At 38.8% G+C, this 144,179-nt stretch overlaps 2 protein-coding genes across 5 annotated transcripts in view; both read right to left on the bottom strand.

The window, feature by feature from the left end:
- LOC145990018 (uncharacterized) overlaps positions 1-3,006 on the bottom strand; it is a 12,686-nt gene extending 9,680 nt beyond the window's left edge. Inside the window, exon 1 of the mRNA XM_083125619.1 lies at positions 2,907-3,006. Coding sequence (XP_082981745.1) covers positions 2,907-2,989 — 83 coding nt within the window. The 5' untranslated portion in view covers positions 2,990-3,006. The remainder of the gene's footprint in view (positions 1-2,906) is intronic.
- A 21,722-nt stretch (positions 3,007-24,728) lies between these two features.
- spoon (A-kinase anchor protein spoonbill) lies at positions 24,729-142,229 on the bottom strand. 4 transcript variants are annotated; one of them, XM_083125616.1, is made up of 9 exons: positions 142,053-142,229; positions 110,161-110,246; positions 40,649-42,111; positions 35,343-35,625; positions 34,465-34,604; positions 33,184-33,361; positions 30,975-31,190; positions 28,874-29,010; positions 24,729-26,217 (listed from the first exon to the last, which is right to left on the bottom strand). In XM_083125616.1, the coding sequence occupies exons 3-9, from the start codon at positions 42,068-42,070 to the stop codon at positions 26,137-26,139; spliced, it is 2,457 nt and encodes an 818-aa protein (XP_082981742.1). In that variant the 5' UTR covers positions 42,071-42,111; positions 110,161-110,246; positions 142,053-142,229; the 3' UTR covers positions 24,729-26,136. The 4 variants fall into 4 exon arrangements, with proteins under 4 accessions (XP_082981742.1, XP_082981741.1, XP_082981744.1 ...); XM_083125615.1 differs by lacking the exons at positions 110,161-110,246; positions 142,053-142,229 and adding an exon at positions 95,576-95,815; XM_083125618.1 differs by lacking the exons at positions 110,161-110,246; positions 142,053-142,229 and adding an exon at positions 80,618-80,637.
- Between the last annotated feature and the right edge of the window lie 1,950 nt (positions 142,230-144,179).

Below are 144,179 nucleotides of genomic sequence, written 5' to 3'. Positions count from 1 at the left end.
TCATATGTTACTACAATGTGTTAATTAGTATCAAGTCCTGCGAGGCTTCTTTATTTTATTGTAAATGTGAAAATAATTGAATATTGCATTGGTTAGCATACATTTATATTCAGAGTTAAGTTTTTATGTGCATAACAATATGTCAAGTGGACGTAGTTTCCCGGTTGGCCATCTGAGGTCGCGCTACTTTAACTATGCTCGTGCACCTTCCTGCATGCACTCCATCACGTAGTGCCATGCGACACCACCGATTTCGCCTACATAAGCGAGGACAGGAGCATTCTGGCTCAGTTCTCGTCCAGCCAGCAACGTTGGTATAGTGAACAGTGTATCTAAAAGACTGTGTTCAAAAGGGAATAAAATTTTATACCCAGCAAGCCTTCAGATTTTTGTGGAGTTCCAGTGCTACTGTCTGGAAGTCAGCATAAGGGTAAACTTTTGCGGTACCAGTCTGTTATAGGGAAAACACATTTCACTCGTCCATTTCGCCTTTTTTACATTCATACTTACCTATTATGCATTGCGAAACATTATTTAAGGTGGGATTTTGCTTTTTTCACTGAAATAATTGTAATCTTTAACACTACGAGTATTTATTGTTCGTTGCTTTTTCGCTTCTGTTACACACAATATGGCAGGAAAATCTTGACTATCGTTGTCTATCAGCTGTGGGTATGCAGTGTTTCAAACCATCAAAACCGAAAAATTCTTACTTTCGTGTTACACATTTTTTTCCCCGGGTTCCAGAACCTCACGAACCATGCACGGATAGCCCCACAAACCATTATTAGCCCCAAGCACCATGCACGGATAGCCCCAAGAACCATTCACGGCAAGGTTAGGTTAGGGAAACATAGTTAAGATTGTCATGTTCTGGGAAAACAATGGCGTCGTTGGAAATACTGACCGGGGGTTACATCATCGAACGCACGGAACATTTGGTTCACGTAGGCGAAGGTAATGCAGGCAAGAACTTTTGTGCATTGCAGACATTAATGTTGAAAAATACATGTTTTACCGGCCGAATAAATTGAACGAGGGGAGAAAACACTTCTATGACCTTTCAAAAGTTTACAGAAACTCAGTTCCGTAAGTACTTTCTCCTGTAAAATTGAAGAAATGTGTTTTCCCTATAACAGACTGTTACCACTTTTGCATTAAGACTAAGTACGGTTGTTGCCGCAGGATTGTGGTAGGCTACTCTACTTTACGTCCTTATCTGCATGGTGATTGCTACATTCCGTTCGCAGTGCACGTTCGTGGTGAGGCAGCCAGCATCTCTTCGGGTAAGTACCTTTTTCGGTAACATTATAGTATAAGGGAAACGGATTTCTTCAAATTTACAGGAGAAAGTACTTACGGAAATCATTTTCTGTACCGTTGTGGAAGTTCGTGAATTTAGTTTTGATCCATTTTAATGTGAAAACATGTTGTTTTCTGCGAAAATCTCTGTCCGACACACTGTTTCTGCTGCCGCTATTTGCTTTCTCCACAAGAGTACAATGTTCTGTGTGTTAAGATGACGCAACCCCATAGTCAGTGTTTCAGCCTCGCAGTGTTTTCACTAGAACATGACGTGTCGAGTATTTTTTTTTTTAACTATGCTTGCCTAACCTAACCTTACGGAAAATGGTTTTTGGGGCTAACGTCACTGGTTTGTGAGGCTAACGTCAATGGTTTGTGACGTATTAGCATAATTTCAAATCCAGGCATGAAAGTAGGTATTTTCCGGTGAACGAGGTTGCAACACTGCATAAATCGACAAAACACTCGCACAATGTGCCCTGAACCAGTACGCTATCACCCGCCATAATGTGTTACAGAATCGAAATAACAAGTAACAGTAAGTACTCGTAAATGTAAGAAATAGACATTATCTTAGTTAGAAATGAATTATTTCACCTTAGGAAATGTTCCGCATTCCAAAATAGTACGTTAGCAATGTAAAAAATATGATTTATAGGTGTTTCCCTTATATTATAATAGTACCCCTTTTTCTTTTTACACTTTCTGTTCACGATAGCCCCACTAACCATTCACGGGGACGAGGTATGCCTACGAGGTTAGGTTAGGTTCCATTACCACTCATTTCACCCCATAATATGTGCTTCATCATCGAAAAAATTCCTCAGTACGTTCAATTATGCATATCTGGACAACATCGGTTTTTCTCGATTTACTCCTCCAGGATATTTTTCCTCGCTTTGGGATTTACGTTGTTGAATTCCTTCTAAAATAAGCTTTCCAACGATATATGACACGTATTCCTTAGGAAAAGGACGTAAACTAGTCTTACCTTGTGGTAAGACCCGTGAACGTTGCAAGCATCAAATCCAAAACACTGAGGGCCAATCTATCATGTCTAGCATGTGCCACTATTCCCGGATTAAAGAAGGTGGCGGGTTTACAAGTTCCTCTCAACTAATGGTAAAAACCTACTCATTTGGCATACATGCATTTAAATATCTTTCTGCCCTCTCCAACCTAAATGTCAAGTTTCAACGATTAGCTCGATTATGGACATTTCTAATTTATATGTTTTAAGATACATGTTAGAAGTGGTGAATATATTATATTCATAATCATCTTCACACTATTTTCACCTTGGTTCACACTATCCAATACAAATATATTTTCTGTTCTTTTAATTTACACTCGTGTTAAATTAAACGTTCCATTTCATCTACATGTACAGTAATGTAGGATCGTCTTAAGAGTTCATCACATTGGTTAAAATTTAGAAGATGATAAAATGTGCTTAATATGATATAATTTGTTGCTAAAGCATAGATTTACAAAACGTGAAATCTAATTTTATGTCTAACAACTACATATCACTGGACAGTGTATAAAATATAATGTCCAAAATATACATGCCAAAAACATGTTACAATTTACAAACGTACGAGTTACTGATATTTTCTGTGTCAGATTCTCCTTCGCTGTTAGAACTCGATGTTGAACCATAATCTGCTACTAAGGACGCCATGTTTGTGTTTGGAGGAGTTTTGTAGTAAACAAATGAAAGACGTGAGCAAACTTTGGGGGAGGGGGTACAACACCAGTCCTCGTTTAGTTAATGAGCAGTTCTACCTAATCAGAAAGCAATGAGGCTATTCATTGCCAAACTTTTCCGCTAGGGGCGCCACCCCTGTTGTCCCCCTAAAGAATTTCGTTCGTCATCTGGTTACATACAGGTTAAGATCGTGAGTTACATCTGGGTTGATTCTTGGACCATCATCATCTGCAGAAGGCTGAACTACGAATCATTACCCCACATGGAGAAAGACACGGAACTTTTGGATTAGGATTTTATGTTAAATTCAGGATGATTCCAGCGCCATCATCGGGAACAGTGACGTACGCAAGGGGGGTTATGGGGTTTAACCCCCCCCTTGACCTTGTGAAATATTATGAAAATTGCTGTGGAAAACATTCAAAATGACCAATTTATCACAGTCAAAGATCTGCGACAATACTATTACTATTACTACTGCTACAACTACTACTACTAGTACTACTAGTACTACTACTACCAGTGGTCAGAAGTAGCGAGCTACTTGTAGCGTCGCTACTGTAGCTAGCTACAAAATTTGTAGCTGTAGCTGTAGCGACGCTACATTTTGAAAATTGTAGTTGTAGCGGTAGCGAAGCTACAAAATTCCTGTAGTTGTAGCGAAAATTTCGCTACAGCTACATTTTTCCTCAGCATGTTGAGGTGAATTTTCAATGTGGCAACAGCGTCAGAAAAAAATCGGTAATAACCCTTAATTTTGCAGGAGGTTCATAAAGACAGTCTATTACATGGAGGTACAGATTATATAGATTGTAGGTTATAGATATCTGCGTAATTTATTTAATTAGTAGTTGAATAATTCAGATATCCAGATAACTAACTGACATATATGAATATATTCCTGCTAACAGCTACGTCTTTTAGCTGCATCGCTATTTTGGGGAGAAACATGCCACATTTGTTGCACCACTGGAAAAAAGTGCCTCGTTTGTGTCACCTCCGGAACAAATCCTGTGGCTATTCATGGTGTAAGAGACACCAAAATGTCATTAATTGCTGTGTAAGACACAACTTGCAGTGCAAAAACGAGTGATGGATTTTCCACTGCACTGACAAGGGAATAGTGCCAGCAATAAATGGCTCAGTACGGTAACAGGATTGATCATCGTCAGTATATAGGATCTCACCAGCAGAAAATTATTGTTACAGGAATGATAGAGTTTCTGGAATTACAATTATTTTCGCGATAGTATTTGTTCACAAATTTTAAAATTACAATACGTTTAGAACAGTCAGGTTTACACGACAGTTTCTTCAATAATTTTATCATATTGCAAAATGTATGTACGAGTTATTGACTTTCATACAGAAACGACAATTTTCTTTAGTTAATACGTATACATATTTTTCAAATTTATATATTTCTCCTAGTTTTGCGTCACTTTTCTGTAACTTTTGCTAATCATGACATCATCATCATCCCTTGCCGTTTCCTGCCTTTGGCTGGGTCAGCATACAAGTCAAGCCTCTCCATTTTTTCCTGGTCTTCCACCACTACTTTCTTTCCACGGTGTTCCAATCTTGTCCTCTTCTCTTAACACTCACCGCTATCTGCTCTTTCGAAAGACATCTTGGTCTCCTCCTTGACCTTATTCCCACTTTTTGTGCATTGTAAGCTCTTACTGGTAGTCTTTCTGCATCCATCCTCTTCATGTGTCCAAACCATCTCATCTGTGCCTGATCTATTCTGTCCTGAAGCTTCACTACACCCACTGTCTGTCGGATCTCCTCATTCCTTATTCTAAAAATTTCATCTGCACTGCCTGCATCTTTCTTTTGTGTCTCTGTCATTGTCCAAGTCTCTGCTCCATACGTAATTATTGACACATAGTATGTGTTTCATAGGTGCATCCCTGTTCCATATTAATCTTCGAACGCTTTGATATAGTCCACCACCCATTTGTCCTCTTCTGTTTACCTCCTCATCTATTCTTCCACTTCTCTCAATCATGACAATGAGGATGAATGGTTTATTTAAATATTCTATTATCTATAGTCGCTTTCTACCACTTTCGGCTAATTGTGAGAACGAGGAAGAATGATGAATGATCAGCAGTGCGGGAAATGGAGGAGCAGGAGGATCTCATCCTCCCAACTTGGCGCCTTTCCTAGTTTTTGTTTTGAGTCCATTTTATGCATAGATAAGCCGATCGAGACTGGATCCTAACCACTATGTGCCTCCACTGGGTATCGAACCTGGGGCCCTTTTGTAGTCAAAGGGCTCCAGGTACTTTTCATTCAAAATGCTGTCTTCATATCAGTCTATAAAAAATGAAATATTTATTCTCAAGAAAAATATGTTGATGTGAACATAAATACGTAATCATACCAAATTTTATTTGTGTATAGTTGTAATCATTAATTTGGTTAACACCCTAATTGCAATATTCATATATCAAATTTGAATTGATATGCCACTTGCATAGGTATGGTATTCTCAAAAACTATTGTAAAAATAAGTAACTGAAGTAGCATTGCTATCAAAATTATCGAATGACTGGAATCATGATAATAAATAACACAATCTATTTACCAGTAGTAGGGAATTTTTTTAATACCCATATCGTTGTTTTCATTTTTTTATGCAGAAGTAGCGGGTAGCGAACAGGAGTAGCATAGCGAGCTACTATTTGGTAAATGTAGTTGTAGCTGTAGCGAAGCTACATTTTGGAAGAGTAGCTGTAGCTGTAGCGAAGCTACTTTTAAAATATAGCGTTCTGATCACTGACTACTACTACTACTACTACTACTACTAATAATAATAATAATAATAATAATAATAATTTGAATTATTATTTCCATGCAGCACGGAGAAGAGCACTGCATTCCAAACACACACGCCTTTCAGAGTGAATGCCTTGAAAATAAAATATAAGGGTAACCATGATTTAAAAGAGAAAAATAGTTGTTTGTATCTCAGTTGCAACAATGTTCAATACACTGGCGAACGCAGGATTTTTTTTCGGGAGGGGCTGGAATAGTAAATGTGGATAGTACATGACTTCGTTTTAAAGGGCAGGATGCAAAATAAAATATTTCGTATTTTTTGAGCTTTTCAGTCTATTAAAATTGTATTCAAAGACAAAAATGGTAATCGGGACTCACTTTAAAAGAGGTTCCGCATTTACACATTTTGTTTTTTTAAAGTTCTTAACGGATTTTTATTTAAAAATTCAGATTTTCTCAAAATTTCGGTAGGGGCTGTAACCCCATCAGCCACCCCTCTACGTATGCCAGTGTTCAATGAACATGTATTTTTTTGTGTGAACAATAAGAATTAACTAAAGAAAGTTCTTGGTTCGTTGTAAGTGGCTAATGTATAGACAAAGGCTAGGCGGACAAGAATACAGTCACCAGTCCGCCTTCCCATTGTTTACCGCAGCACGTTTGAATGTCTCTTTAAAATGTCTCACCTTGTTGACTAGACAATTATTCAAACGAAAATAAGCTTAACTATTGCAAACTGTTTTGTTGGTAAAAACAGCGAGACAATCCAGATGTGAATTATCGGGGACATTTATGGGGGAAGAAGCCAGAAAAATTCCAACCAATTCCGGGAATCGAACCCGTATCTCCCACGTGGTTGTCAGATGTTCTACCGACCAGACCACCGCAGGATGAGTTCCATACTTTTATTATTTCAATTTATTTTAATATATTTTCTTGTTGTTTGTGGATTGAAGAAAATGTCTTAAAATGAGGTGACACACTTAAAATGTTTCACCTCGTTGACCAGACAATTATTTCGTAACAAAGAAACAAAAACATGCTCCCAGAATTTGATAAAAATCGAGTGACTAGAAAGTAATTTCATTCTTTGCTTTCATAAATACTATATAATCTCTACTACTTAATAGTCGTAGTGGTATTAGTCGTAATTCAGGTAATTAATTAATTATAAATATTATTAATTAATTATGAGTATTATTATTTAATTAAGGTATAATAAAACAATGGTAGTGTGAATCTGGAGAAAGTTTTAGAACTTAACCCCCCCCCCTTGATAAAATCCTGCGTACGCTACTGATCGGGAGAGGACTGAACTACGAATCATTACCTCATATATGGTGAAAGATAAGAAGGTTACATTACAGTGCCTTGAATAACGTAGTGTGGAAAACGACCCAAGAAACTAGTTCCCCAGACGGATGACAAACATAGATGGCTGTGCGATCAGTACGAATGCTAATTTTCTTAAGAAAGTAATGCGGCTTAGTTTTTGGAAAATATTGTGTAGATTTGTTTGTCTTGAAATGCGGTACGTGAATTGATGGAAACAGTTATATTTGTGGAGTGATTTGCAGTCACGAAACGGCATTAATTTGGAAAGAAAAGTAAAATAAAATTAATAAATAAATAGCATGCGTAACACAAGAAGAAACATCGCAAAGTGATTCCGGACGTCAGATGTTGGATTGTGTACTACAGTTTTATTTTTCTATGTTATTAGAATATAAATAGTATCCTGAGAGATATTTCATACCGAGGCGACAAACCACAAGTGTCGCTTGGAAGCGAGCAGTCCGTAATCAATGCAGCCTTTCGAACCGTAGGGACACAAGCTCTGACTGCACCGTTTCCTCAAGGAGATTTTACACCAAAACGACACGCGACAAACGATACGAGGATTTCACACCAAAGCGACACGGGTCCTTCGGTTCAAGGCAACTTTTCATACCGAAGCTATACATGTCGCTTGGAAACGAGCCAATCAAGATCAACATTTCGTATCGTAGCGGCATGACGGGAAGCACAGGCCAGCGTTCGGTTGGTGAAATCCTCAAGCGATAAGTGTTGCGTGCCGCTTGTCGCTTTGGTGCGCAATCTCCCTAAAGCAATACACTCATTGCATCGCGCATGCGCGAACAACAAACCACGGCAACATGTTGCAAGCTATTGAGGAAATGGCCCAGTTTGAGCGACGCACAAGCGACAAAGCGACACGTGTGACTTATCGTGTCGCCTAGATCTGTTGTTGTAATGTGCGGTTTATCGTGTCGCCTATCTGTTGTTCGCACAAAGCAGCGAACGCTTGTCACTTATTTGAGAACTCCCACTGTAGCGCGTCGCTTCGGTCTGAGCACCCTTCCTTTAAGGAGCTTTCCGACCGAAGTAACAAGTAGCACGCGAATACGCTATATGAACGTATCGTTTGCTGTTTGGACCCTCATGTGCAATGAATGCTATTTTACAGTCTGGTGTGTCATTGGTGTGACAGTGTGAACATCCCGTGTCGCTTGTCCCATTGGTTTGAAAGTTTCCTTACACTCATGTCGATAGCACTAAGAAAGTTTTGTGGGGTTCCCCTTGTCGTTTCATGCAATCATCATTATCATCATCGCCGCGATTAGTTTAAAGCGGAAGTAAAGAGACAGTAAATATCAAAAATACAAATGCTTCAGTGTGTATATCTTTAAAAGAAATGATGATGATAATAATAATGAACCTAATTCATACACAAAAATTTAGTTGCCAAGAGCATTCCATGCGTATTTTTTTTCTCCCGTATTATTAACGAAAGTATGACGATAACAGGACGTGGCCGACTGTCTAGAATATTCTTTAATATCTTCGCGACCATTGTACCAAATATCATAGCAATTATCACATTCATAGAAATGCTTCATGTAAAAGAATCAGACGTTGCAGCAAAAACTCCATTTACTTCCATTATAAGCAGAGGAATACCAAGCACCGGGATCAACACCAGCGCCTCTAGCGGTATCCTTTCTGAGTGGAACCTGCCAGAGAGGCCCATACCGTCCGTTTTCCACACTACATTATTCAAGACACTGTAGTTACATATTAAGTTCGTGGGTTAAATTTCGGTTGCTTCTTGCGCCATCGTCGGGAAAGGACTGAACTACGAATCACTACACTCACCTGGGAAAGGGTAGGAAAGGAAACCTACAGGTTAAGCTAGGTTGATACTTGCGCTATCTTCGGGAAAGGACTAAGCTACGAATCATTACCTCATATATGGTGAAAGATAGATAAATTACCGTTTAAGGTTGTGAATAATTGTAGGTTGATTCTTCCGCCAGCATCGGGAGAGGATTGAACTACGAGTCGTTACAGCATATGGTGAATTATAAGAATCGGCCGTGTGCACGAACGAAGATCAAATTTTAAACACGGATCGGGAAAGGATCACTGGAAAATTTCATTGCACGAAGACGGTTCAACACTTGTTCGCGATCTAGGAACATCAAAACGAGTTTATCTTCTGATCGGCCATTCGCGACCGTTTTGGTGTCTGATCCTGGTTCACGATACTGATACTTCGACTGCAGGCAGTTGTTTTTTAATATAAAAAGAGCGGAAAGTGATATCGAGGGCGTGCAAACGCTAGAGATGTTGGATGTACAATGCTGATAATTCGAGAACTATGTAAACTAATAACTGCCAAAATAATCATAATAATAATTTGTGGTTCTGTGGTGCAAAGTCGTAATGTTTTTAAATACTGTACTTTCTATCCCAGAAAACAAAACATATATAAATGTCATATATTACGTGCAAGGTAAATTAGAACAGAGCAATGTTTACGATATTTCTACATGGTGTTGGAAATATGATTATATAAATTTACGAAACATAAATGTTACTGGCTATTTACACGACACGACAATATAAATATATAAGAATTAATATATGCATGTATATATGTATATATATATATATGTATGTGTGTGTGTGTGTGTGTGTGTGTGTGTGTGTGTGTGTGTGTGTGTGTGTGTGTGTGTGTATATATATATATATATATATATATATATATATAAACTTTATGTGTGTCGGTGTAATTCTGGATTTTATGTTGACAAAGTCACATATAAGGGTCTAGAGGGTGATTCGAAAGTCCCTTAACTTCCCGTATAAAAAGTAAAGGAGTTAGGCTGGGTACAATTGGTCATGATAGAAACAGGCTAGCAGTGGCGCAGGAACGTTTTTCATTTGGGGGATACAAAATTCACCCTCCCATATATATATACACATACACATGTACTACTTCAAACCAAGTGTCACAATAATAATATTGGTTATTATTATATTTAATTAAAGTAATATATTAATTAAATATGTAAATTAATTAATAATGTATTATTATTATTACATGAATAAGTCAAATATAGTAAAATAATATAGATATAACAGCACGGATTCATTATCTAGCTTACGTGTAGTTAAAGATTGCCAAGATTTGCATAAAAACAACTGCACTGGCAAGGAATTTAATGTCAAATAGAAAAATAATTGAATATTTATTCAATAACAAAAAAGGAGTTGGATCCAATTCATGAAAAGTAAAGTTCCTGATTTATATTTTATGGATGATATTAGCAGTGTACATAAATCTTTGGAACCCGTCAAAGCCGTATGCACCAAATTCCTTGCCTTCCAATAAGTTCAACGGAAATAGCCATCGATTATGCTAAATGCATAACAAATGCAAAACAATATTTTGATTATTTGCTTTTACCACTTGGTAAGTCTTTCGGGGAGGGTGATCAGGAAACCCCCCCTTAAATACGTCCTTGATATCTAGGTATAATGTGAAGCCATGGGGAATATTATATTTTAGAACAGCACTCACGAATGTCCTGTTATTTAATGCATATTTTGTATAAATATTTTTTTCTTTGTTTTTCTTAGAATTAAAAAAAAAATTTAAAACCAGATAAAAATTCTGAAACATATAAAGCTCTGGACCTCGTTCTGGGTTTATTTGAATTTAAAGGAACGGAAAATCAGGAGTTTGAAATGTGAAAATTGCGAACAAAGATACATCTATTAATTTTAATGCATGTTGAGATTAAAGGGGATGAGGAGGATCTTGGGGCACCCCAGCCAGAAATAATCATCTCCCACCCAATGGATATAGAAACGACATTATTAAATATATAATACTTATGGAGTTCCACTTCAGTTCTTTTCATTCTAATTTTAAAGTGCCATAGCTACGCATAAAAATATCTTAAACAATTTATGGCAGATGTGTACCACATCCAATGCCTTTTAGAAGCAATGTATTTGTTATTTTCTCAGACATCTATAGGGCGTTGTATTAAAAAAGAAAAAAGAAACTCGAGTTGAGATGGTTCCCGATCAACTCGTAAGAAGTCCAACTTTGAAATATTTGTGAAAGATTTGACAAAGCTTTTATTTCTTATATAATTAGCTGTACCTAATGACACTCTACAAGCACTTTATCATTACATATACAAAACCGAAATCCTTCAGATCTCAGAGGAAACAAGAAAAGTTATATGCTCAAGACTTTTTTATTTTCAATCGTTGGTGGACAATATGAAGAGCCGGCCAAGGTTTCTTTTCGTATGTAATGGTATTAAATGCAGGTGCATGCGTGTGTTTTTGGGGGACATGTCAATTTCTCCTTTATGTGAAAAGGTAAACTTTAATGTAAGCCAAAGCATGTGCGCGTCACAGTTAAAGATTTTCGCATCCAAATCCAAAACACATTCCCACCTCGCCGGCCTCCGTGGCGGAGGGGTTAGCATAGCGCACTATGACGTCAAAGGTCCCAGGTTCGAATCCTGGACTGGGCATGGGTGTTATTTGTGAGAGTACATCAATTTCATCATATCATCACTCATCCTCATCTTCGCGAAAAGTGGCAGAAATGCGAAGTAAAATAAACCAAATAAATCAATCAAACATCACTTAAAGACCTTGTGAATCCATCCAATCCAAAATATACCAATAGAACCTGCAGCGAGACTCATTTATGTCGTTCATTCATCTGACTAATGTAATTTTTTTTGCAGTTTGAATTTAGGGTTTAACTTAAAATGGCGTTGTGTTTGTGTTGCATAAGTATACCCTAATACCTAGGTAAAAATAAGTCCCCCCCCTGATAAAGTCGCAAATTGCATCCTGTTTAAATGTCTAGAAAAAAAAATTAATTTCACCTAGAAATGATATCGCGATGCGATGAGTCGAAAATTGTCACAGCCTCATCTCGTCTCCTGTGTGGTGATGTCCTTTTCGTTCTTGTTTGTGCTTATTTTTGTTCCGGTTTCTACTCTGAAGTTATTAAAACTTATTCTAGATCCACTTCATGCTCAAATAGACTAATCAGAACTCTATTACAATATCTTAAAATATAGGTTTAAGTATAGTTTACCGTACACCATCTTACAAAGTTATGCAAAATATGGGTGAGGTACAGGAGTACATTGTACCCCCCAAGTTGGTCTGTCGTGTCTCGTCTCGTTCGTTTAAATATTTCGTTTCGGAAAATTAATTTTAAACATTGAAAAGAAAATGGAGTCAGTCATATAATCTTCTGATGAAGATTTGTATCTTATCTTCGAATCGATGCAACCACTTGTTTAGCAAAGTGTACCCCCCTTACGCAAATCTGCAGCGTGATTTTCTGAGAGCAAATATGGTTCCATCGTTCCACACACATTTTAAACAATTTTCATATCCTTAAAGAGGTTTCCAAGAACACAGGTCAATGAACTAAATAGTAGCAAGCACAATGTAGTAGAATAAGTTGGCAATGAATTGAATTTCTATGGTAAGAAAGATAATGCTCTTAAGTTATAAACAATATACTTTTTTATTGGGTGAATTGAAAATAGGTTCTTTTAACAGTAGCATCTTCCGTCTGCTGTCAAATTACAAAAAGGGGGGGTACAACTCGATTTACGGGTGTACAGTACCCCCTTCAAAAATTTGGGGGGCTGTACCCCCCCCTCGTTACTGCGCCACTGCAGGCTAGGCTTAGGGGGAACCACATGGGTGTCTCCCAAGCTTCATATTACATTTAACTCAAAATTTTTAAATGGGAAGGGACTGATGTGATATAGTATATATATATATATATACTATATCACATCACATATATATATCACACACACACACACACACACACATATATATATATATATATATATATATATATATATGACACTGTTTCCTCACACCTGGAAAATGATACATTTGTTACAATCATGCAGTCGTAACTTTTACATGCTTAAAGATAGGTTGAGAAAACCTTCACCACTGCATTTATCGTGAAATTCCAGCCTGATTTGACTATTTACTGCGAGGGAAAGCCGGGGTGGGTGATCGATGGTTGGAATTTTTCGGTTATGTCCCCATATAAAGCGGCTGTAGGGCTCACCCAGATTCAAATCAAATGGTACCCGGGAGGTTGGGGTAAAGGCAGCCGCAGCATGATGCTTATCACATCACCTCCAAGATGGTTGATATCGAAAACATGTGGGGCCCACATACCATAAACGTGCCTTCATGGCATGGTGCTATATGCACAGGGAACTTTACCCTTACCTGTATATATTGTATTCGTTTCTGTACCTCTGAGTAACTACGTTTATTTTTTACATACGCGTATACGAATCCTCTACTATGCCAATGGCTGAGGGCCCCCTAAAGGCTTACTTGACCCTGGGCCCCCCGCACTGCGGGGTTTTGCGGCTTGTAGATCTGGCACTGAATATAGTCTACGTATAGAATGTAGACTATCGTTATAACACCATTAAGCCTTGTTTCCATGATTATGAAAAACTAAATATGCTGACCAAGCCAGTAATTTATTTATTAAAAACATAAACTAAAACGTAACGTTTCAACCTTCTAGCAAGGTCTTGCTAGAAGGTTGAAACGTTACGTTTTAGTTTATGTTTTTAATAAATAAAAGACTATCGTTGTTTACGCGTAGAATCACATCACTGCCTACAGGTTAAGATCGTGAATTAAATCTAGGTTGACTCTTGCGCCATCAACAGGAGATTACTGAACTAGAAACCATTACCTCATATATGGTCATAGATAGAAAACCTATATGTTAAGAAAGATCGTGAATTAAATCTAGGTTCCTTCTTGCGCTATCATCGGGAGAGGACTGAACTACAAGTCGTCACATCATATGGTGAAAGATTGGATACCTCACGTTAAATGCGTGAATTACATCTAGGTTGATTTGGTGTTTTAAGTCCACTTTATGCACAGTAAGGCTAATCGGGACTGGACCTACAGTTTAAAGTGGGATCCGAACCACTTGTGCCTCCACCGGACATCTAGGTTGATTCTTGCGCCATCATGAGGAGAGGACTGAATGGACGAAGAACCATTACCTCACATGGTGAAAGATACTAAACTTATGGATTAGGATCGTGGGTTACATTTTGGTTCCTTCTTGCGCCATCATTGGGAGAGGACTGAACTACAAACCATTACCTTATATATGGTGAAAGATAGGAAACCTATAGGTTAAGAAAGATGGTGAATTAAATCTAGGTTCCTTCTTCCGCCCTCATCGGGAGAGGTCTGAACTACGAATCAATACATCATATATGGTGCATGATAGGAAATCTACAGTTTAAGATAGTAAATTAAATCTAGGTTGATTCTTGCGCTATCTACGGGAGAGGACTGAACTACAAGCTTTCCATTGGATCACGATAGAATGGCTATTCAAACGTTATTTTCAACAACGAAGGTAAGGATTTCTCGTGTAAATCGATAACAAATTTGCGTTTAGCAAACCTTTAAGATTATGTAGCAGGTCATAAGTTTCGGAAAATTACATTCTCCTGAACCTAAGAATGAATATATTAAAGCGCAGTGGGAGAGTAGCTCAGACGGGCTAAATATAGTATGTTTATGCACAATGAGCACTAAACTTGACGTAATTTTGGTTGTCCCTAGCTGCAAAGGGTCTATAATACAAAACATTCAATTTTTACACTACTACGCTTTTATGTTTCCTCTTGTTGAGACTTCCGAGTGTGTGTAATTCAACGGCGGGAGTAGGAATCTGAGAAACTCGCCAAATTATTAAAAAAAATCTTCTAGCCGCAGTTGGAAAAGGGGACTTTCTTAATTGTACTCTGAAATTACGATTCGAAGAATAACAAAACACAATAATAATAATATACGAGATAACTATCATCATATTATTATACAGGGGGACACGCCATTGGCCTTGGAGGATGGGCATCCCTGGCTGGACCAACCCAAAATTTTCTCTTGATACGCCCCTGCTTACAGGAGCCATAACATCGGCACTCGTTGCATGATAAATGGAAAATAAATTCCTCAAAAATAGTTTCCGAAGCATTAATCACAAACAGGGGTAGACAATGTGACTTATAAATTATAATTCTAGTTTTAAAGCACAAAGAAGATATATTTGGCAGAAAAAATGTGTTAAAGTAAAAATGCAGATTTTGAGGGAAATAACACCAAAAAATAATAAATATCACACTTGTGGGAAAAATTGACACCTAAAATTGAGGTTCCTCATCATCAGTCATCCTCATAGCCATGATAGCCAAAAGTGTCACAAAAGCAATGTTAAATTACAAACATTTAAATAGAATTACTGGGAGGATTCAGCATGGTCTTATCAAGAAATGATTAATAATTAACGACATGAAAACAAGGGTTACAATAGTGCACTATGATGGCAGAGGACCAGTGTTCGAATCGCAGCCTAGGCATGGGTGCTTTGTGAATGTGCCTTCATCTATTACTCATCCTCATCTTTGTAATTAGCCAAAAGCGGCAGAAAAGAAAAAAATAGCTTATTTTGTGGAAGTTTGATGGAACGTTACTAATATTGATTAAGCTACTTAAGACAGCTGTAAATGTGAAGATGAGCATTTCATGTCACAATCTTTTTGTATTTTCCTTATTTTCCGTTGCTGTTCAGCCCCTCTAGACTAATCACGAAGTTGAGAATGAATGGTGAATAGACAGAATTGATCAATGGAAACTTGAAGAAACCACTTGTGTTCGCAATGGGAAATTGGCCCTCCAGAAATTTTGAGAAAAAGCACAATTTTTCAATGAAAACAAAGAATTCGGGTAAGACCAAAATGGTTGATTGATTGATTGATTGATTTAGTTTATTTTACTTCGCGTTTTGTGCCTCTTGGCTAATTTGCGAAGATGGGGATGAGTGATGAAATGGATGAAAATGGACATTCACAAACAACCATACCCGACCGGGATTCGAACCCGGGACCCTTCGCGTCGCAGCGCGATGTGCTAACCACTCGGCCACAGGGTTGGGCAAGACCAAAATGGTAAATACAAACTTACCTTAAAATGAACCATACAATTACATTGACAGTTACAATTAAAATGAGCATGTACCTTGTTAAAAGAGGTATTGTAAATGTTGTCCTCCTGCATCCACACAGTTACGACATCTTTTTAAAATTTTCACCAACACGTATCAGTTCCTCTTCTGAAATTGCTTCAATGCATTGGTATCGGTTAAAATTGATCCTTTTCTAATTTACCTTTGGCTTTGAAAAAAATATAAATATAAATTTCTGCTTAAAGCATCCAAATTTGCTGCATTTTCCGTAACTCTATTTCATCTCACTACTCCTAAACTGTATACTATACAGAAATATTGTAGTTTTTCATTAAAAACATATAGCTTAAATGATAATATTTCTGAGATATCTTATTCCACTAAAAAAGTAGTTAGACAAATGAGAGCAGAATTTCAAGCTCTGGCACGATGGAGAAAATAGCGTTCTCGTCTACCATCTTGTGGTTAAATAAATGCCCAGATATTACTAAGTTTAGCACATAATGGAGGAAAAATCTGTTTTCGTCTGACATGTAAAACACTTCATGTGATTTCTTTCAAATGCAATATCTTTCTAGTGCTATAATATATATATATATATATATTCACTTGATGGCAGTTGCATTAATCTCAAAAGTTAATGAAAAAAACAACTAAGAACTTAAGTGAAAGCAATTCCTTCTTCTACTCCCCTTTCCCCTAATCTGCCCATGCAAATATATAGACAATGTGGATACTTCATGATAAAATAATAGCATTGTCGAAAGGAGAGATTTAATTATTGTCCCCTAATTTCCAACGTCATGGTTTAGCTAACAGGAAGAATATCAACATGAAATAAGTCAACAGAGTATAGTTTGGTCGGTTAATTTATTCGTCGTCTCTGTCAGAAATGCATATCTATAAAATGTAATAATAATTATACACATACATATATGTATTTAGTTATTAATATTGGTGGTAATCTGAGTATCCGTTCTTGAAAAGCTTGGTATACTGAACGCAACTCCAACTGGCAGCTGGCCTTGACGGCTATTTCTGGCCCTTTCTGTCCCCCAATCGTCTTCAGGGGTGTGTGGCTACATGGGAGTCAACAAACTCAGTTGCGAAGTAAAAGTTGAAGGGGTCACATTGCTCTCCCGAAGCAATGTTGCCAAGCGTAGTTCTGTTTGTGCCAGTTGTCTATTTGCGTGTGAAACCATCATGTAGGACCACGTGTGCAGTTGTACCATTAACACCCTGCTGATTTCTGGTGCTGGCAATATCGTTGCCCGAGAAGATTCTGTCGGGTTTTACAGTACGTTTGGCAACATGTGGTGGACCCAACACTCATTCGTTTCATCCCGTGAACAACGTTTGGTACTTTGCGACTCGAAAATGCCCAATTTCAGTCTAAGAAAATTCAACTGATCGGTGATTCGCTGTTTCCCAGCCGCCAGTTGGAGTTGCATTCACTATAGCTTGCCTCGCAGGCATCATGGAAATGTGTGTGTTATGCAAGGTGATGGAGGGATTTGCGAGTATTATGTTCTCGAATCGTGCTCCAATGTTGTCTAATTTCTCCTCAGTAAGCACATGCCATTTTTGAGCACTGTCTCTGTGTGGAAAAGGAACATCTGGGAATTCTGCTGCAAAACGCCTTTTAACGTCTCTAAAATAATTCGTACATACAAGGTCCTCGTTTTAAATTGTATATATGGCATGGCATTATTAGACTGCAGAAAAGAACCATGAATACATAAATTAAAACAAAACAATCAAAAACATTAGTTAACACCTTAACACTTCATAAACACATGCAAACTGGACACTAGACATTTGGATATTGCTACATCTGGATACTGAAGCAATGACTCTGACCTACAGCTGTGGGTCTAAATGCTGGCAGATGCTCCACGAGCAACATGTTCACATTGGCAGGACATAAATGAAGAGATTCAGCACAGACCCCCTGCAGTTCATTACTGCTGCAGGACAAATTTCAATCTAATTTTTCTTCCTTAGATGATACAGAAGATTTCCTCAGCCTAAAAATGGTACTTAAAAACTTCCAAAAATGAGAAATCGATTGAATCATATAATATGCTATGGTCTTTCCTCTTTACAACAAGCTCAAGCCTGATTGTGCATCTTCCATTTGTTCCTGAGATATGCTTAATTGAAAAATGCTTCTTTCTGAAAACAACCTTCATCTGTAATCGGCAGGTCCGTAGCTAGAGGGGGGGGAATGCCCCCAATGTGAAAAATATGGAACACTTTCCTACCTGGAATTCTCTCTAATCTTTACAATTATATCATGCGTTACTCAAGCATCATAACAGACACACTTATTAATTTTGTGATATATTAGGGTGTACGAGGGTCACTATTTATATTTTGAGCCTAACAATGAAAAAACAGGAATTTGGCATTGAAAACTGCTTTATTGTTTTTCAAAGTATTCTCCTTTATGGTCAATACACTTCTTTTGCATTCGTTCGAACCATTTGTCAAAGCAGTTTTTCAAATCTTCTTGAGACACCTCCATAATATGGTTTTTGAACGCATCAACGGCATCTTCCGCCGACGAAAATCGTTGTCCACGCAATTTATTCTTGACATTCGGGAACAAGTAGTAGTCATTGGGTGCCAAATCAGGACTGTACGGCGGATGACCCATCAATTCGATTTTTTGACTGTTCATAAAGTCGGTTGTTAGACGAGATGTGTGACAGCTGGCATTGTCTTGATGAAGAATGATCTGAGGGCATTTGTTTGTTTTCCGTATTTGACCGAAGACCTCTGGCAAACAAATTCTTGTGTACCATTCAGAGTTGACCGTTCTACGTTCCTCTAAAGGCACAGTTGCCACATGACCAGTTTTCCCGAAAAAACAGGCGACCATTTGATTCGATGTGCTTCGAGCGCGAACAACTTTTGTTGGATTCGGTTCATCTTGAAACACCCATACAGTCGACTGCAGTTTACGTTCCGGTTCATATGCATATATCCATGATTTGTCACCTGTTACAATCTTATATATGTCTTTTGAAGCACCAAGATTGTATTTATTGAGCATTTGTTTGCACCAATTGACGCGAGCGTCTTTTTGAGTTTTTGTCAAATTGTGTGGGATCCGAGAACTTACCTTTCTCACAGCTAAATGATCATGTAATATTTTATATATGCTGATGGAACTAATGCCTATGGTTGCCTCAATCTCACAGTATGTCACATGACGATCTTGCAGTATTAGGTTTTGCACAGCATCAATGTTTCCTTGAACAACAACTGATTTTGGACGACCTTCGCGAATCTCGTCTTCACGTCACATGACGATCTTGCAGTATTAGGTTTTGCACAGCATCAATGTTTCCTTGAACAACAACTGATTTTGGACGACCTTCGCGAATGGCGGCCACGATTAAATTAGTTATACCAGCGTTCCACAGTGGCAAACGACGGGGCTTCATCACCAAATGTGGAAGTAAGTTGATCGATGCACTCTTGTCTTGATAATCCACGTCGAAAATCGTAAAAAATCATTGCACGAAAATGTTCACGAGTTAATTCCATTTTATTGTTGTCGTGCAATCTCCAAGGCAACATAAACAACACAAAACAAGCTATTGACAAAAACATTTGAAGTACGTGATGGTCAATAATGCCAGACGACTCCGTGCAAACGTCAAATCGTGCCTAACTTCAATCAGTGTTGCCAAGGCTCAAAATATAAATAGTGACCCTCGTATGGGATTCCGTATAATGTATCAGGATTGGGGGGGGGGGGAGATTCCCTTCCAGATTCAGACCTCTGGAAATGATTTTGCAATTTTCAGTATCTAGAACAGTTGCGACATTTTGAGTACAGTAGTCTTGTATTAAAGGTGCCTAATGTATTTGGATGTGTTGCTATGAACTTGGAACTGCTTAAATTTTTGTTTCCCAAGTCTATCTTTTTGTAATGATGATTCATGTGGTAGAGAGGGAATGGATATTTGATTTTTGTTACTTAGCATTGCTTTTCTGCCACTTCTAGCTAATTGCAACAATGAGTGATGTGAAATTGATGAAGAGAGACTCATAAACAGTGCTGCAACCACAAGGGGGCTGGGGGCATTGTCCTCCCCCCCAAACTTACATGGAAGTCCATTCTAGGGGAAGCAAACATTTGAAGTAAAACAACAAGACTAGGAGAATCTAAGAATAGCAGGACAATTGGATACTCGTGATGGAATTAGTTTTCACATGTTCCTTTCATTTTTCTTCTAGACTGTCAAGGGCACTTGCAAGGGGCACAGAGGGGCAATTGCCCCGCTCCTAGATTACAAATTTTATACAAGTAAAAGTACATTTCGTAAAATGTTCTTGCTTGCTCTGCTCGCAATGCCTGCTATTCTTATAGTCCAAGTTCAGAGCCATAGCTATGGGGCGGCGGGAGTCTGCCATGGGAGCCAAACGAAAGAAAAATGTTAAAGAGAATACAATGGAGCCCCATAAAATAATTTGCACCCTATTAAAACAATCTCTTTCTATGAAACTTCATATGAAATATTAATGGTGACACTGTAATCCAAGAAGTCTTTGATCAACCAAGGGATTCCTATTTGTTTGTCAGGTGTCAAACATGTATTTCATCTATAATTCATACAATACTTTGCAAAATGGTTAATATAACCAGTAGGCAAACATTGTAGTGATTCAAGAGTCTCCCCTTTGAAGAAGAGTCCGTGGTGGACTAAGAAACCCATGTTTTAATGTTTTAGCAAGTACAAAAAATGTTTTACAATTTTTTACACAATTCATCAAAGTGACCATTATTATGGTATGTAACCATTATTATTTAATTAATTCAATTTTCCTCCATAACACAACACAATGGTGGTGTTGGATTCTCGTTAAGATTCCTTTATGCGTAAAAATCTTGCATGTTGGAAACTAGAGGGAATCAATATGAAGCATGATTTATAAAGGACTTCCTTAATCAGTTCTGAAGAGAGGCCCAAAGCTGTTGGCATATATTAATCGTCTATTAACATTAATGACCTGTAAATATCAAGTAGATACAGTCCCTATTAGCCTATTTATGTTAAAACTTTATATTCTTTGGCAATCTGGAAAGGTCATTATCGAAATATTGCTATTTGATGTTGCTCGAAGTTTTTTTTGTTCATTGGAGTTTCAAGATTATATCCCTTTTCTGTTACTTCTCTCTTTCGGGGGAGGGGGCAACTGCCTCTGTGTACCCTGCTATATCTGCCAATGCAACACCATATACAGGGTGTCGCAAAACTCTTTCAACAACGCTTGGGTGCTGGTAGATATCATAAAAACAAGTAACTTTTCCCTATAAAGTTTACCTCGAAAGTGCTATAAGCGCTTAAAATCTATCCTGTACGTATGCAACCCAACACAGCAAATGCTTGCTCTGACATAACTACCAGGGGCGCGTGGCAGGGTTGCCACTAGCTTTCCTCGTTAAGAGAGACGTCTTGAAAACAACAACTTGGGAGTCTTGCCTGAGCAAAATCCAAAACATTAATGATACTTGCGATGTTGTAAGAAGCATTGACAGTATTTATAAACTGACCAAGACAAATAATGGGCAGACTGAAATTCAAGATTACTCATTCTAAAATATCTCCATAATTGATTGATTTGGTTTATTTTAATTCGTTTTTCTGCCACCTTGGGCTAATCGCGAAGATGAGGATGATATGATGAAATAACAAATGACACCAATGTCTAGACCAGGATTTAAACCCGAGATACCTGGCGCCGTAGCGAGCTGTGCTAACCACATCACCACGGAGTGTTTCGTGTATCATGCGATATCAACAATTGCAAGGGACACGTGAGATATGGGAAATCCACGAATGAACAAATGTAAACATGATGTGTTTGCTGCCTCGTTTCAAACACGCAGATCCGCTCCCCGTGCCGGAGTGGTTGGCAAATCGCGCTACGACACCAAGGGTCCCGGGTTCAAATCTTGGCCTGGGCATGGATGTTGGTGTGTGTCCATTCATCAAGTTCAACAAATTATCATATCGTCACTCATCCCCATCTTTGCAAATTAACCAAAAGTGGCACAAGAAGCGAAGTAAAATAAAGCAAATCAATCAATCATTAAATTAAAAGAGCATTGCAATTATTTCCTTATGAGACGAACACGATTAGCAATAACACAGATAGGAATAATTTTCTAATAAATAAATTGTAATAACATTACAGTCTGAGTGTTCTAGACGAGGCAGCAAACACATCATGTTTACATTTGTTCGTTCGTGGATTTCCCATATCTCACACGTGTCCCTTGCAATTGTTGATATCGCATGATACACGAAACACTCCGTGGTGATGTGGTTAGCACAGCTCGCTATGGCACCAGGTATCTCGGGTTTAAATCCTGGTCTAGACATTGGTGTCATTTGCTATTTCATCATATCATCCTCATCTTCACGATTAGCCAAAGGTGGCAGAAAAACGAATTAAAATAAACCAAATCAATCAACCAATTATGGAGATATTTTAGAATGAGTAATCTTGAATTTCAGTCTGCCCATTATTTGTCTTGGTCAGTTTATAAATACTGTCAATGCTTCTTACAACATCGCAAGTATCATTAACGTTTTGGATTTTGCTCAAGCAAGACTTCAAAGTTGTTGTTTTCACGTCGTCTCTCTTAACGAGGAAAGCTAGTGGCAACCCTGCCACGTGCCCCTGGTAGTTATGTCAGAGCAAGCATTTGCTATGTTGGGTTGCATACGCACAGGATAGATTTTAAGCGCTTATAGCGCAGAAACTAAGCGCTTTCGAGGTAAACTTTATAGGGAAAAGTTACTTGTTTTTATGATATCTACCAGCACCCAAGCGTTGTTGAGAGAGTTTTGCGACACCCTGTATTAAAAATTTGCCCCCTCTAGGATTGACTTCGCTCCCCCTACAAAGAATTCCTGGCTACAGGCCTGGTAATAGGTTAATAATCACATTTCAGTAAATCCTTTCAGGGGGCTTGGTTTTGGAGCAAAGCTAAGCTCTGTACCAAATATCTTCAATATCGGTGACTATATTAGAGTCAAGTCCTACCTGAATTGACATGGAATGACCCTATTTCCATATGGTTTATATATTTAACAAACAATCCTGGCAAATTTTTCATTACTCCTCTAGTTTCCTTACTTCTTACTTTGGTAAGGTGATGTTTTGGGATGAGGTGGTTGGTGGAAGGAAGCTCCCTCGGGTTATGCCAGGATTTTGCACCCTGCAGACAGCATTTACATCCTTTTACATCAATAGTTTGAGACGTCATCTTAAATAACTTTCTCAGCTTTCTTCATGTTAAGAGGGAATAAAAAACATTGTTGATAATTAGATGTGAGTGAGTACCGTATTAATCTCCTCATTCAGTAGAATGATACGGTACTAAAAAGATTTCCGCAAAACTTGCTTGTAAATGTTCTATTCATTTCAGTAGCCTCTGCCACCATCCACTTTGGAAACTCGATGCTTCACTGTTGGGTTGACTTCCGGTTCCTCTGGTTTCCTTGCTTACCGTTAGGTACGCTGGTGTAACCAGTTCGTCTGCTGCGTGTGATAGGTTTCAGTTGTTGCAAAAGTGGGAGCCAAACATGATGTGCCTGACCACTGTCGATATTCAGCTCGTGCAGAAAATGCATAATTGCGTGCATCTCTGATCTTTGTGCCAATCATTGTGCATGCTGCATGCCTAACAAACTTTTTGGGTAAGTCTTGCAATTTCTCACCTTATTCCTGATAATGCCAAGCTTCAATATTAGCCCATATAACAAATCATCTTACAACTTCTACCCAGTTTCTTCAGAAATAACAGTCCGGTTTTTTTTAACTCCATGTATTTTACATGCATTTATTATGTACAAAAGAATAACCAATTTTCATATTTTTCACAATAATTTAAACCCTGAACCTACAAGTAATCTAAGTAAACGAAAATAAAGATAAATGAAGACTAAGAAATAAATGAAGAATCAGGTTTTTAAATGTGATATATATGTATGTATGTATGTCTCATTCTATATATAAACTTATCAATGAAAGACTATGCAAGGAAAAAAGTAGTAATTCAATTCAAAGGAAGAAAAATTACAACAAAACCCTTAAAGTCTCAAGTCTCTCAATTTTCATTGTACAATAAAATTTGTCAAAAATAGGCAAGTTCACTCTTGTAACAATATAGATAACAGAGACTTATCATAACACTAACAGACTAAATTACAGTAAAGAAGTATATGTATGTATATATGTGGAAGTATTTGTATTGCCCTTGTTCCATCAATAAAATTGATACTCAAAACACTTCAAAATTTTTATGTGCAAAGAAAATTCGCTACAATCAGTTTTCCTAATTTAAGGATCTAATGGCAAAAATGTCAACCTCTGTAGTGCAAATATTTCAAATCATCCCACAATCACAAAATATTTTTATATTTTTTTTTGTTTACGCACCATTAGATGATAATCTATACCACATTGCTACTTTAATCATTTTTAATTCTAACCGGATATTATCTGAACATACGCTTTTTTTGGTGGTGGTGGTGGTGACATTGCTTGCAAGTAAAAAAAAAACCTCAGGGTCAACATGTTATGAAATAATATTTTGGAGCATGTTATATAAACACAATTTCCCTTATCTCTACTACCTGTAAAGAACAATCAGACTAGACCACCCTCAATTATGCAATGAAAAAAGTTTTATCATACTCCAACTCCCACCCTCCCCTATTTCAAAATTCTGCTGTAGATTCACAGTTCATGCTGTATACATTGTTAAATTATTGGCAAATCTCATTGGTCAATTTGTGCCAATTTTAGATCTCCTTTTGCAATGGCGGAATGTGTCATCCAACCAATTTCATTTTCCTTTAACTCAAAAATACTTTCCACGTGTAGAGGTATTTCCTGCACCCAAGGTGTCAACCAAAAGAAATTCAACAAACTATAATACACCAACCATTTTTAAACTATCCTTTCAACTTCCTGCCAATGTAACAATGAAAGAAACATGCAATTAAAAAAGTAAATTTCAAATAACCTGCAAATCATAAATTTAATCATAGAAACAGTATCACGAGACTAAGTCTCTCATAACTTTATTAAAATTGTTTTTGAAATTTTAAAGGCATAAAAAAAACATCACACAGATATGCTTATAACCATCAATAACAGGCTGTTTTTTTCACGACCTTATTATGAGTAAATGTATGCATTGTATCAGTACCAGTAATTTATAAATATTGAAAAAATATCAAATACCCAGACATTAACATCTAAATACAGCCATAACAGAAAAACCAACACCCCAGCAAAAATATGATCTATTACATTCAAAATATGCTGATTTTATGACAAAGAATCCTGTACACGTTTTTGGTGAATGCATAAATTAATCTCTATATATATAATGTATGTCAAGGAATCTTACATTTTATGTAAATTCACACCCAGCTTCATTTACAGTTTATGTACAATCAAAGGAATAGTGCTGGACTCAGAAATGGTCTGTATGGCCAATACAATGAACTTAAAAAGCCCATATACGTATGCTAAGCTTTGTAGCAATCATGAAAATAAGAAAAGCAATGAAACACCTGGATAAACAACAGTTTGAGCATAAACACAAAATTCAAACACAGGAACTCAAACAAACTAACTACAGAACTGATATACATATAACGCTTGCGAAATTATTACTACCAAGTTTAAGAAACGAAACAAAATAATGTACTTGAAACAAAAAAGATACATTAACTAGTGACAGTATTTATGATTACAGCAATTGTCAAATCATGCTACGTTTTAAAGGAAAAAAAATCAAATACTTGCTGTCAGTATCATGGCTTACACAACAAATAAAAAGTATGCACATTGTGTTTCACACACGAAGAAAGAAACGAATTGTTCATTCCTCTTGAGCCTCCTCAGCACTCCCAACTGCTAGTCACGCTTGCTCGTCCAATTCCAATTCATGCATCCACTCACCCAAACCACGATTAACCAATTCCTGGTTTACCCATAAAATCTGAAAGGGAAGAGAAAAACATATCAGTTGCTCAAATGATAATAAACGCCTGTCCAGGGGTTCAATACTGAACTTCTGCATCCTGTACCTGAACCTCATTTCAAAGTGGACAATACTGATGTCGTCACGTGTATCCATGACAAGTGTTCTAGAGGTACCAATGTAAACATGCCGGGATGGTTTAGACAATTTTACACAGAACTTTTCGATCATTAATATTATATTGTTGTTGTCACAAACAAGATGTTTAATTGTTCGAAATCATGCCATATAGAAGCAATGAAGTTAGTGATAAAGGTATGCTGGCAACAGTAGACTTTAGGCAGTGTAAGTTTTCCTAGCATGTTTACTGCACTTGCACGTGATCTTAAAAGCATATGCATTAATACTTTATTTAACAATGGAACCTTTTGTTTAACAAGACAGTTTCGTGCAAGGTCCATTACCTGCCTGCTGCCTGCCTTGGGAAGTCTGTTCATGAGGGCCGGTTTTGGCAGACCAAGGCAGTTGTAAAATAATGACATCATAGGGACGAAAGATCTCGGAAGAGCTTTAGCAATTGAATGGTGCTTCTGTGTTCTTTTCTTCATATTGTATTCATGTTTTCTGATTATTATTTAGATGTTTATGATTAACATATTTGCAGCCGAGTGCACTGTGCTGTAAACACATGTTGAAACTACCCCACAAAATGACAAAAAATTAATTTAATTATATTATTTATCATTAGACCTCTGATTTTAGGTTGTCTTATTTTTCCTTTACAGGTAAATAAGAAGTAACTTACGTCAATAACCAATGAAGTTTTATAATGCCAAAAATAAACTATTTTGCTTGTTAGAACCTATTGTACGTTTATGATTGACTGATTTGATTTACTTCGCTTTTCTGCTGATTTTGGCTAATTGAGAAGATGACTAGTGGTATGATGAAATTCATGAATGGACACGCACGAAGAACATCCATGACCAGACAGATTCGAATCCAGGACCCCTGGCATCGTAGAATGCTTGTAGGTTTATGAACCTACATCAAAGCCTCTACTCTATGTGACGCCGATCTATCTACAAGGGTCGTTCAAGGTTGACCGGGACTTTTATTTCTGCAGAGGAAATAGGTAGCAGAAGAAACACCAAACTATGTTAGTTTTTCAAAGTATTCTCCGTGCACGCCGAGGCACCGTTGCCATCGTTCTGGCAGCTCCCGAATTCCTTTGGCGTAGAAAGAACTTGGTTGTTGTCATAGCCACTGGAGGACATCGCTCCGCAGTGCTTCGTCTGTCGTGAATTTCTTTCCTCCCAGATGGTCTTTAAGGGGTGCAAACAAATGATAATCACTGGGGGCTAAATCCGGACTGTAGGGGGGATGAGGCAGAACTTCCCAGCGCATATCGGCCAGAGTTGTTGTTGTCACATTGGCCGTGTGAGGGTGGGCATTGTCATGGAGAAGAATGACATTTCCAGACAACATCCCAGGTCTTTTCTTGCGAATGGACTTTCGTACAGCACCACTCAACAATGTGGAGTAATACTGGGCATTAATCGTGCTCCCTTTGTCCAGAAAATCCACATGGATAACGCCCTTCATGTCCCAGAAGACACTTGCCACGATCTTTCCAGCGGACGACTGCGTTTTGGTTTTCTTGGGGGGCGGGGAACCTTTATGCCGCCACTCCATGCTGCGTCTTTTGGTCTCTGGGGTTGAATTGTGCAACCATGTTTCATCACACGTGATGATGGATTGCAACAATTCATCACCTTCTGCTCGAAACCGATTCAGAAGCTGTTCACAGACCGTCCTGCGTGTCCACTTCTGATCGAATGTCAGCTGGCGGGGAACCCACCTTGCACAGATTTTGCGGAAGCGTAAGTGGTCGTGAATGACTGTCTCAACACTCCCGACACTGATATTCACCTCGGCAGCAATATCCCGCACTGTTACTCGCCGGTTCTCAAGAATCATTTGCTCAACACGTGCGATATTCACTGGTGTGACTGCAGTCGGGTGAATGTGTCCATGCGCTTCATTTGTCACCAGCTCCCGTCCTTCGCGAAACTGCTCACACCATTCGTACACTCTTGTCCGCGACATTGTTTGTTCACCATACTGTGCTTGTAATCGTCTGAAAATAGCTGGTTTCACTTTCTCCTTCACGAGAAATTTGATTACACACTGCTGCTCCACAGCCACACTGCTTGCCGCTATGTTCGCTGCAACTGCTGCGCATGCGCGAAATACGTCATGCCGGGCGCTAGTTACTCGCGAAGGAATACATTATGTCACCTGCACGTTTCATCATGATCCGGCTATTCATCGATTTTTTATGTACGAAAATCCCGGTCAACCTTCAACGACCCTTGTATCTTCTACGTTGAAAATGAGACATATCGCGAAATATAGAACTATTTCTCTTCGTATGGTGTTTACTGTCTCCATCATTTGTATTAAACCTTTTTTTTAGGTATTTATATTTTTTGTCTGAGTACTATGCGAGAGACCCTGGTTTGATCCTGGTGGGCACTGATCAAGAAAGTGTGGGGCCCTAACTCGACACCCTCTATATGCCTTCATGGCAAGTGCAAAGCACAGCTGCAAAAATGGTAAAAATATGTGATTCAAAATAGAAAAATTATGTAAGAAGAGCTCCTCTACTTACCACACTGCCGTGTACTACATACAGATGAACTGTAGGCACTCCATCCTCTGCATATCCCGTGACCTGAGCCTGCAACACCCTTCCCTGGGTCATAGCCTCCACCAGCTCCATAGCTTCTCGTGGCCATTCACCAAAATCTTTATGGAGTGGGAGAAAAATTATCAGTGATGGTACCTCATTGTGCCGAACAAATTTCCCAACTTTTTACATGTTTTTATAGAATACAGTGGAACCTAATTTTACATTTGCCCTGCATTTTTGGTTTATTCACCTTGATCTCTGGAAAATGCAAATCATGGATCCACCCTAGATATGGCAACACTATTAACTGTTTACCTTATAAAAAATTATTACATCTCTCATAACATTGCAATTTAAATGATTCGGTGTCATTAAATTAAAACGAACCTAATGTATTGTAACACCATTAAGGCTTGTTTCCATGATATGAAAAACTCAATATGCTGCCCAAGGCAGAAATTTATTTTATAATAAAACAAGCCCAAGGCAGAAATTTATTTTATAATAAAACAAACTAAACGTAACGTTTCAACCTTCTAGCATAGTTGTAGATTTCAGATTTTAACAGTATTTTACACTATATTTGCGTAAATGGTAAAATTCACGAAAACTACAAATTACACCGTTGCATTTGTATTGCATATATTTCTCAACTTACTATGCATATTAGGGATGGGACGATATGAAATTTTGGCCAATACCGATAAAGTACTGATATAAAATTTACCGATAACCGATATTCTACCGATCTGATATAAAATTAGAAATGGTCCTGGAAGAACCTGAAAGGTTCATTGACCTCCTTAAAAAATGTGTTTCAAGGTGACTGCAGTGCAAGAGAAATTGCATATTTAGACAGTTACTTTTTTAAAAAGTAGGGCATGGAGATTATCTATAAAAATTACAACAAAAATGGCAGAATTTTGCACTAAACTATCAGATATTTATCGATATATCAGATCGGTAAAATAATCGGTAATTTTACCAATAAACCGATATGCCTATATCCGCAGATACCGATAGAGTACCGATTAATCGGTCCCATCCCTAATGCATATGAATGTACTTGGCATATAGTTTCATTGGCTTATCACTTGATAGCAACACTCAATTTTCTTGGTGGCGTTAGAAAAGTTACGGTCTCTACACTCACCTAATTATAGAAAAATATATGCTCTGGCAAAGATGCTGTTTTCAAAAATTCATTCCTTGTCACGTTTAGCATTCCCCAACTTTACCAGCCTGGATAACAGTTTCAGAACTCATTTTGATAGCAATTGTGAAACGTAAAACTCAAGTGTTGTAAACAACAGAAAACGGAGGCAGCAATGTAACAAGAATAAGACTGGGAAAAGAAAGTTGTGATTTGTGAATGATTTCATAATTGAATGAAGTCGAAAAAGAGAGGAGATTCATTTAGAATAAGGAGATGCCTGTGAAATTCACGAAGATAATTTACAACACATAATATGCACTATTGAGTTCAAAGAAAATAACTCAAATTGTTCAGTCAAGATGAGTTTCTTAACATGATGCTGGACCTTATTCTGCTCGAAAATTCTCTCATTTCAGAAAACTAGCATTATATTCCCAATTCTGAAATATTCGATCTACAGTGAAACCCTGATTTTACATTTTCTCGTATTATACATTCAATCTTGATCCTCCCAACATAGCAAAATGTGAAAAGTTTCCTCCATTTTAAGCTTTTCAGAATTCGGAATATTGCAGAGGTTCTCCGAAATTTCAAAATAGTCTTTGCCAAGATGTGTGAGTGAGTGAGTGAGTGTGTAAATAGTAAAGTTGTAGGACAAGCAACCCAGCATGGTTGAGGGGTAGAAGATTGCATCAACAAGATGATTTCTGTTGAGATCTTCACTGATCAAGGATTAATAACATGGCCAACGGTACGACCAAGTCAGTGAATCGACAGATCAGTTGGTAGTGTGTGTGTGTTCAAAGGACAGAAAAAAATGGAGAGATGCAAAACTAAACAGTGGGCAACTTGTACTTGACAATGCTTTGTGAAGTTGCTATAGTAGCACACACGTTACCACACATTCAAAAGACTTGTACTAACCTGAGAGAGGCCTCACATGCGACAAGTAGCACTCAGCAGCCTGGAAGGGAAGCGTCATGAAATCAGATCGGATCTGCTTCAGTTGAGAAGCTGGAAGGGTCTGGTATCCTCCATAATCAACATATTTTACATTACACGTCTCATTCTCTTTGTCCACACTCATCACCTGGGCTCTGTACCATCCACCCATTGTTGGTGCTGCACATATCACGCCAGCTAAAAAAATAAAATTAATGTTTGTGAATTCACAGACATTCTTAATATGATTAGCCTCAGACCAGGACCTCACAGTTCAAAACCTGTCATTTTGTTTTTCACACATAAGCACTTACTTTCTATGCAATATATAGTATTAAAAAACATACAAATGGCTACATCTCATGATTATATTTTAGCCACGTGCACAAGTGGAAAAATAACTAAAGCAGTCAGTACCATTTTCTCTCAGTCATATGATCACCCACCTACATTTTATATATAATTCACAGCCTCATCACTTTGCAAGAACTTCTTTCAAACTCCTTTGTAACAATGTGGCCAGGCCATAAAATGGCAACTCATTCATGTACGCATACACACTGTGATGCATCAGCTTTGCTTTGTTCATAGACAGAACTTTATGAACAAACCACATGAAATACACAATAACTTTCCATTGAACTAGTATCTTCTATTCAGATTTGTTGTACAGGTGGAAAAAATTAAGAATCTTAGTTTGAAATATTCTTACGTATCCACTGCAGAGGCTTCTTTTACAATGGAGGACAAATGGTGAAACTGAACCTATGACTTCTTTGCAGCTGATTAAATGCAACTATTTCTCTTTGCAGCTGATTAAATGCAACTATTTCTTTCATGTATTTTAGTTTGAATTGTCACTGATGAATATTTCTTTCCTCTTGAAAAGACATAGTTATCACTCAAAATGCTACATCTATAGCCACTGACTGGAAGTACAGAATTTTAAATACGTAGTCTGTTCAGAAAATAAAAGAACATTTACACACACACACACCTCGTGCAAATGTTCGCTGCAGCTCCTCATTCGTTTGCTGTGTTCCGAGTGGTGTAGATGGTGCCACTAACCTATCCATGTGGTGTGGAACAATGTGCAAATTACAAATTGTATCAACTGGTAAGTGTGTGGCATGATTAGTTTCTTGCACGCAGAAAACTTTAGACTCAGTGACATGCATCGGGGAATTGTTGCAATCTATGGTGAAGGTGTTGTGAATGCAGCTAAGTGTCCGGAAATGTTGCTTAATGTTTAACAACGAATGAACAATGTTCATGATTCTGTACAATCAGGATGACAGATGCACTGAATCAAAAGGTGGACCACATCACAAGAGAATTTACACAGCTTTGGATTTTTACCATTTTCCGACGATAAGAAACACCCTGTTGTTAAATGCTTTGCAGATGATGAGAACCTTCAGGATGCTGTCATGAACGGGTTGAATCACCAGGCAGCCGACGATAAGAAACACCCTGTTGTTAAATGCTTTGCAGATGATGAGAACCTTCAGGATGCTGTCATGAACGGGTTGAATCACCAGGCAGCCACATGCTACGAGGAGGGAATAGTTAAACTGGCGTTGAGGTACAAGTGCCTCAATGTCCAAGGTGACTGGAGAAGTAGGTGAAGGTACGTGGCAAAACATGTATATGTATTCTGTTTCTGCAATATCATCAATAAATATCTTTGTATGGTCAACATCCTTAACTTTCTGAATGACCCTTGTAATTCATCATTTCTTTTTTTTAGTACATTAATACTATAGATTTTAGAATAAATTTTGGAATGGACGCAGATACAACATTCTGAAATGTTGTCAAAATGAGATATGATATAGTCACAATGGAGTTAATAAATTAAGGGGAAAATTTTTCATACCGATTATTTTGAAAGGATAAATATTAAGATTCTATTATGAAATTTAACAGGTGAATAATCCTTTCTTGTAGTCACAGAAAATCTAGCATTAATTTGGAAATATTAAAACATACATTACCCTTCCAACAATTTATACTGAAAGACAACATACATCACATTAGAAAACAGGGGATATTATGTAATGTAATGGTGTTTCCCAATACATGCACATACACGGAACAATTTCTGTAGTTCAATAATTCCACACAAACTTCTCCCCACTGCGTATGCAGATGCGAAATAACAATGCAAACTAATATAACTGCTTTGTACCTTCCACAGGGGGTGGAATGCCTGGAACTGAGGGCTCGCTGTAGCATGCCACCATGAATCCATCAAGGCGATGCAACTCTGGATACGTTGGGTGTGTGGGCTGTTGCAGGAAGAAATGGTCTGCATTCACCAGGCTGGACAATATCACATCGTTGCTCACTCCCTCTACTAGATTAAGCTGCAATGAAACAAGGAAAAGTAAAGAAAATCTTCATAATCCTTTCACCCAATAAGAGATAAGCATTCAACTAATTAAAAGAAACAGCTCAGCACCTCTTATAATTCTTATTTATTTAGAGAGATGCAGTGCTCTAGTTTGTAGAGCATCTGACTGCCACGTTGGAGACCCACGTTTGATTCCCAGGGTGTGTGATCTAAGGTCAGAATTTTTCCGGTATTGTCCCTACGAAAAGTGGCTCTGGGGCTAACCCAGCCTCAAATCAATGGGTACCTGGGGGAAACCGAACACAACAAAACAGGAATAATTTCATATTTTGCAACCTCGCTGCATGTTCACTGGGGAAGAAAATATGGTAATCCACTGCAGTGTAGCCAGGCAATGGGAGAAGGTGGCAATTGGCTTTAGACAAAGTGCTTTTCACCAGTGTTGACTACTGAATGGTTGGTAGAAGTTAGTGTCGTAGGTGGCAACAGCGAAATCTTTAGTTTTCAGTGGATGAGTGGTGATTTTGAGGTCACGGGGTTGAGGGTTCATCCAGTAAAAGCCACCACAGATCTGGCAGATAAAGAGACATACTCGTGAGCCTAGATTATGTATTCTACATGATATTTGAACTACTGGTCATTTTAACTCTGCTTTGCATTGAACACAGTCATCTCACATATAGTCATTTGCTTATTTAGTAACCAGGTAAGGATTTTAGAAAAGGAGATTTTCTCCACATACCGTATGACGGGTGTAAAATGGCTGTGTCTGCCAGTGCATCCAAAAACTGTTAATTTATTCATTTATACTTTTTAGTCTATACGAAGAGAAATATTAAAACATTAGGATTTTACATTTTGGCTCCGAGCATGTAAGTAATGTACGTAGATGTACCGTATCTCAACACTGCTAACAACACATTATTGTTGTTATTTTTGAACAGTTTTCTGCAACTTACTGCAGTACTAAAGTGCCAGATAGGCAACACTGAAGTGGGTTTTGTTTAAAGTTGCCGACTTGTTATTTACCCACTTTTCGAATCAACGTTAACTGAAATTTTGTAATGGCAAAAAAGTTAATACTGGAAAGAAATAAAAGACATATTCACTATTCACCTGTAAACATTCTGGGTTGACTTGAACACTTGGGAATGGAGAAACGAAGCACACTTGTTCCAATGTTACGGATGGATACTTCTTCACAGGGAACTTTTGGCGAATCATCTCAAGTGCACTTTCAATCTCCATCTGAGTGCCTAGGGGCGAAAATCAACATTAAAATTTGCATAAATGCCATTGTGATTACACAAACTACAACCTACATTTCTACACACCAACAAACATCAGCTTGACAAGAACTTGCTTTTACAATTACTTCATTAGTTTGACACAAATATGCCACATAAAAATCTGGGATTGTGGTCCAACGGCCCTTCCAGGACACCTGTCAAGCAGCACTCCAACTGTGTACATTATGCTGGTCAACATTGCAATTTTGGGGCGACAGTGCTAAATTATTTGGCTATGCAGATGTGCACCAAAGATGAAAACACTTTCAGAACACAAATGGGAGTTAAAGTTGCTTCACATACAAATATTAATTCGGCATTACCTCCAACACCAACCCTATTCTTATTCACAAATATTGTCTAATCACCATTCATCCTCATCATCATGATTAACCAAAAATAGCAGGAGAGTAAAGAAAAACAGTAGACTATAAAAATAAAAAATTGATATGTATGCGATTGTCAAATGGAATCAATAACAAGTTAATGTAACTGCCTAATTTTCTGCCTTTTTAAGCACAGACTTTCATAAATTATGATGCACAATTTACAGGTTTATAGTGACTACAAATCTGCTCCCTAGTAACAACCCAAAGTCGTCATTTTGACAAGTCTGTCCCCAAAGAAGTCTTGCAACCCCTTCAAATTTCATTATATATTTTACACACACACACACACTATGTGAAAGAAATAATTGCAACATACCTTCAACTGCACATATTTTCAGAGTTGTCGTCTCTGGGTGCCTTTTAATAAATATGCTAGCTCTTGTCTTTGCTTTTATCTGGTTTACATATGTTCCATGACGTCCAATAAGTCTGCCAACAAGATGCTGTGGGATGATGAATTCAAAAACAGATGGAATGTCCCCCGACAACGAACTACCACTAGCCGGTGTTTGCGATGGGGACTCGTAACCCAATTCTACATCTACGCTGCCAGCGGAAGTAATCAAGTCACTGCCTCCTTTTCCACTGTCACACGAACCCTGCAACATGAGGAGCATTGTTAATAGAATCTAAAACTAAAAGCTTTAAACTGTTAGAATATATTTGCATCTTCAGCTGTTTTGCATATGATAGATTTATATAATAAATTAAGATAATGGAGGAAGATGAACGCCAAGTGAAGCAAAGAATACGTAAGATCTATAAAAATGAACCGAGTAAAGAAATTATTGTGGTTTGATACTGTTTTTAGGTATGGATTTTCAGAACTTTCTGACAAATTGCCATTTATTATACTTTAAAAATATCATTGGTTTGTTGATTACATTTTTATGCATATTGTTTTATTTGTAGCCCATATTATGCAATCTCATACACAAACTCAAGATATTCTTTGCAGTGTGAAATGTGAGAGGTGATGTGTTAACCATTTTGTACTTTCTTAGTGTCATTGTTAAGTCTATAATGAACAAAAACTGTTGTTTCTTTTCACTTTTCTGTTATTGTTGGCATGTAATTGGGGAAAAAGATAAGAGAGACTGCATAGAAATCTTCACACACACACACACATGTTTCTTGCGAGTGAGTCAAAAGTAGTTTAAATACTTATTGCATATTACTTTATATTTGAAACACTGTAAATTAATTATAAATCCACTAATAAAGCTTTTTCCTAAAACATGTGTACAAAAAAGGGGACGCATCTTTTCACCAGCAAATACGTAGTGACTGCAATTAATTAATACTAAATATTCCTATGAACATTCTACATTACTCAATTACAAAACTTCTGGCATACAGAGTGGAAAATTGTGGCTAGTTCAGGACATTAACCTGGAAAGTATGCATTCTGTGACAGTAATCAATAAACAAATTCTATCGTTGAATTATTTCCAATTTATCTCTGTTCCTATTACCTACTTGATGCATTTGAAGAATGCAGGTTGTAATCTTGAACAAGACACATTTTCCACACACTACTTTTTATCTAATACTCTACCTTGTTACCAAAACTTTCAAACAAATTTTTTACATTGGTAGATGAACAAATAAGGTAACATGATGTAACACAGCTTAAAGTATACCCATCAAAGGAATATTTCACAAATGCCTGACATCGTAAACAAGACAGTCGCACCCTCACATAGATGGTCAAAAAGAGGTGGTTAGTATAGTTTTATTTCTCTACATGGAAGGGGGAGTCAGAAAACAAGGGTCACAAAGTTCTATCCAAAATTACCACTTGTATTCCTAGTTTCTTTTGTTAGATGAGCAATAGCCATCACGATTAAATTCATCAAGTGCATGGAAGAAAAAAATGATTGGTAACAGGGTTATTGCATCAAAGAAGCCAGTTGCTATACGATAACTACACATTGATTAGAATGTTTGCAATCAGTCTGGTAACAACATTAATCTGAAACCAGCATCATGTCCAACAGTTGACTAATTCTTTCTATGATGGAATTAATGTTACAGCTTGTTGGTGAAATAAAGAATAATGTGGAGAAATAACCCTTACACCACATCAATGCTTCAATCAGGCACATCAACTGTTACCTTACTTATTGATCTACCCCTCTATTTATAGGTTATGCATAATCAAGCGATTGAACATAATTATAAGACTACTATGGTATTTACCAAGAAGACTCCATGTAACGCATGTGTATAAATTATCATTTCTAGTTGCAAGATAGTTTCATTTTTACAATACAGAAATGTTTCTTCCCACATTATCCCTATTGCATGTGGTTTCTAAAATAGAAAATCTTGATTATTTGTCAAGAACTTATATTTTTTTATTTATTGGAACGATTCTATTTAAAATACAAATGAGTGTAAACAGATATGATGCAAATTGTACCTAGTTGTCAAAAAATATAAAGTTTCATTTCTTGGAAGGATTGAAGTGATATATATCCTGAACCCTGGCCGTGTGGCCCGAGACATCAGGCTTTGTGCTTGGGCTATGGGATGCACACAGCTTCGGGTCTCCTGGAGAAAGGACAACTTTTCTCTCGAAATTTCGGTCCATGTATGGGAACGGTGGCCACCCACCATGAGAAAATTGGGGAGTTACGAACGAGTAGCATAACCTAGTCTCGTAAACCTACAACAACGACCGCTGATCACTTGTCACCCTGTGATTGGATGACTGGTCCCTTCTGCTGAGGCATGTAGGAGTGAGGCCAGCAGTCCATGGGTAGGCCCCTTGACTAGTGGTGCTACTTGAAAGGTGGTAAGGTATCACTTGGCAACACTCAGATCTATCAGATGCTACATAATCTCGGGGCCTCATGTCAGAGCAAGAAAATCCACTTGGTCTCGGGTAGCAAAGTGACACACCCTTGGGGAAACAACCACAGCAGTTACGTATTAGCCTATCTAATCTGCATTATTGAGCTTATCAGCCATACAGTTAATAATTATTTAAAAATGGGAAGTAATTTTTCCTTCTAAACTTCCAGAGCTTACACCTTCTATGGCCGATGGTGTTACTTCTGATTGAAGTAAAGAATTAGATTCCTGCTATAACCACGGGAGGATATGAAACTACAAGCCAAGTACAGGTTGTAATTAATGGGTATTCATCTAAATGTTAGTGCAATATTTATTAGAATTCTTGTTAACTGAATACTGATGCAATCTTTGAATAAACTGTAGCTTCAAATTGTTAACAATTTAATGTACTTGTAATAAACTTGAAATTGCAAAGATTTTAATGTATCTAATTGAACAAAATATTAGTTTAGAACTGGTATCAATAATCTACTTGAGCCAATTAACTCACTAAATACATAGTTTTATGTCTCGAGGATTAATGGGGCCCAGTAAAGTCCTACTGAGTGGTAAGTCATTCGCACATAACTCTCCTCCCACATACAGGTGACTTACGTGAGTAAGTAATAAAGGAAAGATCTACTTCTTTAGGATAGGGATAGGGGTGAAATACATGTGCCCAATCTAGAAGTGGATGTGTACAGTGCATGATATGAAATTGTTACTGCAAAATCTATTATTATTATTATTATTATTATTTGAGAATAAAGACTTATTCAGGTCATAAATCCCAGTTTATTAGATTACTATTTGTGGTGATTCAAATACTGTTGAGAACTGTGCTGGTTTATCATAAAATATAAAACAGAAAAATAAGCAACCCTGTTGACAGAGACCACTGCCTTAATAGCACCAGGATAAATATCATGGCAGAAAGAAAGGAAAGGGAGGAATTTTGTTGGTTCGCTTATTTTAAAAGACTAGCAATACCTTTGTGGCATAACAGTAATGAAACTTTTTTCACTCTTGCAAAATAATTGTCTTTTAAACTTTTGTGCTACTCATACATGTTTGTGCTACAAAACAATTAACTTTATGTTCTTGAAGTAATTATTTTTTATGGACCTTTTTCAACTATTGAATCTGGTTACTGTAGTTGTTAGCTTAGAAACCAAAATGTTCTGTCCACACTGTACTGTTTCATCAATGTAAAAAACACATTCCCCAGCACCAGCTATCTCAAACTCAATTTTTACCTAGGGCTTTCATTTGCAAAGGTCTAAGAGATGAACAATGAACACCAACATTCTCTTTACTATATTATTTCTCCCCCATTTATCGCAATACTGAATTTCACTTCAGTGTAATGTAGGAAATAAAATAGTCTTCTGCTAATACATACTGTACTGTGGTATGATTGTGTGTGGTCTACTGTCTTAGGAATCCTCAATATGGCAAGTGGCCACAGCAGTGGCATATTCTGAAATTTTGACCTAGTACACCACAAGAATTCTTATTTATGGTATACATTTATTATATATTAATTAGATATAATGCAGGCATGCAAATAAAATACAAACAGAAGTCTGACAATTTGAAATTGAGTTGGTCTGGAGTTGTTTCAATTGCTGATAGTTCTTTATCATGTTGATAATGTTATTCTACTTATTTTATATTTATTTGGAATGTTTGGTTTCTTCACAAATGTGTGTCTCCCAATATACTTGTGTTTTTTCTATTTGCAGAATTTATTATTTTATAATTACTTAGATTATGTTGCATGTACAGTTGTATTTTCAAAATAGTAATTATAGATTTGAATCAACATGTAATGTATAAGGGAGCATGTTCATAAAGTATGACACTATTACAGATTACCTAGATTAGAAACACCTACAAACTTTTTTTTGTGAATGTCCTGTTTACTTTTAGTTCTCTTTTCTAGTGATATATATAGTACTAGTTACAAGACCCAAGGAACAGTCAAAACTGGAGTAACGTGGGGAAAACAAGACACTGCCTCAGTGGAATTAGACTTCTGGACACTGACCTGCCAAGGGCTTACATAGCTTAGGACCATCTTGAAATTTTCTGAAGTTGCACTGCTTTACAATGTAATTTTTTCATAAACAGAAGGAAGATTTCACATTACATTTTGTGGTGTTGAATTTGAAAATGGGTACTGACGTTGATTGGTTCTTGCTTGCTTTTATGTTATGCTAGAGAAGTTGACATACTAAACCCACATCTGTTTTATATCTTAGGCTATATAATGTAGGAACCTCATTTTTCACAATTGCGATAACACCTAAATATGTTAATTGTTTACCGGACCTGGTTAGTAGATAGTCGCATAGTAAACACATTTTTCATTCATACTAAGTCACAGAATAATCCCAATTAAAAATTGTTATTATTTCCGAGGTTACAAGAATTTTACTACGTTCTGCATGTCTGAAGAACAACGTAAAAATCATAAATTTTCTATTATGTTTAAAGTGTTCAGTAACATTTTGGCAAATGATGTATTTTTGCATTTTATAAACGCAGTAGTCACAATTGTGAGATGAACTGCAAGTTGATATTTCCATACTATACTATGTCCCATCATAAAAACTCTGGCTATGCTCCTGCTTCAGGATGAGCAAGGTGCCAGTGAGAAGTTCAGCCTTGGGTGACAAAAATACAGATGGCCTAAAAGAGATTAGATGTGAACTTAACACTACTGATTAAAATTTCATGCACTAACACCAGCGTGGGGAAAAAAAAGGCACTCCTTACCTCACTGTGCTCATCCGAATAATTGCTCATGGAAGGACTTGCAAGCATCGCTTCCGAGGGACTGTGATTGGCCGAATCTCTCTCCCTTTGATGACTATGTCGCGGATCACTCACTTCATTTCTTCTTGTCTTGTCACAGTTCATTGACGTGTCACAGTTTTGGGAAGCAGGCATACCGTTGCCTAGTTCTATGGCCGCTAACTTCTCCTCCAACCACCGTTCTCTATCACTTGGGTTGTTTGCCTTGGATGGCACTTCGCTCTCATGGTCTTGCGATCCATGAGCTTCACTCTCAATGTCCGTTGTCGACTTTCGAGCCATGTTAGACTGTTCTGTTTGCAAGGCACTGCTTGAGCTAATACTGTCCTCACTTGCTGTGGGATCTTTGCTTGTGCTACAACTATCAGTTTCTGTCGATGTCGTGAAATTTGAATCCCTGCACGTGTCGTCGGGGCTTGAGCAATTTCCCCCCTCCAAACTCTCACTTTCACTGCACTCCTTACCCTCACGCACTGGTTGATGGTCGGCAACGTTTGGAAAATTTGTACTGAAAGCAACTTCTGACTTATCTGGGATTTCTGACGCAGAGCTTGTGCTGTCTGCTACCTCGCTGACGTTACCACTAGAAATATTTACAGCCTCCACACATGAACTTACTTCGGAATCAACATTCTCGCACTCTGACCTTTTCTCATCACATGCAAGCAACTGATCACAGGGAGACGGTTGAATACTTTCTTCTTTACCGAAGAAAGAATCACAGATCGAAGTGCATTCGCTCTTTGAACTCTGAACAACACTATCTGATTCAACGACTTCTTTACAATTCACACAAAAATTCACTACCTTCTCCTCAGCAACAGTTGAGGTACTACTAGGCACCTCGCTAGGTACACTGGATGAAATATTTTCTTCACAACTATCAGACAAACTGCTTACAACCTCACACTCACTTCTGTAACAATCAACTTCGTCAATTGTGCTATCTGCAGGACACACAATACCAGAGTCTAAATCTGTGGATGATTTTGTGTCGCTCTCTGTGGGACTGATCGCAAAGTCCACTTCGCACACAATATATTTTGATTCACTTTCAACCTCTGCAGTCACACACACGTATGCCTGTGCTGACTCCTGCGAAACGTTTCGCGTTTCACTGGATACTCTTTTTCTTTTTGAAGTGAACTGAATAGAATCTTCGAGGGCTTCGCTGAAATAATTCAAGCCTGTATCACGCTGGCCTTTATCAGCAGACACTTTATCAGCTAAAGCAGGATTATTCTGAGTCTCTCCACTGAAAGTCCCTCCTGGGTCAGTAGACCAAGTACTTTTCTTCCTCTTGTACCAGAAGTAGCTGAACAGTAGAGCAACAGGAGCCAATGACCATACAAGAACCCTCTGACGTGAAAAAGCTGGTGCCATTCTTTGATACTGTATTCTGAACAGGTGTCACCGTGACAAGCCTACATGAAAAGAAAAAAAGAGAGAAGTATTAGCAAAAATCAGGTTTGCAGGATTAAATATAAAACAATATATTTTAAGGAGGTGTGGGAATGTGAATCACACCAAAACAGAGTTCTAAAAGAAAATAAGCTCATTTCATAATCATTTTTCAGCATCAACCAAAATATTTGTAGTGTGTGTTACCTATTGTACAGGGTGGCCAATAATGAAATGTAGAACCCTTGTATTGTGTGTTCAGTTACCTTTCTTGGGTCACCCTGTATATAAATTTGATCAATTTCCAATGACACATGGATCGGATTGGGATTAATAAATTTTATATTGGCAGTGTCAACACAAATGCTTATAATATACATAAAAATAATTAACTTTATTTTTCTTAAGATGGAAATTATCTTAATTATTTTAGAACTCTTGCAATTTGTATTTATTTTCATATTATTTGCTTTCGTGGAGATCACTTCGCAGACATCAAAGAATTGGAAGAGGCTGCATATCAGTGATGCAAGTACATACAGCAGAACGGAGACTATATTCAGAAGGAGTCTGTCTACCAGATTGTAAATGATCTGTTTGTGTGGGGAAGAAAATAAATTGTAATTCAATATGGTATGTCCCTCATACAAGTGCAACTGCACCATGTACATTGCATGACAAATCCTCATCCATTCAATTAAGAGTTTTTATTGGGGGTGGGGGGGTGGAGCGTAACGTAACACTTGTGTTCCAAAAGGTACTATGTAGTTTCAATACAGAAATAAGGGAGGATTTTAATATGTATGTTTTGCTCAACTTTCATATACCTGTATTGGGTGCAAATTTGAAATTAGTGAATATTTTTCAAGACACTGATGGTACTAAGATTAATTCATCAAAACAATTGCTTATAGGACTGGAATATCAAGTGTGGGTAAAATTGTTAACATATGACTATTTACAATTTGTTACTTTAATTCACTTGTATTGTAAAAATATTACTTCTTACTAAAGCGATTAAAGAAGCAATACGTTTGTGCATCAATGTGGTACAAATGTTTTTAAAATCAAATAAACCTCGAACACATTCTCTGCAGTAAGGGGAAAAACCACCACAAACACCAACCAGAATACATTTTCAACTACAAAAACTCAACATGCTGACCAAGGCAGAATTTATTTAATTTTAAAACATAAACTAACATTTGTATTTGGTACAGAGAAGGTTGAAACTTAACGTTTAGTTTATGTTTTAAAATGAAATAAATTCTGCCTTGGTCAGCATATTGAGTTCTTGTACATCATGGAAACAATGCTTAATGGTGTCATACATTTTGAAGCAGCCTTCTTCCTCACCATTGCAGAAGTAGAACAATGTCTCACTTCATTCTTCAATAACAAATCATATTGCCCAGATCAATGTCCAGTCTGATACCAAATATCATAATTTGAGCCATGTTATAACTGCAGTGACCTTGAATACTACACAACCATGAAAATACCGATTAAATAAATACAATAAGAATAAAAATCCCATGCAAAGTGCTGAGTTGATAAACACAACTTCCTGTTACATAATAGTGCCATTGAAGCAAGAAAAATAGGTTACAGGAATAGATAAAGATGACCTACATTCAGAACAGTCATATTTTATTGTTGAAGTTCGCCAATTACATACTTTCTCATTGCTTATCAGTAAATGCTCACATGTTCACACAGTGATTAGGTATCTATATGTTACGAACTAACTTGGGAAAGATATCAAAATGTATCTTTCGCTTTAAGGTAAAATTTAAACTGAAAACCATCTTTGCATACAGTAGAGTAGCAAATATACACTAATTTAAAAGTGTTGAGACTTTTTCTGTTACGATTGTGCATTTTAAAGACTAAACTGGAGAAGGATCAAATTAAAGACAATTATCAGCTCTGAACAGATAAACATTAAACTAGACGACAGGCTTGTTTACTAGAAAAAGTAACAAACTTCAATGATACTAATGCTCTCATGAATATTTGTTATGACTGCTTTGGATGAAATCTATATGTACTGAAAAAATTAATAAATAAAAGGCCAATTAAGTACTTCGAAAATCAAGTTATGTAATATTTTGCTATGTTCTGATAAAAGTCAGTCTTATCTTTCCTACTAACCTCAGTAATAGTGTGCCCAAGGGTTATTTTCTACAACAATTCTTTTGTACAAAGTGTAACGCAAGTACAACCCAAACACTTGCAACAAGACAACTGTCCTTTCTGTAGTGAATTTCCCCCACATATTTATCTAAAGTGGCAATTTTGCTCATTATCAGGAAAAACAAGATATCATTCTCAACTCTTCATTTCCACGAAGATAACGATTTGTAAAAAATATTGTCTTGGTTAAGAAAGAATAAAGAATTGCTGTGAAGTAGATAGGGATAGCATACAGAGATAAGTTAGAGATTTTTTTTAAAGTCCACTTTATGCACAGATAGGCTAATCGGAACTGGACCTACAGTTTGAAGTGCGAACCACTATGTGCCTCCCTTAGGTAGAGAAGCAGGGACAAAGTTCTTTTTATGTGGATACATGCTAGAAAGAAAGGTTGATATATACCAATACCAACTTACATCAGAATCAATATTTTTGATCTAATTGACATGAATTACTTACAAACAATAAAATATGCCGTATCATATTGTTTGTATGTAAAGAAATTCATTCCAAATTATATTCTTCATTTTCAAATCCTCGTATTGTTGCGACACACTGAAATGTCCAATAATAACAATGACTGATGTTTCTTCCATAATAAATTTACTCTTCTTGTCCCAAGATTTCAATCTGACGTGAGATGTACAACAATTAACAAGTTCAAAATTGCTTCATTCAGGGGGGGAGTAAGCACACACTAATACTTATTCTGTGAAATGTTAGTCATTTTAGCGAGACACTGGGGTTCACTAGGAAAAGAAAACATTCAGCTCCCAAGATATGATTTATGGGGCGACGGGGTAAATAAAATCACTTACAGCTCCAAGAATAGGTTTTATGAGAATTAAAACTCCGCAAATTCCCACACTGTCTGCTCACTTCCTCTTTAACAATAGAAAGCACGTGCATATTCACCTCTTTCTTCCCAAAATAGATCGCTGTTGGGATCGAGGCACAAGCGTTTTTAGCACAGAATGGGTGGCGCATCACGTACGTTTCGAGCATTGTTAACACAACACGTCTTGGTTTACGGACCTTCACAGTTACAATGAAATTGCATCTGCACATGCTCAATGTTCCCTCATTATGCTGCATGATACTCATCCGAGACAGTGAATATTCTGTTGGCACATTAATTTCAGATTGACAGGGCCAAAGCGTACATGGAATTTTGTTCAATCGAACTGTGGCAGAATACAAAGAATTACACTCTCATTTTAATGTGAGCCTGGCGATTTGTGAGTTGGATGTTTTAACTCTATGTTCCAGAGAAATTCAGCATTTTTTGGAGTCTTGGTTCTCCCCCCCCCCCCGTATTTTCCATTTACATAACTTTTTATATATTACGTGGATAATGGTAAATTTTTGCATGTTGCCATTGCGATGGGCGATTTCGCTCGAGCGTCTAATGGTTCGCACGGACGACGCTAGCTAGATAGTGTACGAAATTGAGAAAACACCATGACGTCACGAGCAAATAACACTTGCGCAGGCCAAATTAGCAGTACACGCTCGAAACCTGGCAGTACACGTATAACAGCAATTTTTCTGTTGAAACCGGCCGTCAAATTTGGATCGTGATGTGCAAGACCCGTGAAACTGAAATTTAACTGAACAGTCATCAGTTCTATTTTAACCCCCCATCGGTCGCGCCGTATCAGAGATACTATCTTATACTATGATTTTACTTCATTTCATGCCCAGGCCAGAGCGTTAGATAGCGAGAGCATGAAAGTCAACGATTTCCCCATTCTCGATGGCCGGAGTTTCGACACGCACGTGTGGCAGTTTCATTCACCGAGAGAGGAACCAAACAAGTGGGAGATTTACGTGGCAAGGACACTTCCGTAAGTTCCCACGTAAATATCCAACCACCTTCAGTACCTTCGGATTCAGCGCTGAATCAGATTCCACCTCAAAAAGGGGCTGGTGCAAGCGGTGGCTTTTTAGGGATTGTGGGTAAGTGTAGTCTGCTAACGATGAGCTACAATGGCGTCGACGAGAACGATGGAAGTAAATCGGAAATCTATAGAATAAATGTGTGTGCTCTGCCATTGCACTTGTAAGTACAGAGCATTCCCTGACATTCGCTACGAGACTCGGCGACAAGCGGCTAAGCATCAGCGCTTGCCTTTCCCGGTGAACGGGTCCGCGACAGTCGCACGCTACAGTGGTTTTTTTCGTTCTCTTTCCCTTTCTGTTGACGTTGCAGTATAATCCTCCGTCGGAAGTTGTGTTGTGTCGTGTCCGTGTGTTGAAGATTGTGGCTTAATATGGCACCACAAAAGTTTACATTACAACAAAGGATTTATCTTGTCGAGTGTTACTTCGAAAAGAGGAATTGTGGAGAAGTGCGACGACGTTTTGCAACGAAATTTCCTGGTGTTCCCGTTCCACATAGGACCACTATATTAAACCTCTTAAAAAAAGTTGAGAGTAACAGGGACAGTTCTGAATAAAAGTGGAAAGAAAAATGGGGAAATCTAAAAAAATAAGTATACAAAGACAATCCGCACACCATCCGTGAGTTGAAAGAGTATTGTACGAGAAATCGGGAGAATTACAGTAGACAAACTTACACGTGTAAATGCCAATTTCCTTCGGAGATGCCAGGAATGTGTTGCAGCAAAAGGGACATCATTTTCAACACCTTCTGTGGTTAGTACACAATATGAAAACTGTAATTTTAATATCCGCGGACCCCGTTCACCGGGAAAGACAAGCGCTGATGCCGGGCCGCTTGCTGCCGAGTCTCGTAGCGATCGTCAGGGAATGGTCTGTAGAAATAAATCTTCCTCTTCCTTCGTACTATCCTTAGTTGTTCTTTTAAATTCATCCATTCAACGGTGTAACAGCCGAAACTGCAGAGGAAAAAGCAACTGTAGCCTCCATTTTGAAACATTTTGTAATGAAAATTCGAACGTTAAGCGGTGGAATAGGCGATGACGTCAACTGAGGCTTCAACGCTGAAAATCCGAAGGTACTGAAGGTGGCTGGATATTTACGTGAGGGCTTACGGAAGTGTCCTTTTTAAAGTACTCTAGGAACAACTTACAATTGAGCCGACAGTTTAATAGGCTTGCATATCCAGGAAACTATTGCGAATCCAGACAGCTGCGGAAGCAAACCACACGAAGATTCGCGTGAATGCTCTAGAAGGAATTCTAGAAGCAGTTGTAATTTTTCAGATTTTGGAATATCATAGAGGTTTTTCGAAAGAAAAAAAATCGAAAACTGCTTCGACGACTTCAGCCAAATGGTCGAACTCAACTATTCCCTCGTCAATTTCTCGCACCTTACTCTCGCCAATTTATGCCGACAAAAGCACGTGCCATTACTAAACGCTAACAAGCGGAAACACGGGAGGGAATAGCAGCCCAGCGTTATTATCTGATGTGGAACGTGGGAAGAAACAAACATGGCAGCGCTGGATGTGCTTCGACGACTCCACGCCACCGATAGAAGCTCCACACATCCACGGAAGCCGATAGACGAAAACCTACTTTCTACTTTTTTTTTCTTAAACGATAAAACCTGAGTGAAAACTTGCATAGGATGTGATTTTTTCCTTATCTCCCTTGTGCGAATTCTAGCCAGATTTCCCTCTAATTAAAATTCACTTACTTACATTGGGCAAGAACTCGTGTTCCGGTATATCGCAGGTTTGAATAAATGCCAGGGCAAAATTCCGGTTCCTCCTCATTGGTATGCTGATTTTTAGATTCAGGGGAAAATTTCACTTTGCATTGAATTATGACTGAAATATATCGTTGAAGACGTCATCGTACCATTCTTCAAGTAGAAGTTTCCAAGCATACTAAAACATCGACTGTCATAGGCTTATCAATCAAAATTAATTACCTGACAATGAGATAGCATTTACCATGTTCTTCTTTAAATTTCTCTTTGTACCTGATGATTTGTGACTGACAGGTCATACCTGTGACTGCTCATGGGCGTTTTAAGCGGTAATTGATGCAACAAGCTACTACAGTCCTTCAATATCTTAATTCACACACACACACACACACTGCTGATTTACGTAGGCAAGGAAGGATTTATCAATATTAATCAATAATAAGCTAGTATTTGATCTCTCTTTTCCAGAGTTGACAAATGGGCTGATAAGATCCTTTATACGCGGGAACTATTTTCATATGCATTTGACTAATGGCATATGAAATGAGAAACTTTGACAACTTTTCTTGGAAGTAACAACTGCCAAGCAGTCGTAACTAGTGCTAACATTTTATCAGATCGCACAAAGATAAAATTTGGAACTACTAAATGGGTCGGCCATAACTTCTTACGACCTACGTATTTTCCGAGAAATCCCTGGCCTTTTGTACGTACTATAAAAAGTGACAATTACCACTTGAATGACAATTCAATTAATCAGCATTAAACGGCTTGCAATTTCAGAGCCTTGTCAATTACAAAGAAATATTGTCAAAAGAGACTTCACTATTCTTAAAACCAGTTATTTTACGTAAGTTCTGCGAGGAACATGTCACTTTTGTCCCTTAATTGCAAAATTAATTATTTTTTTAAATTTTCAGTCTGATTTAAACAAGTTCGCATGCAAAAAATGAATCTTACTCAACTAAGCCGCATTCAGAATTCGAACACCTAGAAACTCCTTTTACGATTAATAACATTAAAAAAAGAGGAAAGGGGCAAGTACATGTAAAAATACGTCGAAGAAATTATCATCCCCAAAACTACTCATGATTTCAAGAATGTTTGGCTGTAAATTTCTAAATTTTCACAGTATTCGCATAAAACGCTAATTACTGATTGTTTCGCAGCCTACTCTCCCTGAAAATAATGGGATTTACCACCGAGCACCTTTCTGAAACTGTCATTTCCGGGATTGTAAAAACTTTGTGCCCCTCCCCGATAAAAACAAGTTTCACCCTGCAATGGGTGAAAAATAAAATTCTTCACACTGCGTGAATCAATTTAGACACCAACTTGAATGAAATAGTTGTTTGTGGATAATGCCATTCCATTGTGGGATGCAACACTGTGCGTGACGCACTGTTAAAGTTCAATTGCCTATAAGTCCAAGATCTCTCTCCCCTACCCAGTGCCTCTGCCGCGTTTCAATACCGCCTGGGGCAGAGGCGGGGCATTTGGGCTAGGGGTGTGGTAATCACGATGTGGTTTGTCCACGGTGCTATTGCAGCAAGACAAGTCGAGAAGAGGAAAAAAGACAATGCAGGGCAAAGAGAAACTTACAGCTATGTGAAAGATTGCATTCCTCTCTTCGTTATTCAACAGGAGTATAACTCTCATTGCTTGTTCAGTAATTTTACGTCCGAGTTAGCTCTGTTGCTAGGTTGACCCAGTGGCGTACCCAAGGGGTGTTGGTGGGGGCCAATCCCCGCCCTCTTTGGCCCACTATTCCATAAAGAAGAACATCAAAAGCAAGATGGCATAATGAGGACGTACTACTAAAAAGTATATATAACCTGTCCCTTTCGGAAATCCTGAGCACGCCACTGTTGAAATTAGGAATTTTTAAATATGATCATATTGGCCACAATATTTAGTGATTTCAGGAGATTTGCTTTGAATGAATTAACCAATCTGCTTTGAATGAATTAACCAATCAAAATTTTGGGGTGTATCGACACACATTCCTATTTTGCGCCCTTCAATGTACAGGGGGAAAATCCTCTTATCTATAAGCCTTACCTTAAAATTTAGAGAGATGTAAAAAGCTCCTTCAGAAAGGTTAAAGGTAGTGCAAGGTTGTAAAGGGGCCTGCACAGGATACACACAGCACATTGAAAAAGGGTGAGGATAGACTAAGAACATGTTAAAACACTGTCATATCTTTCAACATGGTGGGCAAATAATTGGGAATGTTAATAAAAATTGGGAGTGATTTCCAATATGACCACTACAACCACAAGGACACAAATTTTGATTGGCTTCACTCCTAAAACTGTTTCTATTGGGTAAAAGCCTTGTACTGGTGTACATTAAAATGTATATTATAGTATAACCAGGCCCGTAGTCAGAATTTTATTTGGGGGGGGGGCTTATCCCTTACCAGCATGGGCGTCGCCAGAAATATTTGTAGACTGGGTCAGACCATAGATAAAACTTGATTAGTGCAAATAATAATGACAATAATAATTATTGTTATTATTACATATTACATTACATGGAAAGACTTTGCTGCTCGATCCACCTTATCAGTGAATATCTAACACAATTGTCCATTACTGTTCTTATATTTTGTAGTTAGTGTACTGAAAATCGTAGTTACTGTATTTTGTTATTAACTATTACACAAAAAAAGGCTTTAACAGTTAGTGGTAAATTTTACTCAAAGTTTATATTCTCTTAACCTTTCAAAGAAAACTAAGTTTTGGAATCTGTGGATCCATTTATTATTTCGATTAAATGGTAGAATATTAAAATATAACTGGGTTTCTCTATTATACACTTAACATTTCTCGCTGTAATGCAGTTTTACTGTGGTTATAACTTTATTTCTGTTATTAACAAAAATAACATCTAAATTAGATATTTTTAGAATTTCGCGGTGGGGAGGAGGTGCTTGAGCCCCCTTAGCCCTCACCCTGGCTACGTGTCTGTATATAACCGATCCTGCTGTCTAAAAGCAAAGTAAGGGGTAGAGGAAGAAGTTTGGGCAAGTGGGTTTTAGAATGAAAGGTTGCGCGTTCAAATCCCACAACTGCACGAGATCTGATGCAGGGGTCTACAACCCGTCCTTCGCAGTGGAATTTGATGCCCATCATAAGTGAGACAATTCAGTCAATAATAAAAATCGCTCGCACAAGAGAGAAAGTACGTACATGTGTTGGTTTAGCAAAGGGAGAATTCTATTACTTTATGCCAGCTTTGACAAAGACTATTTAATTATATTCTTAGGGTTAACTTACTAGAGTCGAACACGCAACCACGGTTGTTAAAAAGTCCAGGAACCAATAAATTCTAATTGGTTCTTTTCGGTTCCATAGCAGGACCGGTACCTTTTATCGCGCACAATTTCAATTTGGTCCACGCAGTGTATTGTTTCATTTGAATACCGAGCGTGGACCGTATTTAAATTGATCCGGAAAAAATGTCCCAGGACCGAATTGAAATAGGTACTTAATTGATAAAAATGTTCTTTACCGTCCAGAAATTGAATTATGTTTACAATTCCTGGACCTTGCAATCCTGCTTGCAACTTCGGGGGTAAGACTAAAAACAATGTAATTTCATGTTTCAGGATGGCATAGAGGAGAGACGAGACAAACACATAAAAAGAGTTTGTGTCCTGCCTCTACTCTCATAGTAGGTATACGGCGTGTCAGCGTACAAACTTCTATAGCGTGTAGAGGTAATTCAAAAGCAACTTTTCTTAATCAGGTTCCGTTTAACGCCATGTTTCGACACATTCGAAAAAGTGAACGAAAGAACATTGCACGTAAATACAAAATTTGAGATCGATTAGTGACATCTCGATGACGTAAGGCAAGGTTCCGAGGACAACGCATCTATCACAAACCGGTAACTATCATTGAATCAGTAAGCTATGCACGCCGCCTGCATGACTATTTATGGATGGGAAAAAAATGGCTTCATCATGGAACTGGTCTCGTGCGCCGACGGTCAAGTGTCCACGCAGACTATTCTGTTATTTATTGGCGACACCGTGATTCTCTGGCCATTTAATTTATGAGCACACGTAGAAATACAGACACTCTTTAGCTCAAGGTGTTGGCAAGTTGCGTTAGCGTCCACAGGGTGATCGAAAAGTCCTGTCTCTGTGTATGTGGACAATTCGGACAAAAGAGCCTGCAGACATGTCAAACTTTAAGTAGGATCCTGTAATTTCCCAAGGCTACGGGACTTTCCGCATACCCTGGCATATTTGTATTGGTCAGTTTCATCTGGAGTTGCAGGTGCCTGGCGTTAAGTGATTTCGAAAAATCAAGGGGGGAGAGGTTAGCTAACTATTGAGGTCGGTCGCCTTGTAGGCTAAAGCAATCCCAACACTTCAATTGGAAATTAGATCATCCTGCAAGAGATACCATTATTACGTCGTGTATCGTACTTTTCCCTACTTGCAACAGCGATTATCTAACCAAACTTGCACGCCAAGCACAAATCAACGCCCCTGAGGTCAAGGCAGTCTCGCAGTACCAACACCCTATCGACCTTTTCAGCTATGAAGAGCGGATGCTGTCTAGCGATAAGTGAAGCAAAATTCTGAACTGCCGGGGAACTTAAGGTTACACTCAAAACAATGTTTTGTACCAACTGACAGTAAGCAGTTTAACACGATATAGTAGAAATCATAGTGGATAAAAATCATGGTTCTTATTTAAAAAATAATTTTTGATTACTTTATTTTTTTAAAAAACACCCTTAAAATTGCTCGATTTATTTAGTAGCATACATATATCACTTTTATAGAAAGGCTCTCTCAAGTAAACGGCCCTGTAAAATATTTGAACAGTTTTATTAAAACAAATAAATATATGTATATATAAATAAATATACATGTTTCTGCTTCTGATACTGTATATATGAACCTACTATGGAAATGTTTGTCGAGTGTGTTAATGAAACTATAATAATTTAATGGCACTATTTACAGTTTAACACTGTTAGTATTTTATATATTATTCTACAATCTACACAAAATGTTTGCTATTTTTGCCTATAAAAATATTCAATTTTATTTAAGTTTGTTTACAGGTTACATAATTCATTTCCTTTCATATGAGCTTCACCCCATCAGGTTTCCTTTCTTAAGAGCATAATAAACACCATTAAATGATTATCAGATCAATGCACTTTCACCAAGTGATTCTGGTATCTACAAATTCCTTATGTACATTATTCTATAAATTATTTCTTTAAAATGATTTAACTCAGTGATTTTTATTTAAAAAAATCAGCCGATTTAAATCAATTCACCTTGTTAGAAATACACTCACATCTCATCGTAAGTTCCATTACAAGATTCTTGTTGGGAAACCTGATGGTAAGAGACCTGTAGGAAGGCCAAGACGAAGGATAACTTTGAGATGGACCTAAAGGAAATTGGTAAGGATGGAAAACATTGGATTGATCTTGCCCAGGATAGGGACAGGTGGAAGGCTTGTGTTGCTGCAGCCATAAACCTGCGGGTTTTAGAAGGCTAGAGAGTCAAGAGTTCCAATATTTAAAAAAAAGGAAGAAAATAACGTCATATGCCAGGTATATTCTTGTTTCCATGTTAGGCGACTATACAATTTCATATTATAAACAGTTTAAAATTTGCATGCAAAAATAGGATTACTTTATACTTGCCGGACAATAAACGATTTTATAGCTCGCAACTTCAGTGCGACAATTTGACGAAATTTCACTTGAGCAAGCACAAGTATTCTCCTATCCAGAATTCGAATCCAGGACTTCGAGCTTCGAAGCACTATGAAATTTGTGTCAAACACTGATGTGTGACGTATAGGGGACAAACCATTCCAACTTTAACAACTTCGGATTTAATTAATTTAACTCCCTGCTCAGACTCTAAAAATCTTAATAAATTACAGATTTCGGCACTTGAATCGATTCTGGCCACTCGGGAGATTCCGCCTACATTCTATGCAGTAGTCGACATAGGCGTTCTGATTATAAATAAAGTGATTAATTACATATAACGTTTAAATATCAAACCATTACGCATAACACAGGCACACACACGAATCGAAGGGGTTAACATGAAACGCACATACATTGCAAAAGACATTCTTGTACTTGTAGTTTATTATTATTATTCAAGGACAGACGTTATTGGACATAACCACAACTACATGGTGTTCGTTTTTCGACCTATTTTCTGTCCACTGTAAGTACGAAATCTTGCGCACAGGAATATAGTGCATATGATGAAGCCATATCACTCAACGTACAGTTCAACCAAGATGAGAAGAACCGTGGGAAACTCGCGAACTGAAGTGTACAGTCATTTGTTTTCTCCTCTACTTTTCTTTCGCTTGGGGTAGTGTCTCCCCGAGTTGACAGATGTACAGCTTCCCTTCCTTGTCAAAAACTTCAACATTATTTTTACGTCTCTGCTCTCGCTGTGTAAGTTTTTCTTCTTTCCTTCATAATAATAATAATTTAAGAATGATACACATTTTGGCAATGCAAGGGTAGGATTACGTGTTAAACAGCTGATTGAATCGATTCGACGACAGGACTTTCTCTATTTGGTTAAACTGTCGCTAGTGTATTGAAGATTACGAGCGCTACAGCTACGAGCAATGTATTCATGGGCAAAATAACATCAGAAGTAGCAGAGCAAAGAAACTGTCTCAAAAGTCACGTGGTATTGTTTACATTAACTTTGTTCCTAGTGGATGGAGAATAGGCATTTGAATGAAAGTGCTCCACTCTTGGGGGAACCGTGCTTTAGAAAATGCATGGCCTAAGAAAACAGTGCTAGTAAAGTAGATAGAGAAGTGGATTTATCCGGTGTCAGTTTTGAAGCAATAGATGTTCTGGATTCGACCAACCTCTCGCCATGAAAGAATGCAGTTTCTCGCAGTTGCGCAACCGTTTCTACAGTTGCCAATCTCGTCGATCGTGGTTTATGCGAAACCTCAACAGGGGAAAGTGGACTGTTCAACTTCCGGATCAGAAAATCGATTATGTGAAGAAATGTCTTCGCGTCGGGTACCCTGCGAACACCGTCGTAGCACAATATGCCAACGCACGTGAGGCAGAAGGCACCACGTGTTCTCCATATTTCTTTCTACTTGCTTCCGGATACTACTTAGCTACCAGAGTTAAGATTTTTTTAAAAAAACACTTTATTTAAATGTATATCTTGCACTCTCTCTGCGCATCCTATCCTTCACCAGGATGTCATTGTAATAAAAAAATAAATAAATAAAAAAACTTTCTAGTATGTTCTATGAAACTTGTAGAATAGTTATGAGCATATTCAGTCACGGAGTGGCGCATTTCAGGAGAAAGGCTATAGGTCTTGGGTTATAACGAAACGACTTGCTCATACCAAGTTCCATGTATCAAATTTAGTAGTGGCATTTCCCCCATAATTACATTTATCCCTCAAGAAATAACCTTTTGGCCACTTCACTTCTCTCCAAATCTCTACCGGGGAGAAAATGCATTTCCTTCTTAAAATCCTTAATTTGTAACTTGGACTTGCAATCGGCGACTTGACTTTAAAGCGTTTTGAAAATTATTCTTGGTCTGATGTTTAATTCGTTACGTTCTAGTTGGAATTCCTTAAAGAAACCTTAAATTCACTCTGTTCCACACACACACCACACACACATGCAAATCAAATAGTAGAAAATATATCACCCCGTTGGCAGTAAAACTCTTGACACAAGCAAGTTGTGGCAAAGTACATCAAAATGCTATGAAATTACTCTGTGATACGGGTGACCGGACACGCACATGAGGGGGAGAGAGAAATTGGTTTACTTCGGTTTTCTGCCACTTTTGGCTAAGCGCGAAGATGATGAAACTGATGACACAAGGAACACCCATGCCGGGATTCGAACCTCTGACGTCGTAGCGCGATGTGTTAACCACTCCACCATTGAGGTCGGCGCGAGAAAAGACAGAAAGAAGTATAAATCCCTAATAATATCGTTTCACAAGTTTTTTTTCTACAGTAGTTCCACGATTACCTGAATTACGTGAACTTTTCCCGATGTGTCCTGTAAAAAAACACATACCCGGGGATAAATCGAAACATTAAAAGCGGAATTTGAACGGAAATGATCACAAGTTAGAATCGAACCAGAGATTCGTCAATGTTACCGGTATCAGGCACGTGTCGGAAGCGTAGAAGCAAATCACTCCTGTCGAAATCTTCCAACCATTCTCTCCGAGACATCAAGGCTGCAAAAATGGGCGGGAACAAATGAAGTCCACACACACACACACAGCTTCCGGTTTAACGGAACACGATGCGGAAAGCTAGGAACGTAACGACAATTGTTCTGATGGCACGCTGTCAGGACTAGCACAAGATCGAATCCTTCGAAATGAAACTGCCAAGCAGGAAACTCACTGGGCACTTGGGAGAACGTTCGCACTGCGGAACCCGACATTACATCTCGATTTGCACGCCGGTCACCTCGCAGTTTTCACACAGAACACTTAATATGCTGCCGGTGAAGGCTGTCATACTTACATATCACGATCGGAGCTGTTTTCCCAAGGTATCCGGCAATTCGCCTCGAAGACTTCGCTCGAAAGGGTTTTCAACCGGTTACACAACGGCAGGTTGCACCAGGAAGGGAGTGGGGAGGGACCGGCCCGATCGATGGCGTCGTGACGTCACGGCACGCATGGAAACCACGTGGTTGGTTGCAAGAGCATGGTGAAATTACGCGGCGGTTACACAGACCGTGTGAAATATGAAGTGTGAAGGAATCTCACTAAATTTCGCATGCATTGTTTAGCTAGCCATTGCCACACTTACGAGTGACATACGTTTTACATTTCCTGTATGCAACTGCAGAAGAACGATCTATCCCTCCGCCAAGTAGGCCGTATCTCGCTGATTGCGACGCAATACTATTCACGACTGCAATTTCTATAGTAGTTGTTGATTGCGGCTCTAGAGTTCGTCCAGACTCAGTAGTTATCTCGAAAACGACGGTCTTGTATTCAAGGGGTCGTATTAGATTCCCGGAGGAGGGATCAGGCCCGTAGCTAGAATTGATCTCCAGGGAGGAGGGGGGCTCACGGGTTATCGGGGGGGGGGGGGGCTTTGTAAACCAAGTCAATTTTTCAAATGGTTAACAGTATTAAGATAAATTGTGTGGGAAAGGGGGGAGGGTTGAAAAACATCTCTTGAAGTGTTAATTGACTGCTACTGACATCATCCCTCACTACATACTACATTTGATGACACATATTTATATCACATAGCAAAAAAATGCACAATATTCAAATCATAGTGACTACCGTATACTCCACCCCGGCCGAAGCTATTAAACTACAAAGTTCACATGATCTGTAATTAGGAAGTACGTGAATCACCGATCATAGTTTTTATATAATCTATGACAATTAATTATAATTCACGTCATACGAATGTCAACGACGCGATATGATATAAATGAAAAATATCGATATTGAAATTATCAGTATTTAACATATTAGTAATCACTTGATAGCAAGGATCCGCTAAATATTATACGAGGGTCGAATGAAAAGTTACGCCTCCCACTTTGCAAATCATCAGCAGATGGCAGCACCAATGCGGTGTCTTTCATTTCAGTGTGTGGTGCGCGAAGCAGTCGTACGAGGAGGGTATGCAGCTATAGCGTGCGAAATGGAATGATGAGCTATTCCGTAGTCCAATTAACGAGCTATGTATGAAGTCGCATGCATTGTTTTCACGAGGACCTGGACAGCTGTGACCCAACGTCACCAGGGTGGCCACTGATGACAATAATAAAATTCAAGTATAATTCCAGGTTTTTCAGGCAAACTTTCCAAAAAATCAAGGGTACGAGCAGATGTTTTCTCTATTTCAACATTACATATTAGCGTCTTCCCCCCCCCCACACACAAACATATTAAGAATATAAAGGGTCTTTGCGACTTATTGCATCCAAAAAATTCTAGTTCAATTCAATTAAACGATACATATATTTAATTTAAGATGTGGACTTTATATTTGCGATTTCTCAAGACTCGAAATACGTATACAAACACAAGTCACAAATGTTACGTGATAAAAAACTTAATTGTACAACAATTTTAAACTCAAATTTACCTAATCAACTTAAATATATCATGTTGTAATAATCTTCCGTCTGTCAGAGAAATTGTTCTGCAGAGGACACTAACAAAGTAAACAGATTGAGAGAAAGAACTTTTATTTTTAACGCAGCTTTCTTTTCCTATTTTGATAAAAATTAATGCTTAACTGTGAAAAACGTGCCTCAGGGCATTAATAAATATGCATGAATTCAGTGGGATGTGATCAATAAAAGTTGCCATTTTTTGACATCTTCGAAGAATAATTCACGCATAATTCCCGGTGAGTAGTCGCTCTGGTCACGTATTAATAGTTTACATTGAAAGCACCGAACCTTATCTGCTGGACCTACTCGCCTTTATTTGTTGCTTACGTGAGTAGGGTAGGTAAACAGGTTTGGTCACCAAACTTTGGTGTACCATATTATCTCAAGTTGCTGTCTGTCTGCTCATATTCATGCCTCCTAAATGTGTATACATGTAATGTATCACAAGACTCAAAAACAACTTACGTTCAGATTGCCAACACCTGCAAAAAAAATAAAAAATAATAATAATAAAAAAAAAAACAGCAATTGCGTAAATCGGAAATTAATATATAGTCGCACTGCAATATTTTGCGCCCATTATATGTTTCAACGGCGCTACTGCATACCAGAGATAATGTTAATTGCTTTACAATTTGCCTGCGCGATCGTAATTGTGTTTCATTATCTACAGGTTACAGTACAAATTATTTTGAAAAACGTGGGGAAACTGAACTCGTTATAACGTCATTTCCGCGGTGGAGGTTTCGAACTGGAGAGAGGAAGTCGAGACTGTTTCAACAATAATATGGTTTCCGAGCGTGTACAGTGGTCAAGGTTTGTTGTTGTTGTTGTTACAATCTCTCATTAAGACACGTCCACCGATTTCACTAGTACACAAAGCTGAACAGAAACTAACATTCTAGCTGTTATACTGTATGTATTGCAAAAAACAGCTCGCCAATTCAGAGAGTTGGTGGCACACAACATACAGAAAATTCTTGGAAAAATAGTTTTTTTTCGGTCATCAACGTAAGCTGCACTTACCAATGTTCTTATAAATATTACAGATACTCAAATATTAGTGTTATAATGATATTAGTGCTATGTATAATTAATTTTCCCCCACAACAATGTACTTACAATTGTAATAGAAAATTTAAAAATATTTATTTTTATATTTACATGCATATTTCGTAATATTTCATAGATAGATTTTGTCTAGAAAACTAAGTAAATTTCATAATTTTGAACAATTTTCTTAATTCTTCAAGATTTACCAGAAAGATATCAAATTATTACATTATCATTGTACTATGGAGGCTATGAGGATTTCGGCAACAATGATCACGTATGATCCAATTGGTCTGATATTGTGACATGAACAACCAATCACAGATAAGAAGGTAGGAAATTGAAGTTTAAGAAACTCTCCTCTCCTTCACATACATCTCATGTGTTGAAAAATCAGTAAACGTAGATGAGACGAGTTATGTGCACATATATAAACGTGTGTAATTTTAAAATGTCAAATATTTTCTTCATTATTAGCACCTAAAAAAGCTAGCTTTTCTGCTCGTTACGCTAACCATCACACCAGCGAGAGTTGCAAATTGAGAACAAAATATTTAAAGCGTACCACCACCACCCACAACACTGAATTCCAACGCTTTCGAAAAGCATAGGATTGTTTTGGCGAATGCTAGTATTTTGCGTATACATATTCTTTCAATTTCATGCACTCTGCACCACATAAACCGTCGGACGTTAAGCGTCGAGCATGCGATCTACAAAACCAAGGTGAACCGTCACTGCGATGTGTGAAGCAAGGTGAACCGTCACTGCGATGTGTGAAGCAAGGTGACCGTGCCACTCGCCACTGCTAGAAAAACCCCATCCTTTATGCTAACAACTCATGCAAACTCTCGAGGAGACTGACGAATGTGGTTGGCAAATTAACTCCAGCACGACAGAATGAGCTCTTTCAACCGACACTGCTATCTTTACAATTCAAATGATCACTGGAAATTTTTGGAGGAAATGCATCATAAACTATAAAGCCAGTCGTAAGTGACGAGAGTGCCTGTGGTAATATAATGTAAAGCCAGTATACCGAGTGGAAACCAGAATTGTCTGCACGCTGAAAAGTAGCTGCATCTGCTGAAACAAATAGTGCATAAAGTCTGCAGCTAGGACCAAATGTGTAAGTGCGTCATCGCGAAAAATGCACAAAGGTGCATCACAACGCATCAGTTGATTCACATTGGCATTACCTTTACAAATGATATGAAAAAAAAAAGGATCAAAATGTTAACCTGATTCTTAGCAAAGACCGAAAACGACTTTAGTGAATCAAATAGATTTGATACACTTAGTTTTCCGTGTGTAGTATATTTAAAAAAATATACTTCTAGAATTCCATGCACTTATTGGCTTATACTCGATTTTGTAAGCCAAGTTCATCGACTTCTCCACGTACTTACAGTCACTGGCAGGATTATTTTTCGGAGGGGCTGGAATTCTAAAGATGCATATTACATAGTTGTGTTCTAGGCGGGGATGAGATGCACGATTTTGTAGTTACAACATTCAAAGACGAAAATCGTAATTTGGGATCGTTTTAAGTGGGTTTGCGTTTACCACTGGCTTTTCCCGCCTTGACTACTTTCATTTGAAAATTTTATTTTTATCAAAATTTCGAGATGAGTCGTAGCCCCTCCCCCTCCCTACGTACGACAGTGCTTACAGTAATAAAAAAATGTAGTCAAACTTTGAATGTTAATCAAAACAATCACGTTTTTTCACAACTGTTGAAAATAAATTGGGGAAAAGAAAAAAATGGGATGGGAGGAAGTTGTGTTTTTTCAGTTTCGAATTCAATCAAGCAAATGAAGCTCGTAATTTTCCTGGCTTGTCCAGCTTTTCTAAACATTTTTACAAAACGTACGACCTATCCAGATCTTCCAGGGCAGTGGTAGCCCTGATTTAACGATCTCAAAACCTTAATTTTGTATTCTACTTCTTTTTGCGTCACTTTTCTAGCTGCAAAACAATCGCGACGATGGGGATATATTGTTGAGATGGAACAGATGAAGGTAGAGTTAGATTACTTCCGCAACATCCGTCATTGCTGTGCATTTGCAGCTCTTGAGCGAGTCTACTCCCGAAGCATACAATGAACAGGAGAGCCGGTGACGTCATCTGAACCCAGCACTTACCCCTAAGCCTCCTGCCCACACTTTACACTGTTGGTAGGCTCGCTGGGATGTTTCAAAAATAATCTTCCTCTACGTTCGCCAAGTAAAAGGCCAGGACTCGAATATGGAACCGAGATGCATATAGTTTCCTAATGTGTCACCATTTGTTGATTTAATTAATTACGTTGATTTGCGACGGACTGGGGCTGATAAGGAAAGCGTCCCTGGGCTTCGTTGAAGGTACTTTACCAGCAATCGTCACGTCGACATATTTTTGGCAATTTTTCTTCTTTTCACGAATGTTGACAATAAGAAATACCACATTCTCTCCTTCAACACCATATGTTTCCGCACACGTTCGATAAGAAATATCCCAATTTACCGAGCGAAGTGTGCTACACAAACTTAGTGTAACTATTCACATTCAGATGCATCCTCCCACGGCCAGTGCTCTGCAGCACCTGTGTAAACTGCTTTTCTTAGTCACACTTGTGAGGCTCACAAACTTCCCTATCTTGCTCTTATTACCGAGCACTGTTCCTGGCTTGAACAGCTGGAACCCATAAAACTGCCCTCGTTATCACGCATTCAACGTCTTAACAATTCCCACATTACATAATTCCACAGGACGAAAATACATGCGAATCAACTGTATGTAGCACTTGGGCTACATGAACGAATTATAAACAGGTTCGTTAAGGAACTGTACACAACCTGGACGTAGAGCTTCAATGTTAATACAGCTTTCAATGATCGGAAAACCTTCAATATTTACAATTAGTGTTAATTGGTTCCAACCAAGTTTTCTATTTCTAGATTTGTCAGCATGGATTTTACAAGCTTCCTCCTCTCTAAATGTGCAAGTGCGTAAATCTCACGTTGACGAATTTACATAAAATAAGCCACATACGGTATAGGGTCAGTTAAAATAAAAATGGTAGAATAGCAGGGTAGAGCATTATGCAACACCACGTATTCACTTTGCAGATATCACATCTTGTGATACTGAAGATCTGTCTCATTATTTGTGTAATTTAACGTTGCTTTTCTGTCACTTTGGGTTAATCGCGACGATGAGAATGTATGATATGATGGATGAACCCTCACAAAGAACACCTACGGCGGGATTCTAACTCGAGACCCCTACCCTGGCATCGTAGCGCGCTGTGCTAACAAGTAGCGCGCTGTGCTAACAACTACGACACGGAGGTCGCCTAGAGGTCTTCTGTCATTTAAAACTAAATTAAGTTTAAAGGTATTATTCAAGGAATTATGGACAACTCACTGCGTTCAGTACTTGCAACAAACTGAATGGTAATACTATTTTTTTATGTATAATTTTTAAATATGGATCTTCAAATTGGTTACACCTTCTTGAGACACGCTGTATTCTGAATTCAGCTAGCAAAATGAAATATTTCAAGGCAATTTAACATTACCGCGAACTACGTGTACATTGCGCGAAAGATGGACGTTTTAATTTGGTTTAGTACTTGCTGCCGCACAAATACCAAATGGATTCTGGATTTACTTTGTTGACACACTGATTCCAACTTAATTCAGGATGTTCCTTTCAGAATTGCTCTTGCATTCATTTGGCCCTCATAATTGCAACTATCCTATAGCGTGTGCGATGCAAGATTGGACTTTCTCCTCCAAATGATCCAGCCATGGGTACAGTGTTGCCACATTTGTTGCTTAACATTACCTTCATTTTTCGTCTACTGTGGTTTGGTGAGCATTTACAACTTACTTCCACGGAAGGCATGGGAAGCAGAATAAGGTATGCGAAGTATCTAATTTCATATAGAGTTCTCATATTAAAAAATGTGAATTTCAGTTTCAAATAAGGTCGAGGCCATGAATTAGGTTGCTTGCACAAACTTCCGCCATAAGAGCAGCGGAAGGATATTGTACAAAGTGACATGGTAATGTTCTGAATCCGTTCCCTTTTAAAATTACGGATACAGGCTGAAGGATACTCAAATAATGGACCATATTAATGTGTCATCAGCGGTGTCTATTGAGTCGAATAAACATTGCACCCTTTCTGAGTGTATTATTATTATTATTCAAAATTTCAATGGTTACGCAGCAAGTGTTGATGTGTATCACACATGGAAATAACTACATTACAAAACTACATTAGAAATCATGAAGTGTTGGGAAAAGTTTAATAGTATCGTGAAAGTGCAATTTTCCATCACTTGAATAAATAATTATATTAAATTACATACTGCAGACGACGCGCCTATTAAAAAAATCGCACGTTTATGATTAGAATTAGCATTATACTTTACTCATTTTTAGGGACTGTATCGAGAGGAAACCTAGGACACTTCTGATACGTTTTAAGACTTGAGAAAACGAGATGAGACTATCTCAATTCTCTGGGGGGGGATATTGATGCCATCCACTTTTAATTATTAGTTTGGAAGATACCTGTCAAACTGGATCGGAAGGCTAATAAAATTAAGAGTAAGATTCTGATTTATTTAATGGTGATTATATAGCGTGTGTTAACGCATCTTTGTGTTTCTTTACATTATACTGGAGAAAATTGTGAAATTTGCAAACGTTTGAATTCGACAAACGGCAAAAATATGCACTAAAACAGCTTTGGGCCTCCATCTCCAAGAGAGACCTCAAACGTGCATTGAAAAGAGTCACAAAATTGTGATGTGGTGAAATTTGTATTGGTATTGAATTGAAGTTTTAAGGGTCTACTGGACATTTGTCAACCGTAAGGCCGATTTTTTTCAAATTTTCCTTCCCATTCGAAAAACCACTGTGATATTCCAAAATATGAAAAATTACATACGCTTCGAGCATTGACGTTAGTTTTCGTGTAGTTTGCATTCACTCTTATCTAGATATTATCAATAATTTAATAGACTTCCGTAATCGCGAAAGCAAACTACACGAAAATTCACGTCAGTGCTCTAGAAGGAATTCTAAGCGTTATGTTATTTTTCATATTATGGAATATCAGGTTTTTCGAATGTATAGGAAAATTTGGAAAAATTCGGCCTTACGACTGTCCAAGGTCCAGTCGAGCCTTAGTCCACTTTATGCACATAAAGGCTAATCGGGACTGGACCTACAGTTTAAAGTGGGATCCTCCACCGGATATCGAACCCGAGACCCCTTGATTAGTACAAGGCGACGACGTTAAACCTACGCCATCGGGAAAGCCGATGTGGTGAAATTGATAACGCATATCCGGATTTCGAAATATCCGATATCCATTTCGGATGCAACGGATAATTCGGAAAGAACAAATTTGATTAAGGATTTGTAGATCAGAATATCCGATATCCGCACTTGGCCATCCCTACTTTTTAACGCCGCCATTCTTTGGTTCAACTCTTGTTTATATGCAAGCAAAGAAGCACAGGTTCAACTCTTGTCAGTCTGCTATCTGAAGCCTGCGGTCGCAAACTAGCCAACACTTATTTAGGCCACGTCACATAATTTACATATGTGCTGAATCCTCCCTCTCCTTTCCCTCTGCCTTCCTAAAATAAAATTAAAGAGGGCAGAAGCAAGTAACCAAAACCTCTGACCCCTGGGTAAGAGAAAAATCAACCGTGGAGCAGAAAAAGATTGGCCATGTGGAAAACGTGCCTCCATTCCAGTCCACTGCATACAATCGTATCCGGCTTCTGATCATGCAGGTCAAATTGGAACTCGCAACGCTACAACAAGTTCACGACTGCGATCACGTTTGCATAAAAAAAAATGTTTTAACAAATGAGGCAAAAAAGGACAAACGCTGCAGCCTACGTATATGATCACCTGGTAACGACGTAGCAAGCAATCAATGTCTCAACGAAGCACACTTCCAGTGAGAAGTGGTGGACAAGGTCTTTGAACAACCTTGATGTTAAATGGGAATACAATCGCTAGAAAAGCAAGAAGTAATTACTAAATCAATATTACTTATTATAATAAACATATCTTGATAAATTTTTAAATAAAATAATAAAGAACGTGTGTGTGTGTGTGTGTGTTTGGCAGGAATACTGGCTGTCGTAAATGACGACAGATTTCTCAAAATTTTGCAAGGAGCAAAGAAAAGCATTGGAATAAAAAGGGGACGCAGTTCGACCCAAAAAATATTCCTAAATTGACACCAGATAGGCCAGAAAAAAAAGGGGGGACTGCACAAGAATGTGCTTGCTTGAATACTGCGGACGTTTATGAAACTATGTTTTTGTTTCTTTTCCGTGTGTCATATGATTAAACTGCACTTTACAGACGATCGTAATTAAAGGTATCAGTTAGTAATTCAGATTTGTTGTTTTAAGTACACTTTATGTAAACATAGGCTACTCGAGACTGGACCTACAGTTTAAAGTGGGATCCGAATCACTCTGCAATGTGGCTCCACCGGTTATCAAAACAGAGAACCCCTTTATTAAAAGGCGACGACGTTACCACTAAGACATTGGGGAGGACATAATTCAGTTAGTAATTCTGCTTTCACTTTTAAGATCGTATTTCAATGATAACACCATTAAGCCTTGTTTCCATAACCAAAAACTCAATATGCTGACCAAGGCAGTTTTTTATTTTTATTTTTTCGCATTTCAAAGTATTACAAAGCTTGTTTGCAACAATACCTAATCTTACATTACCCAGGCATGTCAGTCTACACTTTAACCATTAAATAGTCTTTCGCGTCCTACATCCCGGTAAACGGTATTTGTGCAGGCCAACGACGCTCTGGCGTCTGGAACCGTGTGTGTTGAACTGTGTTTTATACTTGCATGTATCGAGTGTCCCTTTACAACCTCAGCTGTTAACCGAAGTTAAATTTTAGTCCTCAGAACATTATGTTGATTTTAGTTATGGTACGGGTTTGAAGGATGCAATTAGCCTAAGTGTTGACGCACCCACAATTTTAACTTTGTTCATTTAATCTTCCAGGTTTCCTTTGTATTGATTCGTTAATGAATCGAAATTAATAACGAATTCCTTTTGTATTGTAAATACCGGTATTTTATGTGTGTTTCATCCGAGTCAGTAGTTGCGAAAGAACTCAGTTGTTTCAGTTAACGTCGATTCAGTTATCGCGAGAGAACTCCTTAGTTGTCGTTAGTTAAGAAGGAAGAACGAACGATCGGAAAGTTGAAGTTCATTATTTAGAACATCGGTTTACGCGAGTCTAGAGTTTAGGAGCCCCGACAAGCGCTCCCTCGTCCGTGTTTTTACAGAGTTTGACAGAATCGATCCAAGGACCAGCGGATAAGACAATGCAGCACAGCTACAGGTAAACGAACATTCCTACGTCTTTCCTCACCTTACCTGTCCAGTCGATAGAAGTGTTTTTATAAGAAATTGTGTTTAGTGCTTCATTTATCAGAGGTGTCACTCCTTACCCTTTATGTTCCTCTCCCTTAGCAAGCGAGTGGCCAAAGTTAGACCCTGAACCAATGAAGTGCACAATCGCCGGCAATCCAACATGAAACAATCCTCAAAAGCCGACAGGGTAACGACAAATCGAAACTTCAATAGAAGTAGAAAAAAAATATGTTAATTGCTTTGTTTGAAGAGCCGAACTTTTGTTTAGTATGCATATTTTCATTTTAGCAGAGCTCGAAGTGACAACAAAACGTTCCAAAAATTATACCTGCAACTACAATATAGAGCAAATCCGAAAAGCACAACACGTACATTTCAAGGTTGCAGGGTGATTATGAAGTAATAAACGCGGAGTCAATACACTGGAGGCAAAACACCTCGACTGTGAACTCTTAACGAGGAAAGCTGTTGGCGGCACGCGAGGAGCACTCATCCTCGGTTCGCCAGTCTAACTGCAGGCACCGGAACAAAAGTAAAAGTTAAAACACGTTGCCATGTTTACGAGATTTGACGTTTCAAGTTGAGAAGAGAGGTAAAAATATTGTCTTATGATGAATTTTCGGTCAAAAACGTTTAATTCTAAGCCAGAAATTGGTTATATTATTATTATTATTTAAAAAAATTGAACTTTACTGTAATAGGGCAGATTCAAATACATACATTTTTGCTGAGCGCTTAGTAACTCCACGCGCTCCTTATTGCATCGCCAACGCTCCCTCCGCTCGCTTGTGGTTGAAAATTAAGACGACAGTTCTTTGAACAGATTGGCAGGAACATTACTAATATACAGGGTGAGTCAAAAGTCAGGAACCATAGGACTAATGTGTGTTTCAGGTGCTGAGATGGAGATGACCAAACACGAGCGTGTTGAAGTAGTACTGCTGGCCGGCAGTCGCAGTGCAACAGATGCTGCTACAGAATTCAACCGTCTGCACACTGTCAGTATCCTTGAAGCGTTAGGGGAACTTCACGCCTACGGTTGAATTCTGTAGCAACATTTCTCGTACTAAGACTGCCAGCCAGCGGTACCACTTCAACACGTTCGTCTTTGGTCAGCACCTGACCTATGGTTCCTGACTTTTGACTCACCCTGTTTAAACAAGTACATATCTATTGCTAGAATTGTTAGGGTTTGTGCATGGTTTGAAGTAACGTTTTATGTAATACACAAAGAAGGTAATTCTCACTGTCCAACTGCGTGAGAAAGAAAACAAAACAGATTGGTACAATTTCTTCCGGGCCTCAAGTTTCTTAGTTTGAATTTCAGCTTTGTTTGCGGGCGCCTAAACACAATTCATCTCAGCCGCCCCTCTTGATAATTACTATTATTAGAGAACCACCAGGCAAATGTGACTCCAACAGGACTCTAATCCGGGTCTCGAACTCCACCAGATCTACCGATTCCGCAATTTTACCCGAGGAAGTTACTTTTCCGCAGACATTGAATCTGCACGCGGCAAATTTAAAACAAATCCGCTACTCTTACCTTGCAGCAGCGATGACTTTGAAACACAGCGCTCCTTTCTGCAAGTGGGGCTAATTTCAGGTGCCATGCAGGCTGTGGGCATAGTTTATCATGTCCCGCAACCAGACATCATATTTAAACAGGTTTTTATCTCCGCAAGTCGAGCAATGACCCTGTACGAAGGGAACGAGAAGCAAAGGATCTTGGGACAGTTCATTGCAGTCAATGTTAAAAATCACGGATTTAAATCACTTTTGGTGAAAGTACATTAATCTCGTAATCATCGAATGGTGTTTATTAGGTTCTAAGAAATGAAACAAAATATACGTACTGATGAGATAAAGCTCATACGAAAGGAAATGTAATATACATTGTAATCATACTTAAATTTCTCTTCATTTAAAATTCAATAATTTTCATAGGCAAAAATAGCAAACATTTTGTGTGGAATACTATTCACAATACTAACCATGTTAAACTGTAAAGGGTGCCATTATCATTCAGGTATAACAAACATAGTCCATCCAGTATGTTTTATTTTCACTGGAAGAAAAGTTACTGACATTATTATAGTTTCATTAACACAACGAAAATTTTCATAGTAGGTTCATATGTATGTAGGTGTATATACAGTATCAAACAGAAAAATGTATATTTGCACTTTTTTTATTTGCTTTAATCAAAACTTCATATATTTTACAGGGACATTTACCACAAGAAAAGAGGAATGAGTGCAAATTAAACAGGCCAAGCCGGTTAAAACCAGGAAGAAGAGAGAGTACTACTACAGACCCATTGCAAATATTACAGGCAACATTCAATGTTCTCAATCTTACCAAAATAAACACCTTAATTTTCCCACATTTTCCAAACATACTTCCAGACCATTCTGTACTGTTTTTAGCGTACTTTATTTCTGTTCACTGTATATTTTTGAATAGCGGTAGTTTAATTTAATACAGAGTCTCGACCATAATAAGAAATCCAAAATTCTTTACTTTTTCATTTTTCTTAACCTTTATTTATTCGACCCCTAATTAGGTAAAATTGGCAATTAAGAAAATAAATATTTATGTAATGAAAAACCTCTACCAAAAGGCGAGTTAAGATTAAAACTGAAGCTGTATTTAACAAGCGAATTAGACCTGATTTATCTTTAAATGCATCCTGGACTGGATTTGGCAGACCAGCGAGGATCCGACATCTAGACTCTTACGGTGGGGCTAGTGTAGTCAGTGGTCCATTGACCCTTCATCTTATCTTACCACCCACCATTAATCCTCATCTTCACGATTAGCCAAGGGGGCAGAAAAGTGAAGTAAAATAAACTAGAAGCTAAAATTATTGATCACAAGTATAATTTCTTGACTTATTATTGACATCCTGTTGGTTACTTGTTCTTGACTTATATGACTGGTAGACACCATGTAATAGCGGACTCAAGCTTTTATTATTATTATTAATTACATATCAGCACCTATTGTAAACGATTAGTAAAGATTCCATATCATAAGTACAGCAATGATATTTAACATTTCCTAACTTTTCCAGATTTGAGTATTTATATTTTCCCTGTCTTTTTAAGGACTTTCATGGCCATAGGCGATTCTTTCCGACATTTTCTGGATTTCTCAGTGTCACTCGGAAACCTGAACACATACTCGTAGCGATCAATCTTGCATTTTTATTTAGCGTCGCATTTCTACCACGCATGGCTAATCGCGACGATGAGGATGGTTGATGATTAGATGAAACTGATGAAGGGACAGTCGTGAAGCTTCATTGCTCTACAAACTGTGAAATTTTCACTTTGAACAAAGTTTTTCAGGACAGAGCCCTTCAAAGCGACTTCACATCGGGTGACGGGTTCCTCAACTGTACTTAAGGATGCTTGAAGTGGAACATCAAAGTACAGTGGTTCCACCGAGGATCGAGCCCGGGACCGGATTCTCTAAACGCGAGAATGCTACCCATACAGTATTAAGAAAATCTCATTGCTAATGAGCAATCCTAGTGCCCCATAATTCTTATTTCTCTGCTCCTCAAGAAATGCTTACACATCTCCCGACATATTTAGCAGCATTATATGAATTTCGCTTTCCTGTACTCGTAAAATTATTTAGAAGAAAGCAATTTCACAATTGGCTAATTCCTCTGAATGTCAAACATGACTCGTACGGGAAATTAAGTGCAGGCAAGTTTCTATGGCCCGGAATAAGAAGAGAAAGCGCCAGAGAAGTTACACTGCAGCAGAAAAATATCGCAAATGTCAAAATTCCTGGTACCAAAAATAACACAACCTGTTTCAAATGTCAAGATGTTACAGAAAATAATCTTAGCTCTGAACGAGAAAGTGAAAAGTTATGTCGACTTCCCGTAGCAACACCGACTCGTCTACTTCATTTGATTTGGTGTCCAGTAGTGTATTCTGTGCCTGCAGTTTGTACTACGTTCTGCAGCGGTGTAGCGTGTGGTCACGCGGTGCGTGCATTTGTTGAATCTTCTGAACTTGAAATCCCTATTCGTCTAGTTGAGCGAACGTCATTTCCTTGCATCAGCCTGACACCGGGATACACCTGCACTACACCGAGTGTGAAAAAGTGCAGCGAACGTACACGGGACTAATAACAAAGACAAAAAAAAAAGGGTATGTGTAGTTCCCGTTCTCTTCTCGAAATCTGGGGCCTCCTGATGGCGTAGTGAAGTCGACGCCTTGTAATGAAGGAGACCCGGGTTCGAAATCTTGTGCAGCAAAACAATGGTTCAAATCCCACTTTAAACTCCAGGTCCAGTTCGGTTAGTCTATCTGCGTATACACTGGATTTAAAAGAAGCGAATTATTTGTAAAAATATGTATGAACCGGGGGGAAAAATCAAGAGTACATATTAACGTAAAACTTTTTTTTTAAAAAAAAAATAGAAAGCTATTTACGAGTAAAATTGCTAGGATCGGGGCATCGAGTTTAAAAAAAATAAATTTATCGAACCGCGGACTCGGGAAGGTTGAGAACCATTGGTATAGACAAATATACTAAACATAATTGATATGTAAACATAACAAGAGGGTCACCAATAAATTATAAGTTCCTAAAACGTAATTCCGTTATACCTAGGTATCAGGAGCGTATATTCTAGGCTACCTAGGCTATCTGCGAAGCCTGAAGCCTATAAAGTAAAATACTGAAGAAAAATCTATTAGAAACTGTGAATTAACCTGATTTCAAAAAGAAGAAAATTGCGATTCTGAAGTTGGCAGGCAACCTGAATTCGTAGGGAGTTGGCAACCTGACTACCGCTAGGACCAGGTGTCATAGTGAGCTAGTCCAAATGTTAGATTCCGCATAGGCCACTGCTACGGATGTAGAAATTCTCTTTCATTACTACATAGAAATCAACCAATTTCCAACATTATTCACGATTTTTCTGTTTTCCCGGATGTGTTTCTTTTGGTCCTGGAAAAGGACACATTTTGCTCCCGACGTGCAGCGCGCACAAAAAAACCACGGTCCGCCTACAACATCCTTTGCCGTGGTGTCGAGGCATTCGCAGGAATGACAGGAAATCATATTTGTAATGTATCCATACAGTGCACTTGTCAGGCATTTCCTTTATCATCTGTACTTGTCGACGCCATTCTGACGTCTCGTTTGAAATTGCGAAACTGCATGAAATTATTTCTTCACACCTATCGGTTGCTCCAAAATACAAGTTTGTAAACAATTAATAACGAATAAAAGTTTTCCAACTCAAAGACTTAAGCCGGCTTTGGACGAAAGCATAAATGCTATGTAAATCCTTCCAAAAATCTTATAGCAGACAGAACTTTACGCGAAAACATTTCGGTTAGCTGTTTCAATTACAATGTACAATACATACAGCACGAAAGGCACGTCGAGTTACACCGTCAATACTGTGTGCACAGTGTTTACAATTGAAAAAAGCTAATATATCCTTCTATACGTGTACAGTAAACGTTGTAAAGTATGTATTTAATCAGCGCCATTCTTCTCTGCCTAAAACCATTTAATACGAAGCGATATTCCTCTCGGTTGAATAGTTATCGTATTTTAAAAGTGTGAAGTGATACTTTGTTTACATCTCGCGCGGCCGCCATTACAATTGCACTCGTGTCCGTGAGGTCGGTTCTGATTGGTTATGCTACGGAAATAGAGCCGGTTCTATCCTTGAGAAATGCCATAAAATATGCCATGGCATATGAAATGCCATTACATTTCTCACTTTACATGGTAGCTTTTTGGTCATGGCAAAATATTTTAAGGAAAATGCTTTCGTCTAAAACGGGCCTAAGTTACCAACCAGTTGTCCAGTTTGCTTACCATGATTAAGCGAAATTTAGAATTTCCAATGATCCGACATTCCTTGCGACTCTCAATCTGGCGACTAGCATTTTCAGTCACTTCAATACAAAGACTTACATTCTTCAATATAGTGGAAGTCACAGGTGCGTTAACAAGTTGAAGTAAGGGGAAGAACAGGAAGTTTTAGGTACGATTAAGCAAAATAGGCACTAACCCTCAAAATAGACATATATAGGCACTATAAAAATGCATTTTAGAACTAGAAACACCATGATAAGGACTTGAAACATTCAAGCCATGAAATATGCCATGGCAGCTGAAATGCCATAACATGTCTCACTTTACACAGAATTTTGGTCATGGCACAAATGTTAAGAAACATACTAAGGAAAATGCTTTCGTCTAAAGCCGGCTATAAGCGTAAGACACAATATAGAATCCGTTTTTGAGAGATGTAAAGAAAAAGGTCACTCTTTTGCTATTTTTTTCTCTCCCAAAAACGCCCAAAAATGTATTTTCATGTGAATCCAACTCTCTTCATTTCAGTGCAGATGGGAGGGTTTGGTCGCCAAAGTTGCCAAAGCAATAGGTCGTGGTTTTTCGATTTGATCACCCCGCTAGAACATAGCTACATGGACTATAGATTCAAGGAGATACACTTTGCCAAAATTTGGCCATGATGAAAATCCGGCACGACTTTATTCAAACTGAAGATTTGGAGAGGACGCAGCACAACTAAGAACTAAAAACAACACTGAAGACATATCTTGTTGTGGTTTAAGTGGCCGACTTTCCACCCACGAGGAGAGTTTTCGGAGTTCGTAATAAGGAATTTGATTTGGCACCGTGAAACATCTTTTTGGTGTTCGAACTGTGAAATATGGCTTCCCAAATATACAAAGTCTGTTACCTGTTCAATTATTTAATCGTTTAAAATTATCACCATATTCACAATCAATTTCAATAACAAATGTCTTTATTTTTAGTATCAAAAAGGCTAGGTTGCCAACACTGCCAGAGTACTCACGATGTGTAAGAAATGCTGTAAAAATAGTCCAGCTTCTCGTTCACTTAATCTACTTTATGGAAAGTAATAATAAATTGTTATTAGAAACTTTCGAGCAATGTGTTACACTATTGCAGTTTTACGGCTTGGCGGACCTATTCCATCGGCGTAAACGACACCACACAAAGGATTGGGACTTTTCACGACTCTCTCTCAATAATAGAACATTACGTTTTATCTCGGCTGTAACAATGATGGGATGAATAGTTTGAGAGAAACAACGGAAATGAAAGCCATGAATTTTAATTTCAAAATCCAATGCGCTGTAAAAATTATGCTACGATTTCCACATTTGATTGATCGTTTCACCAGCCGATCTCTTGTGTCTAGTTAATTCCTTTTTTAACTCTCTCTTTACAATTAAAAGCAGCATCAATAAATGATGTAGCTATGATTCATGGTAGAAAAATAAACGAGAGGTAGATTTAGTGAGAATGCCTACACAGCATTTGATGGTGGTGGTCTGTGTGTGTCCGCAGAACTCGCAGTTGCATCCATAAAAAAATATGCGCTTTTCAATGGCCACCGTGGGAAAAGAAACTAAATTTAGTTATTTCCCTAAATATCACTAATTGTTCGTTGAGGCTAAAGCAGCCGCTTTGTCATTAAAAGAAGGGCTGGAATTGTGCAAAGTCTTCCATCGGGAATCTCAGGGACCCCTTGCAAGATATGTTATGGGGGGGAGGGGGTCATTAGGGGCCTAGAGGAAAAGTGCGCCAATTACATGTAGTACGCTTTCAAAGCACTACAAGTTATAGATTATAAGCAGCAATTGGCATTTAAGGCAGTCCTGAGTTTCACCTTCCCGTCCTTTGAGTTTTTAAGTACACTTTATGCACATATAGGCTAATTGGGACTGGACCTATAGTTTAAAGTAGGCCACTATGTGCCTACACCGGGTATCGAACCCGAAACCTCTTGATTATAAGACGACTATGTTACCACTACGCCATCGGAGAAGCGACATTCCTTGTGAATATCGCATCAGTATTCACATTTGCGATTAGCCTAAGCGGAGCGACGGAAAATAAGAATAACATAACATGCATAATGTATTGTAACCACTCCCCCGTCAGGAATCGAACGCGAAACTTAAAGCCTTATTCGACAGCCCAGGTACACCTTCAACTTGCTACTCCTGCAGACGCGCCTGGCGACTGGAAAACAGAACAGAACGAATGATATAAAAGAAACCAACAAGAGTTGCCAATGAACGAGATCCATTCCTACGGTTCATTGCCTACGATTATGCCCCATGAAACAGGACCGACTAGGCTCTGATCATCAAGAACCGTGACCATGGAATAGTCACGAACGAGTTCGTTAACCTTCACGAAGCAGCCGAGGTCAAGGCCACTGGAGCACATGATTGTATCAAATAGAATCCTGTTCATCAAAAAGATGTGGCAAATGACTATCTGCCCAGCGCAATTAATTATCGCACACAAAAAAAGGTGGCCGAGTACACCTACGCTCGCCAGCGGCAAGAAACGAGGCCTCGGAATTTGGAGATGTCTGAAACCACACAATCGCTCCTGCCCTGCGCCGCTATCGCCCACCATAGAACAGATGGGGTTGAAGAATGTCAGTGTGTAGATTAATGTACCTTCATGGCGGCCGTAATGTTCAATGTAGTAGAATTCTCAGAAGTTCTGTTGCATTGTTAGAGCACAATAGAAATCTTAACCGGGTGCGATGATTGTCTTTCAAAATGTTATTTAGCATAGCATCGCTTTTGTGCCACTATTGGCTAATCGCGACGATAAGGAAGTGATGAAACTGATGAAGGGAAACTCACAAAGAACATCCATGCCGGAATTCTTGATTCGAACTCGAGACCCCTGGCCTCATAGCGCGCTGTGCACTCCCGTCACGGATTCTCCGTTAAAAATCTGCAACCAAAGTTCCAAGATGTTATTACCCGAATCCGCTCCTTCATGCAATCTCAATAGAAATTGAATCAAATTGCGTCTATCTCGATCTACTAACCTGCAACTAGATCCTTCCTGGTCCCTTGATACCTTGTGCGGCGTATAATTAGAGTTCATATTAGGACATGTAATTGCACACATGGATAGTACAATCACACGTCAAGATAACAGTAGGCAAATTGTCCATCAGTATTGAATCTACGTGTTTTTTGGAAATGGATTTATACACTCGTCTCACTTATTACTCAGGAACTTTATACAGCGTACTTGCAAAATATACAATTCAACCTACATGATTAGATTGCGATAAAGCCATAATTTCTACCCCTTCCTGTAAAATCATTTCATTCTCATTAATATGAAAAAGCTCCGAAATGTGTGTACAAAGAATGAAAACGAAGTATCAATGTAGTCACATTATAACAAGTCTCTATCATGTAACTCTGTTCCAGCGGCGTATACTCTGGGTCATCTAGGTAATCGCAGATGACCCGGCTGTATTTCTTTTTTTTTTTAAATATATATATATACATACATTTCTTCGCAATATTCTTCCAAACCAATTTCGATGCATACATTTCTTTGCTTCCAGCGCGCGAATGCTTCCAACCGTTTGCCGCTGAATGTCCGGGAACCTTTCTCCAGCCGGTGGAATGATTTCAGGGAATCTCACCCTGACGTCATTTCTCCCGCTTTCCTTACAACCCTTGGCGAAGAGGGAGGAGAGAGGAAAGAGGGGGAGGAAACACTGCTTCTCAGGCGCGGTGATTCGTGCCCAGGATAACCTACTTCTTGTGAGAGTCCACCGGTCGCACTCTCAACCTCCAGAGCCTTTTAAGTTCCCTCCACTGAACTAGGCAAAACCTACCCGGTAGAGTGCGAAGAACAGGAAAATTGAATAACATGGGCAAACCAATTCTACGCTAATTTTCACTTTGCATTTGCTTCTGTCTTGCTGATTTCTGTTACTTGAACATTAATTTATCAAAAGGAAAAAGCTTAGATATTGAAGATGAAGCAAACTAAATTCAAATTCAAAACTTAAGCAATTAAAGCACCTATATGCTGACTCCCCCATCCTTGTATTTACAAAAATAGTGATAGTTTCTCCTCTCTAATCTTCAAAAGCAGCGAGAATACTTCTTTCACGGAACTGAATATTTTTTAAGGGGGAAGATATCAAAAATAAATTATATATATATATATATATATATATATATATATATATATATATATATATATTAGTTAATTTAAGTTGCTATATTCCGCCTCTCTAGATTAATAGTGATGAAGATGAACGAATTAAACATAAATCGAAAACACACACCAGGCACGTAGCCAGGTGAAGGACTCGGGGGGCTGAAACCCCCCTCCCCGAAATCCTACAAATATCTAATTTAAAAAGTGTATAGTGGTAATTAATTTTACTTCATTGGCAGGATTAAACACCTTGCATAATACGTTGTAATAATCTGAGATTCGTCTTCAGGACTTCTAATCCCACTGTTTCAACTTTATGTGGCGGCTGCTAATAAGGGATGATCCCCATCCCGAAATAAAATTCTGGCTCTGGCCTGCAATGATTCGAACTTTTAAAACCTGTCATTTCGAGCTCGAAAAGGGATTTTTTTAATCACTCATTGGGAATTTCATTCTGAGCCAGGAACACAACTCGTGCTGTGCTTCGTGTTTATTATTTATTTAGGTGTTAGTGTTTGTCGTGATAGTGCTGTGTTAAAGGGTAAGGATGTGATACAAGATTTGCTGGTGAAACCTTTTGGAACAAGATCTTTTCAGGAGAAGTTGCAAATTGTTAATACAGGTAGGCCAGTGTCGTCGCTTGAACTTATTTCTACACACAAAGACAAAAATCGGGAATATGTGAGGCATTTTTTAGCAAGCAAATTGTGACAAAACACCATGGTTGACAGGAAGTATAAGTGTTAATAAGCTTTGCTTTTTTGTTGGCCGTGCTTACTTTTCGGGGCTGAAAAGAATGTATGGACGCGTGGCGGATACTGTAATCTTTGCAACGCTTGTGCCAAACATGAAAAATCCAAAAGTCACATAACTTCCTTTGTTAAGCTGCAATCTTTCGCACAGACACGTATTGACGTGCAACTGGACAAACAGCGTGCTTTGGATGTGGTACGGCACAAGTAATCGGGTCCTGGGGTAAGTTGAATTTTGCACTTAAATTAATATTGCGGATTTTTATTTCACCAGTGCACGTATTTCATTTTATATTTCACAGGTTGTCTTTTTATAGCTTTATAATACTGTCTTGTTTTATTATTTGAAATTCTACACGTATAATAAACTGCAATAATTAATTTATTGTGGTCGTAGCAATAAGACAAACATTCCGACACAATATTCCTAAATCCAATATGGATCCTGACAAATTGCACGAAAACTTTTGGAGTTTGAGGATCAAGGGTCGGAGATTACCCACTCGTTAGAACCAGCATACGCCACTGCTCTGTTCATTACTCAATACACATATTTGACATATTACACCTGATACCTCCCTGCATTTTTTTTATGGACAAGTTGTAAGACGTACAACAGAACACTGAACATCGATAGGAAACTAAACAGTTGTTCCATCGTTTGATTTTGAGGTGATTAACATTTAAAATGTACATGTCTTCGTAAAAATTGCATGTGCTAACATTCTAATGCCTGTGTACCTTACAAACTTCACTGTTCACCAAATGTATTTATCATCAATATGCTCCTATCAGCAACTACAGTGACACGTATCTAAACTTTACCGTTTCTTACGGTCAAATTTCTAACATTTCTTACCTGGTGTACTATATTTGCAACATTTGTCAAACTTAATGCTAGGAAATCGTAGTTGACTGTTATCATAAAGTCTAGATTAACTGCGAAAGAAACCTTCTTTATTAGAGCAATTAAAAGTTTACGTCCTCGTTCGTGAGTCCAACGTACTTTGGCTCGCCAAGACCATTCCGGGTTTACGAGATGAATAAGTGAGGCAGTCAGAAGTGAAAGGTGGCCAGTCATGTCGAAGATTGGCAGCTGATACACAGAAACCGTGCAGACACCTTCGACACAACAGACTTCCGTCATGGTGGCCCGCAGCACAAAAAGGACTGGTTTTCGACCTTCTGTAGGCTGCGGCCCTGTAAATTCCCTTTTTAAAACTCGATGCCGGGATGCCAGCAACTTTACTAAAAAAAGGTAAAAAAGGTAAAGTGTTCCCCTGTGCATAGCACCACGCCATGAAGGCGTATAGGGGGTGTGGGGGTAACGCCCCACACTTTCTTGATCCGGTCGTGAGTGGGGGTGATGTGATCAGCATCACGCCCCTGACCGCCTTTACCCCCCAGGGTTTCCCCCAGGTACCCATGTTATTCGACGCTGGGTGGGCGCCGGGGCCGCTTTCACCGTTAGAAAAGTTCCCGGATTTGAACCGGCCGGGGATCGAACCCGGGACCTTGAGCATGGTAGTCAGACGCGTTACCGACTGAGCCACCGCGGCCACGTAACTTTACTAAATACATTTCTTTTTAACTTTATACATTAACTACTGGCGCTTTCGAGGTAATATTGGTGGAAACTTTTTCTTCTCATGGCCACTAACCTACGTTTGTCGAAGTTGTTTTTCTCCACCCTGCATAGTCACGAGTGAGAGGGTGTTGTATATAGAAGCAGGGGTGGATAAAAATCATTTGTTTATTATTTTTATTTAAATATACTCTTTTATTTAAATGGACTTTCTTTTTTTAAAAAACAACTTAAAATTGCTTGCATGTTTTCTGGCACCATGCGCATAGATATATGCATTTTATAGAAAGGTTTTGTCTAGTAAACGGGCCTGTAAAATATTTGAACAGTTTGATTAAAGCAAATAAAAAATATACGTAAACCTACACTTTTCTGATACTGTAACTAACTACTATGGAAAAGTTTGTTAAGTGTGGTAATGAAAATAATAAGTTCAGTAACTTTTCTTCCAGTGAAAATAAAACATTGTGGATGTACAAAATGTTTGCTATTTTTGCCCATAAAGTTATTGAATTTTAAATCAAGAGAAATCCTATGTTTACATTTCCTTTCGTATGAGCTTCACACCATCAGTACATATATTTTATTTCCTTTCTTTTCCTATCTTAGAACCTAATAATCACCATTAAATGATTACGAGATTAATGCAGTTTCATCAAAAGTGTTTCTAATCTCTACAAAATCCTTATGTATTAGTGTTGCCCACGAGACGAGACTTCGGCCTGTCTCGTGGAAATGCTGTCTCGTCTCGAAAATATTCGTTTGTCTTATGACACATGGTCAATCTAGTCTCGTCTCGAATTTTTAAAAGCCTGTCCCGTCCCGTCCGCAACACTATTATGTATAGGCTATTATTCTAAAAATTATTAATTTAGAGTGATTTAAATCAGTGTTACATCAACCTGATTTAAGTCAATCCACCCTGTATAGAAGTACAGTCACTGACACTTCTGGCTTGTAACAACCTCATTGACTTACATTACATCATTACAACCCAGAAGTGTCCGTGACTGTACAATTAAAAGTTCAATTAATTGGTAGCTTATGAACTATCCTGCTTATTAAGTATTTGTAAGTTTGACTTGGTTTAAAAAGTTTCCAAAAATATAAACATTGGGCCAGTACTAATTTCACTTTATACCCAACGCCCCGCTTATGACTGACTAGACTTTGTAAACAGGAGATAGGACATGAACGACAAGAGGATATAATGTGATAATACATAAGTAATTATTATTAGTTTGAAATCTTTGTAGCAACGTAATGGAAAACTCAGCGAGTCCCGCATCTCCTGCTTCACCACTCCATGACGATTCAAAGCAAAGTATTTCTTATTTCCTTCACGTCCAACAAAGTCACGCCCTTTGAAGACAAAGTGTACAAGTGCGAATTGGCATGACGTCATTCACAAAACATGCTACAACAAACGATCCTCAAATGCTTGGAAAGCATACAGAAGGGAAACAGCGCTGTCAAGTTCAATGCTTATTCATATCATATAGACACACACACATACATACGAAGGAAGAGGAAAGTCCACTGCTGATCAACCGCGACTCGCAAATGTGAAAACGGAAACGACAACACAATCAACAAACCATAAATCGGAAATGTCAACAGGAGCGAGTAGCAGTACAACTGATATTACTTACACCAACGCCGATTGCTGTTCGGAACACCCCTTCAGCTGGCTGGCACTTCCAGGAACCGTTCATCCGTCAAAAAGAGCTGCTAAACTGTGCAGAACATTCATGTTCTGGATATACTGTCCGTCCAAGGCCAAGGCGACGGCAGAACAAGTTCAGGCCTGCAGATTGCCGAAGCAGGCAACCGCAACAAAGATATTTCAATGACAAGGTACTGTTATACAATGCAGACAATTACGGAAAAGGCTACTTTTAACGATTTTATGCAGTGAGAGAACTCAATTTTTTAGTTAAAATGTTCACGCCTACGAAAAATTTTGATTCTAATCTCAATATTTAATCTTCTACCTTGAAAAAAGTTGTTCGGAGTTATAGGCCCCCCCTTCTATTGACAAAGATATAAACAAAATTCTGAAGTTGAAAATTTAATTAATATAAGCAGCTACCAACCAAGATATAAAGATATGGAAATGTTCAAAATTTCTGGCAAATGTTCAACTTCATTCCTCTGTTATTACCAGAAATAGATAAAATATCCCCTGCTAACTCATTCAACAATTCTACCGTTAGTACAAAGAGGCGCGCGCTACCTTTTAATGTGTTACCCTATTAATATTAAGCATGGCAGTTTGCTGCTAGCGGTCAAAACGCTGTGCACTGACGTTTTGCACTACACGCTTCTAATGCATTGCTATGATTTACGAGGAAAATTACTGAATGTTTTCGAAGAATAAATAGGCATAGACTACTTCAAAGCTTACATTAAATATCGTTAGATTCTAGAAGTTCTAGTTTCAAATTGTTCCACAAAATCAAATCGCTACAGTCCAGCCAGGGAAGACAAAACTAGCTGGAAAGGTCTATTCCAAACGCGAGAGGGGAAGCACCAGCACTTTACATGATCTGACGAACTTTTTGCTTTAATTTAAAAAATACATAAATGAACAACCTTTTTTACTTAAGAAAAACTGCTTGACATTAGGAAACGAGGGTAGCTATCAATAGTCAATCCTGGATCATCACACAGTTCTGAGACTTCCAACGATACGAAATGAAACAAATTCCAAGAGTGGTCAATTCTTTTGTGACAGCGAATACATAACACTTGCACAAAAATTCTTCTGGCCAGAAGACTGGGTATGTCAAGTTATACAGGGTGTCCGAAAAGTCTCTCCCTCATTACAAACTTTATTCATATCCGCTATATGTAAGGTAGAGATGTAAAAGTGGTGCCAAATGTTGGAAAACTAACCAAGTTTTTTTGTTGCAGGTTTCAGTAAAGTGGCTGTAATGTAACAGTGTCAGTGCCCAGGAAACTGAAAATGTTCACAAATCTGGAAGAACATCAGTGTGTCCCCTGGTATCATTAGGCAACAAAGCCTGTACAATTTGCACTTTGTATGCACGAAACAATAAAAGTTTGTGAATTATATCATGAAGATAACCTTTTTGGCTGATGTTTTACGTTGTTTGAAATCGCTGAGGTTTGATGTTCGGCCACTTCTCGATAAGTCAGCAACAGATTCTGTGGTCTTGAACTTGTCATACCACGACATAATGCTCTCGACATAGGGGCGGCATCTTGCCATACGGTGTTTGAAAGTTCCTCTGCACTCTTATTGGTGAACGGGTCTCCAATAAGACTCAGTCTTTTTCCCTGATTTGTGAACATTTCCGATTTCATGGCCACTGACACTGTTACACTACAGCCACGTTACTGAAACCTGCAACAAAAAAAAAAACTTGGTTAGTTTTCCAACATTTTGGCACCACTTTCACAACTCTGCCTTACATATAGAGGATATGAATAAAGTTTGTAGTCAGGAAAATACTTTTCGGACACCCTGTATTTCCCAAGCATGCAACCCGATGCTGATATCGTTTCCAGTTTACGTCACACGAGTTGGAGCTGATCCTTATCTTTTGAGATTCCTTCCATCAGACAACGAAACATACCAGTCAAATGCTTTTTAAATATATTACTTGGTGCACTTTCTCTCGCGGAAAAGGGCTTTTAAATACCTGCGCAACATGCTTGTAACATTTAGTACCACATCCCTGACACACATTCCCATAAAGAACGTTTTTCCCACATTCCATCGTGAGAACACACGCAATTCTCCCGGTGACCGTGCACTTGTTATCAAACAAGGTATCGCTGATCCGTTACAATTTCGCCAGAGTTCACTTTTTAAGAAAAATCTTCAACGACATTAAGGGATCGAATAACTTTGTGATTATATCTTTACACCAATAGCTGGTTTCGGAGAACACCATGATATATATGAATCCTAAGTGGGAAACAATACGCGACGTGCCCTCGGGCATACGAGTGACATGTCACTTGGAAGCTCAAATTTACCAAGTAAAAAAATAGTTCTCTCTAACATCGAAACCACGGGCTGAAGATTTTCTCTAGTTAGTTTTCGCGCCTAAATAATATGCATTAGTTGCCTGATGTCGGCACCTAATATCAAGGTCCAGAATCTTCGAACCTGCACTATAGCATTGTAAAAGTGATGGATCCTTGACTTCTACAGATTACATTTCAACAAGATTTGATTTCCAAACACTCCTCTATCAGTTTCCATGAGGAACCTTTTCTGCAGAATATGATAAATTAGGAGTGTTGCTGACGCAGAACCTGATTCATCATAATGAGATCAGGTGATTGCGAAAATATCAATCAACAAAGGAATTTGAAGTAAACTTACAATAGCGAGTAAATGACATTTAAGTACAATGATAAAATAAAAATAATTTTCTAGTGAATAGAATGGATGACATCTATTTTTATTCATATGAAGTAAACCAATTTTAAACATGGTTTCGCCTCTGGTGAAATGAAATTAAGCCTACAGGTGCCTTTAAAAATAAATTGTGCAATCTCTGTGGGGGCGCATTGAAGAGTGGTATGGCCCAGTCCCAATTAGCATATTCTGAACATAAAACAGACTGACAAACTTCCTGGTAACGGTTAGTTACGAAGAATATAGAGATTGCCTAATATCTCAGTTAGTTCTGATTCTAATGAAAGAATTCACCATTATTTCAATTAACAGTGATTTGATCAAATTATTCGATTTATTTTAGTTAGCTCTTTTGGCACTTTGGGCCAACTGCGAAGATGAGGATGACATGACATTGTGGAAGGGACATTCACAGAGAATACCCATGCGCAGACATGTCGACAAAGATCAGCTTGAATAGAACCAGTACTATTTTTGAGAAATTTGTTTTAAACAAGTAATTAATTAATAAAAAAGAGAAGAGTCCGTGGTTATAATATAACCGAAAAGTTTAAGTCCAATTTATGCACAGAAAGGTTAATCGCGACTGGATCTACAGTTCAAAGTGGGATCCAAACCACTAGGTGCATCCACCGGGTATCGAACCCGGAAACCCTTGTTTACAAGACAACGATGTTACCACTACGCCATCGGGGAGGTCCTATCATCGAGAAGTATCGAACTCCTATGCACCCACAACCTAACGTTACTTCATACTTACATCAGAAATGGGATTTGAGCCAATCTTGAGGAATCATCTGCCCTTTCACCTTGCGGGAGTCGACGCACCAACCTGGGCGATTAGGAAACGGGAACAAGCGTCTGCACCTATTTGCGGTGCTCCTGCTCACGATCCAACGAGGTCCTTGTCCCAAAACAACAACAATAGCCAACCGGGCGAATGGAAGAAACCAACACGCGAGCCAGCCAAAGTTTGTTCATCTCAGGTGTGTTTTGCAATGGCGCTAACCTTTCCCAACATGCCGCCCGCGCTGAACGATCCTTTTCGCCAGACTGTCTGCAATATAAGTCAACTGTACAGGGAGTAGGTGAGGAGGCTATTCCCATCGCGTAGCTATATTTCGCAATCACAATAATAACGGGGTGGAAAAATTCCAAAACTGCAATCTTGATACGCGTTGCATATCCAAATGCGAAATGGCAAGAAATAAACGCCAACGTGCACATGGATTGGCTGTGTGAGAAAGCTGAGACAGGCAAATCGCTCCAAGACTCCCACCTGATTAAAAAAAAGAATTAGCTGTGAATCAGCTTCGTAACGAGTGATGCATTAAGGTCAAAGAGGCATCAGATTAACAAAGCCCCGACGTTCTGGGAACTTCAAACCAGCAATGCAATACTTACAATTAAAATTCAATTTACACTATACACTAATGTAAATTTTGCTCAATGGACCTTGATATGGTTCTCTTACCTTCGTGTCTGTCAGAGAGAGTCTCCACATATAAGTTGTAAAATTTTATACTGAGAAACATTTCGAATGCAAACATCAATGGAAAAATGAACTGACTGGCATAGGTTATTTTAAGTCCCCTTTCTTCTACTTTTGGCTAATCGCGACGACGAGAAAGTAATGACATGAAACTGATAAGGAGACGCAAAGAACACCCATACCGGGATTCGAACCCGGGACACCTGGCGTCGAAGCGCCTTATAGTAACTGAGGTTGGGCTTTCGGGGGGGGATAGGATTCTGGCACATTCGATGAGTTCTGGACAGATTAGATAATTTCTACGATTATTAAAATCTTTAGACTCCCGAACAGGTTTACGAAAATACCCCCTTTCTCGCCCGGGGCTTCTCGGCGGGAATGTGAGAAAAATTGTTATAACTCGGGCACTATGGGAGCAATCTCCTTCGCATAAGTTTTGTTTTGCAGCTAAAACATCAGCGCATGCAACCGTATACAATTCAGAACGCCGGACCGAGGAAGGGTGGGGCTTGGAGGGGAAGCATGACACCGAATTTCAATGGAAAAAAGAAACATCTGGAGTTTGCACCTCTTCTCCCGCTATTTTGGGGAGAAGGCGCAAACTTTAGTATTATTTTCAAAGAATGGACATTACTCAAGAGAATTAAACATATTTCATGTTCTTGGGTGCCATACAAGTTGAATAATAAGCCAAAATGATCTTTTTTTTTTTTACGAAAAATAGGTAATTTGCATTTTTTGGAGGAAAATTGTTATAACTCGGGCACAATGGGAGCAATCTATTTCGGATAAGTTTCGTTTTGCAGCTAAAACATTAGAGCATGCAACCGTGTATAATTCAGAACGCCGAACCGAGGAAGGGAGTTTTGGGGGTCGCGACCCCCGAATTTCAATGAAAAAACAAAAAATCTGACTTTGCACCCTCTTCTCCCGCTATTTTGGGGAGAAGGCGCAAACCTTAGTATTCTTTCCAAAGAATGGACGTTTCCAAAGAGAATGAAACATGTTTCATGTTCCTTGGTGTCATACAAGTTGAATAATGAGCCAAAATGTGAAATCTGTTCGGAAATGTGGCATGGATATGTTGCCGGGGGGGGGGGGGGGTATGTCATCAATGCGAATTTCCCAGGCTTGCTCCAGGCCTGTGTCCGAGTTTCCACCCAAAAATAAGAGTATGAAGGTCCAAAAAGCACTATCATTTCGTAATCAGCACCATGATACCATATGGTATCTCATCGGGGCAGTACGACCTTACTCTGATGACACCATATGGTACCATCGGGAGAGTAAAGGTTAAAATTTAATCAAAACGTGATTAATAACAGTGTATAGATTCAGTCCTGAGAAGTCAGTCAGTCTTGATGGCCAAGCTCGTTCCAGAGTAGCCGATTTCGAATTTCCTCACCTTTCAAAAAACCGCTAGATATTCCAAAATTTAAAAAATTACACGCTTTAGATTCCCTTCTGGTGCATATCATCCACGTGAATCTTCCTGTGGTTTGCTTTAGCCGATGTCAAGATATTCTCAATAGTTTAATAAACTTACGTAACCACAAAACTATTGAGAAAATCTAAGCAACAGCGAGAGCAGAGCACATGAAAAGGCACGTGAATGCTCTAGAAGGAATTCTAAGCACATGCAATTTTTCAATTTTGGAATATCATATCGCTTTTTAGAAAGCAGAAAATTTGGGGCTAAAGACGTACAGAGGTGACAGCGTTAAATACCTGAAAACACACTCATATTTGTAAAATGTAAGTTCTAAGCTAGAATTGAGAATTGTTTAAAAAAAAAAAAGTTTGAGAATTTTCGCGATGTGTTTATTTTGACGATGCTTAAGGCTGAGCCGATACCACATTGAACCAATACCAATACTCGAAAATTACAATAATTAAAATTTTTATTCAAAATATGGATCAATTTGGTGTGAAGATATTCTTCTCCAATTATATGCATCAATTTACCAAGATATTTGCTTTAGAATATTCACAAATTGCATAATAATATGAAAATAGATATTATGTAATCACAAAATATAGCTCTTCGTGCAAAATAAAAAGGAAGTTCGAATTTTGCATAATTTCTAGGACAATTTGACTCCACGAAAGTGTCGCGTGGCATTTTTGCTGACTCCGTGAAAGACAGTATCGGTAGATCAATTCCAACCGTTACTTTCCGATAATACTGGTATCAGCCGATATCGATGTATCGGCATTCGTTCAGCCCTAATAATTATTACATTAAAATTATTCTGTTGTAGAAAAAATCAATGAACAAACCAGGAGTTGGCTTCAAATAGCAATTTCATATCCACGAAGATGATTCACAATCTACTGAACAAGGTGAACGTGAATCACAAGGCGTAAAAATTACTTCTGCATCTATCACAACAGGAACATGCGAATACCAACGACATGCACGACAACTTTCAAAAACCAAATTGCACCCCCAAGCAATCTTCATTGAATTCAAACTATTTTTATTTTTCGCTGCAACCAATCAACTTCTATAAACTTTCTAGTAATGAAATGTATAATTACACCTTTTATGATCCCTTTCGTTACAAGGCAACCTGGAAATTTAGTTTATACCTTATGCATGGGAAGTCATATGAACGGTAGACAACGCCAAGGGTAACCTTGTTTATGTCCCAATTAAGATCTCTAGAAGTACGGCTTGCCTGTGACCTGATTTGAAGGAAGAGAGAAAGGAGGGGGGGGGGGGCAATTAAATGAATTCACAATAACCTATAACTTTGTGACAGCTGGTTAAATTTATTGATTTGGTTTATTTTACTTCGCTTTTGGCTAATCGCGAAGATGAGGATAAGTGATGTGAGGAAATTGATGAAGAGACATTCGCAAAGAACACACATGGTAAAAAATTTCAAAATGAAAAATTTACAGATTATCAACATCAGGGCTTCGAGATGTGACCCGTTAAATAACATAGCTAATACTTTGCATTTTAATTTTTATCATCTTGTCACTTTTCTCCCTCGTTTAGCTGGCTAATCGTGGGCCGCTGGCATTGTAGTGCGCTGTGCTAACCACTCTGCCACGTAGGTAGGTTCACACACAAAACTTAAACTTGAGCGACACAGGGGTCCAGAATGGGTACCTGGTGAGAGTCGAGTGATATCGTTTTGTTTTCAAGTACAATTTATTCACAGAAAGGCTAATCGGGACCGTAATTACAGTTTATAGTGGGATCCGAACTCGAGGCCCATTCATTACAAGGGCACGGGAATGCCTATCCGTCACAGCTGTGGCGTAGTTGCCAAAAATTGAGGATCAATAATGTTTCCTGAGATTCCCCACGCAAACTTCACGGGGAAGTTTTCAAGCTCACGCTACTTGGAACTCCCTTCAGAGCCTTCCCATTATGGTCCGAGAAGGAGATGTCTCGCCACCAAGCGACAAAACATGGCAACAATGTTTTGTCCCTCCACGTCCTATAGCATGTTAAATTACCATTAAAAATACAAATTAATTCGGATGTTCATAATCCATGTCTAACAATGAAGTGCACTCACATTAAATGAGTTGTATTAGGATTCATATGTACCCTGCTGCTCCAAAGAGGAAAAATGAAACTAGTTTTGATATACTCAAGTGACATTGCGGCGATTGGCTACTCAAAGTGAGCCCCAACGGAAACAAAACCCATATTGCGTACTTATGCTGGAGCACGCTGATGTCTGGCTCTCACATTTATCTGTAGCCTGTCAAAATGTTTTCACCGGCTCTATACTATACTTAGTTTAGCTCTCCATTTCAGATAAAACTTGATAATTATAAGCACTAGGGATGGACGATATCGGAAATTTGATATCGCAATATATCGTCACATACGATACGATACTTGTTCCGTATCGTGATATCGACGATATATCGTCTCCACTATATATATCGCCAAATATCTTGACGATATATCGTCGACACGTTATATATATCGCCAAATATCGTGATATACGAGGGTTAAGTCATTAGTCATGGCAACTATTTTTTTCCTCTCAAACAGGGGACAACATGAAAAATCTAAGATGTACGTTTGAAAGTGTATGGAATGTACCTTCGAATGAAGCCACCAGATGAAGTCTGGATGCAGGAGACTGTCGTAGGGAAGAGGCAGAACACAGGATATTGGACAACAGTGTTTTATTATGAGGCAGATCGGCAGTTGACACTCTGCCCCTTTTGAAGGCCTCCATCCACCTCGCCACTGTTCGATAGGACATAGCATGCGCACACCCAGAGCTTCCCGTGCATTTCTGCCGCGGAAAACTGTTTTAACGTACGAACTTTGCTCCTGCTTCACATGAACTCCATGTTCGAACGCTTGTCACTCACCGACTGAACTTGGGTGCGTGCTTACTACCCCACCGTTGTTCACATACACCATCAGAAAAAAAATAGTTGCCATGACCTGACTTAACCCACGTATATCGCCTAATATCGTGACGATATATCGCCGACACGATATATATTGCCAAATTTTCATGATATATTGTCTAGTTGATATTGCCTGGACGATATTTTTTCAATATCGCGATATATCGTCTGGACGGTAAATCGGCTAACATTAATAAGCACACGCACATAATGCATGGCGGTGGCCGAACGCATTGATCACTCGACTTACAATCTACCTACAGACAGGGCCGGATTAAGACGAAATTGGGCCTGATGCTTGAAATCTTCGGTGAACAATAAACACGACGACTTTATAGTTACGTCACAGCGCAAAGAATAATAGTAACTGTATAATAAGTAACACTGTGTCCAGGCGTCCGAAATTGGGGTTCCAAATTTCATTGTAAGATTAACTTTCACGTTAATATAGCAAAAGAAAACTGTTCAGCTTTCGGAAAATTCTCGTCTGTTTACAACTGGGCCTATTTCAGGAATGGGCCTAATGCTGCAGCATCAATAGCACCCACCTTAATCCGGCCCTGCCTACAGAAGGTTTCTGTTCGACTCCTGGCCTGGACATATGGGTTCCCTTGAGTGTGTACCTTCATGTAAATTTTAGATACTTTTACCTTTTGCGCTGCACCCACTGAGGTGCATTATACGTTCTCTTATATTAACAATCTCATTATTCATGAAACCTGAACTTCGTTAATTTTATTTTAGTATGCACACTTACGATACTGTTTTTTTTGGTACCTCTTGTTTCTCACTAACCTGTAACGCGTTGCACCACACAATATGTTAATATACCAATAGTAGTTGTGAATCTTAGCTACTTAAATACCAATGTTAATGCTCAGTTAATTCATTAACTAATCTCACAATAACATGTTCAGTAATAACACGTATTAAACGTACAACCCAAGCGCAAAACGCAAACCGAAATTGTACCCGAGAATCGACAAAATCACCGTATCGAATATAAATGTAAGTGCACATATAAAATCCTTTTTTCTTTGGAAATAAAAATCTTTGCAGAGAAAAACGTGGAAACCAAGATTCAGATCTCCTAAAACAGTGGTTCCCAAACTTTTTAGTTTCATGGCGCCCTTAGTGTTTCAAGATTTTTCTGCGGCACCCAAGTCAGAATGTAGGCTCATCTAACACAATGTTAGGTTAGGTTGCTTGCTTTAAGTTAAAAAATGAACACATTTCAAATTCATAAACATTTTACATGTCAAAAGTACTAAAACCATGCTTAGACTAAAAAGTAAGTGTCATTTCAGTGAAACAAGTTCAGTCAAAATCTACGCGAGAGAATATTTTAAGTAGTTTCTCTACAACGAGACCCCAGAAGGAACGAAAATAAATATTTGGAACTATGTGTTTACTGTGAAGGGGCCGAATCCCAAGTGACTAATAGGGTATTGCTCAAGCTTCAGAAAATAACTAGTCTGCTAATATTCCACTTGAAAATATGTACATTCCTTGCTCAATAGATGAAAAGCTGACACAATAACAAGATACTGAAGTCAACACAGTGAGAAAATACGTGAGCAGGTTTTGCTACGGATAATTTTAGGGTGTTTGGAAAAAGGCAGTCACAAAGTGCGATCAATTATAAAAAGTATTAGCAAAATTTAATATTGGCTATGTGCAAAGATTTTTAACAGTGAAGATTTAACTTGTATTTTTTTTTTCGAACAGCCTAGAATTATTTTCATAAATTTGTGTCCTTTCACATGGAATGGGCGAGGACTTTGCTACTTTGAAGCAAAAAAAATCAAACTTAAATGCTCATTAACTATTTACCCCCCCCCCCACACACACACAGTAACTTTACAGTATCGTACAGCGATATCACAGTTCATTGACTAATTCTTCGTCAGTATCTGAAACGGAATTTACTGCAGAAAAACTTCTTTACACGTCTGAGTAATGAATATGTAGAACATATTTTAAAACATATGAAATTCATGTACATGATCTGGTTCGCCAATTTACACATGTGTAGCTTTATCAAAAAGGATGCAGCTAAATGCGTCTGCAGTGCGTTCGAACATAGTGGACACTCCCAACTCGAAAGAGAATTGTTTCACCACTTTTGGTGACTACGCAATTCTTACAATAAGGAATATCTTATAATACAGTGGTGTATTTTATTGTATGCGATTTCTTACCTCTATAGCCTAATGAATGAGACGAAGTTCATGCGAGCTTTCCGGGAATCAAAAGATGTACAGGCTTTGGAGGATCAGGTGATTTTGAGTCTCTCGCACTGTCACCTTTTTAGTCCTAATACACCTTTCTCTGAGCAAGAAAGACTTGGTTGGACATCACCGAATGATCGAGATTGTATAGAAGAGGCCAAATTCCAATTATTTCCATTAAAAAAAAAGCTTTCATAGGGCATAGAACCTTGACTAAGATTCTAGTATGTATCTTGGAGCAACAAATTTAAAGAAAATATTTTTGAAAGCTGTTGGCGTTGACATCATCCCCCTCCTATTTTAATTTTGGGAAAATGTTCAAACTAGAAGTACCGGTCTGCGGTCATCCAGTTTAGTCTTTCAAGGTTTTCTGAATTCGTGTTAACCTATATTTCGGGCCTATATATCCAGTGGTGGGGACGCTTCTTGGGAACCTATCCCGCAGGGCATCTTTTTCGTAATGCCCTCTGCGGGGCCCCGATCAGAACACGCTGGCACGCAGTGTTTCCATGCGAGGTATTTCTCAAAACGGTAAAAATTTTGAGAATGGCGCAAGGAAGGTTGCGATCTTGGATCAAGGCTTTATTTGCAAACTAAATATACTGTAAATACTCTATGCATGAGTATTCGCGCTGGGATTGTACAAGACACACGTGTGTACACAATATAGGAATTTCAGGGTGATTCAGAAACAGAACAACCACCACAACAATTTTCCTTTCAATCTATGAAGATGAAATTACGTTAGCTCTCGAAAGCATATCCAGAACAAACTTGGCTGACATTCTCAGAAAATCTGATCAGTTGCCGCCAGGAAATCTTCCAAGGATTTTTTACAATTTTCTTTTGACTTTCATAGATGACCAAACGCAAACAAAATTTAAACTGTATAATGGATAATAATGAGACTTCAGAAAGTTGATCAGATAGTTCTCTCTTACCCAGATATTTGAATACCTACGATTATCTCGTTTTTACGCAGGATGTAGGATAACTGGAAATCGATGCTTTCAACACACATTTCGAAACACCACTGTTGCTAGGTACTTGGGCCCCTGAGCAATCACCGTGCAAATAATTAAGTTATGCGACCACCTTTTGTTTAAAATTAAGTATAACTACAAAGCCCTTTCTAGAAGCAAATATTGAATTTCACCGACACTCGTCTTACACTACTTCTGCTTTGATATTTAAGTACACGTGTTGGCGTCAAAACACGCATTTTGTCGGAGGATTTTGTTTCAAGATGGCAACACTGCGTTCATACCTGCCCCAACAGAAAGTGCCGAGCATCACCTGTTGCGAACTTGGGCTGAGTGGCCTCGTGCGTCCAGTATTTCTTTTTCTCCCCTTTCTTTTGCACAGGTACGCGGGGCAATTCACCTGCCGCTACGGAAAACTACCACCGACTACCCAGAATTCCTCTCACCGGCCCTTCAAGAATCCAACAAAACTACAACAATGGAGCAGCTGTGCCACCAAAAGTACAAGGGGAGGGGTAAGCGCTTGTAGCCAAAACAAAAATACATGTGCTGGGTTCTTTCTGGCCGGAAAAAAAAAAGGTTTGCGTATCAGTTTTAGACTAGATCGTATATCTGAAATTACGAATCACCATTACTTCAAAGAACTGCCACGTCAAGTTTTCGCTTCTAGTGAATAATGTGAGGGGCGCTCTGATCAGGAAGCAACCGGGTAGGGAGAGAAATTAAGTTTAAATACAGAGCCCTCTTTACAACCAAATGTTCATTTATACCGGCGGCGTAGTCATACACAGGAGTCAAGCTTCTTCCCACATGTTCCTTGTGCTCGTCGTTCAACATCATACTCTAACATGAAAATAATCGAATCTACTGTAACAGTATACATCTTCCATCACACATAAAAAAGTATATACTTTTCCTAAAGAAGCATTACTGGGTTCATATATTTGTAGTCAATACAGTACTATGACACGTTCAGTTAATATAATTGTTACAAGTAGTCTTATCTAATTTTACAACTTGCGATACACAGATGTAAATATTTAAATTGCTCGTTAAGTATAAATGTAGAAATGGCATTACACACGCATGCTTTTACGTTATTAAGGAAACCAGCATGGATAAGAGGGAAAGAGACACCATGAATATGACGCATTGTAGCATTATTTGGAAGTATTCCTACGTTTTTAGATCTACAGAATTCTAGCTATTCTGATCGAGTGGCAAATTCTCGTGAGCGTGATCTTGAACTAATCAGCCGTTCCCGCAACGTTCAGGGCGTTCTTCACTATCAGGCAATAGTGACACTGCAATGTTGCATTGCAAGATTACGTAAGCGAAAAAAACTGTAATGCGTAAATAACAGTGCTGCACGTGGATTTCAAGTGCATCCGAACGCACCGCAAAAACTATACAACTTATTTTTAGTTTCGAGATAAACAAGAAAGAAAATATCTATCTCCCTTCATTATTTATCCAACAATAAGATCTAGAAACTGTATTCGACTGGAATCGTAATAAATTATAGGTGGGTTTGCAGACAGTTTGCTACTGCATTCACACATTAAGAAACTTTCTTAACATCACAACTTGCGAATATGAAAAAAACTAGTACAGCGATCGAGAAAACTGGAAACAGCTGTGGTTTTTGAATACAGATCAACGTTAGATATCAGGGTGCGTCTACGTCTAATCTTTCATCAATGTGGGTTGGGTTCGAGTTTTTAATGTACACTCACAAGAGTAAGCGTGTTGTGCACCCAAACTACAATTAGAATTTCCACAACATGTCATTTTCTAATAGCATAACTTGTGGGCAGTATTAGTGAGCTAAGAGCCTAGAGGACAATTCAAAACCAGAGGGGAAAATTATGACCAGTTACTTTTGCACGTGACAGTACGAACAGTTCTTTGCTTGTATACATTTTTACGAAACTTCAAATTAATGCAACATTTGACTACGCAGACTAAGTACCCTCACTATACGTATATTCAAATATCCACACGGACGGAAATGTGATGCTGTGTTGTGTTTAAAATACATTACTTTACAAATTGCAAGTTTACCTACTACAATCATATGGGAATCAATCAGCCGGAAAACATCAACAAGCAAGCAGAATACCCACACATGCACACGAAGGGACTGAAAAGTCAGCCAATATTCCCGTAAATGATTTCGCACGTTACATTCGATTTCAGTTTTAGTAATTGTGACAGAAAAGTAAAGTAAATTAACTCAAATACAAAAGTATTATACCTTACTTAATCTTGTCCGATATGATTCGACAATAGCATTAGTGCCGACCTTCGTGGAGGAGTGGTTAACACAGCGCGCTACGACAGCCTGGATCCCACGTTCGAATCCCGGCCTGGACATCGGTATCCTTTGAGAGTCCTCCCTTTATTAATTTCATATCAGTCATTATCTTAGCGATTAGCCAAAAGTGGCAGGAAAGACAAATAAACCATATCAATAGCGTTAGGGTAGAAAAAGAGACAGACTTCAAATTGCACAGAATATTTAAACCAATACATTTTCCAAGACATTCAAGTTAATATGGCTCCTGTTAAAAGCAAGTACAGAATGTAACTCGATAATTTATGTAACAAGAATATCTAAAATACATTTTCACGCTATGAAATTAATGAAAACGAAGCAAAGACAAATTTTAAAATACGCCGATGTAGTATTGTGTTATTTTCATTTCTGGCAAACACATATGGTATGAACTCAAAAGCACGACCACGAGATGCACTTTCATAATCGCACTGTCGTTGAGAATTAGCATGAATGAAGATAATACGGTTTTCTTAACATAACCGATAGCTGATTGTGAACAAGATGAGAATGTTCGACTTCTAGGGCCGACAGACCACCTACCACGTGAAATCTCAACGTTCCGGTTGGCACATGTGGCATGGCCGTCACGTCGTAACAGATGGGAAGCATTCACATGGCTAGATCTAAAAACAGTGGCAGGTAAGGGCTACGATTTCCCGTCTATGTCCTCACACAAGCAACAGAAATGTTTGGACGTGATTCCTAGCCAGGAAAACCCTCTAGGTTCAGTAACCTTTCGACAATTCGGGGGTCCACGTGTAACGCTACTCACCTCTCCATCTTCGAAGCGTGCTCGAACTGCCGATTCCTTCAATGTCCGTTCCGGGATCCTCACGAAAGAAAACAAAACAACACCAGACGTCGAAGACTGGGGGGGGTATAGATCAAAAACTAGGGCCGGGGGGTCCTTAGATACCCCCAATTTCTTCTCTGCAGTTCACCACAGAACACAAACCACTACTTTCCTGCACAACTTCCAGATGGAATATGTTATTTCACCACGTGGCTACTTCGGCTCATTCAGCTGCGAAAGACTCCGGTGACGCGCATGCGTACATACTTTGTGATTTTAAGCAGCTTCGCCAGCTGTGCTGCTGGCACAGTAGCCAACCCACTGCCTTTAGCGCTGAATGAAGTGGCTTGCGTAAAAATTCTACAGGAAACTACTCCAATGATAACAATTCATTTCAAAGTCTTATTATGCTTATTATAAGGTCACGCGTGAGTATGGAATGGACATTGCGTTCAAATACACAAAGGGATCGACATAATCCTTCGTTCTCCCGCCTATGTATGTATGTATATGCCTGTGTTTTTAAACACTGGCGTACGCAGGGGGAGCTGATGGGGCTAGAGTCCCACCAGAAAATTTCAGAAAATTAAAATATTCCCTCCTAGATAATTTCAGTTGGAGGTTTTTTTTATTTAAGGACAAGATCTTTAGTCGGGAGAGGGGGGGGGGGGGCAATCACTCCAGGATTTCCCACCCTGCGTGCACGCACTGAAAAATATTTGGTTTGCTAGTTGCTTCCCATTTCACTTGAAATCAAAGAAGAGTTTGTATATTAAGAGTTTGAACTTAATGTTTGCTAACACAGAATTCGTTATGGTCGTTCAAAGAAGAAATTAGCTTATATTTGCGCATACCATCTCATTGCTCAATAGTGGCAATAAATGCAAACCCTCCATGAAAATTGGACACCAAATTGTCCACTGCCAACCATGTTTTGATTGATTGATTTGGTGTCTTACGTCCACTTTATGCACAGTAAGACTAATTGGGACTGGACCTACAGTTTAAAGTGGGATCCGAACCACTATGTGCCTCGAACCCGGGACCCCTTGATTACAAGGCGACAACGCTACCACTGCGCCATCGGGGAGCCAACCATGTATAGTCGCTTTACAGTGAGCAATGTGAGGTTCAGGAATTGAAAGGGGGGGGGGGAAGGAAGCAACAAAGCAGAGAATATCTTTTGTAATACTATTAGTACAAAACCAGTGATGTATACACACAACAAAACACCTAACAAAAATTGTTAGCTCAGGCTCAATTTATGGTAATTTTGGTACTACATTTAGTTTATATCCTTTCCGAATCCTGATGGAAAATTCTAGATAAACAGTTGAACCCACATTATAGTGCATAGGATATATGTGTAAAAAAAAAAAAAAAAAAAAAAGGGTGCACGGGAACAGTGATGGGTATATTGCAGTGGCGGCGACGGGGAGGGGGGAGCAGTTGCGTCTTATTGGCACTTTCGCCCTCGCACTATGCTAAACCTTATCTACCAAGGGAAAGTAAACTGTCCTTGCCCCCTAGTTTTGGAATTTTTCACCCCAAAGTTGTTTTTTTTGCAGCGTATTTACAGAAGATACTGTTCAACTTACATGATTGCATTATACACTGCAAAAACACACCGTATTACTAAATTCGTTGACCCTGTACCAGACCCTGACTGGAAATCTGATAGTGGCAAAAATTACCAAAAGGGGCTCTATATGGATTAACGTATATAATTTAAATAACCCGGTGGGTGGAGAGGTAGTAACTTACCTAAGGTCCACATAAATGGGTTAAATCTAGCTTTTTTCAAAACTCCGCTTCGGTTTATTCTCTTCCGAAATAGAATTCAACCATAACTAAACAAACACTTTACTCGGAATCTAATCTACTGAAGCTTTTTGAGCCGCTGTGTTTAGAAATTTGTTCACAGTTATCGATACATGCATATAACAAGAAGTCTAAAATGTCACGTTGTGGCATTTGTATTTTTGTTATTTAGGGTCGCTTTTCTGCCAACTTTAGCTAATCGCAACGATTATATGAAATTTTTGAAGAGGCTGGGACTTGAACTCTGGAACAAGTTGACTACTTAACTCAACCAGCTGCCGAGCCGGCGGAAATATTTGATAGTGTGCCAATCACCATAAAATAATTAAGCTATGTAGATAATAATGGAACCGTGGAAATTCCCTAATACCTTATTGTTCGCGTTAACCTGGCCATAAATTGAATTATAGTTTGGAACTAATTTCATATTAGGGTTGGCAACCATGACTGAGGAACGACGAGAAACCCAGACAACGTTCAGTGCCTTATCTCGTCCGCAGGGCATCTGCCAATCAGTGCTGCACCAAAACAACTACCAACCCCGTGGAAAATATAAGGGAGACAGGTGGTCGCCTCGAGTTGGTAATTCACCAATTACCCCAAACCTCACTCCCAAAACTTTCACGCCCGCAGGGGCTGTTGATGGCGTGTTCATGAACACATTCACTTTGAAATAATGCCACGTAATCCACCCATGAGACGCTGGAAATTAGTTGCAATGTCTCGTGCGACATCTCCCAAGTTCGAGGACGAAAGTAAATTATGGACATCAACAATGAGAACATGTTGTTGCCGGTGGGACGTACTGTGTTATGCCGGGTCCTGGATACGAATTTAACGATTATATCTCCATAGTCGTGATTAATTTCAAAGTGACGTAAAAACATATCCTCCTGGGAGCACTACCATCAATTCAAGCAAAGGTCCCCCAGTGACAATCAGAGGGAGGCAAGGAGTGGGGACGACCCCCGGCCAAACTATAAACCTCCCCCTCAAGCAAAAGCCTATGTGAACAAATATGCTCTTCTGACCCAGATATGCAGACTGCCCTTTAAAGAAAATATTCCTGGCCTTGTGCACCCCCCATTTCTTTCTGGTGCTGTCATTACCCATCAGTGGAACACAGCGGACACAGGCGGGGGACGTAAGAATGTATACGAGGTTCGGAAAAAAGCATGGAGCGCCTAAAAACTATTTGCGCTACAAAATGTTCTCATGCGTTTAAAAATGTTATTAATTAAATTATACAGAACACATGAAAGGGCTAAACGGACATAACATTTTATCAATGTTTTATTATCGAACAGTTTTTCAACAGCTTGATATGACTGGAAATAATGAGCTTTTTTTTCGACGAGCAACAAAAAAAAAACAAAGTTAAAATAACTTTAAAATCACGTTAAGTTAATCATTCAGTTTGTGCCATTGTAACACACGGGCTACAACTTCGAACATGAACTTCCTAAGTTAAAACCAGCATGCAGTATGTAAGGAGTTGCAACCATTATGTACAAGTTAGATAAATATTTATAGTTAAATACATTCGGCTGCCACGAAATTGTCCTAACTACTAAGCAACAATAGACATTCTTTCCATTATATTCCTGTCCAGATATTATTAGAATAATTAAATCAAGAAGACTTTGGTGGGCAGGCCATGTGGCAAGAATGGGAGAGGAGAGAAGACTTTACATGGTTCTTGTTGGGAAACCTGATGGTAAGAGACCTGTAGGAAGGCTAAAGCGAACATGGAGGGATAACATCGAGATGGACATAAAGAAAATCGGTAAGGATAGAAAATTTGGATTGATCTTTCCCAGGATAGGAACAGATGGAAGGCTTGTGTTGCTGCAGCCATAAACCTTCGGGTTTAAGAAGGCTAGAGAGTTATTTAATTAGTTATTGCAACAACGTTACCTCACAGAATTTCGGGGATAGCCATTTTTTCTTCCCACGACTTAATTCAGAAATATAATAGCGATGCTGGGTACAGTTTTCAGTGTCCGCGCCCGATATTGAGAAGTAATTTCTCTATGTACAGTCACGGACACTGCCGGCTTGTAACGATTCCATTAAAAGTCAATGTATTCATTACAAGGCGGCAGTGTCCGTGACTGTACACCTGTCTTTATGCCGGGGAAATGCAACTGTCCGTACTTGAGAGGTGCCCATTAGAAGTTTCACTGGGTATAAAATTACGCACGGTCCTGGGTTCGAATCCTGGTTAAGCCGTGAACATTTCATGGGTGTTTGTCCCTTCATCTCTCATCCTCATCGCCGCGATTGACCTAGAGGAAGGAAGTAAAGAAGAAAAACATGCTTCCTAATGTATAATTTGTGCTCACTTCAGGTTGGTTAGAGCATACATTGATTGGGTATGGAAACTTATGAAAATATCAAGGGAAATCTAAAACGCAAGTGTGATAATTACTGAGTTCAGAAGAAACTATACTAGTCCAGGGTTGTTAAATGTCCAGGGGTTGCAGAACAGGTAAAGGTAAAGGGCATATAGCACCGTGCCTTTTAAGGGGATGTGGGGGTAGGGCCCCACCGACCTTAGATTACCCAGCCCGGGAATCGAACCCGAGTCTCCCGCACGACAGTCAGACGCCAAACCGACCAGACACAACAGGACCGGGACCTATTTTGCTCACAATTTAAATTTGGTCCAAGCTCCGTATTGTTTCATTTCAATACGGAACTTGGACCATATTCAAACTGAACCGGAAAAAAAGGTTCCTGGACCGAATTGAAATACTTTACAGATTAAAAGGTTGTTCACGGTCCAGAATCCATTTACGCTCGCTAATTCTCTCTCCTGGATCAGAATTGAATTTATTTACATAAATTTCTTGGATCTTTTAACAAATCTGTACTACACGTAAAACACATAGAAATTCACTTTTGACCATCGGCAACCTATAGTGAAAATAGGAGTAACGTGAAGGCCTGTCCGAAAATCTTCTACTGCAATTTCTGGACACTGCGAAGGTTATCAACCACGCCCTTTTGCAATGTGCAGTCAATTTCTCGTAAAGTCAAAGCTCCCCTGCGGCTACGGTGCAGAAAATGCCTCTCGCGCGCGCTTACGACACCAAATGCCATCTCGACTCCACTGATCATGCATGGAAATCAACCCGCTTTCTTCAACCAGCCACTCGGTGGCAAAACGCACTGTTGCTTATGAAAGTCCCTCGCGCGTTAGACTAGATAACGGTAAAAGGTAGGAAGCTGCAACAGCGTAGGTATGCAGTCAATCACCTTTCACCTTTTGGAAAGACCACAACCAAGATCCAGACGAGCACACACTCCAGCACTGACAGTTGACACGCATGAGGCTGGAGAAGGCAGGCATGCTTTCCCAGACAAGCCTGGTCTAGCCCACTCCATAAAAATCATAATTAGGGCTTGGAAGTTGATAATGACCTAAAAATTATATTAGTTCTTAAAATGAAAGCTTGAATTTTTTTCATAAATTGCAAGGGAGTAGTTGAAAAATTCGATAAAACTCTATATACAGGGTGTCCCATAAAAATGTATACACACGTTAACAGGAATATCAAAATCAAATGTTCCTTGCATTTTGAAACATTGGCATTAGAGGAGTTGCACTCCCAAGAAAAGTCCAAATTCTCAATGCAGATGATCCGGACGGCAGAGTGCAGTTTTTTGAGTAGCTACTTGGGAAAATATGCCGCACAGATGGATTGGATGAAGAGATTCAGAAGAATACCTTCCGCATTCACCAGACCTCGCCCCACTACACTTTTCGCATGGGAATGCATAAAGGATAAAGTTTACTGTACAAAACCGGCAAGAGTCGACGAATTGACGGCAGCCATTGAACGAGAATGTGTCTAAATCGAACGAAATGATTCTTGATGGTTGCGATTCCATTGCTTCGGGTTTCTAGCAGTGCCTAGACCAGAAAGAACGGCCATCAGTTTGAAAATTGGCTTTTGACAAAGAAAATTATTCATGTCTGTAAATTATTTTGTTTGGTGGTTTAAACTACTGAACCAATGGGGAAAAAAAGCAATTTTGTGTTTTCATTGCTTCATTATTGTAGCTAATTTAGTTCTCGTTATATTTACTTCAAGCTTACATAAAAAAATGGGCGTTCTTTGCGAGCATCCTTTCATCACTATCCTCATCGCCACGATTAGCCAAAAGTTGAAGAAAAGCGACGCTAAATAACAAAAATGAAGTCGAAAGAAAACAGTAAGCAAGCAGGAAAGGATCTCGTCTAGGATCTTATTCATGTAGCCAATTGAGAGGCTGGAAATTCCTGTGGTAGACTTGTTGATCAAGAACTCTACATCTTTTCCAATAACGTTGAAGTAGCGTCCGAGATAAAGCGTCAAGTACGGTAATAGAACTGATTCAGTTTAGCGACACGTGACATACGTGTTTCTCCATATGACGCAAACTAACTTAAAAAAAGTGATCACTTTTAAAATCTATCAAATGAGTATGATAGCAGGGAAAGAATTCTATCATGCAGAACTGATTATGTCCTTGAATGAATCAAATTTAAATATAAATCTGCAAAGGCAGTAACAAGAGTGAAACATGCATTGAAGACAAAATGGGTTCAGGAACAAAAGTATGAGTTGGCTGAAATATGTCTTTCATCTCTAACCGTGGCAAGTAAAAAATTTCCTGACTTTTCACCGGTTTTTGAATGTTCAGGATAAAATTCCCTGGCATTTCCGTAATATTGCCCACCTGATGTTTCTATCAATAGTCTGTAGTGTGGGTGCGCCATTTCTATTGTTTTAATTAATTTAAAAGCTTAATTCGTCTACCATACTTTTGTAAAATAAATGTTTAACGAAACTTTTCTAGGGCAAACACATCGGAGTCATAGATTAATCTGGACGGTGAAGTCTTCGTGTGAAGTGTCCGCATACCACTTAGTAGGATGGCTAATGTCGGCGGTAACTATAATAGAGGCAATAGGTTCGCGAAATGCACCAAAATCAGATGACTCCTTCCGTAAGAAACGCTTAGAAGAATTGCTGACACAAGGTGCACACTATGGCATGCGAGAATACACCGTGCCGACCTTGAAGAAGCAAAAATCCAGCCGAGAACATTATATCACGTTAGAGTGCAAGCGGGTCATATTAATATGTTCAAATAATGTTAACGCGATGTAATTTTTTTGTATCGAAGAGTTAATTAGTCTTTATTTCTTAAGGCAACGAATAGAAATACTGTAGCGTAAAATTAATGAAAATTGCAGTGTTTCAATAACAGAAAAAAGGTAGTCATAATAATAAAAATATATATTAATCAAACTAGTAGAATGGACAAGATTATTTTATATATATGTGGCATGACAATCTTTGGCCAAATGCTTACATCTTTTTTCTCATTTCTGTAGAGTCGAGATCATACGGATCAACACCAAATCTCTTTCTGTCGACTGCCATAAAAGTTTTTTTAAGTGTTGTACAACATTGTTTTCGATTGCATACAGTGTTCCCGACATCTTGTTTTCTATTGCACTCAATGTTCCCGTCGTAAAGAAATCTATTTCTCTCTCTCTCAATGACAGAAAGAAAGAATGAATGAAAGGAGGAAATAAAGAAAGAAGGAAGATGGGAGTGAAAGAGCTTTCTCTCAGAGAGAACGATAGAAAAGAAGGAAAAAAGAAAAACATTGAAACAAAGAAGGAAAGAAAGAACGAGGGAAGGAAGGAAGAAAAGGAAGAAGGGAATCAAAGAAAGAAGAAGAGAATAGAAAGATGAAGTAGAGACATCGCGCACACAACCAAAACGCATGTGCAATTTCCTGCAAACAAGGCACGCGTACTTATTCCCCTACTGTTTGTTTACAAGTCGGCTCGCGAAAACGGCGGCGCCGCGTGCTATGACAATATGTGCAACTAAACCTATAGCCGAGAACCTCCAAACAAATCCAGTTGTCGCGCCAGCATTCGATGTGGCAACGTAGCGTATTCTGCAAGCCGCCTAAATTCACGACCCCGAGTGTAGTAGTCCATTTTGTCAAATTTTATGCACAAGCTCTTCCCAGAGCTTTTACATGAATCTCCGTTAAGAAGAGGCAATATAAAGAAGGAGTAGCTGCATGTAAACACGAATGTAGCAGAAGCCATTAATGTATGTCGGACGGCTTTTAAAACATGGCCGTTACGTGGCACGTAGAGAAATTATTCCACTTCTCCCCCGCAGGGAGCTTTTTTGTTTCGTTTCCTTGCCATCGTGATCGGCAAGTCATCCCCGCCAGGTGAGTGCCCCGCGAAGAGAAATAAGAGCAAATGGGTTGGAGGAAATTCCAGCCGGTCTGCCTACCACCCACGGCAAAGCCTTCGCACCTCGAGGCAGGCCCAGTCTAGCGGGGAAAGCAGTGTAGCCAACTGCAAGGCTTAAACTGGAGCGCTAGCAAGCTCACGGCTACGGAAACGGATGAATGCTTATTCGCCTCCCTGTAGCGAAATTGTGCGTCAATGTCCCGTCGCTGGGATGTAGCCTTCATATTTCGGTTAAACTCTTGGGTTAACCGTGACGATGAATGATAAACTGATGATAGAAAAGTTCAGCGTTAAGCTGCTCTACCACCTTACTCTGGAAATTAACAGTTACAATACATATATTTATAACACTAACTCTCTACCTTCTTGAACCCGAAGATTCATGGCTGCAGCAACACAGACCTTCCATCTGTTCCTACCCTGAGCAACATCTATATACTCTTTTCCATCCCTACAAATTTCCTTAAGGTCCATCTCAACATTATCCCTCCATCTTCGTCTTGGTCTTCCTACTGGTCTCTTACCATCAGGTTTCCCAACAAGAAACAGCATCATGTGAGCGCCGTTGATGACAAGTCGAGTAATATGGCCACTAGCCAGGTACAAAAGGCTTTGTGTGCTTGCGATTTACCATCGTGTGACTACTACTTGTTAAAGTACATCAAGGATCGAGTTTTTGTTCCTTCCCTTCCTACAAGCATGGACAATCTTAAACAACACATCACAAAAGCTGCTGCGACTGTTGACATGTACATGCGGAGACGCGTTTGAGAGAACTGGACTATGCATTGATCTCTTCTGTGTTGCCAAATGGTCACACAGAACACTTGTAACTTAGCCATGTAAACGTCAGGACACACTCTTCCAACCATGTATTTCAGCCATGTTATTAAAAGTCTTGTTTCTGTAAAACTTTGTTTCATTAAGGCTGACCCTGTATAACATGAATGAATTTAACAAACGAAAAATAATAAAATTTTAAGGAGAATACAATAACTGACACACATTCACATACACACTTTCCAAACAGAGACTAAAAAAACTAATGCACAATTTGAAGTATTCGTTGTGTCAGGTAAGTTTTGGGTTTTATTTGGTACTGGTTGTTGCTTAGCAAACAAAAATAATACAACTCGTTCTAAGCTTTTGAGTGATGTAGCAGATGAAACGTAATCAGGAAGAGAATTACAAACCTTTGCAGACCAGAGAGAAAATGAGCCTTCGAAACTGACAGCAGAATGGCGTGGAATGTCAATTTTTTGAGGGGACCAGGGTTCGATTCCCGGACTTGCAATGGGTGTTCTTTGTGTGTAATCAATTTCATAATATCATCGCTCATCCCCATATTTTCACGATTAGAAAAAAAGTGGCAAAAAATACAAGCAAAGTAACTCAAATCAAACAATTAATCAATTTCCTCGTACATGACCTTCGTGGTGATACCATATCAGCAAATGTCTGAGAATCTCGATCTAAACGTTTACGCTTGACGGTTCGATGTGAGCCTCCTTGTCTCTTGTCGCTTTCCCACTAAGAGGGCTTGCAGACCAACGCGACAAACGACACGGACCGACCTCTCGCGGAACGGAGCCGGAATTTCCGTGCCAGAAGTCTGCAGGTTATTTTAAGAATTATCGCCCATTGATATGCCGGAAGCGGGTCTGCTGAGTTGTTGCCGCGTTTCCGGCGACTCAGTGTGCGACAAGCTTTAGTCGACCACACAACGCGCTCAGCCAACTATTAAGAAATCGTGGGAATCTGGAAGGGGGCAAAGTAGGTTGGTGTCAGGCTAAAAAGACGTTACAAGCACTATTTAGGGATCTAAAAATTACGGGAAATACTGGTACAGATTCGTCTCGTGGGCAGGGTTGGCATGTTTAAACAAAAGTGTTCTAAACAACTTTTTTAAACGTTTAAAACACATGGCTTTGTTTTTTTCACAAATGTATAAACATTTAAAACAAAGTGTTTTAAACATTTTTTCAGACTTGTTTAAAACACATTTTGATACTTGATGTTTGATAATTTGTGGTTATTTGCGTGTTCTGTAACTATGCCTTTTCATTCAATGCGTGTCATTCTGTTCATATAGAAATCTCTGTTCAGTGAGAAAATGTATATTGAATTAACAAAGAAACACGTCGTGATGAATACCCGTGGGTCATGTTTAAAACACCTATGTTTTTTTACAGGTATTTAAAATATTTTTCAAATTGAATATTACATGGATGAAACCGTTTTGTTGCACATTGTTGTTAACGTAAATACTTAGTTGCATTGACGATAAAAAAAAAACATTAGTAACCACGTGGACTCAGTGGGGCCTGGCAAGTGTGGATTAGTTGAAGTTTCTCGAACAGCCTACAAGCGAGATTTAAGACTAACAAATATATATTTTAAGAAGTTAGTCAAGCGTTTAATTTATAATAGGAACACAGTCCATCCTTGGATGATTAATAGATTCCTCATTAATCATTATTCTTAAAAAATAAGTCTTCTTGGCATCATGTTTTAAACGTTTTATTTGTTTTAAACATGTTTTTCCCGGTTCTTGTTTAAAACAACAAAAAAAAAACAGTTTTGTTTCATTTTAAAAAAAAATGCCAACTCTGGTCGTAGGAAAGTCAGAATTGTAAAATTCAAGTACTTTCAAGGGGATCAGGACTATTTGCGAAAAAATGTTTTGTTTGACCCTCCCTGAATTATACCCCTCTGACGGCCATGGCTGAAATAATGTAATGGTAAGGTCACCAGAAAAAGAAGGTGAGAATCTGAAACGCGGATGGTAACGCTCTGTGAGGGGAGCCCGTCACCCCAATTGCTTATTCTCAGATGAGGAACAGTTAGTTACAAAGTGAATCCAAGTTACATGGTGGTTCCGTTAAGTCTTTCAGATTAGCCACTTCATGCAAACTGTTTTCGTCTGCAATATTTTGCGTTGACAGATGAACAAGGAGTACCATTCTTTATTTTCTGAGAATGTGCGCAGTGATTTTTTAACCTATGAACGGTGTCAAATGTTCGGAATTTTTCAATACCATGTTGATACCAGCTTTTGATATACGTGAGTGTTGCTGTAATCTGTCCTGCGAGTGGTGATTAGATAGGGTTGCATAATGTGTTATCGCGTTGACGCACTTGAAACAAACAATAGCTCCTGCACGCAAAAAACTACCGGCGAGCATTACGCTTTCTTTTGGCAAAGGTTTCCGTACTCGTGATTGACCAATCTGGCTATTTCTGTGTCAGCAAAAAAATCCGAGGATGTGGTACTTGCAATCAAGTTGCTTGTCCACCTACCAGCGCACTAGGCAATCCACGTGACCTCTTAACATTGTTAACTTATTTTATTTACGTAGTACTCCACGTAGGGATGTTATCACCCACGTTAGGATAAATTTGCGTTAAGTGTCTCCTCTAGCTTTGTTGAGCAATACAAGCATCCCACCTATACCCCAAATCTCGACGGAGCGTCCCCACAACCATCCCCAAGGCTCGACCGAGCGTCCCCACAACCATCCCCAAGGCTCGACCGAGCGTCCCCACAACCATCCCCAAGGCTCGACCGAGCGTCCCCACAACCATCCCCAAGGCTCGACCGAGCGTCCCCACAACCATCCCCAAGGCTCGACCGAGCGTCCCCACAACCATCCCCAAGGCTCGACCGAGCGTCCCCACAACCATCCCCAAGGCTCGACCGAGCGTCCCCACAACCATCCCCAAGGCTCGACCGAGCGTCCCCACAACTATCCCCAAGGCTCGACCGAGCGTCCCCGAACCTAGAAATTTCTACTTCGAGCACTGTGTCTAGGACAACATAGTATTCTGCAGATACTTAGAGGATTTTTTTATCTCGCCCATAACACACATGTAGCATGGAACCTACTGCTTGGTTACATTCCATTGAAAAACTTCGTCAAGAGGAAGCGTTCCAAGTCGCACCCCAAGTCGCACATAGCTCGCAAGAAAAACAGTTCCTAGCCCACACCCACGTGCAGTTAATTACTGTCCTACATGTTAATAACCAGTTTGAAGAAAATGTTAAAATCAGCACTCATAAGGTCACATTCAGCATTTTATATGATGTGCATCTTCACATCGTCAGCAAGAAAAACCACAGACCTTGAACGGGAGGAAAATTCTATGTCAATAAAGGAAGTACGGAATTTATCCCACAGTGATAAATCCTGTTTAACTAAAACGCCTGAAGGACTAAATAATCTAATCTCGCTTTACTCTTGCATTTCCTTAAGTGTCTATGAATCCTTAGAGGTTTTAAGGTTAAAAAATACAAATTAAATTTAGTACCTCAAGAGTTTTTGCACATGAATATATATTATCTGGCTGTTTGCTCAGTCCTATGTTTACGCACCTTACACATTTGGAAGGAATTACTTTTTTCTTGATCATGCGCGTGTCTGTGAATATGTCCCATGCCAATAGTCGGCAAAAGATCGTTCAGTGTCTTCTTCATTAGCACTGACGAGGGGGACTGGTACACTTTCAGATTTCTAACACTTTCCACGCTCACACTATGCAATAATTCAGTTTGTAACATTACTTTATATTAGTATTAATATTTAGACGCCCAGCATACCCTAGGGAAGTAGATTCGTGTAGTCTCAGTTGACAATCAGAACGCTAGAATATCAGGGATGTTCTAGGAAACTGGAAATCACGACAAATCGATAAAGGGTGCTGCTTTAAATGACTATTATTTAGTGCATCTACTATGGTTAATCGTTCATTAGTTTTCTGTTCGGAAACAGATCAAATTGAATAAAATATCTCGCGCGAAATACGGTAAATACTAACACCACCTACGTGGACACAAACCAGTCTATTCCCGTTAACTTACAAGCATGCGGGAGAACAATAATTAGATCGGGGTCAGGCAGAATACACTGTTCAAGAGTTCCCTCTCATCATATTGCCATTCGAGAAAGTAGAATCTGGTCCTACATTTTGTGGATAATAAATTCACAACTTCCGTCTTTGATGGAAAAAAAATTCGCTGGCATTAAAGAGACCTAAACTTTGAAAGTAAGTACTAAAGGGCGATTCGTACATTATTTTTTTACCTTACGGAACAATTTTGGAGTCAACAGACCTAGAACTTAACGATAAAATGTGCGTATGACACGCGGGTGTGCTATCCTCAAGTTTTGTCCAGAAGCTGGTCTAATTAGAAATTCTGGGGACATTTTTCAATAGTAACTACCTCGATTATCGAATATATCGAGGTGTATCAAATTGCAGTCATCTCTGGTCAAGCGTGAAATCACTTCCAAGCAGTACGCGGATGCTGCTTCTGATTGGTTCTATCCTTTTAAATGTTAATGGTTGATATCCTTTTCTTCAAAATTGCATCTACGGGAGAGTCTGGTCACGATCGCCCCTACTGCGAAAAGACAGATGCGCTTTCGTCGTGTATCAACAAGCACAGGAGATTGACAATTTAAGTATTACCTTTTTTGGGATTTTCAAAAAGGTTTCGTTTGTTTGAATTGTTATTTTACGTCCACTTTATGTACATAAAGGCTAATCGGGACTGGACCTACAGTTTAAAGTGGGATCAAAACCACTATGGGCCTCCACCGGGTATCGAGAACCCGGGACTGCTTGATTACAAGGCGGCGATGTTACCACTATGCCGTCGGGGAGGCCTCATTCAACCCCCCCCCCCACCCAAGTATAGTAATGTATTTGAACGACGAAAGACCACCACCTAAAACTGCTGGGCAATTCCATACGATGCTTCTCGAGGCCGTCTTGTTCTCTACCGTCAAGAGGGTCTCCCCGACAGCGTAGTGATAACGTCGTCGCCTTGTAATCAAGGGGTCCCGGGTTCGATACCCGGTGGATGCACATTGCTTCGGATCGCACATTATCTGTGCATCAAGTGGGCTTAACTATTCAATCTCTGCCGTATTGGGTAGCTACAAATACATTGCAATTTCGGAACTGTTACATTTAATTTAAGAACTGATTTTGCAGGATTCTAATCGGAATTTCCCACTTTGTACTCAGAACTAAGTCATCCATAGCTTAGTGAAAATTTCTATCCGCTTGTAATCCAGGAGTTTTGGTGGTGGCTGCGAGTTTCACGCGTGCATACGAGAGCGCTCTGACACAAGTAGGGCGAGTTACCCAGGCCTCTTGGTTGAGGTTGAGGAAATTACGGTTTTTGTTTGAGACTGAAGTGAACGATTGGCCTACGCCACGATCCCGAATGAACCATTTATCAAAAACCTTGTTACTCAACACAAGTTAATAACTAAATGGTGAAAGGAAAAAAGGCATGATTATTACAATACGGTTGTATTCAGCAGAACATTTTCAGGCGCACTGTTGCAATGTAAAAGTTGTACTGCAAGTGTGAGAACTCTGTAACACAACAAAATTCAGTGTCTGTATGAACTACACCCCATTATACAATTAACGCTGTGCTCCAGTCACTTACCTTAACTGCAAAGCGCAAGAAGAACCCTAAGCGATTTGACCCTGACTTCGCAGTGTGTAAAAATCTTCCTAGGCGACGACCCACCTCTGCAATGAAGAAAGGAAACAAGGAGTTGAAACAATCGTGTATATCTACCATCGATAAAGCAGTATCTTCTATCGATTCTAAACACACCTAAGTCGACTTGCATGACATGTTACAGTAACCAAAGGCTTACGGCCTGTACACTAACGGAACAACAATGACCAAGGTAGTTAGCTTCAACCAATCAACAACAGAGCATTGTTTGCTACAACTGATATCGCCCACTAATTGTAATCGTTAGATCTTTGGGCTCTTGGCAGTGGGAAGCTTCTTATCGGTCACAACCATCGAGTTAGAATGAGTAATATTAGCGAAGATTTCCGCCAGTGGCTGTTTAGACCACAAAATAACATGGCGAACGGAGTTCAATTGTCTTCAGTCCAACTCGTGCGTCATTCATCCATCATCTTATATTCTATCTCGTTGGACACAACCCTAATTAAATGTTGTGCACACATTCCTGTCGAAGGACTGCAAAGATTAATACGAAGCTGAAGACTTATCAATTCCATTATCATCTGGTTATATTAGTGAGCTTAAGGATTTCTACCTTGTTTTTTAAGTCCACGTTTATGCTCAGATACGCTAAATGGGACTGGACTTAATGTGGGATCCGAAACACTGTGTAATGTGCTTCCGTCGAGGATCGATCTCGAAACGCCTTGATTACAAGGCGATAACATTACCACTACACCAATGGGAGGCACTTTCTGGAATTTTTGGAACATGTTAAAGTAGACGCAATCGCTACCCTCCCCACCAGGACATTATAAAAAGAGTATCGCTAAACTTAACAGAAGAGCACACTGCGATCGTTCTTTCCTTTGTCTAAAATTAAGCACATCCACGATATTATAACTAGCAATAGAGGCTGACAACTAAACGCCCACCCAATCATGAGGTTGTTAGTCCGCCATGGACTACTGGTAGACAACTTGTGACGCAGGCCGCGGTCATTCCACAGAATAGGAACAACCGATTTATTTCAGGACTTGTTTACAGCACAGACTTTGGTTTCATGTTTTATTACAAGCTTCGAGAAACGTGACAATATTTGCCATCCTTGTAGGTCACGCACGAAAGAGAACAGGCGAAATTTGCAAATCTCGAGTGCGATGCATTCCATGCAAAACTTGGACTTTTACAACACGGATGGCTCGTCTGATGGAAGTCATATAACTATTTGACCCAATGTTACAGTTGCACGCAATGAAGGTGCAGTGGACACTTGAAGATGGCAATCTTGTCCTCGCATCACCTACTGAGGTGTTAGAAAGCATTTTGTATTAAAATTCTGGACAAATTGCGCTCAAGCAAGTGACAATTACATGGAAAGTTAACATTTAAAAATATCCTCCATACGCTAGGTTTCAGCAAACTGTCTACTGAAGTTGTTTAAGCGGACAGTAGCACTCATTCTCTTTTCGTGTTTCCCACCTTCTGGCTTAGAGTATATGTACAGAATGTTAATTTCTACAGGGAAGCTTGGATCTCACTCATCGCACAACGCGAGGACAACCTTGCGTTCTGACGTCATCGGGGAATTATTTCATTATTGGGCTAAATGCCTAAGTTGTTATGTTAGGATTGTTGAGTTTAGTTTTATTAGCATAAATAATACATTTGCAGTGCTAAGAGAACCAAACCCAACAACGTAGGTATTCCTCGTGTCAGAACGCAAGATTGTCCTTTCCTCGCGTTGTGCGATAAGGGAGACCCAGAGAAGCTTTGAGGTTTCTTTTAGAAAACTTTTATCTAACGCTACTTATTACACAAGTAAATAGTAATTTTGAAACCAGCGCAGTGATATTCTGATAAAACTGTGGTTGCCACTGACTATGTATCAAATTTCTCTGTCGCCTATCCTCTTTGGATGAAAATGAGAATGAACGCTGACTACATGAAGGAACACTAACAAATACCATGCCCAGACCGGGATTCAAACGCCTACCATTTAGCAACGAGATTGAGAGTCGACCACTCTAAATAGTCGGTCAATGCTGGAGCTGCCACTGAACATACTAAGCGGATATCTTCAGTAATTGAGCACCAATTCGTGTGGAGGAAGGGAAGGGATCAGTAACCTCTAAGAGCTGAAAAAAAAGCTCTTTGCATACTTTGGTCATATTATATGATCAGACTTATGACAGGGTGCAAATAAAACTATTTATGAAGCGAGTAAATGCAAGTTATTTTTACTATTATTGCTGCTAGCCACATTACTCATTATTAGTAAAGACGACCGGAGAAAAATATCAATATAATTATAATAAATTCATATTCTCTCAGTTATGTCTTTTTCTAGAATATTCACCGTTATACTGTAGGTTCTACTGAATTATATATTTTTCACCCATTACTATTGCATTTTTAAAACAAACATTAGTCTAGAAGCCTCAACATGTTACACAAGAAAGGTGATAACTTTTTTACGGAGCAAATAGTTAAATTGCCTGATTATTGCTCGGACTCTGTAGATGAACTTCCGAAAACAGTTCACAAAGTCATTCATTTGCAAACGTTTAATGTGTGTAGACTAAAACAAAAACAACAACAAAAAAGCCTTGCTTTTTAGTATATTTTAGACCATAATATTAAACACACTAAATATTGGTAAGTAGTTCTTGACAAGTGATACACTGTTAGTTCCACAATATTTCTATGTGAGCGCCCGATCCCCGTGGCAAAGATGCCATGGTTTCCCAGCTGAAATCCCGACCAGAGCTTCGGTGTTCTTTGCGAGTGTCCCTTAACAATTTCGTCACACCAGAAGCAGTCATCCTCGCGATTCACCAAAGTGCCAGAAAAGGGAATTAAAATAAACCAAACCATTTCTATGTACTGTCAGTGACTGTACGAACGACGTTTGAAATTGCGAATTGTTTCTTACTTAATCCGAGATATTTGTATTACAAATATGATTACATTGACGCCAAGGGTGCTAGAGTCTATTCGGGTGGATGCCTGGTGGGCACACATTAATTCACATCTTACTTATCGACCAACCCTCGTACAAGAACAAAAAAAATGACAATCCGTCCCTGGAGAAACTACAACGAAAAATCTGACGTATTCGCATTGTGTGATGCAGGAGGTTGGATTTGAATGATTTGTTTTAAAAAACCTGTTGCTGGAAAGTGAAAACCTTTGACATCCGCGTGCATCAAACGCGATACACCGGAAGCAAAAGCAACACGCGTGCAGTTTCACCTCGAGTATTCGCTCTGTCCCCTCCCCCCTTCCTCCTCACGGCACATCATAATATAATATTCCAACGTGTTATCCTAACGTTGTGCAACTTCCTGCCTATTCTGAAAGTAGAGCTCGTTTTTTTTCCGTCGTTTAGCCTCAACATGCGGATATACCATTTGTGTCGGTATGGCTTGTAATTCAACACAACTCTTTACAAATTATGTGATTTATGCAGGAAAAATTATTAAAAGTCCGTCAATACTAGCTTAATTTAATTCCTGTTGTGGTATAATTTCTGCTTCATAAAGCACTAAACGAAATTGCAAATCAAATCACAATATAATTTGCGACGTGGATTTACATTCACAGATGCATCTCCCGCACACAGGAGACGAAATGCATTAAATCTATTTGATGCACAAGAAACGCATCGCTGGATGCACTAAGTGTGGCCTTTGCCAAGAATCAGGTTTAGAGTTTTGATGCATTGTTATACGCGTATATAGTTTGTGAAGGTAACGTCAAAGTTGAAGGAAATGAGAGAGTTCCCGCAGGATCATTTCTCAGGGAGGGGGCAGTCACAGAAACTTTATCATTAATTTATTATTATTAATAATAATATTGCTGTTGTTACTGCTATTATTGTTTTTATTTGTATTTATTGTTTTTATTATTATTATTATTACATTACTTGTTTTTTTTAAATTACATAGATTTGAAATTTGCATAACTGTATACTTAATATTAATTCATGTAGGACAAAAGGCTGTTTTTATAGTTGATGATCAGTGTAAAATAGACTAAGCTTAAATGTAACCCTATTTCAAATAATAATAATAGTTGCTGTAACTTACGGCCTGTAAGTCAGAGAAAAGATACTTTTTGTTATAAAATATCTCTACGATTTCACCATTCAATTACATTAAGTCTTTCCAGAAATATGAGGGAGGGGGGCACGCGGGCGCCCATGCAAATTAGTATTTTTCTTTCTATGTCGAACTGTACGTTAATTCATCAATTGTTGCGCTTTTTGATGCGGCTTACTCAAAGAATTTGGCGGTGCTTCATTCTATTCAGAGGAACCTGTCCCGTGATCGATACTCCAGGTTTTATTTGATCCATTATTTCTAGAGTTTAGTTCGTGACTTAAAACTAATCGCAAAATATAATAAAGTTGTATTTTTATAATTAAACTACAGCTATAAATAATTCCATTAATCCTTATTAATGATGCCGCGGTAGCTCAGTCGTTATGGGCGTCTGACTACCGTGCGAGAGACCCGGGTTCGATCCCCGGCGGGGGAGAACCGGGATTTTTTCCACCTGTTCAAGCTGCTCCGCCGCCCACCCAGCGTCCTATAAAGTGGGTACCTGGAGGAAACTCTGGGGGGGGGGGGAGGCGGCCAGGGGCGTGGTTCTGATCACATCAGCCACATCTTCGGCCGTGATCAAGAAAGTGTGGGGCCCCACACCCCCTAAACGCCTTCATGTCGTGGTGTATACCACAGGGGAGCACTTTACTTTTAAATATCCTTATTTAATTTTAGTATAAAATTACATAACCTTTTCAAGGTAAAAATGAACTTAGTCAAACACTCTTTATAAAAATTCCCTGTCTACCAATTAATGCATTTCCGAAAAAAAAATATTTGTTCTATTAGGGAGTGCTGCTCTATGTTGTCACTTTTTGTTTCAAATGATACATTTACTTTTCTGAGCCTGGATCAATTATCTGCTACTTGACACCTGCGGGAAAAAAAAGAAACCAAAGTTTTCTTAAGGAGATTTTGGAAACCAATCACCAATGAAGGAGGATAATCAAAGAAATTGCATCTGCCAAAATGCTTGAGTGGTTCTACGTACATTTCGCCAACTTTTGTGAGAAATTCTTTCAGTGGGATGTCAAAATGATCGGTACAGCAGTTCTTGCCGAAAGGAAGAATAAAAATCAGTTTAACGCTCGAAGTGTGTGCTGCGTTAGTACCGTTAAGTTGCGCACAATCCGAGACGTTATCTGTGAGACAACGTTGGAATTTACGGTTGTGCTTAATCTAACGACTTTCTAATAAAAGCCTGCAGCCGTATGGGAAAAATCTGATTTAGTGCCGCCTTTGAGAAGTCTAAAATAATAAAGAACCTTCGGAGCATGAAAGTTATGCAAAGTAAGCGACAAAATGAGCGAATTAGCCAAGCGTTGTCTGAAAGCTTATGCTAACATTTGAAAGTTTCCACAAGAAAGAATATGATCCTGCTAGGCAGTGTTGCCTCCTCAGAAGCTTTGTTTCCGTACCTTTGATTTATTTTTAAATCAAAGTGGGAGTAATTTTAACAAACGACTGATTGAGTTGGTCTTTTAAGTCCATTTTGTGCACAGTAAGACTAATTGCGACTGGAACTACAGTTTAAACTGGGATCCGAACTACTATGTGCATCCACACATTACAAGGTGACGACGCTACCACTGCGCCATCGGGGAACGAAATCCTTTTGTTTACCAAGCCCATTTTGCCAGGTAAGCTCCTTGCTACCGGGCCAATGTTAAGCAAAATGCAGGGTTTCATTTAGATGACTGTAGATCGGAGGCTAATTACCCTAGACAGACGAATGATATATCGTTATACGCGGAATGAACCATACATTCGGACTACATACAATTTATGTACATTGAGTGTATATATGGATGCGGCGGGAGGGGATGACGGGAAAATTTCAAAATCTCAGAAAAATGTCCCTCCCCCCTGGACAACCAAGTACAGGACATTGTCAAAATACACATGTAAATGATCGTTGGCATGTCTGGAACAAGAAAATAATTGCACTATTATGATATGAACAATACAACACGACTTGTACCCCCAAAACGATATGTCTATACGCCACTGAGCCATTCAGCAAAATGCGCAGTTACCTTGAAACGACTGTAGGTCCGAGGCTAATTGCCCTAGACGCACGAATCAAGTACAGTTATACGCGGAATAAACTATAAAATCGGACTATATAAAATTTATGCACATTGAGTGTATATATGGATGCGGGGGGAGGGGAGGAACCGGAAAATTCCAAAATTTCTGAAGAAAAATGTCCCTTCCCCCCTCCGTCCCTGGACAACAAAGTACAGGACACTGTCAAAATACACATGAAAATGATCGCAGGCATATTTGGAACAAAAAAATAATTGCATTATCATCTTGCGAGTAATAGAACACAACTTGCACCTCCCCAAAAAAAACATGTCTATGCGCCACTGACTCAGTTTCAAAGGAAGCCGCCATTTTCCCGGCATTTCCCCCGCCCCTTTTTATTGGGGAAAGAATCTTTACGGTGCAGTATATGTGTTAACAATAATATAAAAGAAGAAAATCGCAATTCCAGCGAAAAATAGCGACATTATGACGTGAAAACTATGACTTTGTCGAGGTATCTATATATAGATAGCTGGTAAACAAAAGGTTAAAAGGCTTAAATCAGGCAATGATTGATTTGCTTTATTTTACTTCCCTTCTTGTGCCACTGGGGCATGAGGATGAGTCATGATATGATGAATGGACAACACAAACATCCATGCCCAGGCTGGGATTCGAACCCGGGACTCCTGGTGTCGTAGCGCGACGTGCTAACCCCTCCGCCACTGGGGCCGGCAAATCAGGCAATGCACGTTACTTTTCTGTTCATAAACTTTTAGAATATAAAATAATCCTAAGGTTAAGATAAAAATATGGTAAGGTTATGTTTCCCGTGCATACAGCACCGTGCCATGAAGGCACATTTAGGAATCTACATACCGACTAAAGTATACAAGACAGTAAATGTGACTAGTTTTTTTATGGATGTGAAATGTGGTTCCTTGCACTAGAGGAACATAAAGAGTGTTTAGAAGAGAGATCTGGACCTAAAAGAGATGAAACAACAAAGGAGTGAAGAAGTTTTTAATATTACTGAACTGCACACTCTGTATTCATCCCCAGGTATTTTTAATACAAGACGACGACGTCGGTGGGTAGGCCCTATATCACGCACTGAAGAGGATAGAAAGGTTTATTGGTGGGGATGGCCAATGGTAGATTGCTCTCTCCCAGGTATTTCGCATCATAAAGAACGTCAACGCATTGGCTGTGTGTCCAGTCACAACCAAAACATATATCGGCTTAATAAAATCATCATAATTGTGATAAAATCTGAGGGCATTAATACCATAGAACAAAGCATAGAACAACAAGCAGTTTTCAAGGTGTATTGTACGCTGGCATGCATAAATATTGAGAAGGAATTTGTCCATCACAATTCTCACTCATGTTTCTCTTACGTGGCTCCCCGAGTGGTTAGCACATCGCGCTGGGACGCCAAGGGTCCCGGGTCCGAATCCCGCTCGGGCTTGGTTGTTTGTGAATGTTCATTCATCAATTTCATCATTTCATCACTCATCCCCATCTTCGCAAAATAAACTAAATCAAATCAACTCAAATCAAAATCTTACGTGGCTCCCGCGTAGCCAAATGGTTAGCGTTCTTGCCTTTGGTGCGAAAGGTCCCTGGTTCGATTCCCGCTGGGAGGTCCCAAATATTCTAAGGGAATTACAACCTCTCCTTTGTGGGGTACTTGAAAAGAAGTAACGGGCTCCGATCTCGAAAGCCACAAAAACAACGGCGATGGGACTCAATGAGCTGACCACGTGTCACGCAATAAAAAAGCAGCTTTGCAGGCTTCTGATGTTGCGCTATGGAGTTTAGTTAGGAGGTTGTTAACATAGTAATTTGTCTGGTAATATTTACTTATCCCACTATACTACCTGACTATGGACGGACGATATCAGAAATTTGATATCCCGATATATATATGGTCAAGAAAATATCGTCACAGATGATACGATACATTTTCCGTATCGTGGTATCGGCGATATATCGTCTCCACGATATATATCGCCAAATATCGTGACGATATATCGCAGACACAATGCATATCGCCTGGACCATATTTCTTCAATATCTCGATATATCGCCTGGACGATATGTTGCCTAACACTATACGTGACGCAGAGATTGACATTTGAGTGTCATTGGAAAGGCCCACGGCTAAACTGTGGCGATGAATCAGACTTCCAAAGAGCAAATGTTAGTCCAATCAGGGAAAACCAACAAAATTTGTGCAGAACTGACATCAAATCAATTCGTACCAAACTATGAACCCTGCTTGTAATGGACTGACAAAAGATATAGGGGAAACAAACGACCAGTGCCTCTAAAGCCTTCCAATTGCTACCTCACGTTGAAGACGAGGGCCATGGGATTATCCCAGCTCCGTACGGAGTTTGGTAACTTCTCAGTGCGCATGGTTAACCACCATGGCACTTCCTCTTGCTGCACTCGTACAGAACCTTCGCTACGCCCCGTGATAAAGGCCCGTTCCACTCCCGTGGCTCTCTCCTGGTTGGGATGCGTGAAGTCACAAAGCGATGCCACCTCCCAGACAGTTTGTCAAACACTGAACTTTCCATCCGAACGAAAAATAGGGAAATCTATTGGGGACTGAAGTAGTAGGCAAAATGTCCATGGTCAAGTTAGTTCACTTTTTTTAAACAACGTGAGTTGAGTTCACTTCTGCCCCAGCACCTTAAAACACACATAATATATGTGGAAAACAATGACGTATTTATTCTCCCCCCCCCCCCCGAAAGTCTAACCAAGTACTAACAATTAAATAATGAAATATACTTATTTAGCATTTTTTTTGTCTGCAATCTAGGATTATTTAAGCCGAACATACTGAAAGACAAGGATTACGTTGGCATCATACGCAGTGAATGACAGTACCAAAGAATATGTATGAAATATTAATCGGGAACTTTACTTTTCGTCAACTGGATCTAACATCAGTCTCTATTTGACAAAACATTCCTTGGCTGATAGTTCTTTATACTATACAAATTTTGTCGATATTAACTACACGTAAGCTAGATAATAAATATATATATTCTTAAATAGTTTTATACTTATTCATGTAATATTAATTAATTTACATAAATATTATTATTCTTGAAAACACTTTGTTCAGACCTCCGAAATATTTTTGTAGACACGTACGTACCTGGTGGAAAATAAACGAAAATTGCGAGTATTTGTCTGTTATATATGCAGACGACTCTACGCTTGATCAATAAATTCAGACTATTCAATTTTTTCAACGAGAATCAAAATTTCAACAGTCTCGATGATGCAATGTATTAATTTGTGACTTTGAATAAATATGCTTAGTTCTAGCCATGGGACTGAAGTGATACTCCTTTGAACAGATACCTATGCCGATTCTTACAGACATTGACGCTTGAAAATTGTGATACAGAAAACTAGTAATTCGAATTATAAAGAGTTAAATGCAAAATATTGATATTAGTTGGTGAGAATTCCCTTTCAAGCAACAATATCCCAAGAGTTCTGCTTTAAAATATTTTAAAAAAATCAGAACCTAAAAATGGCTGACTTTTTTTTCCACATATTATTGGTACAAAAATTCCCTCCCCAAAGCAGACAGAGCAGGGAAACAGGATTTTGTCAAAATAACCGTTCTGCGCTGTGAATGGACACGGTTCCTACGACGGCGGAATTATAAGTTCGGAATTTTTCCGGATTTGTCCCAGCATAAAGCGGCTCTAGGGCCCACCCAGCCTTAAATCAAATGGTGCTCGGGGGAGGGGAGGGGGGTAAAGGCGGCTGCAGCGTGGTACTGATCAAATCACCTTCAAGATGGCCGACTTCGAACACACATACTAAATGTGCCTACATGGTACGGTGCTATATGCACAGGAAACTTTACCTTTACCTACACATATTGTATTCGTTTCTGTAACCCCGAGTACCTACGTTTATTTTTACATGAGCATATACGAACCCTCTATAGTGGAACCACAAGCAAAAAAACCTGCGCAGACATGCGACTCGTGTGCACCGTACTCCCGCGTGGAAGGGAAGGGCAGAGGAGCATGCTTCCTTATGGCCCGAGCTGAACGGAGGAAGAAAAAGATGCGCGGAGACTTTTCGTCGAAGGTTCTTTTCCTTGTGGTCGTTCTATACTATGTCAAATGCTGAAGGCCCCCTAAAGGCTTCCTTGTTTCCGGGTCCCCCCGCACAGCGGGTTTTGCGGCTTGTAGATCTGGCACTTACTTACTTACTCCGCGGCTCTACAGCCTACGCATGGCCTTGGCCTCCTTGGTGATAGCTGCCCACTCATCTCGGTTCTTCGCTCTAGTTCTCCATCCTCTTATACCCATTCGTTTGAGGTCTTCTTCTGCCTGGTCGAGCCATCTCTTCCTGGGTCTGCCAACACTTCTCTTGCCTTCCTGTTTCCCTTGGTAGATCTTATATACCGCTCTGTCTGGTTGCATCCTTTCTACGTGTCCCAGCCAGCTAAGGCGTTTGGATCTTATTTCACTTGTTATACTTGGGTTCTGGTAAAGTGTTGCTAGTTCTTAGTTTGTCCTAATTCTCCAGATGCCATGTTCATTGATTGGTCCATATATCTTACGTAAAACCTTCCTCTCCCATATATCTAGCCTTTCTTCTTCCTTTCTTGTCAGACACCAGGTTTCCGACCCATACATCACTATTAGATCTGGCACTACACTAAAATAATTGTGTTGGTGAGAATTATATTCGTATGACTCGAACCCAGGCTCTGATCCTTCGAAAGAATTGCCGGATAGCACCTCGTCACCCCTTCAATGTACACTGAACGCTGCAAAATGGCCATACGTGAGGACGCACCCAAAAATTTGAAATCAATCAATCACCCCGTCAAACACAAAAAATAATAATAATATGATAGCTACAATTTCAAACTTCTCGGGAGGAAAGATATTTTCTGCTTACAATGCAGTTTCATGATATCAGTTGTAATACGTGACATCACGAAAATCGTGAGAACGGCACACAACTCATCAAAATATGAAATCAAAACATAACATTGCATAAACTGCAGTGTAATATAATATTACATTTACGTTCTGGATATGAAGTTAAAATTATTTTAACGTGAATACCTACACTACATGATTGTCTCAGCACTTATAATTTTAAAAGGTCAACAATTCATGATCTGTATCAAACGTGAAGTTTACCTTAAGTGTGTTCCTTTTGTAGGTAAAAAGCAAGATCAGGTAAAGTTCTCCGTGCAGATTCCGTCGGGGGTTATGTAGAAGTAGGGTCTCAAGTTTTCGATCTCGGCCATTTTTGGAAGTTATGTGATCATCACCACGTTATGACCGCCTTTACTTCCAGGTACCCATTTAATCGAGGCTGGATGAACCACAGAGCCGCTTTATGCAGGAACAAGGCCGGAAAAATTCCGACCTTAGATCACACACCCACGATTCCATGACCGGGGGGGGGGGGTCTGTTATTGTATGCTGCACACGAGGATACGTAACACCACCTGAACATTCTTTCTCGAATTACCATATATTTCTCGGCTGGAGTGATGAATTCAGATATATATACAAGCCGAGTAAAATTTATAGAAAACAGAAACCATATTAAATTCTCAAATATAATCATAGAGAGTAAAAAAATGTACTTTTGTGAGTGCTTATTTTCAATGTTACGCCTTGTCAGGAACGAAAAGAAAATCTTAACATATCCTGCAAGTGTGAAAATATGCATTTATTAACCTGTGAACATAACTCAGCATGGCTTATCTTCTCTCAATAACCTGTTCCCATCATGCCTGACGAAACCTGTTCGAGGTCAACAGGAAACGACGCGCTGTTTTCCAATAAGATGCACAAACAGCATTGCTGCAGTGCGCTGATTGTGCAGTTGCCCCACTAAGTTGCCTCTCGTCAGTACCTGAAGCGTTTCCTCCCCCATCCACCTACGCGCAGAAACTTGATTGAGCGAGGAACTACTTAACCCTTAAAACATTTTCCACCTACAATTCTCCACTATACCGCTAGCAATTCCAACTGGCAGCTGGGAAATAACGAATCAGCGATCAGTTCAATTCACTTCGACTGACATCGGGCATTGTCGAGTCACAAGGCACCGAATGTTGCTGGCGGGACGAGACAAATGAGCGCCGGATATACAGCATGTTGCCAAACGTACTGTAAAACGGAGGAGAGTGCGTTGATCAGCGCAGTTACTGGTTGTACAATAGTACAAAAAGCACAGAAAATTAGTACACAAAACACCCAAACACTGTAAAAATAACTGACAAAAACAGACGCACGCTTGGCAACATTGTAACGGGAGAGCGGTGTTACCCCTAGAGCTCTCACCGAGCCACACGATTGGTGGACAGATGGAGCTATGTAAAGTCAGCATTTATATCCCCAGCGGTTAACAAAGGGAGCGGTACTCTTTGTTAAAAGAAACACCCAAGTTGGCGGTTTTCTTTTGAAGTAGAAGCAACAAACTGGAGTAGGAAAGCGATGTTGCCAAATTGAAAAGATAAAGAGGAAAAGAAGGAAATTGTAAGGGAAAAAAAAGAAAGAGAAACAAAATTAAAGAATATGGAAAGAGAAAATAAATACAGATAAAGATTAAAAAGGAAGTGTTTAAGGGTATTATCGAAAAGGGGGGGGGAGAAATATCCAACTCTTACATATTAGGCCTTAAATGACACCGGGGTTCTGGGGGGATTCTGAATTAAACGTGGGGGGGGGGGGCAGTATCCAACTCTATTATAGGTCTTACATTATGGCTGGTATTTTAGTTAGAGGGGGATTGAACATTAAATTGAGGGGGTATCCAATTCTTGTGTATTACTATTGTCTTAGACTGTTGCGGAAATTCTGGTGTGGAGACTGAGAATTAATTTTTTTGGAGGAAGCAATGCTGTCTAAAACTAGCATGGAAATTTTGGTGTATTGTATTAAATTTAAAGGAGGAAATAGGAAGCTCTTGATAAAGTGTTAAACCTTAGATTGTCAAGAGATTTCTGTAGTGGAGAGAGAGTTCGAACATTAAATTTTGGAGACTGTATTTAGCGATATTGTATGTAGTACACGTTTTCGACCCCAAACGTGCCAAAGGAGAAGCTGGAAAAGACAAAATATCTCGGGATCTTAAGGAAGTATTGACACCCCATTAAATTAATATTCTTGAAAGCCTGCAAAGAAATGGGTGTAAACATTTTCTTGCTTGCTTCACACGCAACCATGTGTTGCGAGAATGCGTGTTTGGCGCTTTACTGAGGTGAATGTGAAGTTTCATACTATAGCTGCATTACAAGACACAAGCGATATTCTCGATATTCATTAATAACATCACTTCTTAAAATATAATGCTTAGTGTTGGTATACTGCTTAATTTAAAGCAGGTGCATCATTTGGAACAAAAATAAATCGAATCCGTATTTCTAACTTGTCACAGGAAAATTTTAAATTTTCACTGAAGATAAAATCCAAGTAATTATTGTTATGCATTATGGTTTGTTACTAAAATAATTATATTTACCCCCAGGAAAACGGGGGGTGATGGTGAGTTCTTTGAAAGAGGAACCCTGTTATATTATCGCCCTGAGGTTAAGAATTTCTAGCTAGGGTTCTGTAATGTCTCGTGAAACAAATTGAATCTGCCATACGGCTGGAGCATATTATTTGGTTTGCCAAGGTTGAATTATTCTATCTTTATCTTAAGTTGTGTAACAATTTGTGTTAAATACTCAAATTGAGTTTTATTAACAAACTCAAAAATACTATTTATATGCATATTTACATATTTTAATTTACTACATTTAACCAATCAGTGTGCTAGCTTTAAGTTTTTTCGAAAATCGAACAATCAAAAAATATGGACAATGTAACATGGTATTTCATTCAAATAGACATCAACTATTACACATTCATCCAAACTATTTTTTTTGGGGGGGGGATTATGATGAACGATTTTAGGGGTGGTCTTGAGTGATGGGCACCCCTGTTTAGGGAATAAGGACAGATCAAGTATAGTGTTCTGTAAAGCTAAGAAACAAGTTACTTTCGGTAGACACACTGTCGTAATTAAATACTTTGTGGGGATTACGATATGGTTTGAGGGCGCGAATGATGTTTGAGGGGGACGCATGACATGATTTTTGGGGCGAATGCGCCATTGGCTTTGAGGGGGGTGGGCACCTCTGCTCTCCATGAAGGAAATAATATTATCCTGCAGTTTTGTCTTCATACTTAGGATTTTCACTAGCAGCCGTGAGTGATAACTTGCATTATGCAAAGTCTAAGGAAAAACTAAAAGCACAACACTATAACAAAGCAACAAAACAGCACCATAACACAACACAACTAGTTAAAAAGAATCAACCCCGCACGTGGTTATGGAGCAAAAATAACGAGAGGCGCCTTGCAACTACAAGAAATGTAAGTAAAGAAAATGTGGCAACAACGTCTGAGTGCACGCGCTTATCGGGAGCGGCTTGGCTATTGTTTGCTATTGTTGTCAGTGTTAAGTTTTATAAAAGGGTTGCCGATGGGGACATAATAAACGCGCGGACTATAGCAAAGAGTAAGTCAGCCGCCAACTGAGCTTGTGATCAGTGTAACAACCGAAGGGTGTGCAGCACATCAAGCGTAAGTTAAACAATGTGATGACTTCATAGATCTCATTGTTTGATACCGCCTGCCATGCTGGATAACTTAATGTCAAGGGGGAGTTGGGTAGGGATTAGGGACTGAACCCCTCCCCCACAACGAGAAGTGTTTATTACTGTTTAAACAGTCACAGAGAACAGCTTTTCTTTTTCTCTCCATCTTATGTATTTGGCATAATGGATGATATTCAATTTGACATCACGCAGTGCACTTTGGGAAGAAGCATCATGAAGTCGGGCAAACAGGTTCGCACGTGTTAAAGAAAGCGTATGAGAAGCCTTCTTGCTGCGAGAAATTTGCGATATATTACACGTCAACATTCCTCGTATGATGATGATTATCATACCATGAATCACTTCGGCAAAGATCATACGCACAATGCCTACCCAGCATGTACTCAACGCAGGATCTGATCTGCTTGCCTGAAATATGGCAGCGGAGCGTGATTTCGCGCAATGAATTGTGGGGGAAGTTGTTCGCTGAATATCATCCATTCTTTAATTTAGACCTTACTATATTTATGCATTTAGCATCTTTCCAGAATGTATATGAACTGATATCTTGATGAAGAAAACAAAAATCTACTGTTTTTGTAGAATTTAAACAAGATTTATGGGCACAGCTCCAAATTGAGTTTAAAAGACCACATAGAAACACTAAAAAAATGTATGTTTATCCTGAATATATATGCAACCGTGCTATTAAAAAATCATACCAAAGTCTCTAAGAAGTCATGGACATTAATCTCTGTCTCGTCTCCTCATTCTCGATCTCGTCACGATTTTTACAAGGACGTCTCGATCACGGTACCATTTCTACTGAAAACCATTAAGAGACAAATTGGTCACCGAGATGTTGCAGTGTTAACGCTGTCGCATTGTAACCAAAAGGTCTTGGGTTCGATACCCGATGGAGGCTTATTGCACAGCAATACTATAGATACAGTCCCGATTAACCTATCTGAACATAAAAGTGGACTTAAACTTAGGAACATTAATAATTATTACGGTTCCAAGATTTCACTTTTATTAAATTCCCCCAGTTAATAAACGATCCTGATCATTGGCAAGTCCTCATTATTAACTAGGAAATAACCTACCGAACAGGAAAGTTAGCGAAATTCGTTCGAATTGACCCAGTTTCGTTCCCGCCCAGGCTTGCCATCTCCGCCGTTAAATCGCTAAGTGCGGTGGCTGTACGATCGGAGAGGAGGGGGATTGGCTGGCTGTTCTTGGAAATTTCTACAGATTTATTTCAAAGCGTATTTATCTAGATGTTGTGTTCATAAGACGAGTACTGTGAATATACCTACCTCTTACCAACACAGCTGTTTCTTCTACCATCTCCAACACTAATCGCAAGAAGTGCATTTATCTTGTGCACAGCAAAATCGGAGCTGGGGCTACAGTTTAACCCTCGGATGCATGTGTGGGGTCATTTTGACCCCACTGTCTGTTTATTTCCTGGTATTATAATAAAATCTAAATAAATAATTCTGATTTTCTGTGACATCTTACCATGCTACTTCAGCTATATGAACATGTATAAATAAGTTTCTTACAATTTATTTTAAATTATATTTTTAACGTTTTTTTAACAATACCCCTCCTTTCCATGTGTGGGGTCATTTTGACCCAAGCCTGAAAACATTAGGAAAACATTCATAAAGGGAAATTGATCCTACATGTTATGATCAGTAATGGCCAAACTAAACTAAATCATCTCAAGGTCAACCACCCACCCTGCCATGACTCACTGCAAAGTGCGCATGCGCAGATGTATTTGGCGCGGATCGAGACCAACTGAGAGAAGTTGGGATGTTCCTGTTCGTGAGCTATTTCTTCACAAATTCTCCAACCCGAAGTACAAAGCAACCTTTGGAGTAAATCGTTTCGAAGACATCAGAAGACTACTCTGATCTGATGACAAACATACTGTCGCTGCACGTCTGGAGACTGATCACATGGCTGCATTTCGATATATCTGGACACTTTTTTATAAAAAACTGTCGCAGAATCATGGTACCCGGCGCCTTTCTTACGATTGATGAACAGTTAGTGCCTTTCCGTGGGAGATGCAAGTTCGTGCGATACATGCCAAGTAAACCGGCCAAATACGGCATCAAGATCTTCTGGTTGTGCGATGCTCATAACTTTTACGCCAAAGACGGTCTAATCTACTTGGTACGATAGCCAGGAGAGATAGTTCAAAAGAACCTCGTCAGCAACGTCGTGAAGAAACTGTGCTACATACTGCGGAACTCTGGAAGAAATATCACAACTGGCCAATTCTTCACAATTCATGACTTGGCTATCGATCTCCTGTTACAAAATATAACCATTGTTGGACAGTAAAGAAGAACAAATTGAAATCCCACCTGCACTTATCAAGACAAGACAGCTTTGCACCTCACAATTCGCCTTCCATGAAAATGAGACCCTGGTAAGCTACGTGACGAAGAAAAACAAGAATGTCATTCTACTCAGCGCCATGCATCATGACATACACATTGATGATGATGATTCTAAGAAGAAACCAGAAATCATAAAGTTTTACAACCAAACAAAGAGTAGAGAGGACGCCATAGACAAACTGGTTCAAACATACACCTGCAGAAGACAGACACGTCGATGGCCAATGGCCCTCTTCTATAATGTAATCAATGTAGGCGTTCTCAATGCATACACATGCTACTTGTCACAGCATTCTGATTACAATTTAGGCGTCAGTCACAGACGCCGTATGTTTCTTATCGAGTTGGCGAATGAGTTGATTCTTCCTCACATGCGGGGGAGGTGCCAAAACGTGAACCTGAAGAAACCAGTAACCGAGGCAATGAAACTTTGCGGCGTAGTGATTCAGGCACAGAGACTGGAGGATAGATCTTCAAAGAAAAGAGTAAGATGCCAGGTCTGCACAAGACAAGAGGACAGGAAGACGACGGAACGTTGCCGAAGATGTGGGAAACCTGTGTGCAAGGTCCACAGCAGTGTGATTGTGGTGTGTTCAGAATGCGAGTGAGGTGTATTGAATTGCCATGAGAGGCCGGCACATACTTCTTTTTATTCCTTATATATTTTTATTTTTTATTTTTTTAAATTTATTTGTTCTAGATAAAATAATATTAAGTACTGTATTGTGTTATCTCTAAAATACTGTTTCTCAGGTCAACTGAAGTTCTGATAATTGCGATCGAAGTGTAACTACCATTAATATGTAGAACAGTGAATTGTCAATACATTGTTATTATTTGGGGGGAGGGGCTTAAATAATAATAATAATAAAAGGGTAATTGTTTCCTATGTTATATTCAGATAAATTATTGATCAATAAACCATATTAGCTGAACTATTTACTCTGTCGTACTTATTTCAATGCATAATTGCATTGGGGTCAAATTGACCCCACATATGTAAAGTTGTAAAAAAAAGTGACATGCATCCGAGGGTTAAAATTGCAAGCGAACAGCTCGTGTGCAGATCTCATGGTCGAATTGTTAGTGCAGCGTGCAATGAGCCAGAGGTCATAAGTTCGAATCCTGAACCAGACATGGACTTACCATTGTTATTTCAAAATTCGCAACTCGTCGTCACGAATAACCTGTACGTAGAAAAAATACGTAAAAAAACCAAGATGCAAGTAAATACCATGGATTGAGACCGGACGTCTAGATTATACGGAGACAAGAGTAATCACTACGCCACCGTGGAAGCACTGAAAACAAAGACAAATCTTCCATTTTCTAGCAGATTTTCGAAGAAAAATCCCCGAACCAAAGAAAATACACTCTTCGCAAAAATTCCCTCGCTTTACTGACAGCAAGAAATCAATGTGCATAATAAACAATACTTTACATTGAACGGGTAATCAAGAGAAAAGCTAATACTTTTAACTACTGTTACACGAAGTATGTAGAAAAAAAACACGACTTGGGACTTTTAGATGTATACGTTTATGTTTTTAAGGTTACATATTCTCCAATAGGTCTTCTGTTTCGCAATGGCACCAACAACAATAAAACTAAAATCAGTCACGGAGATAGAAATTCGATTTTTCCTTCAGTTTTTGCCCATTTAGAAGAAAAACAACACAAGAAACGAAACTAATCCCAGTTTTATAAAATTCTGAGAAAAAGTTTCCTTTTCCGCCTCGACTTCAAAACCGCTTCGGGATTTCCTACAAGGGAAATTTCATTCGAATTGCCCATCATTATACTTCACACATTTGATTAAGAGTCCATCTAAGCGAGTTTCGATATTTTTACAGGTAGCGTTGGCAACACTGCTAGTGTCTGATGACCACGCCCTCTTACATTAGAAAAGAAAACTGGAAAGGGGGATTAAAAAAAAAAGTTATGTCCCCTAGCAGGGAATTAACAAGCTAGTTGCCGGTTGATCTTGCTCCAATGAAGCCTACAGGACAAGTCGGACAGAAGTTACTGCTGATGGAAAGGATAACGCAGGCGGTGGAGTTGCACGACTCGTCCCTATGACGTCAACAAAATTAATCCCGGCTGCTTGTTACAGAAAAGTTTTTTCTTCTTTTGTTTGATATCGCTTCCGCATACAGATTTCTCTCGCAGTGCGCTGATCTGGGCGTGAAATAGTTCCTACAAAATAAAATACAGGGTCACTCGGAAAAATTATCCAAATTTCATAAAAATAGTAGGCTCATGTATCGAACGTAATACAATTTGAATCGAGGTTCACACGTAGTTAGTGGCGTGCCCGATGTTTTTGAATGGGAGAGGATATGACCGCTAGGAAGGGAGTTACGTCTCTTTTATATTATTTAGCGCACAGTCATATATTCTCCCAAATTTTCCAACATTTGACTTTCTTTTAGGAATGCTGGGCGTAAGAGGGTTAGGGCCCCTACCACCTCCCTCTTGGCAACTGTAAATAGTGCTGTGGCGAGGTAATGTTGCGGATGGTAGATGTCATTTGTCTTAGCTTAGGCTTCCTTTTTAAAGGGTTGCGAGATCGCCACTTAAGACTTACAAGAGTCTGGCCATTAGCTGTGGCAATAATAGCCGCCGTTAACATCGTGAACTTTGTCCGAAAGTTGATACAATTTAAGGTTGGAAGATATTGAAACACATCTTGTACAAGAAATGAACACACAAATTTCAAACAATGAACTGTTTGGAACCAGGGACGTCGGAACCGGGGGGGACTCATCATCGAAGGGGGCAAAATAGTATTTTTGCCCCCCGGTAGCGTGCTATAAATGAGACTATATTTTTTCCAACTTGTGTTTCGTTTTGAAAAAATTGGAAAAATATTTTTACACTAGTTAAATGAACGTGGAATAAAGTTTCGATACCAGCAAGAAGTACGTGACAGTAAGATCCATGTGCAGATAAGAATTCCAGCCACGTCTCCGCAAATCAAGTGGGTGGAATTATCCCCTTACAAATTCGCCGCTTCGATTTTACTGGCAGATGCTGTCGGTGTGAAACAATAAACCCCGCGTAAACCTATGGGAAGGGGGCAGAGAGCAGCCTAATTTCAAATCTCTTCTACAAGTACATTCCATGGATGCAAGGGCTCCGAACCAGGGGGGGGGGGGGAGGAGGTGTAGCTTGGTGAGTGATCTAAGGTCGGAATTTTTCATGTCTTGTCCCTGCAAAAAGCTGCTCCCGGGCTCAGCCAGCCTAAAATGAATGGGTACCTGGGGGAAAATGCGGCCGGAGCATGGTGCTGATCACATCACCTCCAAAATGTCCCGAGATCGAAAATGTGTGGGCCCTACCCCCACATCCCTTAAATGTGCCTACATGGCACGGTGCTATTAGCATGGGTTAAAAAACAAAATCACATGAGAACATAAGAATGAATGGTGTTACTCTCTCTGTCTAAAACTAAGCCATCAGCCCTGAACATGATGTTTAAAACAAACAGTAAACTTTCAATTAATCTAAATTGCCAAGAAATGAGTTCTTCCCTCGGTCTCTACCCACAAGTGCTTTCAGTATTGCCTGATGTTAAGAAACCACAGGAGGGGTGGGGGCAAGATTGTCTTTTTGCTCCCCCTCCCCCAAGTCACGCACTAAAAAATGAGACTATATATATTTCAACTTATCTTGGTTGTGAAGAATATTTGCAAAAGTATTTTTGCACTAGATTTGTGAACGTGTACTCAAGTTTCCGTTAACAACAAAAAGCACGATACATCGCAGTGTCTCTGCAAAACAATTATCCCCGTTGAAATTCCCTGCTTCCGTTTCCAGTTTTACTTTGAAACCTGCCAGGTTTTGTACCTGCAAGTGTGATCACATTTATCAATACACCGGGGAAGGGTGTATTGATAAATACACCCCTTTCCTTTCAAAATTTAGACTTTGTCAGACGACAAAGTCATTGTTCAGAGTAGAATAATTGCAGAAGGCGTGTTTCGGCATTTTCTCTGCAAATTGTAGTGATGAGTTTGGATTTCCTGCCACACCACGCGACATAACTGTGCATATTAGTTTATATACATTTAAATAATTTGCAGAAAGTAGACCTACTACAAGATCGCGCATCAGTGCACTGCAATTAGTCGCCTGATATAGAATCAAGAGATTGATAAGTGTTACTTCTCTCCTTACGTTTTCTTTACTAATTTATATTCTCTGTGTGAAAGGACATAAAAAAGACGAGACAGACAAGTATCGTTCCGATACGCCATCAGTTCTCTGCCCTTTCGAGCTTTAACGCTGCAAGCTTTAGAGTGTATGAACCACCTCCTCTCGTGGGAAGGGAGGAACTTTTATTTCTTGGCCATTTAGATTTATTAAAAGTTTACTGTTTTATTTTAAACGTCATATTTAAAGCTGATAGCTGAACCTCAGAGACAACACCGTTCATTCTTATGTTCACGGGTGATTTATTATTACGTAGAGAGGTTAGTCTTAGGTGGCGAGGTAGAGGCATGCTCAATATTTTAGACTTCTATGATAATTACAGATCAAAATATCTAATTTTCAAGCTTTTGGCGTAGCATGGCAACTTGCCCCATATTTGACACCTCGGCCCTCTCCAACCATGCGCTATATTTGAAAGCCTTCGTTGCAAAACTATAGCCTAGAAATACTAAAATTACTGATAGTTTAATTTCTTAATCTTAATCCCTGAATAGCAGTCTGGGATTTGAAAATATCTGTAAAAGGTGACAGAATCGTTTTGTTGCGCCATTTTAGAATCAGAAATTTATTATATTTTGAAATAAGAAAAATATAGCACTTACCAAATAAAATATACCTCTTAACTCTTTCATTCGTGTAATTCTTCTTTAGTATGCGACGTTATTGTTAAAATTATACTAAGCTTTATAAAATGATGAAATGGTAAATGAGAACACGGCTAAGGGCAACTTTCCTTTTAACACCTCGATCAGAAAGCTTCCGATATATGGATTTTCTCAATACGTTTGCACGTGTACTTCGCATCCTTTTAAAAGTACTGCGCTTTCAGTTACTAATCATTGAAGCAGGCCCATAGCCAGGAATTCTTTATAGGGGGGCGAAGTCAATCCTAGAGAGGGCAAATTTTTAATATATTGTGTCGCATTGGTACACAGAGGCACTTGCCCCCTCCCCCAAAAGCTATAAGTAACAGAAAAGGGATGATATCTTGAAACTTTCCAGGTTGCCAAAGAATATAAAGTTTAACATAAATAGGCTAATAGGGACTGTATCTACTTGATATTGTAATAGATTGATTTGGTGTTTTACGTCCATTTTATGCACAGTAAGGCTAATTGGGACTAGACCTACAGTTTATGGTGGGATCCGAACCACTATATGCCTCTACCCTACTTGATATTTACAGGTCGATAATGTTAATTGATTACTAACAACAGCTTTTGGCCTCTCTGCAGAATGATTAAGGGAGCCCTTTATAAATCATGCTTCATAATGATTCCCTCTTAGTTTCCAGTATGCAAGATTTTTACGCACAAAGGAATCTAACGAGAATCGAACAACACCATTGTGTTGTGTTGTGTTATGCAAGAAAAATCGAATTAAATTAAATCATAATGGTTACATATTATCTACACTTTGATGAATTGTGTAAAAAATTGTACTACTTTTTTGTGCTTGCTAAAACATGGGTCCCTTAGTCCACCACGGACTCTATTTCCTTCAAAGGGGAGAGACTTGCATCACTACAGACAATGTTTGCCTACTGGTTACGTTAACCATTTTGCAAAATATTGTGTGAATTGTATTATATTATAGTTGAAATAAATGTTTCGATACCTGACAGACAAATAGGAATCCCTTGATTCATCAATGACTTCTTGGATTACAGTGTCATCATTAATATTTCATATTAAGTTTCATAGAAATAAATTGTTTTAATAGGGTGCAAATAATTTTATGGTGCGCCATGGCATTCTCCTTTTTTCCTTTTTCATATAGATAGTTTTGCCCCCAGGGTGGACTCCCGCCACCCCATATAGCTGTGGCTCTTAAACTTGGACTATAAGAATATGAGAAATTGCGAGCGAAGCGAGCAAGAAATTTTATGAAATGTATTTTTATTTGTATAAAATTTGAAATCTGTGGGGGGGGGGGGGGCATTGCCCCTTGCAAGTACCCTTGGCAGTCTGGAAGAAAAATGTAAGCAACACGTAAAAACTAATTCCATCATGAGTATCCAATTGTTCTGCTATTCTTAGATTCTTCTAGTCTTGTTTTTTTTACTTCCTTTGCTTCCCCTAGAATGAACTTCCGTCCAAGGTCAGGGGTGGGGGGAAATATGGCCGCCTGCCCCTGTGGTTGCGGCACTGTCTGTGAGTGTATCTTCATCAATGTCACGTCATCATTCATTGTTGTGATTGGCTAGAAGTGGGAGAAAAGCAACGCTACGTAACAAAATTAAAATATCCACTCTACCGCATGAATCACTATTGCCAAAAGGTAGACTTGGGATACAAAAATTTAAGCAGTTCCAAGTTCATATGAAACACATCCAAGAAAAAACATCCGAACACATTCGGCACCATTAAAACAAGACTACTCAAAATGTCACAACTGTTCTAGATACAAGATTTTAAGATTTTAACTCAGCAAGCCATAACACACTGAGCTGCTGCTTTTTTCTTTTTGCATCGACGCCATCTTGGAATCACATGATTCCATGGTCACCTGTACACACTTCATTCAGCAGTGTGGGCAGAACAAAATTTTGATGGATTCTTAGTTTTGTTTTATTTCAAAGTGTACAGACTGCAGACATAAATTTGTATTTTCAAATAAACGGAGGAATAAAATCAATAAGCACGAGATTGTATTCATATCAGATCAGCCTACCATGAAGAGCAGATTCTGACAGTGATTTGTAAGTGGCACACTACTTGTAGCTAGCTACAAAACTTGTAGCTGAGCTACATTTTTTATTTATGTAGCTATAACTTTGCTTTAAAATTCTTGTTCCTGGTAGAGCTGGTGGCAACAATGTTGAAAAATTAGAGTCAATAATGCTGATTTGTGCAGGAAGTTCATAAAGAGCAAGTCTATTACAAGATAATGGTAATCCAGATAATAGATACTTTGATATTGCAGATTATATATCTGTGAGTGGGTCGACCCACCTGGAAATTGGCATGGCATAATTCAAGTAACAAAAAATATATTTTTATTGATAGTAACATAAAAAGTTCAGTTTGTATTTGAACTGAATAACAAAGTAAAAAAAATATTTAAAAAATTGAGTGTTAAAGAAAACCAGGTTATGTTTTCATACTTTTTTCATGTACTTTCCTGATGAACTTAAACTGTCTAAACTTATACCAGTTTATAAAATGGGTTATATTGGTAATAAAAACTGTTCAAGCTATAGGCCAATCTCTCTTGTCCCCGCATTTGGCAAAAAATTTTGAAACTATTATATATTCCCAGATGTCTAGATATTTTGATACAAACTCTTTTTTAAACGAATCACAGTTTGGTTTTAGGAAGAAGAAATCAACTATTGATGCTATAGTTTCTCTGATTAAAATTATTTTTGAGAACAAGGGCTTTGCTCAGGCCACCTTCTGTGATCTGAGTAAGGCTTTTGATTGTGTAGATCATACATTATTACTAGATAAACTGGCTAAATATGGTATAGGTAGTATTGGTCTCAATCTTATGAAGTCTTATTTAGAGAACCCTAGGCAGATAGTTTGTGTTGGTAAGGAGAAATCTAATTTTAAACAGGTTAAGATTGGAGTCCCACAAGGATCTGTTCTTGGCCCTTTTTGTTCCTTATAATGATAAATGACCTGCCATCATACCTTAAAACACATACATTATATGCAGATGATACATTACTGTTAAGTTTTTAGGAATACAAATTGATGATAAATTAACGTGGGAACCGCATATTAAATATATTAGTAATAAGTTGTCTAGAGTTATTTATTTGCTAGGGCGTCTTAAAAATTGTGTACCTGTTGACTATATTAGAACTTCTTATATTTGATTTTCCCAAAGAATTATACTGTATGGAATAATCGTTTGAGGGGATTCCTGTCAGGTCAATGACGTTTTGCTATTGTAAAAGAAAGTCATCAGGGAGATTTCAGGTTCTTCTTATAAAGAACATTGTAGACCTTTGTTTATTCATTACAAAATAATGACTGTAATAAATTTATATATTTACTCTGTTTTGATTTATACAAAAAATAGGTTGCCTGAATTGAAATATAAACAAAATGTACATAATTACAAGACAAGGTATAACAGAGAACTTTACTTATCTCATCTAAGTCATTAAATAGTTTTGAAGTAATTGGCCAAAAACTTTTCAACAAAATTCCATTTTACTTGCATAATGAATCGTTACAGGGTTTTAAAAACAAATTGTACAACTGGTTAGTTTTACACCCATTTTATGATATTAATGAGTTTTTTGAATGTCTAGTAGATATATGATTTAGTTTTGGTACATAATTTAATTAGCTTTGCATAGCCTATAGGTTTCACACTATTATGTACATATCTTAACTATTGACTTTGTCCATTGCTGTACTTGGCCTAATGACAATAAAATTTTATTATTATTATTCTACCATTTAATCCAAAGAACATGGTTTCACAGATTTCAAAATTTCAAACAATTTGGATTTATGTGAAAGGTAACACAACACAAAACTTATGAATAAAATTTCCCCTAATTTTTAAAGCCTTCCTAGACCACTGTGTAAAAGTAAATAGTTGTTAATAAAATGAAAAACTAATGATTCAGAATACAAAAAATTCAACATTCAGTTTGGATGCCATACATCGCTGTGTCCCCCCCCCCTCCTCAAGAATCTACAGTGACACAAAATTATCCAAAATGCCTTCATAAAACTACAATATTGTTTAGAAGGGCAAGGTAAAATTAGGTATTGGTCAGGTTTCCACTGCTTTGAAAACACTGTGTTTAGCCTATACAGCACCAAAGTGGGAGAGGCTTGCTGTGACAGGGGCTGTTAATGAATAGGAAATGTGACCAGTGTGGGAAAGCATACAAGATCAGTGGTTATTTCTAAACACGATGCCATGTGTATGGCAGATGGCGACCTGGGACAAAAAGAATGAACATGTGTGAATCACCAGAAATTACTTTAAATAGCCTACATGAAACATTAAACTCAATTTCAGAATGGAGCAGACGTCCTCTTTTCACTGTGGAAGTTCTGCACATTCCATTCCTTCAGTACCTGCAATCTAATAATGTCATACTGCATATAATTTTAAAGAAAAAAAATATTTTTTATGTACCACTCTTGTCATTACGAACTGTTGTAGAAAAGTTAGAAAGTGTCTTGCAGGAGAATTCCCAGATGTTCCTGCTCCACACACACAGACAACTTTAGGGAAACAGAGTCTATTCTTGACACTGGAACAAACTCCGGTGTATGTGTCGAGCTATCAAAATTTTAAACCTGTTAGAAGTGAGGAGAGAAATTGAAGCAATTTCAGAAGAGGAATTTATAAGTGTTTATGAAAATATCATTTAAAAAAATGCCAAATGTGTGGAAGTAGGACGACAACATTTCCAACACCTCGTGTAACAAGGTACGTGCCCATTTTAATTGTAATTATACGAGCCTATTTCATTAAATAGTCTGGCTGCCGCTCTGCAGACATCTCAACCATGAAACGTACTGTGCATATTTCTTACTAGCACACACATATCAGTATCGCATTTTCAATATTTTCAGCTGGTGGAAGAGAAGTTACAGTGATTTCTTTGCAATGTAGCATACCAAGGGCTGAACATTTACAACCACTCAGACATGCACATACATACATGCACACAGATATTGTGCCAACAGCTATCAACAAATAATACTCTGCTCTGTTGCTGATGCCTGGAAATAGGACTTCTCTCTTTTAGGGAGATTTCACACCGAAGCGACAAAAGCTACCTGGGAACAAGTCAATATGCAGCTAAATTTCACACTGCACAAAAAATCTGCATCCTCAAGTGACACATATCGCCTGTTGCTTTGGTTTGAATTCTACCTTAGAGGTCACTGTCTGGAGAAACTGTGGTTCTCTTGATCTTTGCAACAAGATCCTGTTCTTGCATGTCCTTGACCCAACCAATGCACATGGTCAAGCAATATACATTTCTATTGACACAAACAACTAAAATGTGCACTAAGCAAAATTAAATTTAACATCTGCATAAAAATTACTCCCAATATATGCATACTAAGTTCAGATATAAAGGGGCTTGACCAACTGTACACCATGGAAGTAAACATCTTGGGAGTTCCTTCACCATTCGTTCACTTTCACTTTCAAATAGTACAAAAAACATGCAAATAATAATTCCACCAAACTTTGCACTCTTAACCTAAAAGCAGGCAATGTCTCGCCTGGTGTTGTGTTGGATTGTTGTGTGTGATGATAAATTCACTTGTGTGAAGCCTACAGGATAGGACGCTTCAGGCTAAGACCACAGAAGTACATTACTTTCACATAACATATCTCAGTAAGGTAAAAACAACAAAAATATTCATAAACAACAATCTTCACAAGAAATGCAAAATTTTGCACTTTCTAGCAGGAATACAAAGACAATTAAGCACCAACATCTCAAAAATGCATTTAAATGCACTATGAAACTTGACCACATTAATACCATTTAAGTAAAATTAATTAATTTCTTGAAGGTATACGAACAAGTTCAGATTGATGAAGTTTTCTCGGGACATCAGCCAGGTGATTTCTGATAGGCTCCCGAGCTTTTGAGAGCTAACGTTCAGATTGTTTAATTCAGATTTCATCATGATACACAGACATTTTGGTCATGGTTTGATTTCTATTCATGTCTGTTAACACATACTTTGGAGTTTTGGCGATTACTTACAGCATGTGTGCTTGAGAATGCTTTTAGACTATTGTTCTTCTCATACAACCTACCATTCGTTTTCTGTTGTCTTGGTTATGGACTGCTGCTGCCATCTAGGCCATATGTGTGTGGGGCAAAGTGATTTCCTAGTTGGGTTAGACAAGTCAAGTTTACGGCTCTTAGTGTCTAGTTCGCTGCACTTTTTCACCCTCTCTGCACTTGCACGTCTAGTTGGTTACATGGAGCAACACTGACTCTTCTACTTTGTTGACTTGGTGCCTGCACCATTTGCACTATGTTCTGGAGTGGTGTAGTGTGTGGTTATGATCACATGGTGCATGCTAACTGATCAAATTAACATTTAAAACAGCAGACAGGTATTTGTTGAATCTTCTGACCTTGAACACCGCTATTCGTCTATTTGGTTGAACGTCATTTCCTTGCACCAGTCTGACACCAAGATACACCTGCACTACACCTAGAGTTAAAAAGTGCAACTAACTAGACAGGGGCTAATATGTATTAATGCTTTTGTGGTTAGCTCAGGCAGGCCAAGTTTAGGGATTTTAGCATTACGATACTTTCCCTAAACAATTTCAACATTTCATACTGTTCGAGCCTCCTGTCTGCAGTAGTTTGTGAAATGCCTTGTTGATGGGAAGTAGGGATATTTGCGTAAGGTACCTTTCACATCTTTTCGCCAATAAAAAGGACTTTTCAGTATTACAAACAGTGCTAATTACTTTTACAGAGATTCACATTTAATGTATCAATCATTTCTGCAATACTTAATCTTTCTCCCATGAAACATTGAAAAAATCATTAAACATTTGGCACAGTTACCCAAAAAACAACAGCTCAAATATGCAAAAATCCACCCTCTAGTGATTACTTTTTGACAGTTTTAACTGTCAGGTTTAAGGCTTTTAGCATTAATAAAATGTCCCTACATGTTTTTGTTGGCAGGTGAGGTTTAGAACTCTTTGGGCCAGTTGTATAAACATCACTAACTGCAGATCCGATTTGATCTACGATTCAGGAATGAACTAAGTTCACACTTCTATCGTGTTTCATAAAGCTGTCGATTAATCAATCTTGCATCAAAAAAATACATTGACAATGTGCAAAACGATTGTAAACATTGATAAATCTAGGCATATCACTAGTATGCCTGTGATATGAGGTGTGGCAATAAAGTTTCCAGATTGAATTTCTTATTCATTTCACGTCACGTCGATAACAAGGGGCTGGGTATACTGATATATGCACTATCCTCACCTGTGCACAAAAGTTAGAAAGTGGAACGTGTTAATATCAAATTTCTCACAAAACTTGGGAAATCTGACACAGAAACTTACAATTAGTTGAAATAAATTTATGGGGATCAGTGTTTATCTCGCACACAAGTTCTCGAGTGATTTAAGAAGTTTGAAGAGGGTAGGGAAGCCGTCGAGGATGATCCACAGTCAGGCTACCCTTGGTTTTTGAAAACTCAAGTGGTACAAAAAATCCTCACACCCAATCAATAGGAACATAGAGTGAATTGTTGTGCTGACACTCTTGAAAACATCGAAAATGATCCAGACTTCCTCCTAAATGTTATTACTTGTGATGAAACTTGAATTCTTCTAAACGAAACTTGAATTTTTCTACACGACTCTGAGAATAAGTGACCATCCATGCACTGGAAAAGCCCCCAATACCCAGGGATAAAGAAACTCAAATGAGCAAGTCCAAATTCAAAGCAATGGTGATCACTATTTTCGATCTACATTGGAAGGTCACACTGTCAATCAGTTGTATTATAAGAATGTTTTGGGGACCAATCATGAATAGATGAGAAGGAGACCAGAAATGTGGAAGAATGGCTCATGGATTCTTCATCAAGACAACGTGCCAATTCACAAAATGCTATCTGTGAAGAAGTCTTTGGCGAAACTAAACATTCCAGTGTTGGAATATCCACCATACTCGCCGAACCTAGCCCTAAGCAACTTTTTTCTCTTCCCAAACTTCTGCATTAAAAGGAACCCGGTTCTAGTCTGTGGGCGCAGTGAAAGTCAAAGCAACGCAACTCTTTGAACAGCACATCAGAAAATGACCTGCAACACTGCTTCAAACAGTGGAAGGTCCGCATGGTGTAGGGTACGGATTGGGGGAGGGGACTACATTGAAGGGTACAACATTTCGATTGTCTGATTTTTTTTCAATAAGTTACAGCATGAGTCTGTATATTTCACACATAGTTTCCTTCGGTAACATGCTAAATGGCGGTCACAGTTTCACTACCGTAATCGGCATGCAGTGTTTCCACCCCACTTCAACCAAAAATACCTACGTAGCCCCACAAACCATTGATGGATAGCCCCACGAACCATTCATACATAGCCCCACGAACCATTTCCGGTAATGGTTAGGTTAGGTTGAGTCACATTTAGGTTAAAATAGTTAAAAAATGGTTTAGAAAAAATGCGTAGCCCCACACACCATTTTCGCATAGCCCCACAAACAATTTGCAGAAACGTACCTTCTTCAGTTACAAAAACACGTGTTTGGAAACACTGACCGGGATTACGTCATCACACACAGGCAACATCTGGCTGGAAGGAAATGGATGCAACAGCTTTCGCGCATCGGTCAGAAATTTATATTGAAAAATACCTGATTTACCGGCAAAATTCAATGAACGATGCAAGAAAACACTTCCACAAGTCTAAAGAAAATGCATTCGTTAATTTCTCTTGTAAATTTTAAGAAATCCGTTTTCCGGATACGGTAAGTTTACCCTTAAGTCATGCCAACAAAATATTTAGTAATCACTAAAACTCTGCAGTACGTGTTAACAGAAGCAAATCGAAATCGAACCATGTTAAAATTGCATTCGTAGCATGATGAAAACGCAATAAAACAAAAGGAACTTGGGCCGTTATGTGTGTTCCCTTTCAGTAAATGTTATAAATTGCAGGAATTTTAACGCGTTGACAGCAGTTAATTTTCTAACTGTACATGGCACCTATAATGGGAAATTATGATTACCATATGATTATAGACAAAATGTGACTAAATGATTACTTGGCAAGAATGAATAACGTAAATAACACCTCTAAACTGTTCCACAGTAGCACAGACCGAATAATCCCTTCCTACACTGTCATGAATTGTGGAAATTCACCAAAAACAGCTTGGTCTTCGTAAAAAAAAAGGTGTTTAGCAGACGAAAAAGTTATGCTTCTTTAGAAGTAAGTGTCCAGGCGGAAGAAAATCTCCCATAAAGATAGCATTATAGGGTTGTTTACTTGTTCCTACATATTAAATACATGGGTTTTACAAGAGTAATTACAGGAGTTTCACACGAATAAAGCACGTAAAAATCACAGGACGTATAGCCAAGTTAGAACTGCGCTCTACATAGTAGATATAAAAAAACAAATTTTAAAAAAAGCTTTTATTGCCGTATTACATTCAATAGATCATTGTGCTTCCCTTCCCAGGTACTTCAGTTTCCTTTATTGTTGCAATACAATTAGGAAAATGTATTAAATTGCTATAATCTTCACATAAACCAAATAGATTTAAATTTACTAATGATGTGGCTGGCAATTCTACAAGCTTTCTATCCTACTTTCATTAAATTATAACGCCACCAAAAAAAATTTCAGAGACGAGCAATGGGGTCGGAAAAGCCTAAATGTTGTTTTAAAAAAAGATTTGTTACTTACCTTGTTGATAATGCTTGCAAAATGGACACCGTTAAATTTCTCTCCACGATTTCTTTATTCTTGTGAAGCTACACAAACAAAGTGAGCATACAAAACATTAATTAAACCACTAAATTATCTTATTCCCACGTGCTCTCTGTTTTTGCCGGAATCTCCTGTCCAGGAATTGCATGATGGGAGAAAAACATAGCATACACTGCTATGTTATTTATCTTCTTTTGTACAGCTCGATCATTTTCTGCTGCAACCTAGAACCATAGAGGAGAAAAACAAATTGTAACATTCTCTCAAAACTTCAATATTTTCTGTCGTAGCTTTATAGCGGTTGTAAACACACTAATAGCATATTTTAACGTGTTTGATTTCCTGCAGGATTAGATAATATACCATCAATCATGATGTACACAACACAGAAATACCGCAAGTTCTACAGTGTGTCCGACCACAAACTACCACCGGAAAATTCCCCCAGATTTCACCAGCGTGCATCAGACGGGTGCACCAAAAATGACGTCAAAGTCGGTGAAATTCGGAAAGCTTCATGCCGAAACAAATTAGTTAGATTCCGAATGAGCGCGCCCGCGTTTATCAGGAAGAAATCACTATCAGTGACTGACTAAATCACAGACGATATTTCATGAATATTATATATTTTCACTTAACGACATCTTATTTTGCATGTGCAATACGAATTTAAGTGATATTCTTATGTAAAGGCATAAAAGGTATCGAATTTTCCAAATTGAAGATGGACGCATGTTTTGATGCATCGGCATACTTTATTTCATTTTGCGTGCAAGTGAAGGAGATGTAGTATTTAAAATGTCCACAGTTTTTGCCTGCATCCAGTTTATTCACCCTCCGTGCAACAAAATCGGCGTGACATTCCTTACTATTGCCTACAGGACGCATATCACGAATCAAAACAAGCTTCAGTGCAGACGACGCCATTTTGATTCACCAGCCGCACCAGCTCTTGATGCTGGTGTAAATTTATGACGTCATAGTCTAACGTGGTGAAATCTTTGGTGCGCCCCGGTGAAATAGGGAAAGCCGTAGCATAGAATAGTTAGGTTAGGTTAGGTTAGGTTATGGCCGTAGCGTGCATCAGCGATGCACCAGCACCGGTGAAATCTGGAAAGCGCAGAATGCTTAGTCAGCAGTACCATACATGAAATTCTATAAATTGGGCATTCATCAGGTACAGCAGGCGGCTACCAAGTATTCAAGAGGAACAAGTGGGTATACTTTAAACCATCCAAAGGTCTCACACACTTTATAACAGGGCATGGGCCCTTTAAAATGTATCTCAGGAGATTCAACCTGAGAAATAGCGACACCTGTGATAACTGTGGCGAATTGGACACACCCGAACATAAGGTGCTAAAGTGTAAGGAACACGCCTCAAGATATGTGAGTGAACTTAGACGTAACCTAGGCCAGTTCAATAAGGAGACAATTTTTGACAGCCAAATTAAGTTTAATATTCTAAGTAAACTATCTGCTGAAATTTCATATATGGAAGAACTTAATTATAGTGTCAGATCCTCATCGCAACAAAATGAAGTTTCGTCTGTTCCTACATATGTGAGAATACTAGATCAATGACAAGGAGATCACTCAGGACAGAATCCCCTGAACAGTGTTAGACTAGATTTTATGAAGGTCCCTCTTGCATAAACAGACGGAAATTTTATATTACGTCAAGTAGATCAAAGTGAAATCGGTGGGTGCCGGACTATTTGGCCCCGAGACAATAACGGAACTAAGTGATCTTAAGTGATAAGTCTGAATTGGAAGAACTGTATGCAAAGTGCTCTTAGATTGAGGCTCGTGTGAGTGTGGAATTGCCAACTTGGATCTAGACCCTTTTGAAGATTTAACCGGATAAAACTTCGAGGGATTCAAGTGCTGTATTAGAACGGAAGAAGTTTGAATGAATGTCATGGACAAAGACAAATTAAGAACTTAGAACTCCCTTGTTGGGAACTATTCTTCCCTTGGAAATTCCCTCAGGGAAGCCGAAGGTGAAAGGATAAGGAATTTTATCATATCATCTATTCAAGAAGTCCGACTTCCAAACATCTTCCACTGCCTTGAAGAGTAGGGAGTAGATTGAAAATGAAG

This window comes from Lepisma saccharinum, chromosome 7, assembly GCF_977018435.1.
Source record: "Lepisma saccharinum chromosome 7, izLepSacc3.1, whole genome shotgun sequence".
NCBI classification, from domain to species: domain Eukaryota; kingdom Metazoa; phylum Arthropoda; class Insecta; order Zygentoma; family Lepismatidae; genus Lepisma; species Lepisma saccharinum.
This window is presented reverse-complemented; position numbering and strand designations above follow the sequence as displayed.

What these genes read in the sequence shown, in the direction of transcription:
- spoon (XM_083125616.1), bottom strand. Translation starts at nt 42,070, where the DNA reads ATGGCACCAGCTTTTTCACGTCAGAGGGTTCTTGTATGGTCATTGGCT. An exon ending in TCAACCCAGAATGTTTACAG is followed by an intron (nt 33,362 to 34,464) that starts GTGAATAGTGAA and finishes GTTTCATTGCAG; the next exon opens with CTTAATCTAGTAGAGGGAGT. An exon ending in GCATGTGAGGCCTCTCTCAG is followed by an intron (nt 29,011 to 30,974) that starts GTTAGTACAAGT and finishes CACTCCATAAAG; the next exon opens with ATTTTGGTGAATGGCCACGA.